The following is a 121896-nucleotide window of genomic DNA, read 5'->3' as shown; positions in this document are numbered from 1 at the left end:
CAAGGGCACTACTGTGTGACTATTTACAAGGGCACTACTGTGTGGCAGTGTATAAGGGTAGCACCTTAGGGCCCTGCCCTGCCCCCAGTCTGCCATGTTTTTCATTTTGCCCTGGGCGCCAAAAACCCTAGTTATGCCTTTGTTAGGGAGACATTGAGACCCATATGGCTCTGGCCACACCCACACAGTACTGGCCACACCTCCTCTGATTCTCTAAGGTCTTATGGTGCATACACACTGTCAGATTTGCTAGATCATTGTTATCGTTGAACAATAATGAATAATGAACAATTGAATGATTTCATCAACGATTTCAACGATTTTATCAACGATGAACGATTTCTGACATTATTTAAAATGAATGAAATCGTCCAAATCTTACTGCAAACACAGTCAATGTCAAATATCGTTATCTGACATGCGGGAACGCGCATCGTTGGTCGATGCATGCCCTACATGTCAACGATATTAACGATTTTTACAATTGTTATCATTCATATCTTTAAGAAAATCTGACCGTGTGTATGCAGCATTAGAGGGGGAGATGTATCAAACCTTGGAGAAAGATAAAGTAGTAACCAGTGAGCTTGTAAATGCCATTTTACAGGCTGTGTTTGAAAAATGATTGGAGCTTATTGGTTGGTACTTTATCTGTCTTCAATGTTTGATACATCTCCCCTTGAATATTTTTAGCCCAGGCCCATGTGGCCCTTAATCTGGCCCTGCCTATTGTTGAAACTCTATATAAAGACTATAAATCACTATATGGTTGCAACTTGCTAGTATTATGCAGACCGTCAGGCTGGTGGTTAGTGTATAAGACAGGTTTTCCAGTTTGGTGACTTCTATACTAATTAGTCCTCCAACCTGAAACTTACACCAACCCTAGCCCAACTTGGTGCCACTCTACTTGTATCTGATAGCAGAGGTGTCATTAACAAATCGTAGCATACTCCCACAGCACTTGTTAATTAATATGATTTGTAAATTAGACCTTGATTGGATGCAGGTCCAAAGTAAGCGTATTAACAAGGCAGGGCATCATTTTGGGTCCATTAGTCCCTAGTGCCAGGTGCCAACATTATTTTCCCATAAGTCAACAGGATATGAACCAGCAATAATGCACCAATTTAGCAGCACAAGGTCACCTTCCCACACATTCATCCCCCCTTTGGGTGCCCAATGTATCCTCCTGGATGCACCACAGTAAGCTCTCGCGAGTAGGGACCTCTGTGCCCTCTCTTTCATGGCTACACCTCTTCTGCCAACTGTGACTGGATGACCTCGACACGCTACCCGATCATAGATTAGTTTTAATCCCCCTGGATCTTTGGGTGTTAGGGATTCCCTCTTACCATCAGTAACCACCTGTTACTGACTCCGCCCACTACGCCGTGAGCATGTAGCATTGCTGCCACCACCAAACTTCTACTATCGGTGCTTGGAACCGTTTACGTACACCCAGGCTCCTACCACCGGCACCTGGATCCGCCACTGCTGCGTATGCTTAGACAAGCTGCGGCCACACCTCTGATTGGTGTCAGCTGATACCCACTGATCCCTCGCAATGGACCAGGCTCTCCACGGTAGCTGGCAGAGAGCTTGAGCTTGGAGACAATGGGCTCAATCATGAACAGCCGGAGAACAGAATAGCGTTTGGTACAATTCTGTTGTAGCAGGATACAGGTGAAGTCGTTGTAAAGGCAAAGATGTTTATTGCTCAAACAGTCTTCAAAAAGACTCTTGGCTTAAGGGCAGGACCAGCTCCAGGGTTCGAGGCACCCTGTGCCGGCTCCATAAAATGCGCCCTTAGCCGTGCGTGAACAAAAATGGGGGCGTGGCCTAATTACAATAGGCCACACCCCCAATGTGACGTTATTTGGCGGCTTCCCCAGCCCTCTCCTGTCACTGAATGGATGCCACGCGCAGCATCCATTCAGACTCCAGGGTCCGGCACCGCCGCACAGCTGTGGCAGTGGGGGTCCCGAACCTCCCGATTTCACCACCCACGGGCCACTTTGGTTCACGGGTGGAACAGCGGGACAGTACTGTCCCACTGAAATCGGGATGTTGGGGAGAGGTGCGCGCCCTCTATAGGTGGTGCTCCTGTGCGACCGCACTGGTCGAACACCCCTAGAGCCGGCCCTGCTTAAGGGGGTAGAGCACAGCAGTACAATCCTTCTTGATGTTCAAAAGGATACACACAAACCAGGCTCACAGGTCTTCTTTTATGGTACTCCAATACACATTACCACAGGGGGTAAGTCCGCCCTGTGTTTTTTACCCAATCATATTAAGTGCATGTGCATCTCAAGCCCAAAGCATGCTCACCTTTAACATTGACCCTTATGTACAGTGTGGTGTGGTCACTCTTCTATGCCTGAGCCCACCCGCATGGCTCATCCCCGCCCTGGTTTCGTCTCCGTCATGTCTGGGATGAAAAAAAATGTTCCCTCGAAAACGTACAGGAATCTGCTAAGGGACCAAGCCTGCCACCTCTAGCCTGAATCTGAGCTCCAGAGGTGGACAACCAAGGTCTCCAGGCAGGATTTCCTAGCCACAGAGGGAAGGGGCTGGGGGACCCAGCAACCCACACAGAGCCCTGGATCCTCTGAGACTTCCAGGGAAACAAAGGTTAGTACAATTTTATTTTAAATTATACACCTAAAATACATCATGTTAAATATATTCACACTTTGTGCCTGTGCACAGCATCAGGCTTTACACACAGCAGCACTGCAGCACTGCAGCCCAGGATCTGTGTCCCCGTCTCAATGCTGCACATACATGGTTAAACACTTCATACATGTTTAATACATTTTAATTCATAATATCCATCCCAGTGATCATCGCTGGGCTCCCATAGCCCTGCAGTCTGGGACTACTGGTGCTCTCCCCCAGTGCAGTGTGACGAAATAGGGGCTTAAACCGACTGCCTGCCATTAATGCCGAGGGTCCGGGGAGCGGGCTCTCCCTGTCTGCCAGCAGGCATGCACACAGCCCTGTTCACTGGCCCCTCCCTTGGCACAGGGAGCCAGCCCTCCCGGTCCCCAGCGTTCAGCGCACAGTCCCCCTCTCAGTGCAGAGCTGCCCTTCCTGGCTCCTTACATAGCTGCAGCCTCCGAAGCTCCTGGGGCTGGAAATGCACCAAGGATTAACATATCAACTGGGGAGCCCTCAGCCCTTGGACTATGGGGTCTATTTACTAATAGGGGAATTCAATATGGAGCGAAAACTCAGTTTTTGCGTTAATATCGCACCTATGATGTCATTATCGCAGGTTCGAAAAGTCTTTGATAAAAAACGGGGATAACTTTTCACCACTGAATAGGTGTCGAAAAAAAGTGCAGAATTGGGGTTTAGGGGTGCAGGCTTAAAAAAAATAGCCTGCACCCCTGGGAATGACATTTTAAAAATAACTGTGTCAAAAAAAGTTTAAAAAAAAAATAGGGACACCCCAAAAAATTAATTTAAAAATTGGGGTGAAAAAAAAAAATGGGAAAAAATTGTTTAACAATAGGGAAATAGGTTCAGGGCTATTCTGCAAGTATGCGGCATGTGTATTCTAGAATAGAATTATAGCGGCAGGTGCACAAATGCAGAATTTTTAAAAACTTACTTTAGGGACATCAAAATATGCTAGTACCCATTTTCATGTACCCCAAATTTGATGGGACCACTTAAAAAAACGAAAAAAATAACCTAAGTGCTCTTCTGCATCACGTCATCAATGTTGGGAAAAAAACACCTGCCGCAGCTATTTAAATCCCCGACTTTCATTTGCAGGCTAAAACGGGGGTATCCATAGTGATCCCCCATGTTTTTACAACTTTAGGGGGTCCTAAAAAATTTTCCAGGAAAATTTCGTTTTTTAACGCAAATCCCACTTCGCCAGGTCCCGTTTTCGGAGGTCTTGTATTGAATATGGGGATAAAGCGGGCGCGTGCCCGATACTTTATCCCAGAAAATTCTCCGGTATGGACCAAAAAGTCCAGCACGGACTTTTCGCTCCCATATTGAATACCCCTATAAGCCTTGGATGGAGATAAGGTACCAGCCGACCAACTCCTAACTGCCATGTCGCAGGCTGTGTTTGAAAAATGACAGTTAAGAGCTGGTTGGCTGGCACCTTATCTCCAATCATTTTATCTCCATTCAAGGCTTAGTAAATAGACCCCTAAGTCCCAGTCGCAGCAGCTTAGTGTGAGGTGCCGGGAGCTATGGAGCACTCAGTAGCTGCTTACACCTAGTCCCACCTGTTAACTCACAGAATCACTACACTGAGGCACCAGGAGCCTCCTGGCCCCCAGCGGGGAGCACTCAGCGGCTCCCTCCACACAGTCCCCTGGTGCAGCGCGCCGGGGGTTAACACATCATTGCAGATCATACATTTTGAATACATTTTTAGCCACCCGGCGCCTAGTGCCGGTAATACATTTATAACGGGCCCCTGTACATTTCAAATATGGCGCCACAGCATAGGGTGGCCGCCATTAACCATGTGGTGGAGGGTTGGGAGCCGGCATCGGGACTGGGGCCTCGGCCACACCAACCTTGTATTTGATAGCACCTGTAACTGCCTGCCCTGCGCTGTTGAGCTTCGTAGCGCCTTACAAATAGACAATAATGACGATGCACCAAAACTGCTAATAATGTTCCAATGTCTGGTGGCATTTCATCATTGCTCTAATATGGAGGAGATGTATCAAACTAAGGAGGACATGCGCATGTGTTCCCCCCCCATAACAACCAAAAAGATACTAGCTATCATATATCTAGTACATTCTATAAATGATAGGATCTGATTGGTTGCTATGGGCAACACCTCTGCTAGTTCTCTTTTAAAAGGTTTGATCCATCTCCCCCATATGACAAAGGACCCAATGTGTACCACTAAAACATACTCTACAGCAGAGGTTCCCAAACTCGGTACTCAAGGTACACTAACAGTCCAGGGGCGGGATGTACTAAGCATCGCTTCCGTGATGCGGTACATCCCCCCTGACTTCGGGGTTCGGGTACATAACTGAAGATGGCGTTACCCATCGTTACGAAGCACCAGAAGGCATTGCATTCCAGGTGCTTAGTACATTCGGGGAATGCGGTAAAACTGCATTTTCGGGGGTTTTACCGCATTTTTACCTTTAGTACATCCCGCCTCAGGTTGTAAAGATATCCATGGATTAGCACAGATGGTTAAATCAAACTGAATGAGGTACTATTTAAGTTACCTGTGCTCAGGCATGGATATACTTAAAACTTGGACTGTTAGGGTGCTTTGGGGACCGAGTATGGGAACCGCTGTTCTACAGCAATTACACTGCCATGGAGAAAACTTCTGCAGATGGCTGCACTCAGGTGAACCCTGTAACCTGGCCTCTGGATGTACATACATCCTTGGGTGGTAAGAAGTAGAGATGTGTGGTCCAGTTTTCCTGAAAACCGAACACACCCAAACTTTGGGGTTCCGAGTTGAATCGAGTCCCGGCTCTGATCATATTTGGGGATCTGAGAAGAACTGAGTGCCGACTCTGATCATTGTTGGGGTTCCGAGTAGAACTGAGTGCCGGCTCTGATCACTTTTGGGGTTCCGAGTACAACTGAGTGCCGGCTCTGATCACTTTTGGGGTTCCGAGTAGAACTGAGTGCCGGCTCTGATCACTTTTGGGGTTTCGAGTAGAACTGAGTGCCGGCTCTGATCACTTTTGGGGTTCCAAGTTGAACTGAGTGCCAGCTCTGATCACTTTTGGGGTTTTAAGTAGAACTGAGTGCCGGCCAATACCAAACCCAAAACATGGCGGTCCGCGCACATCTCTAGTAAAAGCCCCTTCAGGGCATAGAGGAGGCTGAACTGTCAATTGAAGATAAGGTCCACGGAGGACTCGCAGGGTCATCTCTGGAGAACAGAATTATTTAGCAAAACATATAATTTGTGAGCGCTGTGGACAGATACTTGTAAGCCCCGGCTCCCTAATGCTGTATATTACAATGCAGAGATGGCAGCCTAACCCATCCCCATCTGGGACATATTTCTTCCTGAACTTTGCACTCTCTCTCTCCATTATGTAGTTAACCTGGATTCTAATGATAATCTAAAACAAGCTGTGTGACCTGCATGATGCCGTCTCATCTCAGAGCATTAACTAATAGCTGCTGTCTCATTACGTATACAAGCCGATGTAATAATTAATTCCAGTGTATTATAAGTCACATAGGACGAATAATAATACTCCGATCAGTGACGGGGGTATCACACAAGGAGATACAGCTCTTCACTACGGCAATTACTGTAGAATATATGGTTATAGTGGATTCCTTACAAATTGTTACTCCCCCATCCCCCACCCAAATCATGCTGCCATCGCCGCCCCATAAATCGTAATGGCCAAGGTAGCTGTATCATATTACAGACTCATACCTGGATTATTAATGCAGCAATATATATATATATATATATATATATATATATATATATATATGATGCAATGTCAGCAATACTATGGGAACAGACTTACAGTTCAGTTTAAACAGCAAGTAAAGGCATCACTTGAAATTACATTTTAAGAGTGCTGAGTAGCAGGGTGCAGGCTAGTCCCCAGGGGTGCTTTCTAAATGAAGCAGGTGCCGGAAAATGGGGTGAATTTCTAACATCTACTTTATTTGGAACACACCCCTAGGGATTAACCCACACTCTTGCTATTACCCAAGTCTCTTTGAAGTTATATATATAAGAAAGGCTGTTACTAGCTAAACACTACACATGTAATAACTGGAATGTGAATATCTAAATTTGTACACTCCGTGGCATCACTAGGGGGGTGGGGGCCACACACTGGGTAACGCCATCTGAAGCTGCTATGTTATTTAGGTTGTTACCCCCACGCTTGGTGTCACCGAGCAGCTGTGACATCAGGGAGAGGCTGGGGACTGGCCAGCAGTTTCCGGAACGCTGGACAGCCCCCAGCATGCCAAAAACAGGGCACACTCATAGCAGGCTCTCACACATACAGACATAGGCGTGCGCAGAAGCTGACACAGGGGCCTGCAGTGAGTGTAACTCTGCCTATGTAAGAGCCTGCTCTAAGTGTGACTCTGCATGTGTGACAACCTGCACTAAGTATGACTCTGCATGTGTGACAGCCTGCACTAAGTATGACTCTGCATGTGTGATAGCCTGCACTAAGTATGACTCTGCATGTGTAAGAGCCTGCTCTAAGTATGACTCTGCATGTGTGATAGCCTGCACTAAGTATGACTCTGCATGTGTAAGAGCCTGCACTAAGTATGACTCTGCATGTGTGACAGCCTGCACTAAGTATGACTCTGTATGTGTGACAGCCTGCACTAAGTATGACTCTGCATGTGTGACAGCCTGCACTAAGTATGACTCTGCATGTGTGACAGCCTGTACTAAGTATGACTCTGCATGTGTGATAGCCTGCACTAAGTATGACTCTGCATGTGTGACAGCCTGCACTAAGTATGACTCTGCATGTGTGACAGCCTGCACTAAGTATGACTCTGCATGTGTGACAGCCTGCACTAAGTATGACTCTGCATGTGTGATAGCCTGCACTAAGTATGACTCTGCATGTGTGACAGCCTGCACTAAGTATGACTCTGCATGTGTGACAGACTGCACTAAGTATGACTCTGCATGTGTGACAGCCTGCACTAAGTATGACTCTGCATGTGTGACAGCCTGCACTAAGTATGACTCTGCATGTGTGACAGCCTGCACTAAGTATGACTCTGCATGTGTGACAGTCTGCACTAAGTATGACTCTGCATGTGTGACAGCCTGCACTAAGTATGACTCTGCATGTGTAAGAGCCTGTTCTAAGTGTGACTCTGCATGTGTGACAGCCTGCAGTGTGGTGCATCCACAGCCAGGATAATGGGGGGAAGCAGGTCCGGCTATTAAATGGCTTGGAGGATTATATGGACACGCTCACTATGACACAGTCACACCCCACAGTAAGGTGTAGCCATGTGTATTTTTTACTCTTTACTTCTCATGACTTCAAAACTTGTCTATGCCACTGACATCCACAGACATGAAACTAATTCAGAATTTCTTCACTCAGCCTTATAACTCCTATTCACAGGATGTGGTCAAAATGCCAATGGCCTGGAAGCCGTCTGACTAAATCCCAGCATCTAAATCCCTACGCGGGACTAAAGACAGGCGTTGAAATCCCGACGCCCGTCTAGATCCCGACGCCGGAATCTAGACAGACGGCTTCCAGAACCTATGTAAGCTGGGCACTGTTAGAACTTAGTCGTGCGGGGAGGGGGAAGGGGAGGGTTAAGTTTAGGCACCCCTGGGGGAGCTTAGGGTTAGGCACTACCCCGGGAGGGATAGGTTCAGAGTGTGGGGAGCGGGGGTTAGGTTTAGGCATCCACAGGGGAGGTAAGGGTTAGGCACCACTAAGGGAGGGTTAGGGTACTTACCAGCCCCAGTCGGGATCTTCAGCGTTCATGCTTGCGGTGTCGGTACTTAGTCAGACGGCTTCCCAGCTGTCGGCATTTCAGACTCCACCCTATTCACCCATCACTCCCCTCTGCAGCAGTTCATGTGTGACAATCATTCCTCAGATGGCTCATAGTGCTATAGGGAGGACTCTCCCCTGATCCGTCTGTTCAAGGTGTTCTCAAGAAGCAGGATATGTTGAGGAAAAAGACACCAGTATATTGGGCATGATTCATTATGGATTGATATTGGGATCGCAGCTGCGATTACGCACGCAAACCCACTGCGAAAATATGCTAATGTCTGCAATCGCAATACTGTCGCAGCCCAAAATAAAGACGCCCACTTCCCCTAACATGCATCCGTAATGTTTATCAAGTCTGCAAAACCATCGAGCGCCATCGCAGCCTCACGCACACTTGCACAAGTTCAAACTTACTCAGAATATGCTAACCTCATCGCACGCAGTGAACGCTCAGGCTACGTATGGCATCGCAGTGGCTAATTTATGCACGTCCCTGTGAATGGTGCTCAAACACACTGGCACACCTGCATTTCCCCGAACACCCCCAAATGGTCACTTCCTGTCAATCACTCTGCGATGGATCTGCGTGGTCCACTGTGACCGCAATGTGATCGCAGCGGAGCCTCCACACACGCGCACTGTGATGCATGTTCAGTATGCGACCATCTGCATGCGTAATCGCAATAGCGATCCTTTCTGAATCAGGTCCACTGTCCACACTGATTGTTGCAGATGTAGAGGATACACAGTAAATGATTTCTTATAAAGGCAAGGTGTTGCTAAAGACCCCCATACATCTACGACAGATTGATGCAATTCCTCGTTCTGCCAACTGCGGAGCTGGGACATCGGGAATATTCAACATGTTGAAAGATCTGTATTCCCCGTTCCTGACCTGAAAATGATCAGAATAGTCAAACCAGGGATTTTCAACATGCAGAATTTCCCTGATTCCTTGACGGATAGCCGATCACCGATGGCCACTGATTGGTGGAACGTAACTGTGTTTTTATACATGTGTGCCTGCCCAGCCACTGACCTCACCGCACGTCACTGGAATGCTAGCTCTTGTGCACAACATCCATGTATTAGATAGAGGGGGGGGCGCTACTGAGTGAACAAGGCAGGGGTTCAGAGTGCTAGCTCTTGAGCACAATATAAATGTATTAGATAAAGGGCGGTTTTTGCACGTAGCCCACAAATGCTGGTCAGCTTTATTATTACAATGCAATTTAGATGTCAGTTTGGACACACCCCTCCCAAATCTAACTCTCTCTGCACATGTTACATCTGCCCCACCTGCAGCGCAGCATGGTTTTACAAAGATGCCCTGTTACTTGCTCTTTCTAAGGCTTTGTACACACTGGACGATATGTCGTCTGATCCGTCAGATCGGACCCACATATCGGGCACATGGTCTGGTGTATACCCATTATGTCGCTGACAATGCGCGCTCCCGCAGGCCGTCAGCGACATCCTCCGTCGGCTTTACATGCAGGACCAACGGGGGATGTCGATAGCGAGGGTCATGCTGCACAATGCAGCATGGCCCCCATCGTCGCTGCACGCATCGGCAAGTGTGTATGCACTTCCCGATGCCGGCTCCCATCGCTGCTGATGTCAGGCTGGGTACACATCGTCTAGTCATGTGTACCCAGCATTACTCTTACCCCAAAATCTGAATTAGGCCCTGATTGTGAACAAGGGCAGAGTGCTAGTTCTTGTGCACAATATCCAGGTATGAGATGGAAGGGGTGTTACTGAGTGTGAACAGGCAGGTGGCAGAGGGCTAGCTCTTGTGCACAGTACCCATGTATCTATTAGATAGAGGAGGTGATGCTGATGGGGACACACCTCAGACCCAGGTGTGAGGATGCTGCTGTGTTTGGGAATCTCTAGTCCAGGTGCCCCTCCCCCGGCACGCCCCCTCAGCACCCGGCCTCTGATTGGCTGCCGGCTGCCACACACCCCCGTTCTGTCTCATTGGCATTCGCGGGCGGTCCCCGGGCCTGTGTGTGACAGAGGGGGGATGTGACAGCTCTCACCCGTGTGTGGAAGCGTGGATCGGGTGTGTGCGCCCCACTGACTGAGAGCACCGACCCCAACTGCTGTGTCCCCCTGCTCATCCCCAGCATAGCATCCTCCATACTACCTGCACATACACCTGCCCATCATCCCGGCCTCTGCTGCTCCCCCTGCACTCACCCTCACTGCACCCCCTGCACTCACCCACACTGCACCCCCTGCACTCACCCACACTGCACCCCCTGCACTCACCCACACTGCTCCCCCTGCACTCACCCTCTGCTGCTCCTCCTGCACTCACCCTCACTACTCCCCCTGCACTCACTCTCTACTGCTCCCCCTGTACTCACCCACCGCTGCTCCGGGTGTTCCCCCTGCACTCACCCACCGCTGTTACCCGTGCACTCATCCACTACTGCTCCGGGTGCTCCCCCTGCACTCACCCTCTGCTGCTCGCTATTATCTCTCCATCCTCCTCCTGCACCGGGCTCCCTCCATCACTCCCCTCCTCTCTCCATCCATCCTCACGCTCCCTCCTCTCTCCCCCCAGTGCGCGGTGGGGGCTGCAGGTGCTGCTGCATGGGAGAGGCCGCAGGTACAGGCACCTTCCACACTGCAGCGCCCCGCACACCACCAGCCCCTCTGCGGGTATATGGACAGGAGCTCCCTGCTGCGGCTCATCCAGGGGCAGGTAGGAGGGGAGAGGGGGAGAGACAGCTACCTGATGAGCGTGTGTGAGACAGAGGATGAGAGTGACAGCCATTCACTGAGTGTGTCTGAGACAGAGTGAGGATGAGAGTGACAGTCATTCACTGAGTGTGTGTGAGATAGACAGAGAGAGGGTGAGAGTGACAGCCATCCACTCAGTGTGTGTGAACAAGGAGAGGGTGAGAGTGACAGCCATTCACTGAGTGTGTGTGAACAGCGAGAGGGTGAGAGTGACAGCCATTCACTGAGTGTGTGTGAACAGAGAGAGGATGAGAGTGACAACCATTCACTGAGTGTGTGTGAGACAGAGAGAGGATGAGAGTGACAGCCATTCACTGTGTGTGTGTGAGACAGAGAGAGGGTGAGAGTGACAGCCATTCACTGAGTGTGTGTGAGACAGAGAGAGGGTGAGAGTGACAGCCATTCACTGAGTGTGTGTGAGACAGAGAGAGGATGAGAGTGACAGCCATTCACTGAGTGTGTGTGAGACAGAGAGAGGGTGAGAGTGACAGCCATCCACTGAGTGTGTGTGAAACAGAGAGAGGATGAGAGTGACAGCCATCCACTCAGTGTGAGACAGAGAGAGGGTGAGAGTGACAGCCATTCACTGAGTGTGTGTGAGACAGAGAGCGGATGAGAGTCAGCCATTGACTGAGTGTGTGTGAGGCAGAGAGAGAGGATGAGAGTGACAGCCATTCACTGAGTGTGTGTGAGATAGACAGAGAGAGGATGAGAGTGACAGCCATCCACTGAGTGTGTGTGAGATAGACAGAGAGAGGATGAGAGTGACAGCCATCCACTGAGTGTGTGTGAGACAGAGAGAGGGTGAGAGTGACAGCCATCCACTGAGTGTGTGTGAGATAGACAGAGAGAGGGTGAGAGTGACAGCCATTCACTGTGTGTGTGTGAGATAGACAGAGAGAGGGTGAGAGTGACAGCCATCCATTCAGTGTGTGTGAACAGCGAGAGGGTGAGAGTGACAGCCATTCACTGAGTGTGTGTGAACAGAGAGAGGATGAGAGTGACAGCCATTCACTGAGTGTGTGTGAGACAGAGAGAGGATGAGAGTGACAGCCATTCACTGAGTGTGTGTGAGACAGAGAGAGGATGAGAGTGACAGCCATTCACTGAGTGTGTGTGAGACAGAGAGAGGATGAGAGTGACAGCCATTCACTGAGTGTGTGTGAGACAGAGAGAGGACGAGAGTGACAGCCATTCACTGAGTGTGTGTGAGACAGAGAGAGGATGAGAGTGACAGCCATTCACTGAGTGTGGGTGAGACAGAGAGAGGATGAGAGTGACAGCCATCCACTGAGTGTGTGTGAAACAGAGAGAGGATGAGAGTGACAGCCATCCACTGAGTGTGAGACAGAGAGAGGGTGAGAGTGACAGCCATTCACTGAGTGTGTGTGAGACAGAGAGCGGATGAGAGTGACAACCATTGACTGAGTGTGTGTGAGGCAGAGAGAGAGGATGAGAGTGACAGCCATTCACTGAGTGTGTGTGAGATAGACAGAGAGAGGATGAGAGTGACAGCCATCCACTGAGTGTGTGTGAGACAGAGAGAGGGTGAGAGTGACAACCATCCACTGAGTGTGTGTGAGATAGACAGAGAGAGGGTGAGAGTGACAGCCATTCACTGTGTGTGTGTGAGACAGAGAGAGCATGAGAGTGACAGCCATTCACTGAGTGTGTGTGAGACAGAGAGAGGGTGAGAGTGACAGCCATTCACTGAGTGTGTGTGAGACAGAGAGAGGGTGAGAGTGACAGCCATTCACTGAGTGTGTGTGAGACAGAGGGAGGGTGAGAGTGACAGCCATCCACTCAGTGTGTGTGAGATAGAGAGAGAGGATGAGAGAGACAGCCATTCACTGAGTGTATGTGAGACAGAGAGAGGGTGAGAGTGACAGCCATTCACTGTGTATGTGTGAGACAAAGAGAGGATGAGAGTGACAGCCATTCACTGATTGTGTGTGAGACAGAGAGAGGGTGAGAGTGACAGCCATTCACTGAGTGTGTGTGAGACAGAGAGAGGGTGAGAGTGACAGCCATTCACTGAGTGTGTGTGAGACAGAGAGAGGATGAGAGTGACAGCCATTCCCTGAGTGTGTGTGAGATAGAGAGAGAGGGTGAGAGTGACAGCCATCCACTGAGTGTGTGTGAGATAGAGAGAGAGGATGAGAATAACAGCCATCCACTGAGTGTGTGTGAGACAGAGAGAGTGTGAGAGTGACAGCCATCCACTGAGTGTGTGTGAGATAGAGAGGATGAGAATAACAGCCATTCACTGAGTGTGTGTGAGACAGAGAGAGGGTGAGAGTGACAGCCATCCACTGAGTGTGTGTGAGACAGAGAGAGGATGAGAGTGACGGCCATCCACTGAGTGTGTGTGAGACAGAGAGAGAGGATGAGAGTGACAGCCCTTCACTGAGTGTGTGTGAGACAGAGAGAGGGTGAGAGTGACAGCCTTCCACTGAGTGTGTGTGAGACAAAGAGAGCACGAGAGTGACGGCCATCCACTGAGTGTGTGTGAGACAGAGAGAGAGGATGAGAGTGACTGCCATTCACTGAGTGTGTGTGAGACAGAGAGGGAGAGAGTGACAGCCATTCAGTGAGTGTGTGTGAGACAGAGAGGGAGAGAGTGACAGCCGTTCAGTGAGTGTGTGTGAGACAGATAGAGGATGAGAGTGACAGCCATCCACTGAGTGTGTGTGTGAGACAGAGAGAGGGTGAGAGTGACAGCCATCCACTGAGTGTGTGTGAGACAGAGAGAGAAGATGAGAGTGACAGCCATTCACTGAGTGTGTGTGAGACAGAGAGAGAAGATGAGAGTGACAGCCATTCACTGAGTGTGTGTGAGACAGAGAGAGGGTGACAGTGACAGCCATTCACTGAGTGTGTGTGAGACAGAGAGAGGGTGAGAGTGACAGCCATTCACTGTATATGTGTGAGACAGAGAGAGCATGAGAGTGACAGCCATTCACTGAGTGTGTATGAGACAGAGAGAGGATGAGAGTGACAGCCATTCACTGAGTGTGTGTGAGACAGAGAGATTGTGAGAGTGACAGCCATTCACTGAGGACTGATTCAGAGCCGCTCGTAAGTGGCCGCTCGTTCGCTTCGAGCGATGTTCACACATCTGCGCATGCATATGGGTCGTAATGCGCATGCTCCAACCAGTCATTGCGGTCGGAAATCGTGTGCTCGTAAAACAGCGAGGGGCTGCTAATTTGAGTGACAGAATGAGGCGTTTGTGGGTGGTAACAGGGGAAGGTGCTTGAAAACGGGGAGTGGAGATCCGAACGCAGGCGTGCCAAATGGTCAAAACGGGCATTTAATGGGTGTGAATAATTAACAAAGCAGCGTCATCAACCACGTCACTTGGTTGTCTTTTAGCCTGAACTGTACGCATGATTGTGGGAAGTAAAACCTACCACAAGCACTGCGAGCAGTTCAGACGCCTTTCGATGTACTCAATTAATCTAATAAATAGCGGAGATGACGTATGATGCGAACGGCCAAGGGGCGTCTTTACAAATAGCGAGCGCATGTTTCAGACGCTCGCTCAGACATAGAGGCATCAACAGACCGCAAAGAGCGAGCGCTCAATTTAAATATCCGGTCCCTTTTTCTGAACGAGCGTCCGCAAATAGCGTCTGGCTCTGAATCAGGCCCTGAGTGTGTGTGAGATAGCGAGAGGATGAGAGTGACAGCCATTCACTGAGTGTGTGTGAGATAGAGAGGATGAGAGTAACAGCCGTCCACTGAGTGTGTGTGAGACAGAGAGAGGGTGAGAGTGACAGCCTTCCACTGAGTGTGTGTGAGACAGAGAGAGCACGAGAGTGACGGCCATCCACTGAGTGTGTGTGAGACAGAGAGAGAGGATGAGAGTGACAGCCATCCACTGAGTGTGTGTGAGACAGAGAGGGAGGGAGTGACAGCCGTTCAGTGAGTGTGTGTGAGACAGATAGAGGATGAGAGTGACAGCCATCCACTGAGTGTGTGTGTGAGACAGAGAGAGAGGATGAGAGTGACAGCCATCCAATGAGTGTGTGTGAGAGGGTGAGAGAGAGGATGAGAGTGACAGCCATCCACTGAGTGTGCGTGAGACAGAGAGAGAGGATGAGAGTGACAGCCATTCACTGAGTGTGTGTGAGACAGAGAGAGAGGATGAGAGTGACAGCTATTCACTGAGTGTGTGCGAGACAGAGAGAGGATGAGAGTGACAGCCTTTCACTAAGTGTGTGTGAGACAGAGAGAGAGGATGAGAGTGACAGCCATTCACTGAGTGTGTGTGAGACAGAGAGAGGGTGAGAGTGACAGCCATTCACTGAGTGTGTGTGAGACAGAGAGAGGGTGAGTGACAGCCATTCACTGAGGGTCTCATTCAGACCTGCTCGCAAGCGCCTATGCGCTCGCAAGCGGGTCGATGTTGAGGCCCTGCGCACGCGCAGTGGCCACATTGCACGTGCGCAAGCCTCGGAGCGAGAGAGAAATTCTCTCGCTCCGGGGCTTACTACAAAAGGGGTGACTGTTGATGGTGATCGAACAGCTCGCACCGTTTTGTAGGTGGGGCGGGGGGTGGCTTGCCAAACGAAGGCGGTCCCGACGGAACGCCTGCCGTTTGGGGCGGCCCCACTGACATCACTCGTGATGTCAGTGGTGAGCTTCCGGTTCTAATAGAGCCAAAAGCTCACTGGGGCTTGCGGCAGATGAGACCCTACCACAAGGGTTTCGTCGCAATCCCCGAAGGTCGCGATGGTCTTGACCATCACGACCATCAACCTGACCGCTCGCTAAAGCTGTGGGTGGTCACCCACAGCTTAGCGAGCGGCCAGGAGGCCGGCTCATTTTAGAGATGCGGCCGCCCTCATTCAAAGTGAGCACTCGCATTTTGCGAGCGGCTCTGAATGAGATCCTGAGTGTGTGTGACAGAGAGAGGATGAGAGTGACAGCCATTCATTGAGTGTGTGTGAGACAGAGGATGAGAGTGACAGCCGTTCATTGAGTGTGTGTGAGACAGAGGATGAGAGTGACAGCCATTCATTGAGTGTATGTGAGACAGAGGATGATAGTGACAGCCTTTCACTGAGTGTGCGTGAGACAGAGAGAGAGGATGAGAGTGACAGCCATTCACTGAGTGTGTATGAGATAGAGAGAGAGGTTGAGAGTGACAGTCATTCACTGAGTGTGTGTGAGACAGAGGATGAGAGTGACAGCCTTTCACTGAGTGTGTGTGAGACAGAGAGAGAGGATGAGAGTGACAGCCATTCACTGAGTGTGTATGAGATAGAGAGGATGAGAGTGACAGCCATTCACTGAGTGTGTGTGAGACAGAGAGAGGATGAGAGTGACAGCCATTCACTGAGTGTGTGTGAGACAGAGAGAGGATGAGAGTGACAGCCATTCACTGAGTGTGTGTGAGACAGAGAGAGGATGAGAGTGACAGCCATCCATTGAGTGTGTGTGAGACAGAGAGAGGATGAGAGTGACAGCCACACATGTGAGATAAATTAGGAGTGACAGAGATAGTTAGTGGCCATTTGGCTGAAAGAAGTGAATTGAGGGCAGACACATAAAATCGGGATAATGATAATGTAAAACATGCCTAATAGATGATTGTAGAGAGTGTTGATGAGATTGGGGCGAGTGACAAGTGCGACAGGTATTACATGTATTTGGAGAATAGGAGACAAGGAAAATCATATTAATTTTGTGTCTATTTTAGTTTTTAATTTGTGCCCCCAAATGGGAAAGCAAAGTGCTGTTACTCTCTGGTACTCCCGGGACCCTATAACATGTAATAGAATCAGTGATAGCAATTCTGCCCTCAGCTGGTAGTGTCCACTCTAGCACCCTGCACCTGTTAAAACCCATGCAGCTCCTCTTTCCTGTATGGGGTGTCGCTCTCTGCTCTGGTGCTTCTAGCACACAAACTGCTTAATCTCAGCAGTTTGTTGCATCCACAGATTGTGCTAGATGCACCAGAGCAGAGAGTGACACCCCAGGTAGGATAGAGGAACTGCACGGTTTGTGACAGGTGCAGGGTGCTAGAATGAAGACTAGCTGGTACCTAATAGCAGCTGCCAAAGCTTTGCACTGTTCTAGGTGGTGTTCTGAAAGCTTCTCATTTGGGTTGTGTCATTACCCCTGATTTCGGGCCCTCTGATGTTTATATGCTGTTATCCTGTCTTTCCCTTTAATATGAATGGAAAGTTCATGTGGGAGGGGTCTCTGACAATACAACAATCGTAGCAGGGAGGGACACATCACAATAAAACTGGGTACACACTGAGCGATGTGTACCCAGCCGATATAATATCAGATCCTGGGTACACATCAGAACGATGTAATGAACGACGGAACAATCACTCGTTCCGTCCTTCATTACACTACATGGCAGCACATCAAGCCAGACGACGTTGTATGCGACCGCGGGAACATGCATATCATGCTTACACGCTGAATGATATGCACGATTTGTCGTTCCGATTTGGCCACATCACTCCAGTGCATACCCAGAGTAAGGGTGGCCCTCGGTGTGCCCTCCAGTGATGATTGCTATCAATGGAGAAAACGGAATGCACCATCGATGGTATGAAACTATGCAATAACGTACTATCGATGGTGGCAATCATCGAAAGTTCGCACATGCGCAGCACAGCTGACCACGATAGCAGCTAAGGGGAGGCCTCCCTGAGGCTGATCACCACACGCCCACAGAGGTGGAGCAAAACGCGAGTAGCCATCTTGCCCACCTATGAAGATAGAGAGAGTGGGCGGGGCTACTGACTGACAGCTGAGCCTTTCAAGTCAGCAGCTATAAGTACAGATTTAACGAGTTCAGGCCAATCATCCTGACACACTCACATACAGCAGTGTATGTGAGAGTCGGGGGCGGGGCCGGACTGATGACTGACAGCTCAACGTAGCCAGTAACAAATAAGCGAGGCAGGATGGCCAATCCTGATCCCGGCAGACGTGATGTCACACACACTGACTGACTGTGCTAGGGACTTAGGGCCTTCTTCAGAGATGGACGCTAATGAAATCTCAGCTGCGGATCCACACGGAATGCAGCTGCAAAAGCATACTAAAGCATCTAAAGCTTACCCGAGCATAGAGACGGCTAGTGTGTGGAGTTTGCCTGGGTTCCTCCCACATTCCAAAAATATACTGCTAGTTTAATTGGCTCCCAACAAAAATTAACCCTAGTGTGTGTGTGTGTGTGTGTGTGTGTTACGGAATATAGATTGTAAGCTCCACTGGGGCAGGGACTGATGTGAATGGACAAATAATCTCTGTAAAGCGCTGCAGAATATGTGTGTGCTATATAAATATCTTGTATTAAATTGACCTTCAATTTTTACTTTTGGGTAGAGAGAAGCCTCAGTTTGTTGCCTTAAGAAAGGAAAATGGAGTTAAAAAAAATGGGAGAGGTATTAAGGGTGTAAGAATGATTGCAGGATGTGTGCAGAGATAATGTGAATGAATGGTGTTTTGCGTCTGTCCGACTGAGGGGAACAGCAGGTTCAGCTTTCTTGCAATTCCAGGGATGTTGAAGAGAAATATTATAAAGTCTCAGTACAAAGGACATCTGGGAGCAGAATGAATAGCGGGTAGTGGAAATGAATCTGTAGTGTGAAGATGGAGGTAATTGGAGTGGGTGGGAGAACAGAACTCTCTGAGGCTCATCAGAAGACTAGAGGTTTATATAGCAGGGAACAGCCTTTGAATTTCTATGTGTGGGAGTCAGGATATGAAAATAAACAGTCAATAGAAAATCAGATAAGTGAAAACAAGGGCAGAAGGTCTGCAATATGGAAATGTGACACGCGGGCTACTGATTACAGTTTGTGGCAACGTATGCTGCACAGAGGCATTTTATAGGTAGTTACTGGTGTACATTAGCATTAGTTGTGAGGGGTCCTTGGGTGGTGGTTCTGGTAATTGGTGTTGGAATATGGCAACAGCTAGAGTCTGCTTTGGCAGTTATTGCGTAAGGACAGTAGGTGGCGCTGCAATTTAAATGATCACTTTGTAGCCTATTTGTTGTGTGCATTCTTGTACGTCCTTCTCTTAATCCTCCTTCTGATGTCATGGAGTTTTAATCCTGTTGAGGTCATAGTAAAGTTTATCTCACAATCTTCCCACGGGTGTTGGTGTTTGAACAGAGAATCATATTTTGCAACATATCATATGGCCAGACACAAAAACAAAAGAACAAAAAAAATATTCCAGTGAAATCTGCAGAGCGCAAGAGTTGCATGCCGATTGGTTGCATTGTGTGCCTGGAAATAAAGCAAATCATCACCGGTATTCAGAGTTTGCAGAATCTACAGTATGTTGCTACACAGCCCTATCTATCTGCTTGTGAAAGTAACTGTCATCATTATAATCTCACATTTGCACTAGACCTATTCCTGGTGCAAAAGATCAGTTTCAAAGAGAGTAAAAAAGAAACTAAAATGTCCAACAGCTAAGAGCTTAAGCAATGTTTGGCTAAGCGAAGTAATATAGTGTGGACATTTAAGTTTGAGATGCTGCTATCCAGAGATGACTTGTGGGAGGTTATTAGTACAGACAGACCAGAGGTTAATAACCAAGAATGCTATAAGAAAGACAGAGAGGCTTGAACAACCATAAGCTTATTAGGTTTAAATTACCATCTAACTCACATAACATGATATTACCACAAAAGTCATGTGGGTTGCATTACAGAAGGTGCATGACAGATCCATTTTATACAGCTATCTTTTTCTGCTGAATAAACTATACCAAAATATATTTGGCAAAGGAAAGGATATGCAGCATCATGCAAATGGAAATGCAGAGGCAGTAGTGCAACCCCATGTCAGTAGTGGAATGCTTAAAGTGTAACCAGATAAAAGCCATATTTCTAATTCATATTATTATCCAAGAAAACAGAGTCATAAATGGAATTAACGCTAGATAAGCTGGCTTACTGATGAACCCATGTGTAGATAGGGAATCTGGAATGGCCCAACAAGCCCTTTAAAAAAGATTTTTTTGTATTGTCTCAACACAGTATAGGAACATGTGAGCTTAAGTACATACAGACCTGATAATTGCATTTATATGTGGCAATGATGTCTGGGAAACAGGCACCCAGAAAGCATACAGGAACTAAAAGTAGGACCTGGCTAAGGATCATGCTATCAGCTTATCCGGCAGTGGTGTGGTGCGATTGTTGCATGAAATCTAGAGCCATAAAAGCAATAATCCCTAATATATATCTGGTCATAGACTGCATGATAGTGGAGCCGACCAGCTGACGTGAACGAGGGGAGGATCGATGGCCCAATAATAGGAGGGGATGCAATCGGGAAGCTGGCTGACATTATACCGACAGCCAGCTTCCCAACTGTCATATCCCGGCGAGGGTGAAATGACCGGCGTCTAGATGTAGATGCCGCTCATTTTACCAACACCGGGAGACCGGCGATCGGCCTCCCGATCGAAGGAATGCTGGTCGCCGCGAGCGGACAGCCGGAGAGGGGGGGGGGAGGGTTAGGTTTAGGGCTCCCGGGGGAGACATAGGGTTAGGCAACCCCCCTGGAGGTTAGGGTTAGGCTAGGGCGAGGTTTAGGGTTAGGCATCCCCGAGGGGAGGTTAGGGTTAGGCACCCCCCTGGGGGACTTAGGTTTGGGCAGCGGGGAGGGGGGGGTTAGGTTTAGGCACTTAGAGGGGAGATTAGGGTTAGGCACTTGGGGGGAGGTTAGGGTTAGGCACCCCTAAGGGAGGGTTAGGGTTAGGGGGGTAGGTTAGGTTAGTTAGTACTTACCTGGGGACGATCGGGATTTCCAGCGCTGTCGGGCTGCCACTGCCAGGATCTCATCCTGTGTCGGCCTGACGCTGAAGGGATTCGAACTGCCGGCCATGCGGCCGGCGGTATTACATACCGATTCCAATAGGAGTGCCTCCATGTAGATTTATGGTGGCAATCTCCAATGACAGCATGAAGTTGGCTAAATGATGGTCGTGGGTCGGACATGTTTGATAACTAAATGATCCAGTATGTTTTTCAGTCATTTATCATTCAGGCCCATACACTAAAGAATAACCGTTCAAACCGGTTGTTTTGTTCGGCACGATTATCATGCAGTGTGCGGCCTCGAGGCCACTTGATCTCATACACAGTAATTTGTCTTGTCCAATGAAAGAGTGTTGGTATGCTGGCGCAGATATAAAGATAAAATACCTCTTAATAAATGTGAATGGAATAAAAGAGGAGTATATAGAGAATGTAATTTTTGTTTATTCTGGTTAAAAACAAACATATACCATATGTGTGTTTTAAAATGTATAGGTTATATAAAAACTGTCACTTTAAGATGTGCATAAATCTATCACATGTAAAATAAACATACGAAGTTGTACATAAATAATACAAAGGACATGTAAATAGACAGTAATATTAAAATGATATTTCAAAAGATCTTTTTCTCTCCCTTTGGGGCCTATTCATCATACGATAAATGGCCCGGTAACCATGCGGAAACACTATTCATCATTAGGGGTCCGATAGAACCCCCCCGGTATTCAACAAACTCAGAAAACTGAAAGTTTTCGGAGTTTGCTGCCGAGAACAAGCGCCATCTTCAGACAGCGCTTGTTCTCGGATCCTCTATCCTTCCTATGGGAAGGAGTTCCGGGGACGCGAAGAGGGATCTCTCTGCCGCCTCCTCACTCGCTCCCGGCTCCGCATGCGTAGCCGGGTTGACGGGGGCAGGTAAGTAACGCAGCTACAGAAGTAGATGCGATACTTTCCACGGGGACAACTGCTTTTTGGAGCAGTTGTCCCCTCACCAGAGCAATGATGAATTGCTCCGGTGTCAGGTTTCCCCCGCTGTGAGTTGGATACCTAAGGATCCTTCGCAGCGAGTTCAATCCTTCATCATCGGAGGCCATACGGCCTTCGATGATGAATAGGCCCCTATGTCTTCTTAGGCGACCGTCTGATCTTTAAACGTCCCGGTCTCCGGGAACGGTTTGTATTTTGCACAGGGGGGGATATAAGGGTCTGTAGCTAGGCGAAATTCACCCTTATTGGAGAACAAAACGCGTTGGTCCATACCTACCAGTGACACTGTTACACACACCCCAGGAGACTCGTTCTGCTTTGAGCTCAGCCGAAACACGGGGACACCGGTAATACCACACGGAAGCTGCCGCACGTCCTTTTGACCACCATACAAGAACCGGAGAAGGAGGCCAGCACTACTACACCATCCACAGCTCCCGCTCGTGCCGAGCAGGCACTTACCCACACGCCGGGGATATTTAAAGATCAGGCGGCCGCCTAAGAAGACTGAGGTAAGAGCAGGACTGACAGCATACTCCTTTGCTACAACACAGGCTCTCACCTAAAGGTGCCCATACATACATACATACATACATGTAGGGCGACTGCCGATATGCCGGCTCCCCCCTCCTCCACCTGAATGGGATCGTACATGGTATCCCAGATCTGGTGAACCTGCGGGAAGATCTGGAGATGCGATGTATGATCCTGCGAGAGCGCGCAGCACGATATCAGGTACGATATCGTGCCCATACACGGCACGATATAGAACCTATATCGTGCTGATCCGTCAAATCGGCACGTACAGTATATCATGCCGTGTATGGCCAGCTTAAGGCAACTTAGGCAATATTTCCGATACAGACTCTCTTCGTTTGCAATTAAATCGCAAGAGACTGATCAATTACATACCAGGACAAAACATACAGCAAGTAACCTTGTGCACAAGGGAGAGAGAAAGATCTTTTGAAATATCATTTTAATATTACTGTCTTGCTATTTATTTACATGTCCTTTGTATTATTTATGTACAACTTTGTATGTTTATTTTACATGTGATAGATTTATGCACATCTTAAAGTGACAGTTTTTATATAACCTATACATTTTAAACCACACGTATGGTATATGTTTGTTTTTAACTAGAATAAACAAAAATTACATTCTCTATATACTCCTCTTTTATTCCATTCACATTTATTAAGATGTATTTTATTTTTAGATCTACGCCAGCATACCAACAATCTGTTATAGTAAACCTTTTTGTGACTTTGGAAAGAGACACAAACCCCCACATCAGAAGGTAATAGATACATAGTGACTTTTACAGAAAATATAGTAGATATACAGTCACTGATTAAAATAGAAACAAAGTATAAACATAAATACTTTTTAAAAGTAAAGTGATGGATAAACTAGAGCACCATGTTTCAGCAAAATCCATTCACCTTTCAAAATAAAATTCATAGGACAACTGAGCAGTTTTAGTACAACACAGCATAGAGAATCTAAAGATTGTTTCACTAACCAGAGAAATATGGTGTAGCTGAAAGGAAGACCAGAACCCTGACTGAAATGATCATATGCATTCTTCTAACAGACTCTGGGCCAAATGTAACAGGGTGAGAGTTTAAAAAATGTGAGAGTTTAGCAGTAATCTCTCACACTTTTTAAACTCGGCCAATGTAATAGAGGCCCTGATTCAGAGCCGGACGCTCTGACAGAGCGCTCGCTCTGAATCAGGGCGTTTTTTTTTTTTTTTTTTTTAATGGAGCGGCCTCATGGCCGCCCTCATAGCTGTGGGTGACCACCCACAGCTATAGCGAGCGGCCAGGAAGATGGTAGCGATGGTCAAGACCATGGCGACCATCGGGCTTGCGACGAGACCCTTGTGGTAGGGTCTCGTGGCCGTAAGCCCCAGAGAGATTTCGGCTCTATCAGCGGAGAGCCGAAATCTCTCCCACTGACATCACTCGTGATGTCAGTGGGGCCGCCCCCAAACGGAGGCGTTCACATGGGAACGCCTCCGTTTGGGCAGCCACTCCCCCGGCCCGCCCACCAAAGGGGGAGTGCTGTCACTCAATATCGACAGCACGCCCCCTTTGGTACGAGACCCGGAGCGACGGAGTGCCTGTCGCTATCTGGGTCTCGCGCATGCGCACGAAGGAGCCGGCTCCATTGTGCGCATGCGCACTGGCCCACCATCGACCCGGTTGCGAGCGCACAGCGCTTGCGACCGGGTCTGAATCAGGCCCAGAGTCCGAGAACATGCAAAGTTGCAAACTCGCCTGTTTTTAGACTGAAATAACTCCCACTAGATTTAAACTCTGATCCAGATGTTTTCCCATTTTGAAAATACAACTCGACCAATGTAATAGTGTGATAGTGTTACTGCTAAACTCTCACCCTGTTACATTTGGCCCGCTGTATTACCTGAAAAATAATGGATACTTACGGTACATACAACTAAACAGATTATTCTCCAATATGGCAGGAAATCTCTTTATCAACTTAGACATGTTGGAAATCCTAGAGTAAAACACATCAGGATTTTTCCTTGCAAAGCATTTATATATATGCTGCAAGCTACAAAACCCCAGCAGTGGAAGGAATTCTTGTTGGATATAGTGAGAGTAACGAAAGATACAGAAAGCCGGGCACCCAGGAACAGATGGTGGTGATCAGCTATAGGAGCATGACTGTTGTTGATGGCTTAAACAGAGATGGGGAACCTCAGGCCCAGGGGCCGTATAAGGCCCCCAGAATCATTTGGTCTGGCCCTCGGAGATTTTTCTTGCTAGCCTCATCTGGCTAGCAGGGTGCCTAGAATGGCATCCTGCAGCCAGAATCTATGCAGCAGTACCGCCTGGAGTGTCCTTAGGACGCTTCAGATGGTCACACCGCTGCCCGTACATCTCCCCGGAGCATCCTCAGGATACTCCGGGCATTGCTGTAATCACCGGCTATTGTGGCCCCTCCCCCCGTGTGATGTCACACGGGGGGAGGGGCCTGCATCAGGCCCACAAATAATGTCATATATATCAAAATGGCCCTCAACAGAAAAAAGGTTCCCAACCTCTGGTTTAAAGGATGTTGTGATGGCCTCAGTAGACTTCGGCATGGAGGAGAAATCAACACTAAATACACCACCGATGCATCTTCTGAGGAAATTATTCAGTTCAGTGCAGGGACGTAACCAGGTATATGAAGGCCTCATAGCAAAAGTTTGTAGGGGCCTCTATGTACCACCCAATGGTGAAAAATGTATATAATGCATGTAACTTTAACAAGGAAGATGGCCCCCTCAGTTCTGGGCCCCATAGCTGTACCCCTTGCACCTATGGTAGTTACGCACATGGTTCGATGTAAGGTTGGTTACCATAGATAAGAGCACACTGTCAGGAATACAGAACAAGGTTATACCACCTCTACGCCTCTCATACAAAGCAAGTGTAATCATTATACTTGATCCCACTTGCCGGGGAGACAACATATCTCATCTTTCAGAAAGGGAAGCCAACAGAGGGACCGCTGTGTCTATCGGCGGCCGCCCGACTGCGAATTTATGCAAATGCTGATACGAGGCCCTTCCCCGGTTTCATCCGTGCGTCCGAATGTGCACGCCCACTTTCAGCATCCGTACGCGTCCGTAGACGCCACCATCAGTCGCATCATAGAAACTTGCACCAGCGCTATGGCAGGTGCGGTTTCTCAATCCGAGTATGGCCTCATTAGCGGTCGAGCGTAGCTGCTTTCACCGACACGCCCGCGGCACGCCCACAAGCCGGACCATCTCGGTGCATGCGCTAAAACATCTCCCTGTCACCGCCCATCAGATTTTCCATACAGTTCCCCGTGCGTGCGTCTGAAATCACAACAGTGACTCTGTACGGAGACACAGTCGGGACACCTGCGCAGTAGCAAAAAAAAAAAAATCGGTTCACTGCGTCCTGTGTTGTCAGTGTGTCCGTCTCTGAATCGGGTGCCTGGTCTGACAGTGCTACAAAAATAAGCCCCGTGTGCCTGTGGCATGTGAGCTGTGAGCACTATTATTAGGTTTGTGCCAAATAGAAAAAAAAAATCAGCAGTTCCGCATTCAGAATTGATATATGGCGTTGTGTAAGTCTCACATACCAGGAAACAAGAGCCACATTTTACAGCTCTTGTCAGTATAAAGCTGACACGTTGTCCTATTAACGGATATCACTATTTGTTTTATAAATGAAATATCATGACTCAGATGCAGCCTGACACATCTTTACAATATCTTCTTTCTAGGACCTTTAAATCAAAGCCGCACCGTAGGCTTCTACGCATAGGATGCCTTGTAAAAAACGGGCCCTTATACAAAGAATGTGTCTTATTAAATCGATTGATGTCAAAATATTAATATAAAAAGAGCTATTTGTCTGGGTTAGGAGACGCTTTCCATCTGTATTGAAAGAACATCCTGCCCGTGATGCAGGAGAAATGTCTTATACTTGATATGTTGTGGCAGTGTTATAGGATGCAGACTACTGTCTATGGGCCTGACTCAGAGGCGCTCGCGATTTGCGAATGCACGCTCTGAATCAGGGCAGGGAGGAATTTTTTTTTTTCCTGTTCACTTGCAAAGGGTTGGGTGCCCACCCACAGCTAGTGCGAGCGGGCAGGAGATGGTCGCGATAATCGCAACCATCGGGCTTGCGAGGAGACCCTGAGGTAGGGTCTCGGGTATTGCAAGCCCAAGTGGACTTCCTGCTCTAATAGAGCAGGAAGTCCACTGCTGACATAACTCGTGATGGCAGTAGGGCCGCCCACAAACGGCAGGCGTTCCTTCGGGAACACCTCCGTTTGTTCAGCCACCCCCCCTCCCCGCCTACAAAACGGGGCGAGCTGTCGATCAACATCGACAGCCGCCCCTTTTGTTGCGAGCCCCAGAGTGAGTGATTTCTCACTCGCTACGGGGCTTGTGTGCTCACTGGCCCACCATCGACTCGCACTATGCGCTCGCGAGCGGGTCTGAATCAGGCCCTATGTACATGTTAAGGGCAGAATAATAGCTTTGTGAGCCTGCAGACTGTACTGTTTAATTCCAGAAGTGGAGATAAATGAAGCAGCCTATGATCAAAGCAAATGAAGGGCCGCTCCCTTGTTGTACATACTGCTGATGCACGGGCCGTGAGTGGGGAATGGTAGCCCCCATACTTACCTACTCTCCAGGAGAATCAGGAATTTTCAGGGAGGCCCCAGAGCCTCTAAAACAGTGGGTGGTCCTCCTGCATCCCACCCACCTCCTAGTGAAGCGGGCAGGCGGGAGTGAGTAATGCAGCTAATTGTGGGTCCATGGGAAGGTGGCAGGTCTAATATGGGGTGATTCTATGAGAATGCTGCCAGGGGGTGGGGTCTAATTACACGAAGAGTCCGGCCCACCCAATCAGCGGCCTCCTGCCTCTCTCCTGGATTCTCCCGGAAAAGAGGATATTAAAGTCGGCAAGTATTACCCCATATGGTTCATGATAGGGAATATAGATTGTAAGCTCCACGCTCCACTGGGGCAGGGACTGATGGGAATGACTGAAATATTCTCTGTAAAGCGCTGTGGTATATGCGTGTACCATATAAGTAACTGGTAATAAATATAAAGAAGGAATAGTAATGGTTGCCTTTCTTTCTTCAGCTTGACCCAGAGAACACAGGTTTTGTATGTGCTGAAACCTTCGCCACTCTGGTGAGCAACCATGAGCTGCCCCTGGACCCTGCCAAGCTGGAGATGTTATTTGCCCTCTCACAGGGCAACGAGGAGGGGCAAATCTGCTACTCCCAGCTGGTGGACCTGGTGAGTAGGAAAAACGGAAAGGTAAAAAGAGAGGGAAATAAACTATAGTGTCCAAAGTATTGGATGTAAGAGTATTAAACCTCTGCTATAATGATACACTGAGACACTTCAGACATTGGAGCTGACGCGGAGATGAACGTACACCGGTTTGCGGGGCGTATCTTCTTTGCGCACCAAAAATAAACAAGCGCATGCAACAACACATCGTGCAGAGTCTAATGCGTTTCAGTTGCATCTCTGCTGGCGGAATCAGTATGTGATGCCGGCTGTCGGGACGCCTCCTATCAAAATACCAACAGCGGGACCCCGACGGTTGGTATCCCGACAGGGGTCGGGTAAGTACACTTACTTATCCCCCTAACCCACCCTTCTGGTAGACTAACCCTCCCCACCCCGTACCCGAACCCTCCCCGTTAGTGCCTAAACCTAAGTCTCACCCCTTAGTGCCTAACCCTCACCTCCCCCAGTGGTGCCTAATCCTAACCCTCCCCCCTAAGGGTGCCTAACCCTAACCTCCACCCCAAAAACCCAAAGCTAACCCAGCTATGCTATCTAAACCTAACCCTCTCCCCCCCCCGCGGCTAACAGCTAAGGGCTCCCCAGACTTACATTATTCCGGCTGGCGTCCTGTGTTCCGGCGCTGGGATTAAGACAGGCGTCGGTATTTCGACGCCTATCTTAAGTCCTGTGTCGGACTTTCAGCGTCGGGATCGAGACCGGCGGCATCGCGGCCGCCGGTCTCATAACGACATCCCCTGCTGGTGACCTTGTAACGGTAACTGGGCTGTAATGGGGCGTTCCCAAGAAGGCATGATTCGGCATGGGCATTTTGCCGCAACTACCCTGCTATGCCGAGTTGAGTGGAAGCGTAATTCTGCATGATTTTAGGTGTATCTTTTGCGCCAAGTGTAGGCTGGTGCGAGTCCGCCCTGATGATAATAGCGATACGAAACTCGCATGTCTAGCCGCACTAATGAGTAGGACGCTTTATACAAACGCATTTTGTCCTGTGCACGCAAAACGGGAGCACCTGCATTCAACTCTGCATCAGGATTGTTATGTCTTTGGGAAACTAATCAGCGCAGGTCCAGCTTCAGATGGGTAGAGACTGTGGCCCTCATTCAGAGTCGGTCGTAAGCGGCAGCTCGGTCTTACGCCTAACGACCGAGAAACTGAAAAAGGAAGCAATCGCACGGCCGGGCGGGCGCAACCAAAGTGACGCCCATACGTGAACAAAGCACCTCCTCTAGCTAGCGAGTGATAGCAGCTAGCGATCGAGTCGATCGTTGTCAGTCGCTGTATGTTCATTTTCTTCTGATGGTTGCGGCCGCTTGTGTTGTATTGTTCAAATGTCATTTAGTTCATGCTGATGTTTTACTGGTAGTGCGTTTGTAAATAAAAAAAGATTTTAAACCCGGAAAGTCCTTCGCTCGTTGTGTCTGATCAAAGGGGGCGTGCTGTCGATGTTGATTGACAGCACGCCCACTTTGGTAGGCGTGCCGGGGGCGTGCCTCCCTGACGGGGGCGTTCCCACGGGAACGCCTCCCGTCAGAAGCCGGCCCACTGACATCACTAGTGATGTCAGTGGGAGTGATTTTGGCTCTGATAGAGCCAAAATCACTCCGGAGCTTGCGGTTGAAAACCTCAACCACAGGCTCTGGCTCGCAGTTTCGATGGTCGCGATGGTCAAGACCATCGCGGCCATCAAACTGCACGCTCGTATAGCCTGTGGGTGGTCACCCACAGCTATACAAGCGTCCAGGAGGACGCTCCATTTTCATGGAGGCCGGCCCTCATTCAGAGCGTGCGCTCTGCTCAGAGCGTACGGCTCTGAATGAGGGCCCTAGTCCGCATTTAAGCAGGAAGAACGACCCATCAGAAGACGCGACGTGGTCTCCGCACGTGGCTCTGTGCGCTTCCTGTACAAAGAAATGAGCAGATTTTGTTCTCCATTTTTATACATGGTTAATTACAATAAAAAAAAAATAATAATTCTATATCCTTGGAAACGTTTGTTTCTGGTGTATAAAGAGTATTTTTACCCACTTAGCAAGAAACGGTCGTTGCAGCATCAAACAATTTGTGAGAGTAGACAGGACTTTCGAAGCCGCGAACAGATGCACGCAACATACAGATTCAGTACAAATATCCACAGCTTTATAAATAGCTACAATTTGATATTGATAACTTAGAGACCTCTGACCTACCAGCTTGCTTTATAATGATGAAACTTCGGCTAATGCAAATCCTTGCTGACTGTGAAGTGTTTTAATAACAGGAAAAGTGGATATACAGTATAAATGAAAGGGTAAGTAAAGCTACTATCTGCCTTTAATGGATATATCAAAGGCTGCGTATCACCGAGCAGAATAATAATGTACATTATCTCTAGCTTAGAAGGTTGCCAGGCCTCTTCTAGTGAGTACCGGTCTCTCCTGTGTGTGTTCTCTAAATGTTCTCTAAATGCCTCCAGATATGGTACTTGTGTGCACGATGATACAACTTATTATGCATAAATTGAGTTGCTTGTAGCTAATAGTGGGTAACTTTTACTGTCACTACTACAGATAAGCAGCAAGCGTTCCAGTAGTTTTCGGAGGGCCATCAGCAGCGGCCAAAGAGCTTTGCCCCGCGATGTCCTGCTTGACCAGGCTGGGCTGGGAGTCTATAAGAGATTTGTACGCTATGTGGCATATGAGATCTTGCCTGGGGAGATGGAGAGACGCTGGTACTTCTACCAACATCGGCCATGTCCACCACCATTATTCATGGCAGCTGTTACTCTAACACAGGCAAGTCACCAGTCACACTTCCTACAGATAACAGGCTCATGTGGTTATCACCAGGCATAATGTCAGCTTGATCTATCTCATCACAACTATCTCCTCTCATCATAACTATCTCATCTTTCATCATCATAAGTATCTTCTCTCTAATCATAACTATCTCAGCTCTCATCATCATAACTATCTCATCTCTCATCATCATAAGTATCTCATCTCTAGTCATAACTATGTCATCTCTCCCATCATAACTATCTCATCTTTCATCATCATAAGTATCTACTCTCTAATCATAACTATCTCATCTCTCATCATAACCACCTCCTCTCTCTCATCATAACTATCTCATCTTTCATCATCATAACTATCTCCTCTCTAATCATAACTATCTCATCTCTCATCATCATAACTATCTCCTCTCTAATCATAACTATCTAATCTCTCTCATAACTATCTCATCTTTCATCATCATAAGTATCCCCTCTCTAATCATAACTATCTCATCTCTCATCATCATAACTATCTCCTCTTTCTCATCATAACTATCTAATCTCTCATCATCATCATCAGTATCTCCTCTCTAATCATATCTATCTCATCTCTCATCATCATAAGTATCTCCTCTCTAATCATAACTATCTCATCTCTCATCATAACTATCTCATCTCTCATCATCATAAGTATCTCCTCTCTAATCATAACTATCTCATCTCTCATCATCATAACTATCTCCTCTCTAGTCATAACTATCTCATCTCTCATCATCATAACTATCTAATCTATCATCATCATAAGTTTTTCCTCTCTTTCATCAGAACTATCTAATCTCTCATCATAAGTATCTCCTCTCTAATAATAACTATCTCTTATCTCATCATCATAAGTATCTCCTCTCTAATCATAAGTATCTCAGCTCTCATAATTATAGGTATCTCCTCTTTAATCATAACTATCTCATCTCTCATCATCATATCTCTCTCCTCTCTAATCATCATAATTATCTCTTCTCTAATCATAACTATCTAATCTCTCATTATCATAACTATTTCCACTCTAATCAGAACTGTCTAATTTCTCATCATCATAAGTATCTCCTCTCTAATCATAACTATCTCATCATCCTAAGTATCTCCTCTCTAATCAGAACTATCTCATCTCTCATAATCATTACTATCTACTGTTTAATCATAACCATCTCTTTAATCATAAGTATCTCCTCTCTAATCATAAGTATCTCATCTCTCATCATCATAAGTATCTCCTCTCTCATCATAACGATCTCATCTCTCATCATAAGTATCTCCACTCTAATCATAACTATCTCATCTCTCATCATCATAAGTATCTCATCTCTCATCATAAGTATCTCCTCTCTAATCATAACTATCTAATCTCTCATCATCATAAGTATCTCCACTCTAATCATAACTATCTCCTCTCTCATCATAAGTATCTCCTCTCTCATCATAACTATCTCATCTCTCATCATAAGTATCTCCTTTCTCATCATAAGTATCTCCTTTCTCATCATAACTATCTCATCTCTCATCATAAGTATCTCCTTTCTCATCATAACTATCTCCTCTCTCATCATAACTATCTCATCTCTCATCATAACACTCATCTCTTTCTCTCATCATAGCTATCTCACCTCTCTCATCATAACAATCTCATCTGTCTCATCATAACTATATCATCTCTTTCGCTCAACATAACTATCTCATCTCTCATCATCATATCTATCTCCTCTCTAATCATCATAAGTATCTCCTCTTTAATCATAACTCTCTAATCTCTCATCATGATAACTATTTCCTCTCTAATCATAACTATCTAATCTCTCATCATCATATCTATCTCCTCTCTAATCATCATAAGTATCTAGTATCTAATCATAACTATCTAATCTCTCATCATCATAACTATTTCCTCTCTAATCATAACTATCTAATCTCTCATCATCATAAGTATCTCCTCTCTAATCAGAACTATCTCATCATCCTAAGTATCTCCTCTCTAACCAGAACTATCTCATCTCTCATCATCATAACTATCTCCTGTTTAATCATAACCATCTGTTTAATCATAAGTATCTCATCTCTCATCATCATAAGTATCTCCTCTCTCATCATAACTATCTCATCTCTCATCATAAGTATCTCATCTCTAATCATAAGTATCTCATCTCTCATCATCATAAGTATCTCCTCTCTCATCATAACTATCTCATCTCTCATCATAAGTATCTCATCTCTCATCATAAGTATCTCCTCTCTAATCATAAGTATCTCATCTCTCATCATCATAAGTATCTCCTCTCTCATCATAACTATCTCATCTCTCATCATAAGTATCTCCACTCTAATCTTAACTATCTCATCTCTCATCATCATAAGTATCTCATCTCTCATCATAAGTATCTCATCTCTTTCTCATCATAACTATCTCATCTCTTTCTCATCATAACTAGCTCATCTCTTTTTCTCATCATATCCATCTCATCTCTTTCTCTCATCAGAACTATCTCATCTCTTTCTCTCATCATAACTATCTCATCTCTTTCTCTCGACATAACTATCTCATCTCTTTCTCATCATAACTATCTCATCTCTCTCATCATAATTATCTTATCTCTCTCATCATAATTATCTTATCTCTCTCATCATAACTATCTAATCTCTCTCATCATAACTATCCCTTCTCTTTCTGTCATCATAACTACCTCATCTCTCTCATCATACTATAACTATCTTATCTCTTCTGTCATCATAACTATCTCATATCTCTCTCAGTTATCTCATATTAAAACTATTTAACAATTTATTCTATAATCAGATGTGTGTTTCATTCTGTCCTGATACTGTCGCAGGGCTAAGCAGTGAATAAATAAGATACTACAGATGTGTCCTCATACATCTAGCTTCAATGCGCCATGTGATGCAAGACGCCTGTTGCGAGTGAGTCACCAGGTCCAGTGCCACTCTGCTAGCGCTGGGGCGTCTTTATTGCCCAAAAATGCGTCTATGCCGAAGTATGATGCGACTAGGGCGCACCAGGAGATTGTACTGATTGATTTGATACGCAACACTCGTATATCTGTGAGTCTGTATAAGCACAACGGAACTTGGCGTGGAAAAAAGACGCGGCCGGTGCATCGTATACAGATGAATCAGCACAGGACCTGGCGCGCTACGGGGGGCTGTTTGGAGCGACTTCAGAAATGATGTATGAGGACACATCTGTAGGTCATTTCTGGACATGCCATTGCAAGAGATTGTCTCAGCAATGCACTCACAAGCAAGGTGCATTTTAAAATTTTTATGCATCTGGTCATGACACAACTTTATATTAATTTTACCAAAGTACATTTCTGCACAGATACCTTTTGTTGGCTGTGAGGCAACAATACAATGTGCATCCTTAGGTGTGCTGCATCAGATAGCAAGGTGTCCCAATGCTAGATCGTGCATTGGTGTTGCCAGTCATGCCGGGATAGTGGCCACATACGATCAACACTTTGGTGGCTACTGACTAAATTGAACCAACGTCAGCAGATACTGGGAGGCGGACAATTCGGCCCCATCAAATCATGGATCAGATTTTATTGGCAGGTCAGCAAAAGTGGTTGCCTGTGTTTGGAGTCCATGGCCAAACAGATAGACTTCCCCTAAGCAATCTTGTGCTCCCTTTGTGTGGGTCCATCTTTAGATCTACAAGCAATGATCATGTATGATCTTTTTTTCCCCCAAAGATGTCCAAGGAGAGCAGGGTTTAGTGTCAAACAGTCTTCAATGTGGGGTGTCCAGGCTTTGAAAAATATTGCATCTCTGCCCTGCTTTGTTATCTATGGGGTTAATAGTCCGCTGGCCTTCTTCTACTGTTCTTAGGTCTGTCTCATCCACTCTAGATCATCGTGTTCCTGTGTTACGGGGTCAAGCTGAACAAGTGGGTTTTGCAGACATACCACCCTGACTACATGAAGAGTCCACTTGTATACCATCCGGGACACCGGGCAAGGGCTTGGCGCTTCCTCACCTACATGTTCATGCATGTTGGGTAAGTGCGGATCCCCCACGACAGGCGCTAGGTGTGGGCCTGTCCGCACACAAAGAAGGTGCAAGCGACATGGAGCGTTGGGCAAGATATTGCAGTTTGTTTGTGTCAGTGTGGCCCACAAAATGGCCGCCTTTGCCATATAATTATCCTATTAGAACTGATCGGAGCATTATTGGATGCTGCGGTACAGCAATCAGAAGACGAGCGTTACCAATCTCTGTATGCGGCCATCTTTTGACCGTGCTTACAGGCCACAGTGAAGCAGGAATGGATTTGGCTGTGTCGTGCTGTTAAATCTATAAAACGAAGTGCTTCCTACGGGTGGGTACTGCCTCAGGCAAGGGTCATGGTGACACTGGAAGTAGTAATGGGCAGTTCTTTCTTATATGAATGTGTATAAACGCAAGAAGTGCGTTAGAACAGGCGGATAATCAGACGTCAGACCGGCATTCGGGAATCACAGCAAGAATAATACAGTAGGTAAATATTTTCAGGTTGTTCAGCATTTCGAGCACAGATGTAAAAGTAGGCGGTTAGCTAAATCGGGATTCACCACAAGGACGCGGAGAGGTGAGAGTGCCAGCAAACAATAGCGGGACAACTAGAAAAGCTTAGTAACTGTGGATCAAAGAATAGTTCAATAACTGTGGTACTACAGATTGTGAGCTAGATATAGCTCCTGTGGGAGGAATCCAAAATCTTTAACTCCTTCCTATCAGGCTGCTCCAATGGCTGATTTCATTTCATTGTGGGCGGCCAAATATAAATGATGAGCCCTGACCCTGGCTTCATAGAAAGGCAACTGCCCACTCTGGCCCTGATTCAGAGCCGGACGCTATTTGCGGTCGTTCGTTCAGAAAAAAGGGGCTGGCTATTCAAATGAACCGTTCGCTCTTTGCGGTCTGTTCACGCCTCTATGTCTGAACGAGCGAACAAAACTTGCGGTCGTAATTTTGAAAAAGACTCCCCTTGCCGCTCGCACCATACGTCATGTCAGCTATTTATTAGATTAATCGAGTACATCGAACAGCATATGAACTGCTCGCTATTCTTGTGGTTGGTTTTTCCTACCGCAATCTTGCGAGCAGTTATGCCTAAAAAAAAAACCAAGTGACGTGGTCAGTGACGCTGCTGTATTAATTATGCACACCCTTAAAACGCCCGTTTTGACCTTTAAGCACCCCTGCGTTCTGTTCTCCACTCCCCGTTTTCAAGCACCTTCCCCTGTTACCACCCACAAACGCCTTATCCTGTCACTCAAAATAGCAGGCATTCGCTATTTAGCGAACAAACGATTTTCGGCCACACTGACTGGTTCCCGCATGCGTATTACAAACCGTATGCATGCGCAGATGAGCGAACATCGCTCATAACGAACGAGCGGCCGCTTACGAGCGGCTCTGAATGAAGGCCTCTGTTTTGTAGAGTGTCAAGGGACAGAATGTCGACAGCATATTGCCGACATGTTCTGAATGCCGACATGTACGGAATCTAAACGTGCCAAAGACCACAATTACATTGTTGAAGTGATAATTACGTGGACATTGCCATAATGTCGACATTGTGAATTTCGACAGACAGCATGTCGACTAAAGGTTGATTTTAATCGATTTAAAATCGATTAAAATCGATCAACATCGATGTTGTGTTTCTGGGGCTATGTCACACATTTACTAATACTTAAAAAATAAATAAAAAAATTGACTGTTAGTAAATTTGTGTTTTTTTCCCCAGGAACACAACATCAATTTTGATCGATTTTAAATCGATCAAAGTCTATTAAAATCGACCTTTAGTAAATATACCCCTTACTCTAAGCCTAACCCTAGCCACACCCTAAGCCTCACCCTAACCCAAATTTAACCCTAACCTAATCGTAGCCTGACCCTATTCTAACCCTGAACTTAAAAATTGGGCGTCTACATTATGACTGTTGACATTCAGAACATACCGATATTCGGAATGTCGACAAACTGACTGCATACCACGCAAAATATGTACTATAAACAAATGATTTTGCTGCTTACCATTTAATCCTGCTGTTTTATAAATGTGAGTGTTTCCTATAATAACTAATTTTACACCATTTAAAAACATTAGTTATAGTAACAGTGCAGAACAGTCCTGTCTTTATCACACAAGAGCTCTCCTACATTCCCGCAGACAGAGCAGTGATACAATATTGTATAACGTCCCTGTGTATTCCTTTTTGTTAGATGGCTCTATAAGAATATCTTGCATAAAAAGGAATAATCCATTAGCGTTATCTGCCTGTAACAATTATCCTGACTTCATCAGTAACAGACAAAGATAAAAGAGATCTGGCTGCACTTTCCCCTTGGAAACACAAGTGTTCCTCTTTGCACATGTTTTCTGATCGCCATGGTAACCAGGTACTTGATATTGTGCACTGAGACTGATGTGTTTTTTTTTTTTTTGTGGGGTTTGCTTGCATTAACGTGTATTTTACTCAATAAATGTATTTGATTGGTAAATATTAAAAAAATAGGCATTTTACTAGTGGGAGATCATTAAAACCTGGGACTGTCTTTGGGACATACCCTCCCGATTCGGCCGGGAGCCTCCCGAAAATCATGTGCCACTCCCGGCCCCCTGGAAAGGCAGGCTGACGATCCCACCGGCCCCCTTGCGGTTTTCAGAGAAACCCCTGCAGCGGGGGGAGGCCGATGACGCGATTCACACTGAATCGCGGCATTTTGGCCCGCCCCTCTGCCTCACAATGCCGGTAATCTCGACATTGTGTAGTGGGGGCGGGGCCAAAATGACACAATCACGTGGCCACGCCCCCACTCCGTCCACAAACATGTCTGGCCACGCCCTATGTTGGCCACGCCCCCTGCAATGCTGATCTGGCTACTCCCTCCCGGAAGGTGCAGCCAGAATATCGGCAATCCTGCTTTGGGAATGATGGACAGTTATGAAATATTTCGATATAAAGTGTTCCCGTCACCTAGACAATGAGAGCAGACACAGGGGCACAGCAGGGCAGAGGCATAGGTGGGCGGTGCTGAGATCACATGCATTGTAAAGCAGGTGGGGGCGCTATTATGGCAATTCAGCGCATCATCCTGTTCATCTTATCTCACATTACAGTGCCCCAGTTCAGATTATGCCACAGTACAGTGACCCAGTACATTATAATATTCACTACACCTGCCCTCACCATTATAACGTCCACTACACACCTCCCTTACCTTTAAAACCCACTGAAAATGGGAAGTCAACCAGTAAGGCAGCCGTATCCTACATAGAGGTCTGGTGAGAGATCATATCCCGTTGAATTCTAATCTCACATTGGGCCAGATGTATGAAGCTCTGGGAAGTGATAAAGTGGAGAGTGATAAACGACCAACCAATAAGCTCCTAACTGTCATGTTACAGGCTGTGTTTGAAAAATGACAGTTAGGAGCTGATTGGTTGGTACTTTATCACTCTCCAATTTATCACTTCCCAGAGCTTAATACATCTGGCCCCATTATTTGCTGACACTACGGGGTAAATTTACTAAAGTGAGAGTTTTTAGAAATGGAGATGTTGCCCATAGCAACCAATCAGATTCTAGCTATTATCTTCTAGAAGGTGATTTTTAAATGTTATGTAGAATCTGATCGGTTGCTATGGGCAACAACTCCACTTCTAAAAACTCTCACTTTAGTAAATTTACCCCTACAAGTGCTTCCTCCCTATTGGCATCCCTACTGAATCTGACATGTCAGCACCACGTCTGCAGAAAATGGCGGTTTACAGTGAGTGTAAAAAACGGACGAGGGGCTGTGAACTAACGAACTCCCACCTGACGGGAGCACTGCCTAATGCAGGAGATTCCACTGTGAGTGGAGACCTTAATTTCAGCACGCTGCCCCTTTCTGGGACAGTCCAAATCTCGGCGCTCGATCCTCACCCCCAACAGACTTCATAAAGGCTGTAATCAGGCCTACTCTCTGACAATGCCCGGCTCACTGATTAGCTCTGCTGCCGTGCCTGTGAGCAATGGCCTCTCTATAAATGGCACATGGGCCTCTGTGTCCAGGGGGGGCCACGCCACACACCCTGCACCAATATATAGTGTTATACTTACCTCTCCGCGGTCTCCAGAGCAAAAACCACAGGAAAAATGGTGGCGGCCATTTTCCAGGTGACTCGCGCATGCGCAACAGAGATATCCCCGGGAGTAAGGTGCGAGTGCCATTTTTCCGGAGACCCGCGCATGCGCAGTAGATTATGGCACCGAGCCAGAAACTACTGCGCTGCCAGAGAGGAGGGGGTCCGCACTGAGGACCTCATTCAGAGCTGCTCGCAAGATGCGATCGCTAGCTTGCAAAAAGGGGCCGGGTATGCAAATCAAGCGATCGCTCTTTGCGCTGTAAGGACTCCTCTATGTCTTAGTGAGCGACGGCAGTTAGCGTACGCTGGACTATAAAACCTTCCACCTGTCACTCGCAGCACACGTCATCTCCGGGAAGAGTCTGATTAATCGTGAACAACGAGGGCCATCGGAGCTGCTCGCAGTGCTTAGGGTTGACCTAACCTACCCCAAGCACTGCGAGCAGTTCAGGCTAAAAAGCCACTAAGTCTCGTGTGCGATGACGCTACTTTGCTAATTATGCACGCCCATTAAACGTCGTTCTGACGGTCAGACACGCCTGCGTTCGCACAACCACTCCCCCGTTCACAAGCACCTTCCCCTGTTACCACCCACAAACGGCGCAATCTGTCACTCAAAGCAGCGACCTGAAAGTAGGTTGCGAGCTACCATAATCAGATTGCAACGAATGACTTGCGCACGCGCACTGCAAATTATTCGCATGCACAGATGTACGAATATCGCTTCCAGCGAGCAAGCGTGCCCTAGCGAGAGACTCTGAATGAGGTCCTTAGTCTGCACACGGCCCCTCTCCTCTCTTAAAATGCTCCTGCCTGTGAGGTTGATACGGGAGCGCGGGTGATGGATCATATCAGTATGGAGCTGTACTGAGAGTGGGAGACGGCCACCTATATGGCCACTAATGAGTCCCCAGTTTCGAGGCGGGCAATGGGCCAGACCCAATTGCTATGCAGGCAATAAAAGGACTTTGGTAGACAATCACAAGACCTGGGTCTGGGCCCCCCTCAGCCCCATATCATGGCACCCACGATAGCTACACCCATGAGCAGACTTTTTGTAGACTGAACCAATATTCAGCCTATGAGATCACTAGAAGTAGTGACATCACCATACATCCTAGCATTTGTTATGGGAGAATCAGGATGGCGGTGCGTGCACTATAAGGGGGGGGGGGGTGAGGCAAGGACATGCAACCAGGGGTGGAACCTATGCTTCTGATGCACTGGAGGAGCCCCTGTCTCATTCCCCATTCTATGCAGCCGACGTCTGGCCCCAATCGGGGAACAGGGATATATTTGGAGGGACAGAGCCCCCCAAATTGGGATGGTCTCATTAAAATTGGCACAAATGGGAAGTATAACATCACTGAGTCATGGGGCATTCTGTGCAGTGAATTGTAATTGCGGAGTGGTTGCTATGGCTTAATACCAATTTTTGCACTTTGTACCCGTGCCCGTAAATAACCCAGAATCCATCTAGTACTGCTATATTCTGAATGAATAGCTGTGAAGATGCAGGGAGAGTAGTTCATGTAGGCCTCTGACGTTTTCTCTTTAAGGTTTTATTGTGCTTTACGTTGCTTTGGGCAACTTCTACACTTTATCTGTCTCCCAGGTAAGGAGCGCTCACTCTGACAGGTAACATGAGCTAGCGATCTCTAACGACCCGCCCCGGCACAAAGATGGACGTGTCCTCCAAAATCTCGCAGTTAAACAGCCTTATACCCCTTTTACACCAGAGCTAAAACCCGGGTTATTGCAGGGTTAACCCGGGTAGCTCCTAGGTGTAAAAGGGGCCAGAGTTGGATTCCCAGGTGGATTCCCGGGTCGAGTGACCCGGGAATCCAACCCAGGTAACTTGCAGGGTTTTACACCCTGCAGTGTAAACGGGAACCCCGGGTCATTGGACCCAGGTCCCGTTTACAGCATGGGGACTTCCGGGTTTCTCGGCACTTAGAGATGATGTCATGTCCAAGCGCCGGGAGAATTGTTCCACTGCACCCGTATGCAGTGTGGAACAGCGCCGATCCGGGAATAATCCGGATCAGAGCCGCAGTAGAAAAGGTCTTTCCTGGGTCTGACCCGTTTTGGAACTGTGGGCCTGATTCAGACCCGGACGCTATGCTGCGCTCGCTCGCATTGAGCGATTTTTCGCAATGTGCGCATTCGTATGAGTCGCAATGCGCATGTGCGAACCAGTCATTGCGATGGGAAAGTGCTCACCCATAGCCTGCAGTTGGGCCGCTATTTTGAGTGACAGATAATGCCGTTTGTGGGTGGTAACAGGGGAAGGTGCTTGTAAACGGGGGTGTGGATGTGCGAACGCAGGCGTGCCCGACAGTCAGAACGGCGTTTAATGGGCGTGCATAATTAGCAAAGTAGCGTCATTACACACGTGACTGGGTTGTATTTTAGCCAGAACTGCTGGCAATGTTGTGGTGGGAAAAGGCTACCACAAGCGCTGCGAGCAGCTCCGATGGCTCTCGATGTTCCCGATTAATCCTACAACTGCCGGAGATGACGTGTGTTGCTAGTGGCAAAGGGGCGTCTTTATACAGGTGCGAGCACATAGTGCGGCCGCTCGCTATTACTTAGTGGGCGGCTTTACGCGACGCAGTGCGAGCACATAGCGTCCGGGTCTGAATCAGGCCCTGTGTTCCAAATCTTGGGTCAGACCCAGGATTTAGGTGAAAAAGCAGTATTACAGAGCCCTACAGGCACTGCAAGTACCACATACCACCACCGCTTGTATAGCGCCACTGACCACCAGAGTGTCGGCAATCATACCACCTGGCGCACTACAACGCCCAGCAATACCCTTGTGCTCCAGGCTGCTCCATGCAGTTATTATACCTGTTCATCCCTGTGTCTAATCTGTTGTTCTATTTGGTTAATTAACGCTGAGAGGTGGTTAAGTAGTACCAGGTGTGTAGTGTGGACTAACCACCACTAGCACCAACCATTATACACTCTGACCTAGTATATTGTCTTCCAACTGGACACATATAATAACACCCAGTGTGCTGACCCCAGACACGTCTTCATCTGTATTCCGCTAATAAAGTGGTCAGGGAACAGGGGTAAATTACTTCACATGGGGTAAAAATGAAATTCCTGGGGGTAATGGACAGACAGCCGGGCATGCATAGGAATCATTCTATAATATAAATAGAATGATTCATATGCATGCCCGGCTGTGCCGCAGGGAGGCTCTAAGCCGGACGCCCGCTGAGATGTTATTATTACCAACGGGCGCCCGGCTCCTTCCCTGCAGCGCCGCATTAGCCGGAGGCTGCAGTTCTCTTCTGAACTCCAACTTCCGCCTCTCTCCATGCGCACTATGGGAGAGATGTCATGATGTCTCACCTAAAGTTCCGAGGAGCAGCCGGGCGGACAGGACGGCGGCGGATGCTGGAGCGGGGATTAAGGTAAGTGTTTTGGGTTTTTTTTTTTTGTACAAGCGGCACTACAGGGGCATTATATGGGGGCACTACTACAGGGGCATTATATGGGGGCACTACTACAGGGGCATTATATGGGGGCACTACTACACGGGCATTATATGGGGCACTACTACACGGGCATTATATGGGGGCACTACTACAGGGGCATTATATGGGGGAACTACTACAGGGGCACTATATGGGGGCACTACTAAAGGGGCATTTTATGGGGGCACTACAGGGGCATTATATGGGGGCACTACTACAGGGGCATAACGATGGGGGCACTACTACATGGGCATTATATGGGGACACTACTACAGGGGCACTATATGGGGGCACTACTACAGGGGCATTATATGGGGGCACTACTACAGGGGCATTATATGGGGGCACTACTACAGGGACAACTATGGGGGCACTACTACACGGGCATTATATGGGGGCACTACTACAGAGGCATTATATGGGGGCACTACTACAGGGACATAACTATGGGGGCACTACTACACGGGCATTATATGGGGGCACTACTACAGGGGCACTATATGGGGGCACTACTACAGGGGCATTATATGGGGGCACTATATGGGAGTACTAGTACAGGGGCATTATATGGGGGCACTACAAGAGCATTATATGGAGGCACTACTACAAGGGCACTATATGGGGGCACTAGTACAGGGGCACTATATGGGGGCACTACTACAGGGGCATAACTATGGGGCACTACTACAGGGGCATTATATGGGGGCACTACTACAGGGGCATTATATGGGGGCACTACTACAGGGACATAACTATGGGGGCACTACTACATGGGCATTATATGGGGGCACTACTACAGGGGCACTATATGGGGGCACTACTACAGGGGCATTATATGGGGGCACTATATGGGAGTACTAGTACAAGGGCATTATATGGGGGCACTACAAGAGCATTATATGGAGGCACTACTACAAGGGCACTATATGGGGGCACTACTACAGGGGCACTATATGGGGGCACTACTACAGGGGCATAACTATGGGGGCACTACTACAGGGGCATTATATGGGGGCACTACTACAGGGGCATTATATGAGGGCACTACTACAGGGGCATTATATGGGGGCACTACTACAGGGGCATTATATGAGGGCACTACTACAGGGGCACTATATGGGGGCACTACTACAGGGGCATTATATGGGGGCACTACTACAGGGGCACTATATGGGGGCACTACTACAGGGGCATTATATGGGGGCACTACTACAGGGGCACTATATGGGGGCACTACTACAGGGGCATAACTATGGGGGCACTACTACAGGGGCATTATATGGGGGCACTACTATATGATTTCCTGCCTTTCAAATCAAGGGGGTAACGTCGGCGTATCTAAATATATTTTGGGGTAAAAGCTAAAAAAGTTCCCTGACCCCTGCGCTAATAGGTTACGGACCTGTGTCCTACCCTATTTTAGAGCAGGATTAATGGGTTTCCTTCATAGAAGTTCAGCAATTCGTGTTCGCACTTGTCCAACTCATGACCACGACCCCCTATCTCTGAAATGTAGGAACATTGCCCCCCTCCCCATAAGTCTTTGGCTGGCAGGACATGTTGGGACTTGTAGTTCCACAGGAGCTGAAGCAATATCTTTCTCTTCAGCGGTTGTCTGTGATTGCAGCAGTGACATGTTTAGCCTAATGCCTGCCCTTTCTATACAACATAATTTATTTCCCTCACTCTATTCCTTCCGTGCTCTATGCGTGACACTTATTCCCATCATCCTCTTCTGCTTTATTGAACCACCCAGGGCTGATTTCTTGCATTGATCTCAAGGCCGTAGTGGTTGTTGTCATGGCAACACAGGCACGTAACTGTGACATCCTAATTACAGGCCCGCAGTGGTTCATCATCTGAGAATAGGACCACTGTGATGTGGGCTCCGGCAGGCTGCGTGCCAACCAGTCTTATTTTAGGAGAGTTATTTTTGATGCCATGATTAGCCAGTGACAAATACTATAGCCGTGTTTACCTGACGTGTTCCCTGAGATGCTGCCAGGCTTTAGGCATGGAGCAATGCAGCCGGGCTGTGCATTTGGCTAGTAACATACAAGTTTAAGGATTGACTATATGCACCATAAAATGTAATCAATTTAGAAAGGTTGTGAAGCATGGGGAGGCCTATTTACTAAGTATCAGGGCGATATAAGTACTTCCGCAATCCTGCTTTTACTGTCGCCATCTCAGGAATGTCTGTGCTGTCAACACATATTAATAAATAGTAGCCTTTATTTGATTTCATGTTTTGTATAGATGCCCCTAATAAAATATACCTTTAAATAATCAAAAATGGCCTCACAAAAGACTATATAGGGCCTGATTCAGACCCGCTCGCAAGCGAGTCGATGGTAGGACACTGCGCACGAGCGGCGCGTGCCGCGCGCATGTGCAAGCCCCGGAGCGAGAGAGAATTTCTCACGCTCCGGGACTCACTACAATAGGGGCGGCTGTCGATGTTGATCGACAGCTCGTCCCGTTTTGTAGGCGGGGAGGGAGGTGTCCACACAAACGGAGGCGTTCCCGAAGGAACGCCTGCCATTTGTGGGAGGCACCACTGACATCACCAGTGATTTCAGTGGAGAGCTTCCTGCTCTGTTAGAGCAAGAAGCTCTCCGGGGCTTGCCACAGACGAGACCCTACCACAAGGGTCTCATCGCATGCCCCGATGGTTGCGATGGTTGAGACCATCGCAAACCTTCACCTGGCCGCTCGCAAAAGCTGTGGGTGATCACCCACAGCTTAACGAGCGGCCGGGAGGCCGCAACAAAAATAAAATAAAAACGCCCTGATTCAGAGCGAGCGCTCTTAAAGAGCATCCGGCTCTGAATCAGGCCCATAGGGCGAGCTGTATCAAGCTTTGGAGAGAGATAGGGATAGATGTACTAAGCTTTGGAGAGAGATAAAGGACCTCATTCAGACACGCTCGCTAGCGCTGTGCGCTCGCAAGCGGCCCGATGGTTTGTGAACGCGCATGCGCACGCTTCGTTCTGCGCGTGCGCAAACTACTCGCCCAGCAAAGACAGCCCAGTGAAATGAGTGACAGGAGAGGCCGTTTGTGGGTGGTAACAGGGACAGGACACTAATAACGGGGGAGTGGAGGTGCGAACGCAGGCGTGCCTCGGTGTTTCAACGCCGTTTTTAAGGCGTGCATAATTAACAGGCAGCGTCATAGTACACGTCACATGCCTGTCTTTTATACTGAAATCCTCGCAGTGCTTGCGGCAGGGTAAGGCAACCACAAGCGCTGCGATTGCTACCGATGGTCCTCGATGTACCAATGTTTTAATACACTTCCTGTAGATGACGCGTGCTAGTGGGCGTCTCAACATACGCTTATGGGTGTCTGCATACACAAAGCGATCGCTCGCACAGCCAAAGTGGGTGTGCTTATGCCTTGGCGAGCGATCGCTTCCCATGACGTCACTTTGACAAATTTGCATACGCTGGATGCGAGCGATCGCATCTAGCGAGCGGGTCTGAATGAGGTCCAAAGTGCCAACTAATCAGCTGCTCCTAACTATAGTTTTTCAAACACAGCCTGTATAGTGACAGGAGCTGATTGGTTGGTACTTTGGGCGCGATGTACTAAAGGGGAAAATGCGGTAAAATCCCAGAACATACCGTTTTCAGGGGTTTTACCGCATACCTCATATGTACTAAACTTCGTCCCGATGGGTAACACCATCTTCGGGTGGCATTACCCAATATAAGCCTATGGGCTTCTTTTCGGGTCGCCTCTCCTGAGAGGGATTTAATCGGATCCCTCCCATCACCCCCCAGCCCGCATCCTTCTGCGCATGCACTACGGACGCCAGAGGGACTTCTGGGTGTTAAACCTCTTTCTGGAGCCATCGCAAAGATCAGATCTTATCAGGAGAGCTGTCCTGTGCGATATCCTTGGTACATATCGCGGTAATCAACCACGGTATGTACCCGAAGACAGGGGGATGTACTGCATCACGGAAGCCATGTTTAGTACTTCCCACCTTTTATCTCTCTCCTCAGGGGTCTATTTACTAAGCAGTGTTAGGAGACAGAGTGAAAAGTGATAAAGTACCAGCCAATCAGCACCCAATTGTCATCTCACAGGCTGTGTTTGAAAAATGACAGTTGGGAGCTGATTGGCTGGTACCTTATCACTTTTCACTCTGTCTCCTAACACTGCTTAGTAAATAGACCCCTATCTCTCTCAAGGACTTAGTACATCTCCACTAGTAAGTGGAGAAGTTGTCCAAAGTGACCAATCAGCTTCTAACTGTCATTTATTGGACTGTGCTAGATAATCTCCCCCATAGTGTTTGCACTGTGGGCCTGATTCAGAGCCGGACGCTCTGAACGAGCGCCCGCTCTGAATCAGGGCGTTTTTTTTTTTTTTTTTGTGGTGCGTCCTCCTGGACGCTCACATAGCTGTGGGTTACCACCCACAGCTTATTCGAGCGTCCATGATGATGGTCAAGACCATCGCGACCATCGGGCTTGCGACGAGACCCTGCGGTAGGGTCTCGGTGACCGCAAGCCCTGGAGTGATTTTGGCTCTATCAGAGCCAAAAACACTCCCACTGACATCACTAGTCAGTGGGGCCGGACCCAGACGGTAGGCGTTCCCATGGGAACGCCTCTGTCTGGCAGCCACGCCCCCGGCACGCCCACCAAAGGGGGCGTGCTGTCACTCACCATCGACAGCACGCCCCCTTTGGTGCGAGACCCGGAGCGACGGCTTCCCGAGCCGAGCGGGTCTGAATCAGGCCCTGTGTCTCCTTATTCTGACGTATTTCTGAATGAGGCTTATCTACTAGCAGGGCAGTCAGGTCTCACTCCATGACCTATCTTGCTGCATTCGTCAGCCTGTCTTGCCCACTTCAGTGCATACTTACTGACTTAAGCTGCGTACACACTAGTCGATATTATGAATGATTGAACGATATCGTTCAATCGTTCATTATATCGGCCATTGTGTATGCCGTCAACGACCAGCGATGTGCGCTCCCGCTGGTCGTTGACGACATCGCTCATCGCCCGAACCTGCTGTCCAACCTGACGATATCGTCGGGTTGTGCAGGTTCAGGGATGAGGGAGGGCGCGGGCACTGAACGATATTCGTTAACGACACTGAGCACATCACTAAATAATATCGCTCATGGCTTTACTGGCTGCTCTCTCCGGGATGGGAGCCAGGTCGGTGTAGCAGGGGGAGTGGCTGTGGCCTAAGTGGGCGGTGCGGGGGCGTGGCGGTATGATCGCATCCTGGCGGCCCCTGCCCCCTGCTTTACAATACTGATATTACCGGGGACGAGGCTGCGATGACGCAGTTAATCTGCACTTAAGATGAGATGGCTGACGTTGAATGTTAGGGACATATGAGTCTGGCCATAATCATTCAGGGACAGAGCACAGTAACCAATAAGCAAATGCCGCTGTGGTTAGGGACTGTGGTAACCTTTATTTACCATTACACAGGACTTTAGTTACATTCGCCGTTAGCATACAAAATATAATTAAAATGGTAATGGGCTCTGCATCCCAGCAGCGCGGCTCCATATTACAGAGAATAATCCTTCACATCAGCCCCAGTAGAGCTTACAATCTATATTCCACACCACACGGATGCACATACTAGGCTTAATTTAATCAGAACCCAATTAACATACCAGTATGTGTGGTAGGAAGCTCGGAGGACCCAGAGGAAACGCATGCCAACGCGGAGAGAACATACAAACTGCACACAGATAGTGCCCTAGAGGTGTATCTGTTTTATCTACACAAATGGAGAACTGCACAGTGCACTCCTCTAACATTTGCAAACGCATAACCCCCAATATTAGCGGATATTAGTCTTAAGTAACACATAACACCGAAAGCGGAACAGAGGCCTGAAATCAAGTCGAGCTACTTTTCTTGGGTATAAACCGCCTGCAATTTCCCCGGGACGCTGCTGGTGATTTCTCAAACACACTGACACACAATAAAAGCTGCTATTGACGTTCAATGCTATTTGTTACCTCGTGTATTGCATGCAAATATAGAGCTGGCTTATGTCAGAAATGCGAGGTGCCAGAGAGGAGGTATATTTCTGAGGGAACGACGATGGCTGTTCTGGGCTGCCAGCCAGGAGACAGACATAGTGCCATACTCTGAAGCAATGCCAGGAGTGACTTTAATAGTGTACTCCAGCAAAGCTTATCAGCCCTAAATGGCTTTGCTCAGCAAATACCTGCAGGCTACTTTTGATGTGAGCAGATTAAAAGCCATTTCTGTGACCAGACACTAAGGGCCTGATTCAGAGACGGACGCAAAGCCAATATTTTCGCAGAACGAGCGTTTTTTTAATTTATTTTTATTTGCGATTCCGCATGTGCGAATGGGGTTCCGGACTATAGACAGACAGCAACTAGTTAGACAATGTCTAGGTGTTAGACAGTTAATAGTTAGACAGGGATAGAAGTCTGACACAGACAAAAGTCAGACACACTAAAGTTAGACATGTAAAAAGTTCGACAGGTACAAAAGGTCGACAGGGTCAAAAGTTTGACATGAAAATGGTCAACACATTTTTTTTTCTTTTTTTAGGATTAGGCACTTACTGGAGGGTTAGGCACTTAACCCCACGGTTAGGGTTAGGCACTTACCTAGACGGTTAGGGTTAGGCACCAAAGTGAGAGTTAGGGTTAGGATGAAGATTAGGGCTAAAAAACAAAAAAAATAATTGCCGACCATTTTTTGTGTCTATCAATTTCATGTTGAACTTTTGACCCCGTCGACCTTTTTACATGTCTAACTTTAGTCTGTCTAACTTTATTCCATGTCTAACTATTGACTTCTACCACACCCGTGCGAATGCGGCACTGCAATTACGTTCGTACAGAGGAACCACTTGCAAAGTGAGTGACAGGTATTCAGCGCTTGGAGATGGTTTAGAAAAACGCAGGTGTATGTTTGGACGCCATTCCATGGGCGTTAATAAATTAGACACTGCGACGCTGTAATTGCGGCTGGTCAGGCCTGATTTACATGCTGTGCTGCCTGATGTGCGTCTTTGTTACCGACTTTTACGCTGTTACACCTCGTGGAACGGATATGAGAAGGCAGCAGGGGGCGTCCCTATGCCGGGCTGTGCTTTGGAAGGCGTTAGCGTATTTCAGCAACTGCGATCTGTGAGCGAATGCAGTTATGATTGTGTTACCGTCCGGCTATGAATCAGGTGCTAAGCCGCTGACTGAGTCCTTTTTCGCATTTAAGGATTTTTCTTCTCCCCTGGTCCAAAGAAGAGGAAACAGAGTTAGTCTGGAATATAGATTAGTTGCTATTGAAAAACATAATTTAAAATGACATGATAGGGATTGGGGTGTTCCGGGGGGATCGGTATGAAATACCGGTGGTTCCAATTCCGACGCTGTAAGACCGGCAGTGAAGATCCCAGCACATAAATATTTTAACTATTCACTAACCTAACCCCCTCTAACCTCCCCCCAAAGTGCCTAACCCTAACCCCCCCTGTAAGTGACTAATCCTAACCCCCACTTAACCGCAGCCTAACCCTCCTTCCCCTAGCCTAACCCTCCGGGGGGGGTGCCTAACCCTAAGCCCCCCCGGGAGCCCCTAACCTAACCCTCCCCCCCTGCAGCTGTCCGTGCCCGGTTACATTTGATCGGTATGCCGGGCTTCTGGCATAGGTAAAATGACAGGCGTCGGGATTTCGATGTCTGTCATTAGATCCTTGCCGGGATTAGACAGTCAGGATGCCAACGGTCGGCATTTAGACCGTCGGCATCCCGACTGTATACCGTTCCGGGGTTCCGTCCCTTTGATTATCAGCAAAGTGCCCAACAAAATATTTTAAAAAAACGTTGGCAACTATTACATACAGTTTCCTATGTGGTGATGAAATACCTCTGTAACAAAAAAGTGATTTATCAATAGTGAGCATGGGTCTAACAGCCTGCAGCTACGTTGTGTACACACAGTGGGGTAGTCACCATCCTTCTTGTGGCCCAGAGAAGTGAGTAAGGCGGAAGATTGTATATCCTCCACGTGGCTGCAAACACAGGGCCTCATTAATTACAGATCGCTACTGCCATTATGTACCTCAGAAATATGCTAATGTTTGCACAGCAATGCTGTCGCAGCTTAACATAAAGACGCCCACTTCCCCTTACACACATCCGTAATACCTTGCAAGTCTGCAAAAACATCGGTACTGTCATGTAACATCGGAGCCTCACACACAATCGCACCAGGTCAGACCTTACTCAGAAATGGCTACCCTTCCTGCACGCAGTGAGAGCTTAGGCTGCGTAGGCCATAGCAATGACTATTTTATGCACGGCTCTGTAATGGCGTTCAAACGCACCGGCACGCCTGCGTTTCGCCCGACCACCCCCCCATCAACACCCTGAAACGCTCACTTCCTGTCAATCACTCTGTGATGGGTCTGCATATTCTCTGTGGTCGCAGTGGAGCCATCGCGCACTGCATACACATGTGCCGCACGCAACAAGCAGCCGCCTGCGTGCGTAATCGCACTTGCGATCCTTACTGAATCAGGGCCATAGACTGGTGAGAAGTCCAGGAGCAGAGAATTGTATTTTACCTGCTAGGAGTCAGGGTGGAAGGCCTGGGATTGTGCGGCCTTTTGTGTGTGGGAGCCAAGAATTTATATATAAATGTACAGTAATCTGTAATTTGTATTGCTGCAATATGAAGCAATAAAACAATAGTATCCTACTGATTGTCATTTACTGCGACATACACACCCCCTAGGATCTCACTTACAATAACTATCACCATGTTCTGGCATACAGAGAGTCTCTCTCTCTCTCTCCTTCTCTCTTCTCCTCTCTCTCTCTCTCCTTCTCTCTTCTCCTCTCTCTCTCTCTCTCTCTCTCTCTCCTTCTCTCTTCTCCTCTCTCTCTCTCCTTCTCTCTTCTCCTCTCTCTCTCTCCTTCTCTCTTCTCTCTCTCTCTCTCCTTCTCTCTTCTCCTCTCTCTCTCTCCTTCTCTCTATCTCTCTCTCCTCTCTCTCTCTCCTTCACTCTTCTCCTCTCTCTCTCTCCTTCTCTCTATCTCTCTTCTCCTCTCTCTCTCTCCTCTCTCTCTCCTTCTCCCTCTCCTCCTCTCTCTCTCCCTCTCCTCCTCTCTCTCTCTCTCCTTCTCTCTCCTCTCTCTCTTCTCCTCTCTCTCTTTCCTTCTCCTCTCTCTCTCTCCTTCTCCTCTCTCTCTCTCCTTCTATCTCTCTCTCTTCTCCTCTCTCTCTCTCCTTCTCTCTCTCCTTCTCTTTCTCCTTCTCTCTATCTCTCTCTCTCTCCATCTCTCTCTCCTCCTCTCTCTCTCTTTCCATAGATGCTATATTACTGTGACCCTTGTATACAGCCCATCTGTGTCACCCCTGTCTGTCTGCCCCCTCCCCTTTAGAATGTAAGCTCTCACGAGCAGGGCCCTCTTCCCTCATGTGCTTCTCCTTCACTTAATTATACTCCAAGTTACAACAGCACCCAAACCTTGGTTACTGACGCCATGCTGCTTATCTAAGTGTTATGCTGCGATGTATAAATCATGTATCTGTCCTGCATTGTTTGTACTGTTAATATCCGTTTTCTTGTGTGCTCATTTGTACTGTGTAAGGCGCTGCGGAACCCTTGTGGTGCCATATAAATAAAGGATAATAAGAATAATATATATACTGTGTGTATATACAGGTTGAGTCTCCCATATCCAAATATTCTGAAATACGGAATTATTTTGGCATGACTGAGATAAAGAAACCTTTGATTTTTGATGGTTTAATGTACACAAACTTTTCTAAGGCACAAATTATTACAAATATTGTATAAAATTACCTTCAGGCTGTGTGTATAGGGTGTAAATGAAACTTAAATGAATTTCATGTATGTACACAAACTTTGCTTTAGCCACAAAATTATAGAAAATATAGTATAAAATGACCTGCATGCTGTGTGTATAAGGTGTATATAACACATAAATGCATTCTGTGTGTATATTGGGGTCCTATTCCTAAGATATTTCATTATGATGTGCAAATACTGAATATTCCGTTATCCAACATACTCCTGGTCCCAAGCATTTTGGATATCGGAGACTCAACCTGTAATATATATATATATATATATATATATATATATAAATGTGGCTGATTTCTTTGGCTATGCTTTAAGGCTTAGATGGGGTTTAGATGGGTTAAACATTTAGGGGTCAGCTTGGATTCACGTCGTTCTGATGTGTACCCGGTCTAATAAACACATTGGTGCTTTTCTACATACGTTGGAGGCCGTTGCTGAATAATTGGGCAGATAATTCAACTTCAGAAAAAAGCATAGTTCTGATGTTATTTAGTTTTTGGTCCTGATGTTTCTCATAATTAGCATGTTACTATTTCCAATGACTTTTAGTCACTGACTAAACCTCTGTGCACAGAGGGCCCGATTCAGACCCGCTAGGAAGCGTTCGCGCGCAGCCAGACGATTTTTGCATTTGGCGCATGGGTATGCATCGCAGTGCGCGAATCACTCCGAGCGATCAGGAAGTGTTCGCTCACCGCACATAGACAGCCCTGGCAGAGTGAGTGACAGGCCACTGGTAACGGGGGAGTGGAGGTGCGAACACAGGCGTGCCTGAGTGTCTCAACGCCGTTTCAGAGGTGTGTATAATTAATAGGCAGCGTCATAGTACACGTCACTTGGTTGAATATATATTATATAAGTGCTCGCAGTGCTTTCGGTAGGGTATGGTCAGCCACAAGTGCTCCATTTGGGTCCGATTGTACCGATGGTTGCATACACTTCCTGGAGATGACGTGCATAAGTGGGTGTCTTAAGACAGGCTGGTGGGCGTCTGCATACACAGAGTGATCGCACGCCAAGACATAGTGGGCTTGCCTTGCCGAAATCCGCATATGCATCTAGCGAGCGAATGAACGCAACTACCGAGCGGGTCTGAATCAAGTCCAGAGTACACAGAGTAAGTGCAACAGTGACACCTGCTGGCTATAAGAAGATAGTAACCAGCATTTGAAAATGCAGTATAGCAATAAAACACAACATATTATAACAAACCTGTTGAAATGAAACAAATTGCAAAGTTCTGAATGCACTTTATACTCATTGTGACGTCTGCGCTTCTTACAGCCTGGAACAACTGGGATTTAACACCCTCCTGCAGCTGATGATTGGCGTTCCGTTAGAGATGGTGCACGGGGTGCTCAGGATCAGCTTCCTGTATTTAGCTGGGGTGCTGGCAGGTGAGCCCACACATTTAACACCTGCACTAACACTAAGCTGTGCATTTATTTTATTCCCATCCGGCTGTCTCTGTGAGCTCCATAGCTGCGCTGTCCAGATGTAAAGAGTCAGTGGGAACTATCTGAGGGAAATACAGACTGTAATGGTCACAATTGCACCATTACTGCTTGTAAATGCTGCATCACATGTTTATACGCCTATGTTATATATGATATACACAGGATTATATATATCCTGCTGTAGTATAGTCTCTACAAACCACAGGCCTGATTTAGAGCTGTACACAGATGCTCGGATTTGCAAAGCCTCAGTGGGCGTCTCACTACATCTCTGAATCAGGAATTACACTTCATTGGATCTGCACTGCCACCTGGTGGCCATAAGGACATTTCTCACTTTATTTTATAATATTTCTGTGCTTTGAGGGACTTCAGGCACCTCTAATCCTTCCTAACATACTGTGAGAGTGTGACGCCTCTCTCCCATCTCTGAGCTTGTATAAAACCAGGCCTTTTGTATTGTGCCATACTTACATTTATATAGTACATTGCCAATGACCCCTATAGAATGTGGCAATATATTTGTATAAAGGGTTCAGCCAGGTGTCATGAATGGAACCCCCATTTACCATACGCATCATTATTATATGGATGGGCATAAAGAAACACACACAGAAATAAAAATTATATATACTGTACACACATATATATATATTCAGATTTATTTGTATTGTAAACTAAGTCGTTGGAAGGCAGTTGGGCACTTATCAAATTCATTAACACAGGGCAGATCCTTATGGTTTTATATATATATATATATATATATATATATATATATAAAAACAGATAAAAACAGAAAACCCAGCACTCACCATGTTTAAACACTCACAATGATGTATACATAAGTAAATAAATAATGGGGATTTAGTTCATGGATTGATCAATGCATTTAAGCCTGCAGCCCACATCACGGGACCCCACTTTCTGCAGGTCCTACACTATCCGTCACACTGATGGAAACCTGTTAGCTGCTATCACATAGTTTAGACTGAAAAAATGTTACCTGGTTTAAAGCTCACCTGCCAGCTAATGGCTTTTAAAGGTAAGGCAGTCACCTGACATAGCTTCTATCACACTACCAAAAACACAGCTGACACAGGTTAATATAAACGAGTTTGCACATAGGGTGCATGGGAAAGCTATGATCACAAAAGGTTAATAAAAATTAACCGCATAAACAAAGTCAGAAACCCACTGCACTCGCCACTCCTAGATTTGGGGTGCAGACCTGCACTCGCCATTCCCAGGACTGGGGTGCAAGTGGCCTGTGACCACATATATATATACACATACATACAGTATATATATATATATATATATATATATATATATATATGTGTATATATATATATATATATATATATATGTGTATATATATATATATATATATATATGAAATCACACAAATTTGGTACTCACTTAATTTTCAAATTGCAAATACAGGGAATGTTAGTTCCAAAATATAGCAATAATTTGTCCAGCTGGCCAACCACATCAATGTCTTCCCATCTGGTCAGTCCCTACACTGGCTCTGGAATATATGAGCTTTGCTCTGCCGACTTTGGATCCAGCTAACACACAGATTATAAATGCAAATGATGCTTCTTCCATAAGTATAGGTCCTGGCTTAAGGTGGGTGCACAGATATATCTGCAGATGATGGTCGTTACACACTGAACGGCCATCATCTGTTTGTGCCCTCGGGTCCTGCCCCCCTCCTCGCTGCTGCCACTGTGTGTGTACGGGTGGTCTGCAGTCACATCTGTCCATCGGCTGTGCAGCGCAGCCAATGCGATATGTCGGGGAACACACTGGCCAACGGGCAGCAGATATATTGGCCGGTCAATTGATCGGCCAATGTATCTGTCAGTGTGTACCCAGCATTAAAGAGACAGAACCACACCCGGGCATATCAGATAATGAGCACCTGGGGATAAAGTGACAAATTTTGCCTTACATTAGAAAAGCAGGGTGCCCTAGCAAGTGTGACCACAAAGAAAAGTACATCAATAATAGGCTTAATATTAGGAGGGTTGTCCCAGGAGATGTAGTGTAACAGATTTACAGGGGATCATTCCTGGGACCTCCTCTCCTGCGACGCTGGTGTCCATTTTAATACGCCAAACAGCGGGCCCAATACACGATTAGGCTGCCGAAATCCTATGTGGGAACCACTTCCTGCTCTCTTCACCTTGTGGCTTTGGGCCAGGGGCGTATCTATAATGGGTGCAGGGTGTGCGGGGAACACGGGCCCCTGGGTCCAGGAGGGCCCCGCACCGCACACCCTGCACCCAAAATATTACTTACCTCTCCGGAGTCCCACGTCGGCGCGGGGGTCCGGCGTTGTAAAACGACTGGAAAATGGCTGCGGCCGGCTATTTTCCCGTTGTTTGCGCATGCGCAGTGCAGGGAATATGGCCGCCGCAGCCATTTTCCCGGTGACCTGTGCAGTCACTATAGACTCTGGGCACACTCTAGTCTATAACTCCGGCGCTGGCCGCGCACAGCTCAGAAGAGGAGGGGGCCCGTATCGGAGACTGCACACGGGCCCCCTCCTCTCTAGAAACGCCCCTGCTTTGAGCCACTGACGCAATGTGCCAAGTGCAATATATATATTGTTGCTAGAACCTTGAGCGCGTTCAGTCTGAAGTGGCAAAATAATGATGGGAGGGGGCAGGGCCGACATAAGTCTCTGATTGCTGCTTACATGTGTATCGGTCCCTTCGTTATGGGGAGGCCAGGAATAAACATGGACCTCAACAGCAAAGAGAAGATGTGGCCAGGTACAGGGGTGCAGTATGAGATTGGCCATTACTATCACTGTACCTGCAGGTTAATCCTCCTCCTGTCATCTCTTCCCAGGATCCCTTGCAGTCTCCGTCACAGACATGAGAGCCCCTTTGGTAGGAGGTTCCGGAGGGGTGTATGCCCTCTGTTCTGCCCACCTCGCTAATGTTGTTATGGTAAGTGCTATAAGTGCATGGCAGTGATATCAGATCGGTCGTATAAATACAGAGACACGTATGGAATACACACCGCCTTAGAAAACTGATTGGCCCAGGTCATGTCCCATTTTGGCGCACCCACGCACTAAGCCATGTTCTTTTTCCGCCTCCATGGGAACTGACACATGCTACACTAGGAAATGGGGGCGGGCGGGTCGGCACACCCCGATTCAAATTGATTAGCAGCTATAGAACATCATAGCATCCCTGCCGTGTCCTCCTATATAGGCTAATGAAATGAAGGGCTATGAAAATGACCGTAGGATTACCGTAGCAAAGGCAAAATGTAGTATGATGGTAATTAGGTCATTGTGTAGGCTCCTGAACCTCAGCTAAGTTCTCTGATGGCAACCGGCACCATTAGGAGATTGCGGAGAAGTTGGCAAAGTACAAAGGGCACCCCACTTGCCTGCCCATCCCAGAGTAAACCCGTGTGTCTTTTTGTCAGAAAATGGCTTCACAGCTGATGGCCATTTCCAACCCAAAATGGCCGACCGCTAGTAGAGGAGTTCCGTGCAAAAGTCTTTGGTGTCCTTATGGGACTGGCCAGGTGCCTTTATCTGCTCAAGAGAACATGGCTCTTTTAGGAGATGTAAAGGAAAATCTAGTAGTGCCCATAGAACGCATCTGGGTACATTTCATAATATAACATACCATACTGGGGTAGAGGTAATGCCAGGATACATTATTATCATCCTTTATTTATATGGCACCACAAGTGTTCCACAGCACCTTACACAGTACATAAATAAGTGACCAAGAAACCAGTGACTAACGGCTCCTACACACTACACGATATTGCTAACGATTTGCCAGATTCCGACGCATCGGAATGACAAATTGTCAGTATCGTGCAGTGTGTATGCAGTACATTGTGTAGTGCGCGCTCCCGTCGGGTCGTCAGCCGCATCGCCTGATCTTTTGTACATGCTGGAAGGTCAGGCGATGAGGCTGATGATCCCATGCAGCGGGGGCCGGCGTATCGGCCACTCGGGCACCGGATCACCCTATATATGTTGGCCCGTCAGGGCTGGAATCGTGGGTCTCATCGCTGGGTTACAATTGTTTAGAGTGTGCCCAGCATTACAGTACAATACAATGCAGAACACGGTTTATACACATTGCTGCATTAGCGATTATAGCACTCAAATAATCAACGGGGCGTAAGCAACCAAGTGTGAGGTGTCCTAGTGGAGAGTAAGGAGTAGATGAAAGTATAAGTAAGGAGGTGCTCAAGAGGGTAGAGGGCCCTGCTCGCAGGGTCAGATTAAGGCTTGCGTGCGCCCTGGGGCAACTAAATTGTGGGGGCCCCCGCCAAGCCTCGGCAGGGTCGCACTGATTGTTAAACATGTACACACACATATATATGTAGCAAGCATATATAAGTACATACACACTAACACACATATAGACACATACATACACAATAACACATATATACAAATTAACACATACATACACATATATGCATACTAACACATCCACAGTATGCACACAATAACACATACAGTATATACCCACAAACACATACGTACACATATATACACAATAAACCAGTATACGTTCACTTACATTTTTATGCAGCAGCTGCAGGTTGGTAATGGGGGAGGGCACCTCACATCATTAGGCCCCACCCCTTGGGGGGAGTTATAATTCAGCGATTCGCAGTTAATATGGGGGCGGGGCTTGTCATATTGGCTCCGCCCCCACTTCCTTTGCTGTAAGGGTAGTTTATAAGTACTCAGAACCCCCCCTGCTTGCGCTAATGGTGGTGGGGCACCTCTGTGTGTGGGAAGCCCTGGGATGACTGCCCCTATCGCTTCCCCACCCTTTAATCCGGCCCTGCCTGCTCGTGAGAGCTTACATTCACACTATGCCCATTGTCCTGAGATTTGTTAGCAGATGTCTATCCCTGAATTGTGGGCCTTTTAGCCTGGACATCGTCCTCTCTTCCCTATCAATAGGGATGAAAATTAATTTCTGCAAATGATAACTATGCCCCAATGTGTGAATTCCTATGAAAGGTGATTCCTTCCTTACTGTTTCAATAAGGTATACTCAGGAGTTATGTTGTAACACTGATATTTAGGATGGTCATATGCCACTACAAATCCTGTCACAAGCAGCCAATAATGGACTACTGGGAAGCATTATGATAAATGCGTCTGGCTGAGCAGAGAGCCCAGAGGCAAATCAATCCCATAATCTCACCATAGCGGGCGACCTCCGCACTGTGTACATATTATGGGCAATGATTTTTTTTTGTCTAATAAAGAGAGTGTTGGCGCGGTTACCGGTATTGCCAGCTGAGCATAATGTGAAACATGAAAAAAGAAATCGAAATTTAAAACGACTGAAAGGATTCTGCCTCTCTCTGCGGCTATGGAATGGTCCATGTCACTGTCTCAGACATACATGACATGAGAGGATGTGACAGCTGGATGGCAGAGAGATGGGGGGCACTGATTGGAGTTGACAGCGCACACATAGCACAGCCGTGGGTTACATGGCGGGAGCGCACCACAGAATGGCTACATTGCATGAGACGAGACTGGAAGCATAAGGGTGAAAGCTATTGTGGGGAAAGCTATACGTCTTCCCTGAGCTTGGAAGAGATTCATAGAACTGGATATTTAGATTCAGTAAACAGTGGCCTGTTCACAGTTTCCATAGTAACCACATCCTGGGGTAAAGTAAATATATCTAATGCCAACATGGCCTGACTAACTAATCTCAGATATTGGCAGATAGATGCACCGAGCACTGGAAATGACTGGAGGGTTTGGATGTATAATATACTGTATAGGCCAATAAATTCAGTACCTGCACAAAAACGTTGTATACATCTTCAGGTAGTGCCTATAGTGTATACATCTTCAGGTAGTGCCTATAGTGTATACATCTTCTGGTAGTGCCTATAGTGTATACATCTTCAGGTAGTGCCTATAGTGTATACATCTTCAGGTAGTGCCTATAGCCTAGATATGGGGATTATAGAATTTCCTTCACTTAGTGCGGTGACGGTCTGTGAACAATGGAAAATAACGCTGGTTAGAAGAGTAGACGTAACCTTGTACTTTATTCTCATGCTGATAAAGCATTAGGAACGTGTACATCAGAAGCGTCCGGAAGCCACCCTGCAGCACAGTGTACTGTGGGCCTAATTCACAGATGTACACTCTGCCGATGTTTTCCTAGTTGAATGATAATCGACAATCTGTGCATGCGTCTAAGGGGTCTATTTACTAAACAGTGTTAGGAGACAAAGTGAAAAGTGATAAGGTACCAGCCAATCAGCTCCCAACTGTCATTTTTCAAACACAGCCTGTGAGATGACAGTTGGGAGCTGATTGGCTGGCACCTTATCACTTTTCACTCTGTCTCCTAACACTGCTTAGTAAATAGACCCCTTAGTGCACAGTGGCTAACAATCGCTCGATCTGAGAGTATGAAGTAGCAACTGCGATCCGTGCTGAATCAGGGCCTATATTCTTTATCACATGGACATACATGCACACTGGTTAATTTTTTGTGACTGAAGCCAATTAGCCTAACAGTAGGTTTTTGAAGCGAGAGTAGAGACCCACACAAGAACATACAAACCCATAACCTCAGAGCTGCGAGACAGCACTGCTAACCACTACGCCACCTGTGCTGTTGTAGATCGCATGTTGAGATACCACATTAAATATCTTTCTAGAATTAGAAAGATAATGAAACTGGTATCTGAATATGTGGTGGATGTAGTGAGTATTGTTTAGTTGACAATGCGTCGGGAATATCATCTATTAGCATTAATAACACCTTTCATTTTTCTTTCACAGAACTGGGCTGGAATGCGCTGTCCTTATAAGGTCCTCCGGATGGTTCTTGCATTGGTCTGCAGTAAGTACATACAGAGATCCTGATGAAATTCTTCCGACGTGCAGTAGGATACAGATTAATATAGGGAGTATTGAGCTTAAGCTCGTGCAGAATTTTTAGGTGCATCACTCTCAGGGTATCAGAGCCGGGTTGGATACGAGATGCCGGTACTCAGGATCCCGGAGGTGAGAATTCCGACACCGGCATCCTGATAGGGTTAGGATACAGACACCTGTTGGTCAGTACCCTAGCCCTCCACCCCCCTCGCCCCTCCGAGGCTTAAACCTATTTTTCCCCCCCACAAGTTTACCATTGGGATGTTGACACCGGTATTCTGACTGGTGTTGGGACTCCGGCGCCGGGATTCTAACTGGTGTTGGGACTCCGGTGCCGGCATTCTGAGCGCTGGCATACTCACTACATCCCTCAAAGCCTATAGTCCTCGGTTGTTTTTCCCAGTTATGTCTGTTAGTACAATCAGCCAAAGCATTTCCTTGGAGTACACCAACCTGTGGCCAATCAGAACACTCGCAGGACTAGATCATTCTGTAGCTAGGGAACTAGAACACTCACCAAAACATGTAAGCAGTCAGGATGGACATCAAAGAACGATCTTTATGTCCGATACCAGTCGAATGTTGGATCAATTCTGTTTTGATAGCATCGATCCAAAAATTACGATGGTGGTAATTATTTTTTTTACTTGCTCTCGGGCGTTTATGATCTCTACTGACCTGTTCTGCACATGCATGAGAGGATTATCATAGGTAAATACACAGGAGCATAGGAACCTACTTTTACAAATGGCGATTACTCCCATCATGATTGAAAAATCCATTGCACAGACATGGATAAAGGCAGTACAAATTTGAAACGTGCTCAAGCACCCATAGTCGGCTCCTATGGACAGGAAAGCTCTATGTGGAGTTACAAAGATTTGAGGGAGAGAAAGCAAACAATGGAACTGTACTAAATGGCGAGCTCTGAAAGCCAACTTATGGGTAGATTTACAATGTGTCCGTTTTTCAAAGCCGCCAGTGATCGGTGGATTTGAGCGATCGTTTTAAAGCAGCAACAGAAAGAAATGCTAAACCAGCCACCAGGTTTAGTAGAGAAAGCAGCAAATATTTTTTGAATCAGCATGTCAGTAGTAAATAGTGTTTATAGTGTAGTTTATTGCACTGCATTAAAGAAAAAAAACTCGAAAAAGTTATATATACAGCTCAGGGCTTATCTGATTCTCACAGTCCTGAAAAGCCCACCCGACAAAGTCTCGCAAACAGATGGAACGATTCTTGGGTTCTGGATCAAAGTTTGTCCGTCCGCAAGCAGCAATAATGCAGCTGGGCCAAGTACAGGGTTCAGTTATAAGTGATTCACTCCAAATCAGGTTATGCTCTCTTATTCTTGTCAGTAGTTCATGATATGCAGAATACAGTAAGTTCCAGAGTACCAAAAAAAAATAAAAAATTCAGACGCATTTCACTACCAGTCAGGGTGGTTTCATCAGAGGCCTTACTCTGATGAAACTGCCCCAACTTGCAGTGAAACTGCATAACTCCCAAGCATCCTGGATTAAAAACTAAGGGGCAGATTTAATGAAGCGTGAGGTCCCGACCTGCATATCGGGTTATTATGGGAGAAAAGTCTTGCTCTATTTTTCTTCGCACTTCTATTGGACGCAAGCAAAAAATACGCAAGGTTTTCCTTCCTTAATTAAATCTGCCCCCTAATTATTTTTTTGTTTGTCTTTTTCTTCCCCCGTTTGCTATACACTGACAATCTCCTCTTTACACACAGTGAGCTCAGAAGTGGGCCGCGCCGTTTGGCTGCGTTTCTCCCCTCCGTTACCAGCTGCTGGCCCCCAGCCCAGTTTCATGGCCCACCTGGCAGGCGCGGCTGTTGGGGTCAGCATGGGATTGACCATCCTGCGCAGTTACGAGGAGAATCTTCAGGACCAGTGCGGGTGGTGGGTCATCCTGCTGTGCTACGCCACCTTCCTGGCTTTCGCTATCTTCTGGAATGTGTTTGCCTATGACCTGCTCGGTGTGCAGATCCCGCATCCCCCTTGACCTTTGACCCCCCGATTGTGTGGCATCCATTAAGGATTCTTTTGGTGCTGAAGCGGACCTATTCTTTCACCCCCAGCAAAGAACTTGCTTTTTGCCGCATTGCTGGAGCCTCCGGCAGCGCGGAGTGTAAAGATTTGTACATGGAACCAGATGACGGGGTGGAAGGACGCAGTGTTCATCTCCGTCCAGTAAAGCCGAGTGACGTGATGCTGTTTGCTATGTATATATGTGGTCAGGTGATTTTATAATCTGATTTTCTTTTCCCTTTTAAGTTATTACTGCCTGTGCATTGAGCTCTCCTGGAGTTGGGTTATCATCAGGTAACGATACTCCAAAGTTCTACATTTCTTTATCCTCTCCATGATCGCTGACTCTAAGGTTAGTACTTCATCACCATTCCAGTAACACGTCTTTGTGTTTTATATTTAAAAAAAAAAAATACAGCAATCGATGGGCCTCTATGTATCTGCCTTTAATAAGCTAACAAATGCCTTACATTTCCTATACTTGTGAACCATCTTACCTCACACAGGCCCAGCCTCCATAAGTGACACCGTTGCTTAAAAAAAAAGAAAAAAGCGAAACGCGTAAATTAAAAATCGATAGAGGGGGAGGAGTTATTAAACTGCTGGATTCTGTACAAACCATCTCACTTCCTTAACTTTATTAAAGTATGGCTCAAATGCTCTATCACACTTCATTCACGATTTGGAAGTGGTAAAATAATGGATTTAGCGCAGTTCTGATGTATAGACACAGTATTATAGGGTGATTAGAGAGGCGCACGCAAATCCCTTCGCGACTGTGATTCCGTATGCAGATCTGCGAAAATATGCTGATGAGATAGCTGATGGCTTGTGCATAGAGACGCTCGCCTCGGGCATCCCATATTAACCGCTTGCGCACAAAAGACAAAACATGGGTCGCACATCAAACATCTCAGCAACCCTATGCTGTCTCAGAATATTCGTCTCACCTAGGAAGCCAATGAGTCTGCAGGGGCTTACTGGGGCACGCCAAGAAAAAAAAAAAAGGGCCCGACCCGCCTGTGATTTTTCATTTACTTGTAATCATGCTAAAAATATGGGCTAGTTAATGATAGTCGGTGTAGTTAAAGCCTAATTTTTATATAAACTTTCTTTTTAATATATTTTATTATAGCCAAGTGCCCCCATACTTACCCCTGGTGGCTGGTCGGGTCCTTTGGCGCTAGGTCTGTTCCATCTTGAGTCGCATGCCCCAGGAGACGGGACAGTCCTTATGGAATATATAGAATTATCATATGGAATATATATAGACCATTACCATAATGCCTCGTTTTTTTGTTTTTTTCAGAAGCACTGGAAGCGCAGGGGTGTCAACAAAATAGTTATTGCCAATATCTGCACTGACACAGCACAGTGACCGTTTTTCCGCTAAAATAGAGATAGGCGACCAGTGGCGTGGTAACGATTGTGGAACTACAAATCTCAGCATCCTGGGCCAGCCACAGGCTGTTAATGCCTGCTCTAATAATGACAACCTTATACAGATATGCAGGTTTTGGTGTCCCATATCTATACAATATCCTATATATCATACACCACAACTGTGCCCATGATAGTCTGGCAGGCCATACCTAGCCATATTATGCCCTATTCACCTACATCTCCAGTGGTGGAGCCAAGCAGTCTAAGCCTAGTGCCGCCACAAACTCATGTATCATTATACCACCGCGAGGCGGGGCAAGAAAAGACAGTGGGGGGAGAGGAGCTTAGTCTAGCAATGAGGTCCTCGGTTTCATATTACCTGATGAAAACCCATCTCCAAATCTTTACTCGTACTCACAAAGTTGCCTCAATCTTCGGCCTCTCATTACCATGTCCGCCATTTTTGTAGCTGGCGTTTCTGCCATCCATTGGTCCCCAGACAGACGTTAATTTAGAGTTTACCAGCTTGTGTACAGTCATTCCGTCATGCAAAAAACTCGTTATTGTCTTTTGAATGATCTTCAACCGCCTATACTGTATATTGTGCTACTACAGTCGATAGAAAATGTAACGTCGCAGTCACACCCAAACCCTTTTTTTTACCTCTTATTGTAACAGTGACATGTAGTAACCCAGATCTGCAGTAGGGAGGGCATTTATTAAAACTGGTGCCATGGTGTTGCTGTAACCCGTAGCGATTACAACCTGACATGTTCCTAGTCCAGTTCAAAAAAATTTGAGCAGAGGGCCTGATTCATCGCAGATTGCTATTGCGATCACGGATGCGATAGCGCACGCAGTCTCACTGCGAAGATATGCTTATCTCTGCGACTGTTATGCCGTTGTAGCCGAACATAAGGATGGCCACCTTACCTTACCTTACACACATCCGTAATACTTTGCAAGTCTGTGAAAACATTGGTAACATCGAGTACAATCGGAGCCTTACGTACACTTGCACATGGTCAGACCTTACTCAGAAACTACTAACCTTCCGGTACGCAGTGAGAGCTCAAGCTGTGTATGCCATCGCAGTGGATAATTTATGTACGCCCCTGTAACGGCGTTCAAATGCACTGGCACACCTGCGTTTCGCCAACCACACCAATCATTCCGAGGTGGGTCTGCATAGTCACTGAGATCGCAGTGGAGTCTTCGTACACACGCACGCGATACGCAGAACGCAACAATCTGCATGCGTCATCGCAGTTGCGATCCTTGCTGAATCAAGGCCCAGAGTTCCCAACCGGTTGCTATGGGTTACACTAGTCTGAGCACCAGTTTTCATATCTGTAGTGTGAGTGTTTTTTTTATCTATTGCTAATGTCTAAATATTTTATTCAAGGCAGCCACAAAGCAGGTGAAATGCGTGAGGTTTATCTATAGATATTGTATGGGACATTCATGTTAACTGCTGCAGAGGAAAACGTTGGTCGTTCATAGCAACCAATACTCCGACATAAGACGTTTGCTTGCTATGGGTTACCATCTCCTCTGCCATAATTTGCATAAATCATTTCTTTTTTTTTTTATATGAATCTAAGGTTATATTTGCTAGACAGGTGCACTTGCTAACAGGCTCTTAAACCGTTCAGATTTCCAGGTAGATTTCGGTCACAGATTAAAAAAAAATAAAAAATTCTGATCTGCCACAATGAGGGTGAAAAAGAATTTCAGTCAACCGTTCAATAATTCCCCAATATATATATATTGTACGTTTTAATTTTATTGTAGAGCACCGGGCTGTTAGACTGCCAAACTATTCTGATATCACCTCAGACTGACCAGCAGCCATTATGTATTAGGCAACAACCCGGGTCATGTGCCAAGCGTCCATTGTACGAAGGACAAAATAATAGTCTTACACAAAAGTTAATACAATAAAGGCTTTATTTATTTAAATTTCTAGGCTTTGGTTACAAAGGAGCCACGTACAAAAATGATTTAAGTATAAAGAGATATATATATAGAACAGTAAAAAAAAAGTTATAATTAAACTATAGTCTGGAAAATTATTAGAATGTAAGTGAGATAATATTTAATAAATGCCAGATTTTATACCCTGTTCATCCCCCGACATCTAACCCTTGATACGCTTCAATAGTGCCAAAATCAATTCCTATATATACAGGACACAGATTAAACCTCAAAAATACGCTCTATGGGGGAAGAGATCCTTAAGAGAATTTATTTTCTATAAAATTTGGTGACGCTGGTTGTTTTTTTTTTGGTAACCAGTCGTTTCTTGTTTGGGGGCGGGGGGGGGGGGGGGGGCGGATTGTAAGAGAACACAACGATTGCTTATATAAAGAGTGAATAAAATCTACATGCTGTACAAAAATAATGGTGTGTTTCCATCATATATATTTTCTTTCAAATGTCTCAAATTCTTTAGGTGGGCCATAACTGTATTCCCAGCAACCTCTACGTGAATGTTCGTACAGATCAGAACATTAATCAGAAGTTACTCTCTTCGTGTTTCCATATTTCTAGGAAAGTCTGACCCATGTGCCAAGTCATTGAGATGGATTAAAGCAGTCTGTTTAGGTCATATCCTAGGACTGCTTTGTCTTATAGCAGGCTCTCAAGGGCAACTGGTGATCCGACCCTTCCCCACAACCTCAATAGAGTTCATAATAGTGACCTGAAGACATGGCTGATAAACATCGCCCGAGCCACAAAGATAAAGCAAGGCATGTAGTGGAAATTGCAGCGGAAAGTCGTGGTAAGGTGGAACAGATCGTTACATCGCCATGCTTTATATAGGAATGTTCTACAGTGGAGACCACTAACTGGAGACCTGTGACGGCTGTACCCCTCCTCCTCGGCTCGTACTCACTGCTTTGTCTTCAGTTTTTTGGTCGGCCTTTCTTCCGCATCTTCCAGGGATGACAAGAGGTTGGGACAAAGCTTCTGTGCCACGTTCCAGGTCCACAGGCAGAGCTCCACCCGGTGTGGGGTCCACTTCTCCCCTGATGCTGCTGGGGGAATATAATAAGGCTTTTATAAAGGGGTGGCCATCATCGCATTACTAATCAATGGGTGGGTGCCTCTGAGAATAATAGGGGTAAAGAGTATATGTACTTGACATGACCGAATCACCTGTGTTCAGAGCCTCAGACTTCCGGCGTAACTCCTCTAGGTATCTCAGGTAGTGTTTCAAGTTGTACTGGATGGGAGAGAGGCCGGGGATGCTCTCCACCGCCTCATCCGCCATAAAAGCCGTCAGCTCTGGGGCGCCTGCAGCCAGAACCGCTAAACAGAGACATACATACGGGAAAGCTCCGTCACAAGCCGTTCGGCATAACAAACAGCGTAGCCTTGTTAAACAACTTAATACATTTTATTGTTCATTGCAATCAGGCCTTGAATGGCTCCAGTGCCCGTTAGAGAGGACGTCTGGGGCGGACATAGCAATGCCTACACTGCAATCATAACTTTACAGCTTAAGTACCTCAGGATCTGAAACCTTCCTTTATATAATTGCAAATAATAAAACCGCACATTATGCTCAGTGGTCTTTCAAATGCATGCTCTAAAATCTATACCTGTCATCTACGCCCAGTGGAGGCGGCCATTTTGTGAGCTGAACCAATATTCACGAAGTCTGTCAATCTATTCGTAAATAGCGTCACCACTGAGGCATGAGGGATAAAATGCTAGGACCTAGTGAATTACATTGCATGAATAATAGTTGAGCACACAAAGGGCCCGATTCAGAGGGACACGTAGTGTCAGTGCCGATGTTTTCAGTCAACACGTCTCTCCCAGTCGAACTGAGCATACGTCCCCATGGTTACCACTCTGAGGCCCGTATTCAATTAGAGGCGAAAAGCCGGAAAAGTTTCGCCTGTACGACTTTCCGCCTCCGTCTATTTCAGAGGCGAAATCTTTTCGTGCGCGTCCCCGCTTCTCGCCTAATTCAATTCTAAAACAGGCGAAAGCGGAAAGCGGGGAATGCGGAACAGGCGGAAAGTACTGACTAGTGTGGGGGAATGTGGGCCTGATTCAGAGCCGGACGCTCTGACCAGAGCGCTCGCTCTGAATCAGGGCCGGGCTACCTAAACTTGGAGCGGCCTCTTGGACGCTCGCATAGCTGTGGGTTACCACCCACAGCTTATGCGAGCGTCCATGATGATGGTCGCGATGGTCAAGACCATCGCGTCCATCGGGCTTGCGACGAGACCCTGTGGTAGGGTCTCGTTGCCGCAAGCCCTGGAGTGATTTTGGCTCTATCAGAGCCAAAATCACTCCCACTGACATCACTAGCCCCAGACGGTAGGCGTTCCCATGGGAACGCCTCCGTCTGGGCAGCCACGCCCCGGCACGCCCACCAAAGGGGGCGTGCTGTCAATCACCATCGACAGCACACCCCCTTTGGTGAGAGCCCCCGAGCGACGGCTTCCCCGTCGCTCTCGCCAGGTCTCGCGCATACCATCTACCCGCTTGCGAGCGTCCTGCGCTCGCGAGCGGGTCTGAAAGACCCTCAGTGTGTACCCCAAAATAAGATGCACGGACACTGGAAATCAGTACAGATGTGTACTATTTGCCCTAATAAAAGGTACTTTGTGTTGTTAATTTGTGTTAAAATCTTTATATCAGCTTATTTGTAATAGTGCAGAAAAATGGTAGAAAACAGTATTTTTAGGAGAAAAGAAATAGTCGTGTCAAATTTGGGGTACTTGAAAATGGGTGCTAGCATATTTTGGCAAACTTTTAAAAAAACGTGAAAAATCACCCTCACACATGCACCTGCAATCCCAAAAACACTTGGCCCCTCCTTACAGCAACCAAAGAACCATATTTCGCTAGTTTTTATAGTTGTCCCCCCACTTTTTATTTTAAAAAATGACAATTCTTTTTTTTGGGATGTTCTGAGGTAATTTTTTTACAGTTTTCGGTTGATTTGTCCTTTGTGGGCTGTCCCAAGGGTTCTGAGAAGTATCCCCACGTTTGCACCCAAAAATAACGATTTTGCACTTTTTTTCACCTGCTATTCATAGGAGATACTTTTCCGCCTATTACAATGCATTGACTTTCCGCTTAGGCGAGATCGTCCTGGAATTGAATATGGAGACACTTTGAAAACAGGCGAAAAGTCCGAATCTGCGGAAACTTATCTCCAAACGGCACTTTTCGCCTCTAATTGAATCCAGCCCTCGAAATTGCACGCAGAGAGAATCAATTTCGATGTGCGTTTCTGGGCGGTAACAGAGAGATTGCTAGCTAGACGCAGTTACGCTGACATAGACAGGCGAAGAATCTGCGCCTCCATAGGCCTGGTGCAATCTTCAATGATGCAGCCAATAGTGCATCTTAATACGTACAGCGACGGATTAGCGCCGCAGCCGGTACATATAGCATAGCCATCCTTGTTTCAGCTCACCATTGGCTCACACTCACCTGATGCAGTGGCGGGTCCAATGCCCTTCAGCTGGCAAAGCTCGCTGATGGCTGCGGACACATCAGGCAGGAGCTGGAAGGCTTTCCTGGTGCAGCCCTCTACCACGCTCTCCGAGTTAGAGGACACCATCTGCTGCAAGCGTGGGCGGAACTTCCCTCTCTGACCAATCAGAAAAATAAAGAGAGAGGTCAGCTGACCCTGAACCACTTACAGGTGTCTAAGATGGCTGCCTGGGTCACACTGATATGTTCTATAGTCTACCAGAAATGTCAGACAGATCTGTATAAATCCATAGCTAACCTGCAACTTCCACTCCATCAGCTTCACCAGCTCATCCCGTGTCAGTAACTTCTGGGGCCGAGCAGTAATGCAGGAAGGCAGCTCCTTCTGATACCTAGATGGTACATTATGTATCAGTAATATGGCATGGCCATCATGTTATTATAGAGACATAGATATTATATATACACACAAATCCTTTTCACATGAATTAGAGCTCAAGACTTCAATAAAAGCCTAAAAAGGAAATATTTACACCAGTTTTTCATACCCCAACTTACCCTATAATATAACGTAAGTCCTAATAAAAGCAAATTGACTAGAACATACAGATATGTCCGCATACATCTAGCCTCCTTGCGCTTTAAACAGCCCTTCTAGACGTGCCATGTACAGCGATGCGGATAGGATGCACAAGCAGCTTCTGCTGATTAAAATGACATGCAGCATTGCCTATGTTCTGTGTGCGAGTGTATCTGCATGCGAAATGCTATGTTAGTGTGTCAGCGGCTGTAACACTGCACCGTAGCATTTCACATGCAGATACACCCGCACTCGCACACAGAGAACATCGGCAATGCTGCATGTCATTTTAATCAGCAGAAGCTGCTTGTGCGTCCTATTCACATCGCTGTGCAAAAAAGGCATATTTGAAGGTAAAAAGTTGCACGAAAAGACGCTCTGCACTACTGAGCCACACGGAGCTCACCCCTTATGTGTAGCGCACGGAGGATAGATGTGTGTGGACACATCTGTAGTCATTATAGTTTGCTAGGGTGTGGTACAGAATGCCAACATGGACGTTATGTTGACATGTGAAAAGTCGACATCTGCTGAACGTCGGTAGTCGGCATGTGGGCACAGCATTTTTTGTTGATTTTAACCCATAACTCTACCCTAACCGCAACCTAACACTAAATGAGCTGTTAACATAACATGCCTGTCGACATTGTGATCTTCAACATCCCTGTCGACATTCGGAATGTCAATACTGACTACAGACCGTTTGTTACAATACAGTTGACTGCGCTTCCTGTACCTTATTCAAAGTTGCCCATTTTGCAAGATACCCCAAAGAAAGATATAGGATTTCCATATCCATATCATACAACAATATGACTCCTGTCTCCAAGGTGCCACCTGGATATCACGTGCTGTACACTTATTACTTTATTGTGCCAACGCATACATCACACAATACAGAGGCCAGACGGCATAAAATGCTGATACAATGTCTGATGTCCATGGAGTGGGTGTTTTTATGGATACAGGCTCAGCCCACAAAATGGCTGCCTCTGCTGTCTGCAGGCGTCAGGGACGCTATCCGCTTCCAACTCACCATTTGTCCAGCTCTAGTAACCGGCTTTGCTTGGCCCCCCTTGACGCCACGACATCCCAGTACATATCCGAGACTCGCTGCCAGGTTTTTGGATCGTCGCACTGAAAGAGTCCGGATGTCAGCGCCATTTCCCTGGACAGATTATTTAGGTTTGCTGTGAATAGAGAGTGTGGAATTTATAGTTATTTTTATTTTTTGCTGGAAAACAAATGGGTATCAATAACAAAGCATTAGCTTACAACTGCCTGCTAGTGATAATATAATAGTAATTGATTGTCGCCTAAAATGCCCCACAAATTTCATACCACGGACAAGCTTTGCCTGTGCAGGGTGCTAGAATGAACACTATGAAGGCACTTAGCATATGTAGATAATTAAACTATGATAAGTAGCTCCTGCTACTTAGAAACTTTCCAGTCCCCCCCAAAAAAAAATAACAATTAAAAGATCTTCCAACTCCATAACCTTTAAAAGGCCAAGTTTTTATAAGGCACAAAAGTTTCAGAGGTAAAAGTACCAATACGCTATCTGTATCCTCCGTGGGAATGAGGAGCACTTGGGACGGAACAAGCCAAACACTTCTCTCTCTTAGCATGCGGTGGAAAGTTACCACACACATACTGACGCGTTTCTTTGTTCCAAGCAATTTCATCAGAGCAATGACAGTTCTGCTTTCCAATCTACTTAAAGTATGCTGACCCAATTTGAAGTTCTTCAATGATCAATCAATGCCTGGAACTGGTTCAGGGACCATAAAATATTCACATACAGTTCGGGTCATTTGGAATATACCTGATTAAGAGGAACCTACGACAAATCAAATATGAATTCCTGTTTTTAACAGAAACCCCATTATGTTTTCTTAAAGTGTTAGCGTTCCTGCTCGGCTGTTTTAGCGGGGTGCCGCGCCCTGCCCATGTTTCAAAAGGGAAGAATGCGCCCTTCCCCTTTTGGCTGTGCCCCACTAAAACAGCCTGTGGGTGCTGTCCCCACCTGCGGGCCGGGGTAAACTGCGGTGTGGTGATCACAGCTGGTGAATAGATGCCGGGCGCATGTGCTCAGCATCTATTCACAGAAAAGGTAGAGCTGGGGGGGCAGCCTGGCATGTCCAGAAGTGCCGAACACGCCCCCAAGAGTGATGAAAAGGAGGCGTGTCTTAAAGACATCCTCCTTTTTTTCGTGGTCACGTCTTCGGCGGGAGTCGGATTGCCTTTCTCTAGGTCCAGCTCCCTGCCCGGTGCTGGACCTAGAGTGAACACCAGGTATCAAATATCAAGTTAAATTACCGTAATCGCATGCTGCGAGTCCGTATTCGCAGTGCGGTTGACAGGCAGGGAGCGATTGAGGGAGGCAACGGGAAATGTTGGACAAAAATGCATTGCGTGTCCTGACCATTTCAGGGGCGTAACAAATCCTGCATCTGCGAACCCGTACGCACGAAACATGGCTCTGGCGTCTCAATTACGCCAGCCATTTTGAGTGACCATAGACTCAAGGAGTCGATGTTTGCCAGCTCTGCATCTGATATTGCGGATGTGTACGCAGTTGCGTACAGCTGCGTTGGCTCCGGTGAGCGTCTCAATACAAGTTCTGGTGGCTGTTTCATTAGCAGATTTTCACACATCCTCAGCTATAAAAAAAATGGTGGCAGCAATAGCGCACAACTGTGAATTAGGCCTGCAGTACCGGCTGCACATTCTTCTGCTATCGTTTTATAGGACTATAACAAGTTCCAGAAACAGGGAAGAAATCAGTGACATCATTTCAGGGGTGAATAAAACAGACGCCTTCTATTCATCTTGTATCAACCCGCCCTGCGTCATCATTACATAAAGAAAGCATTACCCCGGCCCACACTGCACAGGACATATCAGCCCACAGAGAGCAGACACTGGGCAGCCTTATAGGGTCTCCAGCTCAGACACTTGGAAGGGCAGGCGGCTGGCAGCATTGCAGAGAAGTGCAGGTGCAGCACAGCAACAGATGGATGTATACAACTTACATGCACTACGTACACTATAGGGCTCGATCCAATTAGCCGCGATGATCTCGCTGGCGCGAGTCATCGCGGCGATGGCCGCACTTTACGGCAGCCCGAATTCGCAGAATTCTGTTCGCAGCCCCATTCCACAATATTGGGCAACTCACACCCTTCGTGGCTAATTGGATAGACCCCAGGTACCTTATAAATATGTTATTATTAATAATAATAGCAGGCACCAAAAGAAACAGCAATGTATCAGCTTGCTTTGTGGTGCCTTATAATTAAAAGATAATAATAATAATTACACCTTAGGAGACAGCAATGCATGCACATTCCAGTGGCTGACCCTGGCCCCCTTATAGTCCCCTCAGTGTATGTCTGGGGGTGCAGAGTACAGTTGGTGTCTATTCTAGCCTACATACATCAGAGCTGCTCTCACCCAATAAATACACCACCACACAGACCACTGGCTAGTAACGTCTTCCCACTCTCCCCAGCAGCCAGCCCGGCCAGCACCACTGAGCACGGATGCTGCTAGATCCTATGTGTGTGGAGAAAGGACCTCTGTAGCCAGTGACACTGACCAATGGACTCTAGTCTAGAGGCTGCCAGATCACGTGGCCATCCGCGTCCCACCCTGGATCCCTCAAGGCTGCTCGGCTCAAAGTTCCCATTGGCCCATGCGCCGCTCAATCAGGCAGTTAGCCAATCCCTGCTCGGGAGCAGCGCGGCGCTAGAGGTGGAACTTGCGCGGCGTTTCTGACTCCGTCAGCTGCAGCCATTTTCCCCTAGACGCTCACCTGCCGTCTTCATGACATTTTGGTCTTCGGTAAAATGTCCCCAGCTCCGGAACTCAGTACACTGTACTGGGGACACTCTACTGGGAACAGAAATGTAAAAAACCAGCCCCCATTGTCATTGTCAGTTCTGACACACTGTGTTGTAGTGAGTTGTGCGGAGTCGGAGGAGAGGACGGAGGGGACCGGAAGTTCCGGTTGGGGTTTAGCGGTCGGGGTCCCGAGCTGTGTCAGTGCGGGAGGCCGAGGCAGTAACGGCCTATCCCGGGAGGAGGGGGGCTGTGCATGTGGCCCCGTGGCCCGTCACCTGTGTGTCTGCTTGTCTGGTGGAGGGTCCTGTCCCTGCTCAATGTATAAGGGGGGCACTTACGTACATAGACCTGCCCCACAGTATTATATCCAGTGTTAGGGGGGTTATTCTACATTATTAGTGCTGGGGGACTATGGGAACTTGAACATTAGTATTTATCTCAATTAATATATAAGTATACAGCCTGGGGTAATTAGTTACCTTGGGTTACAGGGCATCGGGGCAGCACCTGAGCTGCTGAACACTAGATTTACAGAGATATTTGCTGTAACTTTATCTCTGCGACCGTCCCTCAGGCTGTGGACTGACGCGCCGCCGTGGGCGGGTGGGAAGCAGTGAGCGAGGGGTTAATGTGGTATATTAATGTCATATAATCGCTTACAGTAGTGCGATGCGGGATGGTGTCGTGGTCGACAGATTATAGGGCCAGTGGTATTTTATGTCTGGTTTAAAACATTGAAATCTATATTCCAGTCACACCTGAGATTGTAATCGCCGCAGACGGTATTGCGGTGGAAGAACCGAGTCTGGGTGGGAAAGTTGAGAGAGTTTAATCTATACGTGTAACGGGGTCCCCCTCTGGGTATAAGGGGTCCCGCGCCAACTGTGAAATTGGGGGTGGCACCAAGCGTCCCGAGGTTCGGAGGAGTGACGCCCGGAGGCCCCGGCATGAAAGGGAAGGAAGAGAGTGGTAGCGGCGGGGGGCGCCCGTCCGGGGTCAGCGGGGGCCCCGGTGGGATTGGCGGGAGCCCAGAGAAAAGCGTCAGCGCACAGGAGTTGAAGGAACAGGGCAACCGGCTGTTTGTGGCTCGTAAATACCAAGAGGCTGTTTCCTGTTACAGCAAAGCCATTGTGAGTTTCCCGCAGCCTTTGCGTAAATCAGAGGCGGTAGGGCATTTCATGTCAGTTACTGTATGTTATATAGCGCCTAAAAAATGTGCTGCCGCTGCTACTTAGTGACTTTTGGGGTCATTTTTAGGGTTTGCAATTCTTGTGCCTTTCTCTTGGCTTTGTATAAAGTCACCTGGTTTCTGGATTAGCAGTGTTTTATCCAGCCCCGTTACGTGGACTCAAGGCCCCCATACATCATCAATTGATTGTAGCAATCGTGCAATTTGTAATAGATTGTGTATAAAAATCTTTCCCTTTTTCAATCGATTGCAGAATTGCCACAATCGATTGAAAAAGGGAAAGATTTTTATACACAATCGATTGCAAATTGCACGATTGCTGCAATCAATTGCTGATGTATGGGGGCCTGTACCGGTTGCATAATTTAACTTTGAATACTCTTGCTAAATGACAGCTATGCAATTGATTGCAGCTGTGTTGTCTGAGGAGTGGTAACTGTTCTTTCCCCACCATCCAGACACGGAACCCCTCCATCGCTGTGTACTACACCAACCGGGCCCTCTGCTACCTGAAGATGCAGCAGCTGGACAAGGCTTTGGCAGACTGTAAGCACTCTCTGGAGCTGGACTGCCAGTCGGTGAAAGCCCACTTCTTTCTGGGGCAGTGCCAGATGGAAATGGATAACTACGATGAAGCCATTGCCAATCTGCAGAGAGGTGAGTCTGTCTCTTAGAAGAAGGGGTATGACTGTCTCTTTATCAGTACCCACAAGACCACTGATTTGTGTCCTGGGCACAAAGTGACTTCAATAGTATACATATATGATTTAAAATTGCGAATAAGGACTGTGCAAACGGTTGTATGCTTTAGCCTATAGTCCCTGGTGTTTGGCCATGGCATGGGTTTGCAAAATAAGGATGCTTTTTAGTTATGGGCCTCTATTCTGATGGTGGTACTAGGTGGTTGTATTAAGGGACCTCTGATACTAAACCCTCCCCACTTTTTGTATTTATCTATTGTAAATATTAACAGATAGATACATAAAAATGTTCTTGTTCTAATCCTTTGCCGAGTTTCTATGAAGTTGCTAGTAAGTCCTCTTGCAGAGCTCTGTACAGTTCCATTGTTTGATTTCTCTTCTCCAGATTCCCCTTCATCTAGTTAAGTTCTCCTGAGAGTCTAATTGACAATAGTCTCCCAGTACCGCAGTTTAGGAGCGTGGCCCAACAGCAATGCATGTGTGACCTCATTGGGGGTGTGACCATGTCCAAAACAATCATCATAAATGTGACATCGATGCATACACAGGACCTGATTCGGCAAGGACGCAATGCTGCGTTCGCATGCAGCTGGCCGATGTTTGCAATCTCTGCATGCGTATTAGATGCAGTGCGCGTGCGCCGAACTAGGCGCTGCGAAGGGGAATGCGAACGCAGACCGCACACAGACCCACCACTCAGTGATTGACAGGAAGTACCGTTTGTGGTTGATGGCAGGGGGTGTGATCGTGCGAATGCAGGCGTGTCACGTGTCAGTGTGTTTCAACGCCGTTGCAGAGGCGTGCATAAATTAGGCATTGTGAGACCCTACACAGCCTGAGCTCTCACTGCGTGCAGGAGATGTAGCAAAGTCTGCGGGAGGGTCGGGTCAACCAGTATTGTGCGTATGGGTCCGATGACTTGCGATTTTACCAATGTTTCCGCTGTCTTGCCAGGTATAGAGGACGCAAGTAAAGGGAAGTGGGTGGCATTATGTAGTGCTAAGCGTCTGCTTGTTCTGCTGCAATTGATGTGCGTATGCATTCATTAGCATATTTCCGCAGCGGCTGGGTGCGTGCGCACACTTGCGTTCCTTGCTGGATCAGGCCCACAGTCCCCTGTGTTTGCTTACAGCCTGCACAAGAGGTATTACTCTAGAACTACATGCATCATATGCGTTCCCGTGTACTAGGTACAGCTAAGCACAGGAGCCTTGAGATCAATGTGACATAATGGCGATTTGTGGAGCGTGTGTTGGAGAGAACAATAAACTTTTGCTTGGCAAAGCCGTCTCTGCGATCGGGTTCGTTAGGACTCTGCAACCATATTCCCTATTGTTGTGTCTCTGGCACCCCTGTGCGAAATTAGGGATTGACAACGGAAGCCCAGCATCGAATGGGGGTCTGGCCTCCCGGATCAAACCATCGCGCAAGTTTACCTGTTTCACAACTCGATAGAGCAGCAGTTGTGCCAGATTTTGAGCAGTAGCAGGTGGACAGCCCATGGGAAGATCATCGCATTGTGACCATTTGATGGATCGGAAAGCCACCATCGAATGGAAAATGTACTAGCATTGAAAAAAAAACAATAGTGTTAAACCACAGGGTATCGATGGCCATCCCTATTCTAAATGTTGGCGCTATTTGACTCATTTAGTTGTTGGATGAGGAGGTAGATTTAGTAATGGGCGGTTTGTCAAAGCCACCAATAGATTTAAAATGGAAACAGCAACCAATGCTGAATCGGGCATTGATTTCTGTTGCCGTTTTAAAACCATCAGTAAATGCTGACCGTAACAGCAAGAAACCACAACTTAGTAAATGTATCTTGAGGGCTCTCTCATGGGCAAGCGATTAAAGATTTTAATGACCAAGCATCTTGGAAAAAACCCAGAAGAGCTGCATACGACGCATATTCAATTGTTTTGGGTGCCTAAAGCTCCCATATAAAGTGACTGGGAGCGCTTCAGTGTTTTGGGCGTCCATCACTTATCGCCTAAAGGAAGGCATTTGGGCGCCTTAACTGCAGTGCGTCACTTTAGATGGGATTCAAGGGCGCCCAAAACGATAGAATCGTCCCTATTGAATAGAAAAAAAAAAAAATGAAGACTTATTGTACATAAATAAAATGATTTGTTACATCGCTATTGGCCACTGAAGTGTACCGTCATTTTCAATCACTGCTCCACGAGATCGCCATTACTCGCCTGGCTATTGAGTGAGCATTGTATATTATAGACACAGCTGTAAGCCTCCATTGTTTATCATTATTACTATATTATAAGTGAGGCGATTGGTGCTTCAGGAGCTAACGCGTTTCTCATCCTCTCATCAGAGGGGTTTCTGTTTGAAGGACAGATTCACAATTCCAGTCTCATCGTTGCTGTATATTATACCCATCTGTCTTTCATTCTGGTACATTGTTATGTTGCTTGTTTATGCAGTTCTTGCTTAGCACTGCATTTCAGCTATTTATCGTTAATCTTTTATTTATTATTACTAATGGTCATGAATTATTTTAGTATTATTTCACTTACTACAGTCAGTGATCAATCAATTTCACGCATTCAATTTGAGACTGATAACCATCATCTTCCCACAGCATCTACTTACATATTATTTCAGAAGCTGCGTACACACACAGCGATTTAGTAAATGAACGATTTTAGTAAACGATTTTCGTTCATTTTTTCAAGGGAAAAATTAATGAAAATCGTTTACTAAAATCGTTCATTTACTAAATGTAATGAGCAATTTTTTTGAAATACACACGATTTTTGCATATTCCCTTACTGAAATTCGTTGAGTTGGTCAGTCTGACTGAACTACAAACGTGAACGCGCATGAACGATAATCATTCATCGTTTTAACTCAGAAAGTGAACGATTTTTTCAACGATTGAACGATATCGTTATCGATAATCGTTCAAGAAATCGTGTGTGTATGCACCTTTAAGATTTATGTATTACTAGTAAGCACCTTGTTACTCGCTCCTTTTTTTTTTTTTTTTTTTTTTAATGCCCTTGCACAATTAATACCAGTCTGGGTAATAGTCTCACATACTCCAATTGTGACTCCCCATAATGTTAGTGTTTATTTACCTACTCGCTAGTTCAGGCATTATAGAGTATTGTAAGTGCTATTGTGCTTTGCATTGTGCAGTAATACAGTGTGTTCACCGTCTGGCGGCAGTGATGTTGATTACGTCCCGACAGTAACCGAATCGCCCAATGATGGCGGATGATTTTCTTTTCCAGGCTCCGATAAAATTGGCCCTCGTGCATCTGACCCCTGTCTATAAATATATATTATGTTTCAGGCGTTTTTACCAAGAACAAGGTGTTCTCCAATTGATTTGTAAGAGAATTGGATGAAAGCCTTGTTATGCCTGACTTTTCCAGCCATGGATGAGACATCTATGTAACTGTGAAAAAATGGCAACCCATAACAGCCAATCAGAGTCTGAAATTTGTTTATTTGTACTAGAAATTAGTATTACTACAGGTTAAAGCACTTTTGTTGGTTACCTGTGTATAAGTTTTTATAAGTTCCCCCCCATGGCTTTTGGTTGACTAACTTTGCAGATTAAACCCATTTAGTAAGCGATCTCGTAATCTGATGTTGTGTCTTCCACCTCTTAATTATAGGGAACAGTAAGCGCCTGGCCATAAGGCCACCTCCTGTATGGCTTCCGCATGTATAAGGGTATGACTTTTTACTTGCCAGGCTAATCCTCATCAAAAGATGGCAGATAGTGACTGAGTTAGCCCCTTCCATCCACACTCTTTACATCTGGGGATTCGGTAACCCAGAATAAGGCACCTTAATGTCCGCAGCAGGGGAATGTTCCAGGATTCCAGTGTAACGCGGCACAGAGCTCGTCTGACACACTGTTCATATATACGGTTACCAGCAACAAGCTGACAGGAGTTCCGATACCACTTACTCTGTGTCGCTTGCTGAATCATTTATACCAGGCTGCTGGCAGCACAGTAACATTGCTCCAGATCGGAACTGATTTGATTCTTGCACAGGTCGGATTGTGTAAATGTATAAAATCCGTAATATAAACTGCTGCAGCTGCAGATTTGCCGGCAGAATTAGTAATTACAAAAGGCCGAACGTTTCAGTCTTAAACTGCCGACATCATCAGGTCAGCACTCCGGTGTTGCTACGGATTGCTGGTTTAGCTCGGGAAGCCATGATACAGGTCATATTGCAGGTACCTGGCCATTATGTACTGCACAGAGTGCCCGGCCAGCAATTTATATTCCACCGCGACCTTCCAAGTAATATCTGGCCACAAATAGCCGATGGAAGCGTCAGGTCAGTGTGTACAGCACACAGGGCCCAGCTTTATGTAACGCTGTTGGTGTAGAGCAGGGAGAGGGTGCATGCTGCACACCAGCTGTTGTGGAACTACACAGCCCTGTGGGCACTAATAGCGAAACTGTGGCAGGACTTGCTGGGACGTGTAGTTCAATAGCAGCTGCAGTGTCACACCCTGACTTCCCCTGGTGTAGAGTAATGCCCATCCACTAGTAGACCATAGAAATGACAGCACGATTACAATGTCATAATCGTGCTGTCGTTTCTATGTCTGTGATGTGCCTACACTGAGCGTTCAGTCTAGGCACATCCATCATACCCGCACATGCTGGACCTGACGGGATCGTACTGGCGATGATAGATGTCGGAAACAACCAGCGGGCACGTGCATCGCTGGTTGTTTCCGACCAAAACATGCCCGATGCTTGCGCGATTTGCCAGCGATTGTATAATAACGATGTCGTTCTCGTGCAATCGCCTGTCAAAATCGCCTAGTGGATGGGCAGCATAACTTTTGCATATTTTGAATTCTATTTACAGTACATCGCTGCTGGTGATGGTCAGGGTTCAGCTAATACGAGCCACACACTGTTTTTCTTCGCACGAGCGACAGGTTCAGTAAATACCTTGGCCAGGCGTGTCGTGCCAGCACAGGGCCAAGGGAGGAGCAGCCAGATCTCTTCTGCCTTCACTGCAGGTGGTGATCACACTCAGACTGCTGACAATGATCTCCCACGGCATCTGCTTACATGTCTGATGGTAATCTCACCGGATTGTTATCGGGTAGCAGGCTGGCTTCATGCCCGCACCTACTGCAATGTCGGCTATTGCCGCTCAGCAGCGATGTAGCCAGAAATAACACTCCCTGTACTGCTTGCTCCAATGAGCGCGTTCTGGTTATGTCACAGTGGAACCTTGTGCAGTGGCTGCTGTGGGAAGATGAATCCGGTAACATCGGGCAAGTGACATGGCAGGGAATAATCTGAGCGTGCCTGCCTCCTTACCTGCCTGTGGCACGCTCAGACTATTCCCTGCCATGTCACTTGCCCAATGTTACCGAACACCTCTTCCCACGCCATTCCTGCCAGAGCTTCAGCGACGACGTAATCCTATAGGCGTGAGGAAGAGGCGCGAGGTACTTGTTACAAGAGAAGCTGGGGAAGTAGGTGGAGGGTGTTCTGTAAGGTAAAGATGTCTGTTCATGCTCAACCTGTCCTTCATGTGGTTGTAATGTTCCGCTTGTGATGACTGTGATTGTTGGTTCTGGTTTTTGGAATCAGCGGAGGCTTCTTTAAAGTGATGAATAGGGAAATGTATCAAATGATCAAAAGAATGAAGTTGCTTCTAGTACTAAGCGTTTATCAGTTGCATTCTATAATATGATAGGCACAGATGTGTCTTTATACATCTTTGCTGCAGTTGTGCCTAAAAGCCCCTCTTCTCCTGCCAGGTCCTGTGAGACTCTTCTAGCTCCGATGCACCAGTAGACTATGCTCATTAAATTGATAATGCGAAGCAGCAGCACAGTCTGCCGGTGCGTCCTAGTTGCATCGCATTGCGACTTATGCCTGGGTACACACTTAACGATGTGTAGCCAGTGTGATATCATAGGCGGTGGTACCCGGCGGGGGTCCCGGCATCGGCAAGTGAGTACACCCTGCTGACTATATCCAATGACCAATTTCGCTGACAACGTGCGGGAACGCGCTTTGTCAGCATCATAGCGGGTACACACTCGCCGATGTGGACGATATATGCTCGGACGACATATCATCTGGTGTGTACCCGGCTTTGGACGCATTTTCAGCGACAAAAGATGCCCGACGCTTGCAGAGCAGCACAGGACCTGGTGGGCTCACTCACGCCAGGCAAGTCGCGCTGCGTGGCTTATGGAGGCTAGATTTATGAGAACACATCTGTAGAAGCTGATTGGCTTAGGGAACTTTTCTACATGTCCCCTTCTCCACTCTTTAGTGATGGGTGTCCCTAGGGCCTCGTGCGGCTCCTCCAAGCTATCACTTGTGCCACCTTCCCCCAGTTCCGTCCTATTTTGTTGTTGTCCCGTACAGAGAGTGGAAGAAGCTGATTGGTGGTCCGAGCCCTTATTCGCCCATGGCTTCATTGTGTACATTAAAGCAATTGGAGTAGGTGGGATGTATGATGGTTTTTTTCGTTGGGGGAGTTAGCGATGGGTAGAGAGCAGGCAAAAGATAAAAAAGTATCCAATAAAACCTAGTCCTTCCCTCCATTGTATCCCAGCCTACAACCTGGCCAAGGAGCAGAGGCTGAACTTCGGGGACGACATCCCAAGTGCCCTGCGGATCGCGAAGAAGAAACGATGGAACAACATAGAGGAGAGGAGGATTAACCAGGAGAACGAGCTGCACGCCTATCTCACCAAGCTCATCCTAGCGGAGAAAGAAAGGTGGGTACTTCTCTCCTGCACACACCAAGGTGATGAAGGCTGCTGACTTTAGTGCGTGGCCATTAGTGAGTCACCCCAATGAGAGAGATGCTGCTCAGTGCAGCCGTCCACTACAGAGACCAGTATAAAACCCGGCCTGTTCCACAGAGCACAGTTCAGAGGCGTAAGTGGTGGCAGCTAATGTCTAACCTGTCATTATTCATTTACAGAGAGCTGGAAGAGACCAAGAGGAAACATGAGGAGGAGAACGTGGAGGAAAACCGGAGCCGGACTCAGCTGTCTTGTATGGTAACCAAGCATGTGAGTGCATAGTGCCCTAATGGGTGGCCTGGGTCTTGGAAGCCCTCACTCACAAACAGACATAAGCTTCTGTCCGTCTAATACAAATATGCCATTGATCTGTATGGGGGTATTTTATCTCTTTGCAAGGCGGCAGAGAGTGGTGAGGTGCAGACTTGCAAGGGTCAGTGGGGGGTATTATCTATTCGGAAGGTCCAGCGGGGTCAATGAGTCATTTGCGAGGGGACAAGGTGGTTGCGGTGAGCTCATTTCATGGTGGGAAGACAAGCCACTTGTAGGGGTGGGGGGCGTGATGAGCCACTTGCGAGGGTCAAGGGAGGAGATGAGTCATTGGCACGGATCGAGCCATTTGCGAGGGTCAGGGTGGGCTGCATTTGTTAGGTTCTGGGGGGTGTGGAGCGTCAAGCTATTTTTCAGGGTCCAGGATCCTGGAGGGTGTATTAGCAATGTGCAAAGGGGGAACAAACAAGTATTTCACATGGGTCTGGGCAGACTAGAATTTTTTTTTAGGGGGCATTAGGCGGAAAAGATATCTGCATAGGGCGGTGGCGAACTATTTACAATTGGCAGAGATGGAAACAAGGTATTTGCGAGGGTCAAGGGGGGGAACCACATGCGCCCCTGACTATTCTGCCGCCTTATGTAACATTTTAGCTGTTGTCCATTAAATTGCAGCCACTCATCGCCTAAAGGGCCGATGCCCAGGGCCAGCACTCGGGGGGTGAAGGAGGTGCTGGCAGGTGGCCAGAGGCTGGCAATGCCTTATTTACAAGGGTCACTTAGACTGTATCTTTCTTCATTCTACAGGACAAGCATCTGGCAGAGATGGACGAACTCTTCTCCCAAGTAGACGAAAAGCGCAAGGTGCGTGCTTCTTATATTACCATATACGCAGTCATTGGAGAGAGATGAACAAAGGCTCGGACTACAGTAAAGCCCGATTCTGTGGTCTATAAGTGGCACAAGGAGGATGGTGGTGGTTCGGGGGACTCACTGTCCTTGTAGCACTGGAATCAGGCTTAGTGATGGACCTTCTCATTGTGCCCAGAACCCTGGTCCTGATGACTGTGCACAAAATGATCCTCAGGAAATCTATTCTGATCAGGGGTGACCTCCGCTAGGTCCTGAAGGACCCCTTACAGGTCATGTTTTACAGATCTCCTAGCTGGTGTCCCGATTACTAGCTCCACCGGTGATCTAGAAACGCTACCTGTTAGGGTTCCTTGAGGACCGAGTTTGGCCACCTCCGATGTAGACGATGTAAGAGATGCCTCTTTGGATATCCATAACTGCACTGGTCAGAGATGGCGCTGAGGAGGTGAGGGTTTGTAGGGCTACATAATGACACATTAAAGGGCTGGAAGGGACTGTAGGAAAATATGGGAGGGAGCAGCCCACTGTTGGTCACCTGACAACTGCAGCATTCTTCCAGCGCATTGTGCTGCCACCACCACCGTATATTGCAGCAGCCAAATCTAATTTCCCTGCGAGAAAATTAACGATATTACTGGCCACGAAGTGCCCCTTCTTCCAACCGTTTCTGAAGCAATTCGTCGCCATCGCGCTGAATTGCACCCCACATTTTGCCTAGCAATGCACGTTTATAATTTTACAGTACTTGCAGTCTAATCCCTTAGCTACTGTCATTGTGTGGTTGTCTCTCGTGTGTTACACTTGGTTGACGCTGTGATTCTGTTGCTGTAAGTAACGTTTTCCTAACCCGTTCCAAATATTAAAGGGCCTCTAACCTCACCGCACTGGCCATTCAGTAACCATACTTCAGGGTGGAATATAGCGCAGATCCAGATGCCCGGGATAAAACGTGTCATGGCCTTTACCATTGATAGGTTTTCTGAACAGTTACAATGTAGCGACATGAAAACCGATAAGTCACTTTGCTGTTAGTGTGGTGCTCACCGTTCAGCAGCCGGAATACAGAGATGGAAATGGCCATTATTAGGGCTGAGGTCATTGCTAATTATATTTTCTCCAGATTTCTTTATTTTACACTTGCAAAAAAAAAAAAAAAAACCCAGAAAACCTGCCAGCACCTCCTCACTTGGTATTCTGTGTGGATAATAAAGGTAGAGCCGCTCTAATTATGTTTTGGGAAGAGCTATAACACTTAAACCGCTCCTTTTTTTTGTGTTGCATAGAAGCTGGTTAACATACAGGAATTTCCTCAGCGGTTTGTGTATTCCCCCTGTGGATATGATTGCTGTGTGCCTGGCTTGTGACTGAGCTGATGTAGTTCCCACTCGCTGTGACTGCACTAACTCTGGCTGGTTCCTCCTGCCCTCCCCTCCCCCCCCCCCCCCCCTCCTACAGAAGCGCGACATCCCAGACTACCTGTGCGGGAAGATCAGCTTTGAGCTCATGAGAGAGCCCTGCATAACCCCCAGCGGGATCACCTACGACAGGAAGGACATTGAAGAGCACCTGCAGGTAATGTCTGTGGCACACCTTGGGGGGATTATCGGGCACCTCAGTAGTCAGCCAGTCACACACTGTGGTGTTGCAGCGTGAATCCAGCAATTCATATAAAGAACAGTGTTGTTGCTAGAGATTACACCATCTTTTTGTAATGCACCTGTTTATATATCAGTGGCTGATCTAACAGCACCCATTGCCCTGATCATTTAGAGAGTATCTGCAGCAGGATGGGGTTATCTATCCGCGTTAAAGGTACTCGCCCACCGTTGGTTCTCTGTCTGCTGATAGGGCCTGGCTCAGCACTGGACGGAATTGCAAAGATGCACGCAGGCAGCTTTGCAATTCCGTCCTTGGAATTATGTTAACGGAGGTGTCATGCCTCATGCCTCCTGCATGCATTAATGATCCGAACTGTGCCTGAGAGACCATAGGGTTATGCAGGCCAGCACATACGCAGTATGGGTCCGGCGCCTGCGCAGATTCCCAACCGTCTGCTGGATAAGGCCCATAGTACATTGTGCTGACTTCGGAATGGTCGTCAGTAGATCGCTGAGTGCTGCCTCCAGGGTCCAGGCTGACTGCGGCGATCTCATAGCAACCTGCCGTCCGGTGTTCTGACGTTTGTCGTTTGTCCACCTTTTATGTGATTTCCGTGCCCCTGCCGACGGTACGTTACCTCTGTATAATTAGTGTCGTTGCTGCATTACCGAAACCGCTCCAGTGAAAACATAGTTAATAAAGGGCGTAGCAAATGGAAATCTATTTAATTTTCCTTATTCAGGCTATCCCACAAAGCCCCGCGTTCAAGGAATACATCTGCATAGAGCTCTCATTTAGTAATTGCTATTTGTATTTAATTTATTTTTAAATCAGACACCAGCAACTGCCCTGTGACCACACTAGCCCTATAAGTATGGTGTGAGTATAGAGATTACACATCATCACCCTTTGTCCCCAGTGACGTTCCACTTCCGCCACCTCTTTCCCTCCGCCGTGACCTCTGGTGGCATATACCTGAGGAGCATGGGTCACTGACTGTGAGACCAGGGCACCTCCCCTACTCCTCCTCCGTCACCATGGTCATAGTATATGGAAGCAGTGCTGCCAGCATGTACTAAGGATGGCAGATGAGCAGCTACAATCACGGTGCCTAAGGGGAACTGCTCACTTGCCCTGATATCCTTCGTCTTCCCACAATGGTGGCAGCCATTTTGTAAGATCACAATATTCACGAGACACAGATTCCACCTGACATCCATCACTCGCATGAATGGAGATTCAGCTCACAAAATGGCCACCTCCTTTGTATGTAGGCTACGTGTGCTAAGAATTACGCAGTGGTAACACAACAGAGCTTCTATTGCAGGGGTGTTCAACAGGTGGCCCTTCAGCTGCTCTGGAACTACACATCCCAGCATGCCCTGACAGTATTAGGGCATGCTAAATCTTTGGCAGGGGATGCTGGGATGTGTAGTTCCAGAGCAGCTGGAGGGCCGCATGTTGACTACCTCTAGTGTTTATCTTCACTGTCTATAATATAATCCTGCATATTCTCCTGTACATGGCTGACTTTAACAATCAGTAACACTCTGAAACACGAGGCTAGCGTGGTCTGCCCACCAGTTTTACAGTATAATAGTCACTAACTGCTTCTGTCCTCTTTGTTCCTATAGAGAGTTGGACACTTTGATCCTGTGACTCGAAGTCCATTGACCCAAGATCAACTGATACCAAACCTAGCCATGAAAGAGGTCATCGATTCCTTCATATCGGAGAACGGCTGGGTGGAGGAATACTAAAGACGACGGAGGATTCACCGTCCTGACGTTGTGTCGTTTCAGTGCCAGACAGCTCCTCCCACTGCGTTACGTAATGTGCCTGTCTTGCCTCATGCCTTACTCATCTCACCCATGTGTAATGTATTTATTGTGCCGTCTGGCTCGATGCGGCAATCAGAAATGACTCTGCTCCAGAGAACCAAGGAGCCGAGTCTTTCCTGACCCGTTTCTAGGATGGTCAGAGTTCCAAAGCTCCAGATCTAACCCTACAGCAGAGCTGCTTTTGTCTGGTCGCTGAAACACCAAACAGCGATTTTTGGCCAGATTTGTGTTTTTAGTTATCGGGTCTACACAGCAGGAAGACCGCACTACATGTCGTTCCCAAATATAATTCTTCATATCTAAAGAGCGGTGAATCTCAGCTCAGAAACCTGCTGCTCCCTCCCAGTCCTGTACTCAACGCACTGCTTGGGGGCTGCGGAGACTTCAAACATACCCCATCACACATGACGCCGACCACTTACCTGGACATCTGAAGGAGTAGGGAGTCTACTGCCTTCCTCGCAAGATGCGCGGATCGGTGCCACCGCCCTCCCCCAGCATGTTTTTTTTTTCTTTGACGGATCTCATTTTCAGTGTTATGCTTCGAATAAACTTCAAGGTCTCTTAGTGGCTTCGTAGTGTGATCTGTATGTGAACAATCTCCCTAATTGGTGACAGTGCACCAGCAGATGGCGCAGTAGATACATAATTATTTCCCCCGGCTGCTGCAGCATACTGGATCTGCGCCCCTCACAATAGGACAACCTCGCAATATGCAACTACTGAATGCGCTCTGCCAGGTTAGAACCATGTGACTGCGGCACTCTCGGAAACGTACTCTCCGGCCGTTGATGGACCTTCTTCTGAGTAAACCGTAATTGTTGTAGCTGGTATTTGATTGGCTCTTATTGTGACGTCCGGTGTGGCCAATCAGTGGACAAGCTGCATGACTGCATGCCACCACGTTTTGCCGGGACAAAACCGTTCTGCCACGGATTATCGCAACGCCCATTACCCTGCTGGGGAAAGGAGCAAAGACAAATGTACTCATTGTTTCCCTACCAGCCGTTGTAACCGTCGTCTAACCTGCCCGACAGTACCCTCGACGGCCAGGGCAAATCTCCCAATGTGAATTGGATTTCTTGTGAACTTATTGACTTTCCCCACCCTGTATATAACAGATGTAAATAAGTCGGAGGCTCCTGTGGTCACTAAACTATTCCCTTAGAGGAGTCTTCATTTAGGAAACGTGGGAGGGTGTTGGTCTTATGTGAATGCACAGTGCATACATTAAAGAGGTTCCCTGTGGCTCCGTCTCTTGACTTGTGCATTATTTTTAGTGTAAGATCTCCACTAAGCAAAGGTCTCCCGATAATAGGAACCCAACCGTACTGTCCTGTGCGTCCACTAAGTTATGTTCCTTTGGGGTCTATTTACTAAGCAATGTTAGGAGACAGAATAAAAAGTGATAAGGTACCAGCCAATCAGCTCCTGTCATTTTTCAAACACAGCCTGTGAGATGGCATTTAGGAGCTGATTGGCTGGCACCTTATCACTTTTCACTCTGTCTCCTAACACTGCTTAGTACATAGACCCCCAAGTCCGGTAACCTCTGTGTCTGGGCTACAAGTGTAGCACGCTTATAGCGTTTCATTCTAGCACCCTGCACCTTGTCAAAACCCGTGCAGTTCCTCTTTCCTGCCTGGGGTGTCCCTCCCTGCTCTGGTGCTTCTAGCACACTCAGCTGATACAACCATCTGCATTTCAGACCAGTGTGTGCTAGAAGCACCAGAGCGGAGAGCGACACCCCAGGCAGGAGAGAGGAACGGCACAGATTGTGACAGGTGCAGGGTGCTAGAATGAACACTACTGTTGTATAGCAAGTAGGGGTGCTTTGAAACTATCCATGCAGAAGAGAGGTGGATCTAATTTAAATGCTTGCCCAGTTGTGAAATCTGGACAGACCTATCAAGCGGCCTAATGGTAAGTGTGTGACCCTTACAAGTCTGCCGCTGAGTCGGAGTGACGGCTGGTTGGCCGCTTCACTGGGTAAGTGTGGACCCAGCTTCTTTATTTCTTTATTTTTTGCTCCATGTGAGAGTCAGACATGAAAGGTTACATCCTGAGCAGGAATGTAGTTACAGTAAAACTAAACTGCACAGAGGGCAGTGTCCCCCTACATTTTGGGGGTCATTTCAGATAGACGTGAGTTTGCGAAAGTGAACTCGTATGATTGCGGCAAAGGAAATGTCATCAGAAATGGCGATTTGCTGAGATGTAACTTAGTTTATTCACCGAGATCTACATTTTTTTTTTGTTCTGCAAAAAGTGACCTGGCAGAAAGGTATGAAACAGTGGGGACATCATCCCGGACACACGAGAAGTGTGCAGCACCGTATAGACGGCTGTTAGTGGCTATAAGGAAAGTATGGGAGGCTCTTGGCTCTTAAATTGTGTCAAATGGCTGATTTAAACATTTTTTGTAATGGTGGACCAATAATAGGCAGCAAGTGTTCTTCAGCATATTAGTCTTTACAGGGAACAATAAAATGTTTCATGTGGGTTTTCAGTTTTTTCTACAAGTTTGTAAAATGTTGGGAAAAACACTTTTTAGATACTATCTACACGTTCAAATCCCCTCTCCCATTAATACACCTTCCCGTAACGGTCCCACATCATTTACACCTCCCCGTTCCACATCATTTACACCTCCACGTGCCTGTCCCACATCATTTACACCTCCACGTGCCTGTCCCACATAATTTACACCTCCATGTGCCTGTCCCACATCACTTACACCTCCATGTGCCTGTCCCACATCACTTACACCTCCACGTGCCTGTCCCACATCACTTACACCTCCACGTGCCTGTCCCACATCACTTACACCTCCACGTGCCTGTCCCACATCACTTACACCTCCACGTGCCTGTCCCACATCACTTACACCTCCTACATACCTGTCCCACATCATTTACACCTCCTACATACCTGTCCCACATCATTTACACCTCCTACATACCTGTCCCACATCATTTACACCTCCTACATACCTGTCCCACATCATTTACACCTCCTACATACCTGTCCCACATCACTTACACCTCCACGTGCCTGTCCCACATCACTTACACCTCCACGTGCCTGTCCCACATCACTTACACCTCCACGTGCCTGTCCCACATCACTTACACCTCCACGTGCCTGTCCCACATCACTTACACCTCCACGTGCCTGTCCCACATCACTTACACCTCCATCATACCTGTCCCACATCACTTACACCTCCTACATACCTGTCCCACATCAGTTACACCTCCTACATACCTGTCCCACATCAGTTACACCTCCTACATACCTGTCCCACATCAGTTACACCTCCTACATACCTGTCCCACATCAGTTACACCTCCATGTACTGTACCTGCCCCCACATCATTTACACCTCCATGTACCTGTCCCCCATCATTTAGCCTATTTCTGGGCTTTTTATAGAAATTCACATGAAAACTGACATGTCTTTATTGGCCAGATTATACCATTTTAACCCCTCCCTGTGCATTAGTAATGTTGGGAGGGCTGTACCAGAGGTTTTGCTTTGTGCTCTGACATTTTTACCTTTTAATAGAAACATTTTCCAACCGTTTCATCTGCTGCGTGGGGTGTACACAAAAAAAACCTGTGCATTTCCTCTGAAAAATCTAAATTGGATTGCAGGTGTAATGTAACAATACTTGTGTTCCACGTTCTTTTCACCTTCCTCCCGTGTCACTGAACTCTTGTGTTTCAAGTACAGAAACGTATTGGTACTTAGAGATGGGGGCCTGTTCTGTACAGCTTCAAACCCGCCAGTGGTCCATTGCGGGCCAGGAATTGGTCACACTGTTGGGGTCCCTTGGAAGTCAGTGCAAAAGTGTTCTGATTATAAAGGGCAATTGCTATCAAATAAAATGATAGCTGTCTTGAATTGGATAGATGCGCTATAGAGTACAGTATCTAATGCCTGTTCTGCCAGCCGCTAGGGAAATGAGCTGGGGGTACACTTCAGCCACCCTGTGCTGGAAGATTATCAGACACCCAGAACTCAAGATTATGGGATAACGCTTCTACAAAACTCTTTTCAATCCCTTCCTATAACCATGGCGCAGAGAATAAGTCCAGAGCAAGGAAAATACGGTCAGTCAAACTTTAGAAAAAAATCAAACTAATTATTATAAATATAGTCAGTAACAAATATACACCAAATTCCATATTGCAGAATAAACTTCAGTGCAAAATGCCAACATAGCCGATGCCTATTACTGTACAATTAAAACCTCGCTTGCTATGTTAAAACGATACACAAATTCACACCGATGTCCACAGTGGCCCGTGGGTAGCAGGTTACGCCAGGTAAAGACCAGCGCATATAGTGTAAACGGTCAGACGCTGATCACTATGAATGATCCAGCAGTTCACAGAGAGAGCTAAGGGGCGTCAGTTTGCGGTTGCTGAGGCTTCTGGTTGTTGTGTAATAAGAGCGGTCACTTTATCCCAGGAATGTGGAGATGAAGACGCTGGTATCCAGGTTCAGTGTGGCGTGCCACCACCGATCTGGGAAGTACAGTACCTGGGTGGGATGGAAGTGTTGCGCCAATTAGAAACATGGTCACGGTATCCTGTACTGCCTTCATATGTCCCACAATGCACCAGTCTCACCATCTACTCTCCTACCAACACAGTGCACCAAACCTTCCACAGCATCTGTCCTACCTCTCTCCACCAACCACACTACATCCTCCTCATCCCACCCTCTCTCCACCAACCACACTACATCCTCCTCATCCCACCCTCTCTCCACCAACCACACTACACCTCTATCATCTCCGTCCTCTCTCCACCAACCACACCCCTATCATCCCGCCCTCTCTCCTCCCACAGCACCTGCCCTACCTCTCTGCACCAACCACACGACATCCTCCTTATCCCGCCCTCTCTCCACCAACCACACGACATCCTCATCCCGCCCTCTCTCCACCAACCACACGACATCCTCCTCATCCCGCCCTCTCTCCACCAACCACACTACATCCTCCTCATCCTGCCCTCTCTCCACCAACCACACTACATCCTCCTCATCCCGCCCTCTCTCCACCAACCATATGACATCCTCCTCATCCTGCCCTCTCTCCACCAACCACACGACATCCTCATCCCGCCCTCTCTCCACCAACCACACGACATCCTCCTCATCCCGCCCTCTGTCCACCAACCACACGACATCCTCCTCATCCTGCCCTCTCTCCACCAACCACACTACACCTCTATCATGCCGGTCCTCTCTCCTTCCACAGCACCTGCCCTACCTCTCTCCACCAACCACACGACATCCTCCTCATCCCGCCCTCTCTCCACCCACAGCACCTGCCCTACCTCTCTCCACCAACCACACTACATCCTCCTCATCCTGCCCTCTCTCCACCAACCACACGACATCCTCCTTATCCCGTCCTCTCTCCACCAACCACGACATCCTCCTCATCCCGCCCTCTCTCCACCAACCATACTACATCCTCCTCATCCCGCCCTCTCTCCACCAACCACACTACATCCTCCTCATCCCGCCCTCTCTCCACCAACCATATGACATCCTCCTCATCCCGCCCTCTGTCCACCAACCACACGACATCCTCCTCATCCTGCCCTCTCTCCACCAACCACACTACACCTCTATCATGCCCGTCCTCTCTCCTTAAACAGCACCTGCCCTACCTCTCTCCACCAACCACACTACACCTCTATCATGCCCGTCCTCTCTCCTTAAACAGCACCTGCCCTACCTCTCTCCACCAACCACACGACATCCTCCTCATCCCGCCCTCTCTCCACCCACAGCACCTGCCCTACCTCTCTCCACCAACCACACGACATCCTCCACATCCTGCCCTCTCTCCTCCCACAGCACCTGCCCTACCTCTCTCCACCAACCACACGACATCCTCCTCATCCCGCCCTCTCTCCACCAACCACACAACATCCTCCTCATCCCGCCCTCTCTCCTCCCACAGCACCTGCCCTACCTCTCTCCACCAACCACACTACATCTTCCTCATCCCGCCCTCTCTCCACCAACCACACAACACCCCTATCAACCCGATTTCTCCCTCTTCAACCACATTATACTGCCGCCGCCTTCTCCCGCTGCACTTGTCCTCCCTCTCTGCACCAACCATACTACATCCTCCTTATTCCTCCCTCTCTTCACCAACAGCAGTAAACCACATGCTTCTCATCCCACACTCTCTCTTTCCACAGCACCTGTCCTACCTCTCTCCACCAATCACACTAAACCCTTGTCATCCCGCCCTCTCTCCACCAACCACACTATACCCTTGTCATCCCGCCCTCTCTCCTCCCACTTGCTTGTCCTCCCTCCACCAACCACACTACATCCTCATCCCTCCCTCTCTCCACCAACCATACTACACCAACCTTATCCTTCCATCAACCACATTACATTACACCCTCCTTATCCTGTCCTCTCTCCACCAACCATAGTACACCACATGCTGCTTGTCCCTCCCTCTCTCCCCCAACCACGCTACATCATCCCACTACACCTGTCCTCTCCCTCTCCCCCAACCATGGTATACTGCTCCCTTCTCATCCACACCTCTCACTACACCTGTCCTTTCCCCTCTCCTCCAACCATGGTATACTGCTCCCTTCTCATCCGGTCCTCTCACTACACCTGTCCTTTCCTCTCTCCCCCAACCATGGTATACTGCTCCCTTCTCATCCACTCCTCTCACTACACCTGTCCTTTCCTCTCTCCCCCAACCATAGTATACTGCTCCCTCCTCAGCCACTCCTCTCACTACACCTGTCCTTTCCTCTCTCCCCCAACCATGGTATACTGCTCCCTCCTCATCCACTCCTCTCGCTACACCTGTCATTTCCCCCCCCCCCCCAACCATGGTATACTGCTCCCTCCTCATCCACTCCTCTCACTACACCTGTCCTTTCCACTCTCCCCCAACCATGGTATACTGCTCCCTTCTCATCCACTCCTCTCACTACACCTGTCCTTTCCCCTCTCCCCAACCATGGTATACTGCTCCCTCCTCATCCACTCCTCTCACTACACCTGTCCTTTCCTCTCTCCCCCCAACCATGGTATACTGCTCCCTCCTCATCCACACCTCCCACTACACCTGTCATTTCCTCTCCCCCCCCCCAACCATGGTATACTGCTCCCTTCTCATCCACACCTCTCACTACACCTGTCCTTTCCACTCTCCCCCAACCATGGTATACTGCTCCCTCCTCATCCACTCCTCTCACTACACCTGTCCTTTCCTCTCTCCCCCCAACCATGGTATACTGCTCCCTTCTCATCCACTCCTCCCACTACACCTGTCCTTTCCTCTCTCCCCCCAACCATGGTATACTGCTCCCTCCTCATCCACTCCTCTCACTACACCTGTCCTTTCCCCTCTCCCCCAACCATGGTATACTGCTCCCTTCTCCTCCACTCCTCTCACTACACCTGTCCTTTCCCCTCTCCCCCAACCATGGTATACTGCTCCCTTCTTATCCACTCCTCCCACTACACCGGTCCTTTCCCCTCTCCCCCCAACCATGGTATACTGCTCCCTCCTCACCCACTCCTCTCACTACACCTGTCCTTTCCCCTCTCCCCCAACCATGGTATACTGCTCCCTTCTCATCCACTCCTCCCACTACACCTGTCCTTTCCCCTCTCCCCCAACTATGGTATACTGCTCCCTCCTCATCCACACCTCCCACTACACCTGTCCTTTCCCCTCTCCCCCAAACTATGGTATACTGCTCCCTCCTCATCCACTCCTCTCACTACACCTGTCCTTTCCCCTCTCCCCCAACCATGGTATACTGCTCCCTCCTCATCCACTCCTCTCACTACACCTGTCCTTTCCCCTCTCCCCCCAACCATGGTATACTGCTCCCTTCTTATCCACTCCTCTCACTACACCTGTCATTTCCTCTCCCCCCCCAACCATGGTATACTGCTCCCTCCTCATCCACTCCTCTCACTACACCTGTCCTTTCCACTCTCCCCCAACCATGGTATACTGCTCCCTCCTCATCCACTCCTCTCACTACACCTGTTCTTTCCTCTCTCCCCCCAACCATGGTATACTGCTCCCTTCTCATCCACTCCTCCCACTACACCTGTCCTTTCCTCTCTCCCCCCAACCATGGTATACTGCTCCCTCCTCATCCACTCCTCTCACTACACCTGTCCTTTCCCCTCTCCCCCAACCATGGTATACTGCTCCCTTCTCCTCCACTCCTCTCACTACACCTGTCCTTTCCCCTCTCCCCCAACCATGGTATACTGCTCCCTTCTTATCCACTCCTCCCACTACACCGGTCCTTTCCCCTCTCCCCCCAACCATGGTATACTGCTCCCTCCTCACCCACTCCTCTCACTACACCTGTCCTTTCCCCTCTCCCCCAACCATGGTATACTGCTCCCTTCTCATCCACTCCTCCCACTACACCTGTCCTTTCCCCTCTCCCCCAACTATGGTATACTGCTCCCTCCTCATCCACACCTCCCACTACACCTGTCCTTTCCCCTCTCCCCCAACTATGGTATACTGCTCCCTCCTCATCCACTCCTCTCACTACACCTGTCCTTTCCCCTCTCCCCCAACCATGGTATACTGCTCCCTTCTCATCCACTCCTCTCACTACACCTGTCCTTTCCCCTCTCCCCCAACCATGGTATACTGCTCCCTTCTTATCCACTCCTCTCACTACACCTGTCCTTTCCCCTCTCCCCCCAACCATGGTATACTGCTCCCTTCTTATCCACTCCTCTCACTACACCTGTCATTTCCTCTCCCCCCCCAACCATGGTATACTGCTCCCTCCTCATCCACTCCTCTCACTACACCTGTCCTTTCCACTCTCCCCCAACCATGGTATACTGCTCCCTTCTCATCCACACCTCTCACTACACCTGTCCTTTCCCCTCTCCCCAACCATGGTATACTGCTCCCTCCTCATCCACTCCTCTCACTACACCTGTCCTTTCCTCTCTCCCCCCAACCATGGTATACTGCTCCCTCCTCATCCACACCTCCCACTACACCTGTCATTTCCTCTCCCCCCCCCAACCATGGTATACTGCTCCCTTCTCATCCACACCTCTCACTACACCTGTCCTTTCCACTCTCCCCCAACCATGGTATACTGCTCCCTCCTCATCCACTCCTCTCACTACACCTGTCCTTTCCTCTCTCCCCCCAACCATGGTATACTGCTCCCTCCTCATCCACTCCTCTCACTACACCTGTCCTTTCCCCTCTCCCCCAACCATGGTATACTGCTCCCTTCTCCTCCACTCCTCTCACTACACCTGTCCTTTCCCCTCTCCCCCAACCATGGTATACTGCTCCCTCCTCATCCACGCCTCTCACTACACCTGTCCTTTCCTCTCTCCCCTCAACCATGGTATACTGCTCCCTCCTCATCCACTCCTCTCACTACACCTGTCCTTTCCCCTCTCCCCCAACCATGGTATACTGCTCCCATCTCATCCACTCCTCCCACTACACCTGTCCTTTCCCCTCTCCCCCCAACCATGGTATACTGCTCCCTTCTCATCCACTCCTCTCACTACACCTGTCCTTTCCTCTCTCCCCCAACCATGGTATACTGCTCCCTTCTCATCCACTCCTCTCACTACACCTGTCCTTTCCTCTCTCCCCCAACCATGGTATACTGCTCCCTCCTCATCCTCTCCTCTCACTACACCTGTCCTTTCCCCTCTCCCCCCAACCATGGTATACTGCTCCCTTCTCATCCACTCCTCTCACAACACCTGTCCTTTCCTCTCTCCCCCACCCATGGTATACTGCTCCCATCTCATCCACTCCTCCAACTACACCTGTCCTTTCCCCTCTCCCCCCAACCATGGTATACTGCTCCCTTCTCATCCACTCCTCTCACTACACCTGTCCTTTCCCCTCTCCCCCCAACCATGGTATACTGCTCCCTTCTCATCCACTCCTCCCACTACACCTGTCCTTTCCCCTCTCCCCCCAACCATAGTATACTGCTCCCTCCTCATCCACTCCTCTCACTACACCTGTCCTTTCCTCTCTCCCCCCAACCATAGTATACTGCTCCCTCCTCATCCACTCCTCTTACTACACCTGTCCTTTCCCCTCTCCCCCCAACCATGGTATACTGCTCCCTTCTCATCCACTCCTCTCACTACACCTGTCCTTTCCTCTCTCCCCCCAACCATGGTATACTGCTCCCTTCTCATCCACTCCTCCCACTACACCTGTCCTTTCCCCTCTCCCCCCAACCATAGTATACTGCTCCCTCCTCATCCACTCCTCTCACTACACCTGTCCTTTCCTCTCTCCCCCCAACCATAGTATACTGCTCCCTCCTCATCCACTCCTCTTACTACACCTGTCCTTTCCCCTCTCCCCCAACCATGGTATACTGCTCCCTTCTCATCCACTCCTCTCACTACACCTGTCCTTTCCTCTCTCCCCCCAACCATGGTATACTGCTCCCTCCTCATCCACTCCTCTCACAACACCTGTCCTTTCCTCTCTCCCCCCAACCATGGTATACTGCTCCCATCTCATCCTCTCCCCCCAACCATGGTATACTGCTCCCTTCTCATCCACTCCTCTCACTACACCTGTCCTTTCCTCTCTCCCCCAACCATGGTATACTGCTCCCTTCTCATCCACTCCTCTCACTACACCTGTCCTTTCCTCTCTCCCCCAACCATGGTATACTGCTCCCTCCTCATCCACTCCTCTCACTACACCTGTCCTTTCCCCTCTCCCCCAACCATGGTATACTGCTCCCTCCTCTCACTACACCTGTCTTTTCCTCTCTCCCCCAACCATGGTATACTGCTCCCTCCTCATCCACTCCTCTCACTACACCTGTCCTTTCCTCTCTCCCCCCAACCATAGTATACTGCTCCCTCCTCATCCACTCCTCTTACTACACCTGTCCTTTCCCCTCTCCCCCCAACCATGGTATACTGCTCCCTTCTCATCCACTCCTCTCACTACACCTGTCCTTTCCTCTCTCCCCCCAACCATGGTATACTGCTCCCTTCTCATCCACTCCTCCCACTACACCTGTCCTTTCCCCTCTCCCCCCAACCATGGTATACTGCTCCCTCCTCACCCACTCCTCTCACTACACCTGTCCTTTCCTCTCTCCCCCCAACCATGGTATACTGCTCCCTCCTCACCCACTCCTCTCACACCTGTCCTTTCCTCTCTTCCCCAACCATGGTATACTACACCTGTCCTTTCCTCTCTTCCCCAACCATGGTATACTGCTCCCTTCTCATCCACTCCTCTCACTACACCTGTCCTTTCCTCTCTCCCCCCAACCATGGTATACTGCTCCCTCCTCATCCACACCTCTCACTACACCTGTCCTTTCCTCTCTCCCCGCAACCATGGTATACTGCTCACTCCTCTCACTACACCTGTCCTTTCCTCTCTCCCCCAACCATGGTATACTGCTCCCTCCTCATCCACTCCTCCCACTACACCTGTCCTTTCCTCTCTCCCCCAACCATGGTATACTGCTCCCTCCTCATCCACTCCTCTCACTACACCTGTCCTTTCCTCTCTCCATCCACTCCTCTCACTACACCTGTCCTTTCCCCTCTCCCCCAACCATGGTATACTGCTCCCTCCTCATCCACTCCTCTCACTACACCTGTCCTTTCCTCTCTCCATCCAACCATGGTATACTGCTCCCTTCTCCTCCACTCCTCCCACTACACCTGTCCTTTCCTCTCTTCCCCAACCATGGTATACTGCTCCCTCCTCATCCACACCTCTCACTACACCTGTCCTTTCCTCTCTCCCCGCAACCATGGTATACTGCTCACTCCTCTCACTACACCTGTCCTTTCCTCTCTCCCCCAACCATGGTATACTGCTCCCTCCTCATCCACTCCTCTCACTACACCTGTCCTTTCCCCTCTCCCCCCAACCATGGTATACTGCTCCCTCCTCATCCACTCCTCTCACTACACCTGTCCTTTCCTCTCTCCCCCAACCATGGTATACTGCTCCCTCCTCATCCACTCCTCTCACTACACCTGTCCTTTCCTCTCTCCATCCAACCATGGTATACTGCTCCCTTCTCATCCACTCCTCTCACTACACCTGTCCTTTCCCCTCTCCCCCAACCATGGTATACTGCTCCCTCCTCATCCTCTCCTCTCACTACACCTGTCCTTTCCCCTCTCCCCCAACCCTGCTACAACAGTACATGACACTGTCCCCTCCTCAACCTGCGCTCTTTGCCTCTCCCGTCAAACTGAACTTACCTCTCCAGGTCTGATGGTGCACTCTATAGGGCGATCCTCCGAGGGGAGGAAGGGGTACGTATCCATCATCCATGAGACAGTGGTCCTGTTGGGATTAAATTCAGGGGTCTTGTCGGGTGGGTAAAGGAACCAGCGCTGGTGTAAGATAAATCGGTGTCAGTAAGAGCTGTGGTGTAAATGAATAAGCTGATTATATGATGCATACACAGCAGCAGCTACAAGCTAGGTGAAGGCACAGCAGCACGTTTCACAGTGTATAATACATAACCCTTCTTACTATTATTAGCAGACACGCATGGCATCATCACGCCAGTGACGCACTATGGGCATGGTGGAGTTTTCTTTTAGTTTACATCAGAAAATACTTTTACTCTTATAACAACATATACATTTATACTCTAGATCCTTCTGCAACCTACCTTCCTACCATATATGACCTCAGAGAAGCCAGGTCCGTGCCAGTGGAAGGGGACTCCTGTTCCCGAACCTGGGGAAGGGAGAGGACACTCAGTAGATCAGTGGTTCTCAAACTCGGTCCTCAGCACCCCACACGGGTCACGTTTTCCAGGTCACCCAGCAGGTGCACAGGTGTAGTCATTACTCACTGACACATTTTAAAAGTTCCACAGGTGGTTATAATTATTTCACTTTTGAGTCTGTGAAGAGACCTGGAAAACATGCACTGTGCGGGGTCCTGAGGACCCAGTGTGAGAACCTGTGCAGTAGATATATAAAATAAGGGAATGTTCTGTCATATACTGTCACCTAGGCCACAACGGGGACAATTACGCGAGAAGTCACCCACCAATCAGATTCTAGCTGCCCTACGTTCAATGCTGGGCATCCGTGTTCATATACAGTGCCTTGCAAAAGTATTCACCCCCCTTTGAATTTTTCATGTTTTGTTGCCTCACGACCTGGAATTAAAATGGATTGTGTGAAGGTGTGTATCATTTCATTCACAGAACATGCCTACAACTGTGAAGTTGTGTTTTTTATGTTGTGACTCAAACAACATTTTGGACAACATAACAGAAAACTTCAGCATGCATAACTATTCACCCCCCTAAAGTCAGTACTTTGTCGAGCCACCTTTTGCAGCAATTACAGCTGCAAGTTGCTTTAGATAAGTCTCTATGAGCTTGCCACATCTTACCCCTGGGATTTTTGCCCATTCCTCAAGGCAAAACTGCTCCAGCTCCTTCATGTTGGATGGTTTCCACTTGTGAACAGCAATCTTCAAGTCTGACCAATGATTCTCAATTGGCTTGATATCTGGGCATTGACTAGGCCATTCCAACACCTTTAAATGCTTCCTCTTTAACCACTCGAGTGTTGCCTTAGCAGTATGCTTCGGGTCATTGTCCTGCTGGAAGGGGAACATCCGTCCCAGTCTCAAATCACAGGCAGACTGAAACAGGTTTTGCTCAGGAATATCCCTGTATTTAGCACCATCCGTCTTTCCCTCGACTCGAATCAGTTTCCCAATCCCTGCTGCTGAAAAACATCCCCACAGCATGATGCTGCCACCACGTTTCACTGTGGGGATGGTGTTCTTGGGGTGATGGGATGTGTTGGGTTTTGCGCCAGACATAGCGTTTTCCTTGGTGGCCGAAAAGTTAGATTTTAGTCTCATCTGACCAGAGCACCTTCCTCCATACATTTGGGGAGTCGCCCACATGCCTTTTGGCAAACTCAAATCGTGTCTTCTTATTTTTATCACTAAGTAATGGCTTTTTTCTGGCCACTCTTCCATAAAGCCCAGCTCTATGGAGTGTACGGCTTATTGTGGTCACATGCACAGATACACCAGTCTCTGCTGTGGAACTCTGCAGCTCCTTCAGGGTTACCTTTGGTCTCTGTGCTGCCTCTCTGATTAATGCCCTCCTTGCCCGGTCTGTGAGTTTTGGTGGGCGGCCCTCTCTTGGCAGGTTTGTTGTGGTACCATGTTCTTTCCATTTGATGATGATGGATTTGATGGTGCTCCGGGGGGTCATCAAAGATTTGGATTTTTTTTTACAACACAACCCAGAATTGTACTTCTCAACAACTTTGTCCCTGACTTGTTTGGAGAGCTCCTTGGTCTTCATGGTGTGAGGCCTCTTGCTTAGTGGTGTTGCAGCCTCTGGGGCCTTTCAGAAAAGGTGTGTTTATACTGACAGATCATGTGACACTTAGATTTCACACAGGTGGACTTCATTTAACTAATTATGTGACTGCTGAAGGTAATTGGTTGAACCAGAACTTTTGAGGGGCTTCATAGCAAAGGGGGTGATTACATATGCACATGCCATTTTTCAGAATTTTATTTATAAAGATTTTTTTATATATATTTTTCTCATTTTACTTCACCAAATTAGACTATTTTGTGCAGATCCATCACATAAAATTCAGATGAAAAAAATATAAATAAATGACAGGTTGTAATGTAACAAAAAAGGTAAAAAGCCAAGGGGAGGGGTTGAATACTTTTGCAAGACACTGTATGTCCCTCCAAGTACACGGCGTCTGGTCGTGGCACCACAAAAACTTAAAAGGGTGAGGTGTCTGTTTCTGGTTATACAGTTGAAGCTCAATAGAAATTGGGAAATGGTGGCATCTATACACCCTGCATGATTTTAGAACTTTATGCCCATCTGTACGGCTAAGGCGGAGCGCTCTGCCGCAGCTACGGTAAATACACATCCCCATAACCAGCCTAAACAATTGCCCTCCATCTGTATGTGCTCGCAGTGCCAAAGCGCTCTGTGGCGAACACGTTACTTAAGGTGGAGCCACTTACCAGCTATCCCAAAACTATATGCCCCGGTAGTGCCTGGTAGCTTGAACGGAGGGGGGGTGTATTTCTGAAACAGAGCACCCCACTCTGTGAAGTTGTTGTCTCCAAAGAAATATAGAGTATCTGCAGGTAAAAAGAGGGAGTCGTCCCTATTAAATGCAACAAATACACACAAGGGTTGGCAGGTATTAGAGGGGTAGATAAAGCTGGGAAAGGAAGGGTTGGCATAAAACGTTGCGTCTTTGGGGAGGCATGGGGCAATATCCTTAGATTATCACCAGGCAGGTATGTGGAGATAACGGTGACAAGGTCCTGGGCCCTGAGTGAGCAGATCCGGTCCCAAATACAGTTTCCAATAGTCTGTTCGCAATACACTGGAAGATTGTGGTTCACCAAAGATACCACAGTCCACTTCTGGCAGAGCCCAGTGACTTTTTGGGTCATGCAAGGCCTCTATGTGTAGCGCCGCCGAGGGAGCCTGCTTTGGGATCCAGCCGGCCCACACTGACGACTGCTGATATTTTTGTGATATGAAGATCCACCAACAGCATTACTACAGAGACCTCCCACAATGCAGCTGGATGTGTGCCACGCCCATGGTGGTTGGCACAGGCCACTGCAGTTGGGTCGCTCATCTGCAGGCATACCAGAAGGCAATGAGGGAGGACTGCGCAATGACCTAGAGGCCAGAAACAGCACCCTAACATATTGATGGTAAAGCCAGGGTTTTTTTTAATTATTATTTTTTTTTTTTACGAGTAACCGTGATAGGTTAGAGAATGGATAATTGCTCCCCAGCCATGAAGACTGGCACCTGTTGTTAGAACAGCCTTGACTTGTGTAAGCCTGGATCATCCGAGACTGAAGAGGTTTTCGGGATATATTTACTATTGGTCGATTTTTTGGGGGGAGGGCGGAGAGAGTGGTTGGAGAAGTGCAGGCGTGCCTGTCCGTTTGATCGCCGTTGCATGGGCGTGCATAAATTAGCCAGTGCAACGGCATAGGCAGCTTGTGTACTCACTGCGTGCAACGAGGTTAGCAATCTCTAAGTAAGGTCAGGGCTGCTGTAATTGTGCGTGAGAGGCCGATGGTACTCGATGTTACCGATGTTTATGGAGGTTTGCAAAGTATTACGGATGTGAGGTAGTGGGAGCCAGTGGGCGTCTATGCTGGCAGTGCGACGGCACATTAATTAGCATTTTCGCAGCAGACCTGCTTGCTCTTACGGTACTGCGATTGTAATAGCGACCTTAATTAATCACCAATTTGATTTGTAGTAGTCTACTAATATATCATTGCCGGCGAGGGATATGCAAGAAGATAGATTAGGAGATTTGCACAATAAAGATGCATACACACAACAATTTTTTGAACGATTATCGTTAAACGATATCGTTTGAAAAAATCGTTCACTTTCTGAGTCAAACGATGAACGATTATCGTTCATGCGCGTTCACGTTTGTAGTTCAGTCAGACTTGTCAACTGAACGATTTTCATTAAGGGAATATGCAAAAATCGTTTGTAGTTCATGAAAATCGTTCATTACACTTTAAAAAATCTGACAGAAAATCGTTGGTAACAAAATCGTTGTGTGTGTATGCAGCTTAAGGGACCATACAGACAGAAGAAAGGACCACCAATATACACTTGAACTAGGTACAGCTGTGACCAGCCAGTTTGTTGCTCCATACAGCCATGTAGTGCGCCATGCATCTCGCGCCACACAGTAGCCTTGAGTCGCGCCACACAGAATGTTTCATAACGGAACGTAGCGTAGCACTGGAAAAAAAGTCACATCGTGTAATACAACATTTTGTCCAACAGGTGTCACTTTTCCTAAACTACACAGCGCATGCATCAGATTTCCAATGCAGTTTCTGTATCACCGCCCAATGATTGACTGACAGAAGCTGTGATTCGGTACACTAAAGTACAGCATTTTGGTCATGGAATCAGTGCTGTAGAAGAATGTGTAATAAAGTATTAAATAATAACAGTACAGTATGAGTCCTGTACTTGAGCGTCTTTTATGCGACTTTTTACCTTCAAATGCGTCTGAATCACACAGCGATGTGAACTGATAGCACAAACAGCTTCTGCTGATTAAAATGATATGCAGAATGCCTATGTTCTGTGAGCCAGTGCGGGTGTTTCTGCACGCAAAACACTATGCTATAGTATCAGCGACTGTAACACTGCCCGCTTTTGACATTGTACACATAGCCTGCTTTATTTCGCACACTTCACATCACATACACGTGTGGGCTAGTGGATAAGGTGTCCCGGGTTCGAATCATGGAAGGGGGAGGTTTTTTTTTTTTTTCTTTAGTTTTTAAATCTTCACTACTGGATTAAAAATAAATCACTTGGTGGTGTGTAAATTCTGTTATTTGTACAAATACATATACAGATGGGTCCTCATACATCCAGCCTCCTTGCACGTTAAACAGACCTTCTAGTCGCGCCATGCCTCGGTAGCGCAAGTGTCTTTTATTTGACTTTTTACCTTCAAATGCGTCTCAATCATACAGTGAATCGAATTGTTCGTATAAGCAGCTTCTGCTGATTAAAATGATATGCAGCATGCCTATGTTCTGTGAGCCAGTGCGGGTGTATCTGCACGCAAAACAATAAGTTACACTAACAGCGACTGTAACGTAGTGATTTGCTTGCAGATACACCCGCACTCACTCACAGAACATAGGCATGCTGCATATCATTTTAATCAGCAGAAGCTGCTTGTGCCAATAAGACGCATAAAAAGACGATCGGTGCTACCGAGTCACACAGCACTCCTGCGCTATGTGTGGAGCAACTTGTAGCGCACGGAGGATAGATGTGTGTGGACTCATCTCTATTACTGTGCTGCAATATCCCTGTCCCTAAAAGTGACCCTAGATGCATATTACTGTACAGCAGGGCTCGACAAATCCCGGGGGCCAAGTCGCCATGGCGACCAAGATTTTAGTCTTGGCGACTAATTTTTGATTAATGAAACCACAAAGCACATTCATCGTCAGTGTACTGTTTGGGGATATATTTTGCTGTAGCTGCGATAACTCCGCCTGACCGTAAGGAAGCGCTGCAACCAAGCTCCCGCCTTCCTCCAATCGTTTAAGTTATCTCACCAGAAGGGAGGGCTGGAGCTGCTGAAATTATGGTCGAGGGGGGAGCAGAAACTGAGTCAGAAGTCAGGAATAAACTGCAGGTAAATGACTGGGCTAAGGGAAAAGGGGCAGTCAGTAAGGTCCCTTTATTCATGCAATGCCCGGGAATCTGCCCCCCTGGTACGGGTAACGCTGTGAGGATCTGCTTGCTTGTACGTATTAGTGATCACTCATTCTATGGGGGGATATGGGAGTATACATGGGGCGTATGGTGTGCTGCTAATGCTCCAAAGTCCATACACGCAAGTGCTGAATAGATGAAAGTAATGTGTGTGTGTGTTAGGCGCACAAAGCGTTGTACAGTGTGTGTGTTAGGCGCACAAAGCGTTGTACAGTGTGTGTGTTAGGCGCACAAAGCGTTGTACAGTGTGTGCTAGCCTCCCATTTGCAGCAGCTCCCACAAAGTAATAAGAGCTAGCACGTTGCATTTCCCTGGGAAAGTTTGTTGCAGAGTTTCTGTCACTTCTGTCTCGTGCCTGTTGCCACAGCCCTACTTTTTGGGATAATATGTATTTGGGCCCTACTATGTGTCATATTTTGATATGGAGGCAGATATGGACAAGTAGCAGAATCTAATGACCATTGAGAGGGCATGTGTGGTGGTCTGATGGCATGTGGGGAGGTTGAGGGGCATGTGTGGTGGTCTGATGGCATGTGGGGAGGTTGAGGGGCATTGAAGGGGCATGTGTGGTGGTCTATACAAGTCTTCATATATTTTGGACGCAAGCGATAGTCTGGCCCCTAAACTTTTAAGCTGGCTCCTAGATTTTACAAAAATTTGTCAAGCCCTGCTGTACAGAGTCCCAATAAAGCAGCCGTACAGTAGCTTACATTGACTAGAATACACACACTAAGCATTACATAATGACAGAGCAACTGAAGTTCAGTTATTTTAAAGAACTCTACTGAACTCAAAGCATTTCTCTCAACATCCCACCGCAGTACAAATTTTATCAGCGGAGCACTCGCCACCCAGAGGTTAAGCAGTGTATTACATGCCAAGGCTTATCTTTCGCTGTAGAATACCACGGTACGCCACAGTACAGCCATCACGTAACGTTCCATGGCGCAACACATGAGGCCTGAATGGCGCGCTATGAGCAACAAACTAACTGGGCCCATCGGTACACTTCGTCAACTATTGTAAAGACCAGACAATCCAATCATGGATGATCCGGCTAAACAGACCAGGCAAATAAAATGAAAACAAGATAATTATACTTCACTCTGAAAGCTAATAAAGCCCAACACCACAGCCATGTTGTAATCACACAGTAATGGACCACACGCCAGTCGCAAGGTTCCGTATAAACACAACGCGCACACGGCGGCTATAACCAGTTGTTGGAACACTCATCTTTTCCTAGTATTTGCATTGTATTTGAACCAACGGTTTTGCTTACTGAGATGCACCGTTTTATACACGGGTAACACAAATATTCTGGGTTTCCTTGTAAAACGGGGTATATAATGGATATACTGTAGAATGGCCGCTCAACTTACCACAACCCAGTGAGTTTAGGTCCTGGGGTCTGAGCAAGTGATCTAAATATTCTCTGAAGGGGACATCCACTGTAAAACAGACAAGCAAACAATTTTTTATATACTGTGTGTGTGTATACAATATAATGCCAATGTACCAAAATCTATGTGGGCAGAACTAAGCTCAGACTGACCTGTAATATACAAAATTTCAGGCCCTGCTTGCTGCGCCAAGATTTTTAATTTCTTGCACCGGACCACCCTTTAGCCTCTGCAGCTCAGCTGCCTGCTACCTGGGCGTCCTGTGATGCTGTAACCCCATGGCTACCAGCCAGGAGAGATCTTTCTAAGTAGCAGGGGCTTAACATTACGGTGTGACAATGAGAATACAGGGAACTAATGTGCGGCATACAGTGAATAATGGGAACTAATGTGTGGAATAAAGGGTGCTACTGTATGGCATAATGAGCAATAAGGGTACTGCTGTATGGCATAATGTGCAATAAGGGTACTACTGTGGTGTAATGTGTATAAGGGGCATTACTGTGTGGCATAATGTGATTAAGGGGCATTACTGAGTGGAGTTATGTGGCATAATGTGAATAAGGGGTGTAATGAGTTGGGGGCACTATTGTGGAGTGTTATGAAGACACGCCAGTATCTCAAGTGACTATGCCCCTTGTGATGCGTAGCCACACCTATTTTTTGGCCGCGTGCATATACTCCGTCTAAAAAAAAAATCTATTTGCAACACTGAAGGTGACATAAGCTCTGGTGAGGGGTGGGACTGGAACCACCCATTACCAAATGTCTAGTTTTGCCTATGCTTGTGATGGAATGACTAAAAAGGTCACAGAGATTTGGAGATTACTGGCTGGCCCTGTCTTGGTCTTGGGAAAGAAAAAAGCATGACAGATTGTAAAATGGGAGCGCTGGTGGGATATTGTGTAAGCAGAGACTCACCCTTCTCATAAGAATACGTGTTTGCCGTACTCAGACGGACGTGGCGATCGCCGTACGCTTTTAGGAGGTGCTCCTTACGGCACAGTGACTGGAACACCTGACAGCGAGAGGCAATGATTCAGTGGTGGGAAGTAGTTAGAGGACACGGTAACAGATGTGTCGGGAGGAGGAAGTGATCTACGATCGCCACTTACCGAATTATCTGTGAGTCCTCTGAGGATAACCGGCTTCTTATAGGCGTATCTGTCATGGACAGAGCGGCAATACAGTAATCACATTTTTTAAATTACAATGACCAGGTGATTAAAAGCAAAAGACGCCAACAGGACCAGTCCTAAACGCTCACCGGTCAATAAATTCTGCGTAAGTGATGGAGGCGCCTCTTCTCTCCACCGTACAACGCTCTTCTTCCTGTAACGGAGAGTAATTGTTCCACTGCCTGAAGAGAGGATTAAGAAATACTTTTGAAATGTTATATAGCTGTGGCCAGCCCTTCCTACTTGTGGTATCAGAGTGGCTTCTATTTTAATTAAGCAACACAGAAACAATCCATCCATACACGTAATAAATAGTCCCGTCGCGTAGGTCCTTCCCCTGGTTTATGTCACTCTGCTTCCGTTCTATACAGCTTAGGGGACACAGCCTTCTCCTATACAAAGGCTAGAATGCAGCGTGGAAAGCATGACATCATGATCAGTACAGAGGGTGACATCACAGCCACAGAATGTTGTGTACCAGTTATAGGGGTCTATGTACTAAGCCTTTGAGAGAGAGAGAAAGTGAATGGAGCTAAAGTACCAACCAATCAGCTCCCAACTGTCATTTATCAAACACAGCCTGTAAAGTAACAGCGTAGGAGCTGATTGGTTTGTACTTTATCCCCATCCAATTTCTCTCTCTCCTAGGCTTAGTACATTGACCCCTTAATCCTGTGTAATTGTATGCTTCCCATCATTACTATACGTACCAGCCACCATCGCTCTCTGTGTATTCTGTCTGTTCACCCAGTGCCAGCGCTAGAAGAACAAGGAGGAGGAGGCGGGGGCAACATTGGGCACTAAGCACCATCTTCTTTAAAGACACAACCAGCGTCCACGTCTTTAGGTTGTCACCACAGCTAGGAAAAGACGACAGGTTATATAGTGTGTATGAATAATAACAGCAGTATAGCCTCATTATAAGGGGTGTAGTAGGTATTAGCCCCCGGGGGTGCCTAACCCTAACCCCCCCTTCCCCTAGCCTAAACCTAACCCTCCCCCGGGGGGGGGGTGCCTAACCCTAAGTCCCCCCCGGGAGCTCCTAACCTAACCCTCCCTTCCCGCGGCTGTCCGCGCCCGGATTGCCTTTGTTCGGTATGCCGGGCGTCGGGCTCCCGACGTAGGTCTAATGACAGGCCTCAGGATTTCAACGTCTGTCATTAGTACTTTGACGGTATTAGACAGTCGGGAAGCCGGTGGTCGGTATTTAGACCATCGACTTCCTGACTGCATCCCATCATAAGCTTTAATGGGTCAGATTCAATTTGCCGTGAGTTCCGCGCTTGAAGCCCTGTGTTCATTTTCTGCGCATATCGTGGGATATTCTTGCAGATTGAAAGGAAAATATGGACGCCGCACTCCATTCAATTAGAAAAGGCAAGTCGCGCCAATTGCGTGAACTACATTAAAATCAGGACCGTTTCAAAATGAGCCCCCAGTCTATGGCGGTGCAAACTAAAAGCCGCCAGTTCTACCAACGAAATCTGTATTAACCCAGACTCCTGAGTCGCCGAACCATTGCAGCCACAAAATGGCGCGCGACATAGTTCTTGGCCAATTGAGTCTGCCCAAATTTGAAGTAAGACAGACACCCATGATAGACAATAGATGTCGATATCGACCTATACATGAGACCTAGAAAATAGGGGACAGAGGGATGCATGAGGTTTTGTTTTGTTGTGTATGTGTGTATATATATCTATATATATATATATCTATATATATGCAGCCAGTAGTGGACGGCACTCCAAGGGATTTGTCCAGAAAAAAACAGACTGTGCTGTATATGCCATATATATATATATAAATCAAATATACATACGTGCACATGCAATCTCATACTAATGAGTCTTTGCGTTGCTGCAATGCAAGGTCATCCCATCTGATCTTATTCTCTTCTGATAGATGGGTAGGAGAATGCATGGGGCAGCTGACGTGTACTGTATGTGCAGCAGCCCGTGATGAGTGACACATAGAAATATATATAGATGATGTGGAATAGTCAGATGACCAGTAGTCACTTACTTGAGTTCTGAATTCACATCCTATATACAGCAGCCCTGAGCCCAGCCATTCCGCGGCGACCACACGTTCCAGGGTCCGCGCTGCCTGCCGGGAAATGTAGTCCGTCAGCGCGCAGGAGTCCCTCAGAGAGGTCGCCGAAGTGGAAGGCAGCAAGACTACATTACCCGGCATGCCTCTGAGCTTGCCCTCTCTCCTACATACGGAGAGCAGCAGCAGCGCCTGTCCTGTTACTGGCTGTTACTGTATGTAACTCATTCGCTGCCAGCAGTGTGTCAGGGGCTGGGATAGTGTTTTAATAAAAATATATATATTTTTAACTTGCTGAACACATGGTATTCAGGTATACTGCACTGTAATTATTTTTATCACTGAAAACAAAAAACACTGCTAGATTATAAATGTAATCTCACTATTGTTTGTAATGCTTTATATATGGAGTTCAAAAAGTCCCTCCACAGTGAGAGCTGTCCCTGGCCTGAGAACTGGGGAGATCTGCAGCCAGAGAGAGGGACAAAGCCATCGGGGAATCACTGAGCCCTCATTTCAGAAGGCATAGGGAAGAGTCGTAATGTGGGGCGCACTGATTTTGTTAAAATATAACTTATTTGTTCGGATAAAATGTAACTATGCAGCGAAATATTTATAAACTTTTATAGAAAAACAGAAATTGTGGACACAATACAAATATAGAAAGTGATTAAAAAACAATAGCGTCCCCGCTGTGTGTTTATTCCAAAATGCATGATCACTTTTACCTATAGTGTGTACCAAAGTATACTAAACATTCATGCTGGTATATGTTCCATAATCTAATATTCAGGTGATCGATATTAATATTATATATAGTGCTTAATTGAGGGTATAATTAATCTTCAACACAACACTTCATCCGTTGTTCTTTATCATATGGATACTAAACAAACAAACTCACATACATATATATTCATTGAGTTTCTAGGAACGAGACAGCAGGGGCCGCCTGGCAATGTTCTGCCTGGGGGGCAAACAAGAGCCAGTGGCCCAGCTTTTCTATAAACGAATGCAATTTTAAAAATGGGCGTGGCAATAATGTTGGGGGTGTGGTTTGTGTAATGTGGGCATGGTTTAAATAGCAAATGAAATATGAAAAATTGTTATCACAAGGAGCTATAAACAAATAAATCCCATACCTGCCCCATCTGACTAATGCTGGTTACACACTGACACAGCCATTTTAGGTTAGATCCGCCTTTACCGGTCAGAGCTGCCAGTCAGCACCTAGCTCTTCTGGGAGTCTCAGGCGTGACCATGCCGTGACCTATCCACAGGGCCGGTGCAAGGTTTTCTCGGCACCCTAGGCAAAACTTCTGCCTACTCCTCCCACCGCCCACACTCATATTTTAGCCCCTCAGGTGAAAGTGTGGAGGTGGCGTGTTAGATGTTCCAAAGCCGCTACTGTTAAATCGAGAAACATCCCCTCCAAAAAAATATGTAAAACGCATTATGTGTGACATTTGCAGGTACACCCAGACAATCTCTAGTGTAGTCAGGGGACACTAGATAGTTTAGATAGAGCCTGATTCAGGGGTGGACGCATTTAAAACACTGGGCATCCGCGCATGCACTGTGCATACGTTCTAATGGTCACCACCATGGAACACAGAACAGACTTATTTATTTATTTATTATTTATTTAGTAACAGTTTCTTATATAGAGCAGCATATTCCGTTGCGCTTTACAATTGTAAACATTAATAGAAGAAAACTGGGTAATAACAGACCGATATATATTTAGGAAGGCCCTGCTCACAAGCTTACAATCTATAGGGAAATAGGCATTGATACACAAGGATAGGTGCTATATATTGTAATTTTGGTCCAGCCAGAATGAAGAGTTTCTTGGTGGGCTGCATGATCCAGTCACACAGGAATGTCGGCCAAATATCAGGAGGATGTGAAAGAAAGACAATGCGTGAGGTTATGTGTGGACTGTGAAAGGGGATGTAATTAGATATGGAGGCTATGAAGGTTATGTGGGCGGTTCTGGAATCTGATAAGCTTGCCTGGAGAGGTGAGTTTTCAGGGAACGCTTGAAGGATTGGAGACTAGGGGAAAGTCTTATTGTGCGTGGTAAGGCATTCCATAGAGTGGGTGCAGCTCGGAGAAAGTCCTGTAACTGTGAGTGGGAGCAAGTAATGCGTGGGGATGAGAGACGCAGATCTTGTGCTGAGCGGAGAGGTCGGGTTGGGAGATATTTTGAAATGAGTGAAGAGATGTATGTTGGTGTGGTTTGTTTAATAGCCTTATGTGTAAGTAAAAGTATTTTATATTGAATACGGTAGAAAACCGGCAACCAATGGAGGGACTGACAGAGTGGTTCAGCAGACGATGAACGTTTGGCAAGGAAGATAAGCCTCGCAGCTGCATTCATAATGGATTGTAATGCTGATAGCCTGTTTTTGGGAAGGCCAGTAAGGAGACTATTGCAATAGTGAATGCGGGAAATAATGAGTGCATGGATTAGAGTTTTTGCAGTGTCTTTTGTGAGATATTTTCGAATTTTGGATATGTTTTTAGATGTATGTAACATGATTTTGAGACAGATTGAATGTGGGAAACAAAGGAAAGTTCAGAGTCAAGTATGACACCTAGGCAGCGACATTGTGGGGCAGGGTGGATTGTCGAGTTATCAACAGAGATCGAGAGATCAGGTTGGTAACTGTTATTGGTTGGTGGAAATATAATTAATTCTGTTTTAGAAATATTAAGTTTCAAGTGGTGAGATGACATCCAAGATAAAATGGCAGAAAGACATTCAGTGACACGGACCAATACAGATGGTGATAAATCTGGGGAGGATAGGTAGATTTGAGTATCATCCGCGTACAGATGATACTGAAAACCAAAAGAGCTGATTAGTTTGCCAAGAGAGGTGGTATAGATTGAGAATAGCAGAGGACCTAAGACAGAGCCTTGCGGTACTCCAACTGAAGAGGAGGCAGAATCAGAAAAACAAACAGTAAAAGAGCGATCAGATAGGTAGGAAGAGAACCAAGAAAGAGCTTTGTGTGAGGTTCTGGTTTAGATGTGGATCCGGGGTGGTGATAGGAGCAGACACAGAAGCAGATTTAAATGAAAATATAGAACTTTTAATGAGTGGTTTAGTAGACATGAATATGGCAAAAGTAAAAGTCCAGGCAAAGCACTGAAGTGCACTTGGGAACTGTAGTGAAGCAAATGGGAGAATGTCCAGAAAGTGACAGGCAGGAAACAGTTCAGTATGCAGGTATGGTGAGCTGAAATGTTATGCAGGCAGAGGAGATGTAATCCAGCAGAGTGTAAGTGGAGGCAAGGTGCAGGGTGACAGCAGACTCAGGTACTCAGGCAGGAGGAAGGCAAATGGAGGGTGCAGGTAAGTCCAGTGGTTGGAGTAGGTAAGGTAACAGGCTAGGTAGCGTTTCCAAGGAGGCAGGTAATGAGCTCAGGAACTCTCTCTCAGCTGTCGCTGAGAAACACGTTGCACTGGCAATAAAGGGAGGCTCTGGACCTCCCTAAATACCAAGTGCCGCGCCGTGACTGGAGGAGGATAGGATAGGGTTAGGCACTGCAGGAAAGGTTAATCTGTGAGGGGAGGAGGATATTGTTAGGCACTAGGGAAAGTTAGGGATAGGCTGTGTGGGGAGGAGGTTAGGGTTAGGCAATAGGGAAGGTTAGGGTTAGGCTATGAGGGGAGGAGGATAGGGTTAGGCACTGCAGGAAAGGTTAGTCTGTGAGGGGAGGAGGATAGGGTTAGGCACTAGGAAGGTTAGGGTTAGGCTGTGAGGAGAGGAGGATAAGGTTAGGCACTAGGAAGGTTAGGATTAGGCTGTGAGGGTAGGAGGATAGGGTTAGGCACTGCAGGAAAAGTTATGGTTAGGCTGTGAGGGGAGGAGGATAGGGTAAGGCACTGCAGGGAAGGTTAGGATTAGGCTGTGAGGGGAGGAGGATAAGGTTAGGCACTGCAGGAATTGTTATGGTTAGGCTATGAGGGGAGGAGGATAGGGTAAGGCACTGCAGGGAAGGTTAGGGTTAGGCTGTGAGGGGAGGAAGATAGGGTAAGGCACTGCAGGGAAGGTTAGGATTAGGCTGTGAGGGGAGAAGGATAGGGTAAGGCACTGCAGGGAAGGTTAGGATTAGGCTGTGAGGGGAGGAGGATAGGGTAAGGCACTGCAGGAAAGGTTATGGTTAGGCTGTGAGGGGAGAAGGATAAGGTTAGGCACTGCAGGGAAGGTTAGGATTATACTGTGAGGGGAGGAGGATAGAGTTAGGCACTGCAGGAAAGGTTATGGTTAGGCTGTGAGGGGAGGAGGATAGGGTTAGGCACTGCAGGGAAGGTTAGGGTTAGGCTGTGAGGGGAGGAGGATAGGGTAAGGCACTGCAGGGAAGGTTAGGGTTAGGCTGTGAGGGGAGGAGGATAGGGTAAGGCACTGCAGGGAAGGTTAGAGTTAGGCTGTGAGGGGAGGAGGATAGGGTAAGGCACTGCAGGGAAGGTTAGGGTTAGGCTGTGAGGGGAGGAGGATAGGGTTAGGCACTGCAGGAAAGGTTATGGTTAGGTTGTGAGGGGAGGAGGATAGGGTAAGGCACTGCAGTGAAGGTTAGGATTAGGCTGTGAGGGGAGGAGGATAGGGTTAGGCACTGCAGGGAAGGTTATGGGTAGGCTGTGAGGGGAGGAGGATAGGGTTAGGCACTGCAGGGAAGGTTAGGATTAGGCTGTGAGGGGAGGAGGATAGAGTTAGGCACTGCAGGAAAGGTTATGATTAGGCTGTGAGGGGAGGAGGATAGGGTTAGGCACTGCAGGGAAGGTTAGGGTTAGGCTGTGAGGGGAGGAGGATAGGGTAAGGCACTGCAGGGAAGGTTAGGGTTAGGCTGTGAGGGGAGGAGGATAGGGTAAGGCACTGCAGGGAAGGTTAGAGTTAGGCTGTGAGGGGAGGAGGATAGGGTAAGGCACTGCAGGGAAGGTTAGGGTTAGGCTGTGAGGAGAGGAGGATAGGGTTAGGCACTGCAGGAAAGGTTATGGTTAGGTTGTGAGGGGAGGAGGATAGGGTAAGGCACTGCAGTGAAGGTTAGGATTAGGCTGTGAGGGGAGGAGGATAGGGTTAGGCACTGCAGGGAAGGTTATGGGTAGGCTGTGAGGGGAGGAGGATAGGGTTAGGCACTGCAGGGAAGGTTAGGGTTAGGCTGTGAGGGGAGGAGGATAGGGTTAGGCACTGCAGGGAAGGTTATGGTTAGGCTGTGAGGGGAGGAGGATAGGGTTAGGCACTGCAGGAAAGGTTATGGTTAGGCTGTGAGGAGAGGAAGATAGGGTTAGGCACTGCAGGGAAGGTTAGGGTTAGGCTGTGAGGGGAGGAGGATAGGGTTAGGCACAGCAGGGAAGGTTAGGATTAGGCTGTGAGGGGAGGAGGATAGGGTTAGGCACAGCAGGGAAGGTTAGGGTTAGGCTGTGAGGGGAAGAGGATAGGGTTAGGCACTGCAGGGAAGGTTAGGGTTAGGCTGTGAGGGGAGTTGGATAGGGTAAGGCACTGCAGGGAAGGTTAGGGTTAAGCTGTGAGGGGAGGAGGATAGGGTAAGGCACTGCAGGGAAGGTTATGGTTAGGCTGTGAGGGGAGGAGGATAGCGTTAGGCACTAGGAAGGTTATGGTTAGGCTGTGAGGGGAGGAGGATAGAGTTAGGCACTAGGAAGGTTAGGGTTAGGCTGTGAGGGGAGGAGGATAGGGTTAGGCACTGCAGGGAAGGTTAGGGTTAGGCTGTGAGTGGAGGAGGGTAGCGTAGGCACTGCAGGGAAGGTTAGGGTTAGGCTGTGAGGGTAGAAGGATAGGGTTAGGCACTGCAGGGAGGGTTAAGAGGTAGGTTACAGTTAGACTACGGGGAGAGGAGGTTAGGCACTGCAGGGAGGGTTAGGAGGTAGGTTACAGTTAGACTACGGGGAGAGGAGGTTAGGCACTGCAGGGAGGGTTAGGAGGTAGGTTACAGTTAGACTACGGGGAGAGGAGGTTAGGCACTGCAGGGAGGGTTAGGAGGTAGGATACAGTTAGACTGCGGGGGGAGGTTAGGCACTGCAGGGAGGATTAGGAGGTAGGATACAGTTAGACTACGGGGAGAGGAGGTTAGGCACTGCAGGGAGGATTAGGAGGTAGGATACAGTTAGACTGCGGGGGGAGCAGGTTAGGCACCCTCCTCTCCCTCTCACATCACCACACCTTCATCTACATCACACTAATCTCCCTCCTTTTCCTACAAATGCACGCAGCCTCTCTTGCCTACTGATTACTTCCTCCCACTCTTGCCTCCAAGATCTCATCCAAGCTGCTCCCTTCCTCTGGAACTCTCTCCCTCTCCCTATCAGATTCTCCACCTCTCTACAAATCTTCAAACGGGCTCTCAAGACTCACTACTCTATCAAAGCCTTCCAGCTCTCATCCTAACCCGCTACTACATGCTCCTTTCTCCCTGTCTACCCCATCTGTGTCACCTCTGTCTGTCTGCCCCCCCTTTTAGAATGTAAGCACTCACGAGCAGGGCCCTCTTCCCTTATGTGCTTTTCCTTTCCTCACTCATACAATCATCTACGCAAAACTCTCCACAAGGGCACCTAACACTTGGTAGCTGACGCCCTGCTGCTTTTTTGAGTGTTATGATCGCTGCAGCAATGTCTATAAACCAGGATCTTATTCTGTATTGTCTTGTACTGTAAGTCGCTGTTTTATGAGTTTGCTTATTTGTTAATGTACTTTGTGAGGCGCTGCGGAACCCTTATGGCGCCATATAAATAAAGGAAAATAATTATAATAATACAGGGAGGGTTAGGGCAGGGGTGTATCTATAATGGATGCGGTGCCCCTGGGTTTAGGGAGGCCACACCGCACACCCTGCACCAATATTTTGAATACTTACCACTCGAAAGTCCCACGTCAGCCTTTTTACCAGCCTTTTTGCGTATGCGTAGTAGTGAAATCACCAGGAAAATGGCTACCATGCAACTTTCCCGGTGACATGCGGATTTAGACCTCATGGAGCCCTAAGCAGTGTGGGGCGGGGAGACGACGACACTGATATAATGCAGTCACACTAATGGGTGTAATATAATGGGTATTATAAGGGATGTGGGACCTGCTAGGCAGCTACAATCAATAAGGGGAGAGAGGGGAACACACTGAAATAATACTTATTATTACACCCATTAGTGTTACTGCATTATATATCAGAGCCCCTGCCCCTCCCTGATTGTAGCAGACAGGCCCCAATCTTCTATACATACACAATACTATTAGAGTATAATATCATATAATATAATATAATATAATATATCATAGTCAGTGTGTGCCACAAGCTCTCCCACTGCCCTTTCTTCCATGATAGCAGGTGGATGATGGATCAAACTATTTAAAATAACGCTGACCGGCCACTCCCAGTATGAGAGCAGGCTGATCACATACAAAATTAAAATGACAATAAAGGCACTGGCAGGAGCCGGCAGCCACTGTGCCAGGAGCACTCACCTCAGCCTCTTCTTTCTTCTCTGGGCATGTCCCAGCAGCCGGAGAGCCACCAGGTGCTTGCCGCATCCTCACCATTCCGCTACTGCCGCATCCTCTCCCGGGGTCCCGCTTCACCACTCAGACTCGAGTCCCGCACTGCCTTTGGCCCTTCCCTCAGCTCCAACCAGCGCCTGATGTCCTAGAGGATCTAGTAGTCAGTCACTGCTGTCCCGGCTTCTCTCTCCATGCATGTGATGTCATACGCACGTGCATCATGATGTCCACACGCACTACACACTGCAGGAGACACAGGCGTGCACTGGAGCAGGCAACCGGCAGCTGCGCTGACAGCCTGCCGGGGGTACTCAGTACACAGTCAGCGCAGCGTTCAGAAATGCCCTCTATATAGAGCCCTGTTGGTGGGCCCCCCCTGGACCTGCCGGGCCCCAAGCGCCTGCCTTTGTTGCCTAGCGGTAAATCCGCTACTGCTCTGGGCACAGACTAGTGCCCAGAGTCTACTGCTGCGCTCAGTGCACTGCCGGCTGCTGGGGAGAGAGGACGGGGCCCGTGTGCATTCCGCGTCCGGGGCCCCCTCCTCTCTTAATACTGCCCATGGGAACGCCTACCGTCTGGGGCCGGCCCCACTGACATCACTAGTGATGTCAGTGGGAGTGCTTTTGGCTCTGATATTGCCAAAAGCACTCCAGGGCTTGTGGCCACGAGACCCTACCGCAAGGGTCTCGTCGCAAGCCCGATGGTCACGATGGTCTTGACCATCGCGACCATCATCATGGACGCTCGCATAAGCTGTGGGTGGTAACCCACAGCTATGCGAGCGGCCAAAAGGCCGCACTATTAAAAAAAAAAAATGCCCTGATTCAGAGCGGGCGCTCGTTCAGAGCGTCCGGCTCTGAATCAGGCCCACACTTCAGTCCCCTATGTATATATACATACCGCTCAACTGTCCTGCTATTCCGGTACTGCCCCGCCATCCCATCCCCGAGCCGCAGTGTACCGTGGTGGGGGAAAGTTGGGAAAAATGAATATCACGGCATGAATAGATGCCGTGCGCATGTGCATGGCATCTCCTCACTATTCAGGGAGAGCCCTGGGGGCAGCCCAGCATCTATGTGGATGCTGATCTTGCCCCCATAGTGGTAAAAAGGGGACGTTCCCGAATCTGATTTTACAAAAGTTGGGAGGTATGATGTATGTGTGTATATATATATATATATATATATATATATATATATATATAACACAAGAGCCGGCACTCAGAGTCCATGCAAAAGGTGAAGAACAATGCTGTGAAAACAACAAATATGCTGCCGGGACTTCCAGGGAGCTCCGGGGAGTCGGAGGGTGTAGGTGTATGGCCAGCAATAGTCTCATCAACGTTTTGGGGTCACATGCCCCTTCATCAGGATGACCATCGCGACCATCATCATGGCCGCTCGCATAAGCTGTGGGTGGTAACCCACAGCTATGCGAGCGGCCAAGAGGCCGCAACAAAAAAAAAACAACACACGCCCTGATTCAGAGCGAGCGCTTGGTTTTTGCAAGCGGCTCTGAATCAGGCCCAGGGTTCCCAGCATATCACCATGGCAACCCTGGGAACAAAGTGCAACAATTATACATGAATAAAAAAACATGTATTTCATAAGTAATAGATACAAATGAAACCAATCAGTAAATCATACAAATATATGTGAACCTCAACCTATAGTGAATAAAAACTGTCAATATATACTTTAAAAAAACGAAAAAACTGAAAAAACAAAAAAAAGATGTGTGTAAACTATAACATGTAAGGCCCCAGTGCTTATATACGACCTAGAATTGAAGGAAAAAGGATTGGGGAGAGGCTTCTGCACCAGTGAATAATATTAATATCAGATAGATGGAGTTAGAACCCCAATGTCAAAAATAATAAATATACATATTTGTACAAGTCTGGGGCGTGCTTCCAAGGACAAAGTTAGTCATACAAAAAAAAAAAGAGAGAGAATTGTCCTTTTTGCTGGCGCACTAACATGAAAAATTGTTAAAAATTAACTTTTATTAATTAATATTAAGAAATTGTTATATTCTCTCCAGTGAAATATTATTAAATATAAAAGAAGCGTCTTCGTGTGCTTATTGTGTGATATTATGTCTGATTCTCACACCCGCGCGTGCAAATGGCAAACTAAGGATAGGTATTACTATATTAGAAGTCTGATCTATCATAAGCAGGTCACAATGTGTGTAGATCCAAAATAGCAAGTCAGTAATGCATTTAATTGGGACCAATTATATGTGGAATAGTGCTAATATAACATCCCTATCAATTATGGGGTAATATTCTGCACTATCCACCGCATACCAATACTGCCAGGACATGCACATTAAGGACCTCATTCAGAGGCGGTCGCAAGAAGCGATCACTCTCTCTGAATGAGGGCGGCCGCTTCTGGTTTTTTGGTGCGGCCTCCTGGTCACAAGCTAAGCTGTGGGTTACCACCCACAGCTTAGCTAGCGACCAGGGTGATGGTCGCGATGGTGATCACCATCGCGACCATCGGGGCTTGCGACCAGACCCTAAGGTTGGGTCTGGGCACTCGCAAGCCCCAGGGAGCTTCCTGCTCTGATCGAGCAGGAAGCTCCCCACTGACATCACTGATGATGTCAGTGCGGCCGCCCACAAAATGGTATAACATTATAGAATGTTTGTATGTTCTTTGATAGATATAATGCAAGATTTTTAATACTCGACACTCTATATAATTTCTCTAGTTTCAAACGACACATTTTAATATGTTCATGTACTATCACACAAATATTATTTTTATGTTTGGTCACCGGGTGCCATCTAGTGGCCGTATTATGTTATTATGCCACAGCTCTATTATAGTATTCAATTTTGTGGGCTTGGCTGCATCCAGTGATATAAGCACTGGGGCCTTACACGTAATAGTTTACACATCATCTTTTTTTGTTTTTTTTCTGTTTTTTTTAGTTTTTTTTAAACTATATATTGACATATTTTATTCACTATGGGTTGAGGTTCATATATATTTGTATGATTTACTGATTGGTTGCATTTGTATCTATTACACTGGCTCCCATTCCCCTACAGAATCCTCTTCAAACTCCTCACCTTCACATACAAGGCCCTCTCTAACTCTACTGCTCCCTACATCTCCAACCTCATCTCCTTACATACTCCCTCCCGCTCACTTCGGTCTGCCAATGACTGTTACCGCTCCTCCACCCTGGTTACTCCATCTCATGCACGTATCCAAGATTTTGCTCGTGCAGCCCCCCTTCACTGGAATGAGCTCCCTCGCTTGATTAGGCTCTCCCCGACCTTGCAGAGCTTCAAATGTGCACTGAAAACCCACCTGTTCATCAGAGCATACCCTTCCACCACATAACTGTCACCAATTCTCTGTCCCTCAGCCATCTCTACCTCGCCTACTTCCTGCACTCAGGTCCCCCTCTACACACTCATGCCTCATGTCATCTGTCCGTCTCCCCTCTTCCCTAGATTGTAAGCTCCTAGGAGCAGGGTCCTCCTCCCCACTGTCTCACAGCCTTCTTCTCTAGCACTTCTATGACAGCCTTCACCTTCCCAGTTGTATTGTGTATGGAGAATTGTGTTGCTAATTGTTACTTGTGCTCTGTTTATAGGTTGGTCACTGTATTGTAATGTAATGTTCTGTGTACCCTTTACTGTATGTACGGCGCTGCGGACCTCTTGTGGCGCCCTATAAATAAAATGTAATAATAATAATAATAATAATTTGTATCTGTTACTTATGAAATTCATGTTTTTTTTATTCATGTATCATTGTTGCACTTTGTTCCCAGGGTTGCCATGGCGACATGCTGGGAACCCTGTGTGTTCGGTCATCCTGTGCGCCTGACTGCGTCACGGGTGTGCTAGCCACGTGGTGTGAGCGTGTCCTCGTGTGATTGTCGGGCTTCCGGGACCCAGGCCGGTGCAGAGGATGGGAGAACAATGACCACGTCCGGTGGGGTGAGTTATAGAAGGTTGTTTTTATATTCAGTATGTATCTTTGTCATCCTGATGAAGGGGCATGTGGCCCCGAAACGTCGATGAGACTATTGCTGGCCATACATCTACACCCTCCGACTCCCCGGAGCTCCCTGGAAGTCCCGGCAGCATATCTGTTGTTTTCACAGCACTTTTCTTCACCTTTTGCATGGACTCTGAGTGCCGCCTCTTGTGTTCATATATTTGTGGGGATGTCGTTCCCTGTAAAGGAGGACACCAGAGCA

The 121896-nt window shown here is 47.5% G+C and overlaps 4 protein-coding genes across 9 annotated transcripts; 2 read left to right on the top strand and 2 right to left on the bottom strand.

Moving 5' to 3' along the window:
- Positions 1-10502: 10502 nt before the first annotated feature.
- Positions 10503-66323, top strand: RHBDL1 (rhomboid like 1). Its single transcript, XM_088464527.1, has 8 exons — positions 10503-11214; positions 27716-27874; positions 30442-30666; positions 34565-34713; positions 53473-53585; positions 56508-56608; positions 60475-60535; positions 62315-66323. The coding sequence occupies exons 1-8, from the start codon at positions 11176-11178 to the stop codon at positions 62584-62586; spliced, it is 1119 nt and encodes a 372-aa protein (XP_088320653.1). The 5' UTR covers positions 10503-11175; the 3' UTR covers positions 62587-66323.
- On the bottom strand, positions 66315-73712 carry LOC148535025 (uncharacterized). 3 transcript variants are annotated; one of them, XM_088464534.1, is made up of 6 exons: positions 73646-73712; positions 71078-71231; positions 69760-69853; positions 69459-69618; positions 67158-67310; positions 66315-67036 (listed from the first exon to the last, which is right to left on the bottom strand). In XM_088464534.1, the coding sequence occupies exons 2-6, from the start codon at positions 71203-71205 to the stop codon at positions 66891-66893; spliced, it is 681 nt and encodes a 226-aa protein (XP_088320660.1). In that variant the 5' UTR covers positions 71206-71231; positions 73646-73712; the 3' UTR covers positions 66315-66890. The 3 variants fall into 3 exon arrangements, with proteins under 3 accessions (XP_088320660.1, XP_088320654.1, XP_088320669.1); XM_088464528.1 differs by lacking the exon at positions 73646-73712 and adding an exon at positions 73501-73639; XM_088464543.1 differs by lacking the exon at positions 73646-73712 and adding an exon at positions 73501-73639 and having other exon boundaries at positions 66315-67033.
- A 279-nt stretch (positions 73713-73991) lies between these two features.
- STUB1 (STIP1 homology and U-box containing protein 1) lies at positions 73992-88392 on the top strand. Its single transcript, XM_088464526.1, has 7 exons — positions 73992-75020; positions 75538-75736; positions 82366-82531; positions 82741-82831; positions 83639-83695; positions 85160-85276; positions 86938-88392. Exons 1-7 carry the CDS (start codon positions 74838-74840, stop codon positions 87061-87063), a joined length of 939 nt encoding a protein of 312 aa, XP_088320652.1. The 5' UTR covers positions 73992-74837; the 3' UTR covers positions 87064-88392.
- Positions 88393-91256: 2864 nt separating this feature from the next.
- JMJD8 (jumonji domain containing 8) lies at positions 91257-110223 on the bottom strand. Of its 4 annotated transcripts, none has more exons than XM_088464524.1 (10): positions 110120-110223; positions 108805-108954; positions 108184-108276; positions 108032-108080; positions 107838-107934; positions 106896-106964; positions 102228-102347; positions 99865-99932; positions 99446-99580; positions 91257-91693 (listed from the first exon to the last, which is right to left on the bottom strand). In XM_088464524.1, exons 2-10 carry the CDS (start codon positions 108903-108905, stop codon positions 91613-91615), a joined length of 813 nt encoding a protein of 270 aa, XP_088320650.1. In that variant the 5' UTR covers positions 108906-108954; positions 110120-110223; the 3' UTR covers positions 91257-91612. The 4 variants fall into 4 exon arrangements, with proteins under 4 accessions (XP_088320650.1, XP_088320647.1, XP_088320649.1 ...); XM_088464521.1 differs by lacking the exon at positions 110120-110223 and adding an exon at positions 109937-109994; XM_088464523.1 differs by lacking the exon at positions 110120-110223 and adding an exon at positions 109917-109986.
- Positions 110224-121896: the final 11673 nt, after the last annotated feature.

Source organism: Taudactylus pleione, unplaced genomic scaffold (assembly GCF_031769625.1).
Source record: "Taudactylus pleione unplaced genomic scaffold, aTauple2 ptg000061l, whole genome shotgun sequence".
Classification (NCBI taxonomy): Eukaryota; Metazoa; Chordata; class Amphibia; order Anura; family Myobatrachidae; genus Taudactylus; species Taudactylus pleione.
The sequence above is the reverse complement of the archived record's forward strand: the minus strand, read 5'-3'. Positions and strand labels throughout refer to the sequence as shown.

Bases quoted from the DNA above. Each gene is read 5' to 3' on its own strand.
- LOC148535025 (XM_088464534.1), bottom strand. From the start codon at position 71,205: ATGGCGCTGACATCCGGACTCTTTCAGTGCGACGATCCAAAAACCTGG. The intron at 69,619-69,759 runs GTTAGCTATGGA...CTGATTGGTCAG, and splicing joins TGATGGAGTGGAAGTTGCAG to AGAGGGAAGTTCCGCCCACG. The intron at 67,037-67,157 runs GTGATTCGGTCA...ATATTCCCCCAG, and splicing joins GTCTGAGGCTCTGAACACAG to CAGCATCAGGGGAGAAGTGG.
- STUB1 (XM_088464526.1), top strand. From the start codon at position 74,838: ATGAAAGGGAAGGAAGAGAGTGGTAGCGGCGGGGGGCGCCCGTCCGGG. The intron at 75,021-75,537 runs GTGAGTTTCCCG...CCCACCATCCAG, and splicing joins CCTGTTACAGCAAAGCCATT to ACACGGAACCCCTCCATCGC. The intron at 83,696-85,159 runs GTGCGTGCTTCT...CCCCTCCTACAG, and splicing joins AAGTAGACGAAAAGCGCAAG to AAGCGCGACATCCCAGACTA.
- RHBDL1 (XM_088464527.1), top strand. From the start codon at position 11,176: ATGGACAGGAGCTCCCTGCTGCGGCTCATCCAGGGGCAG. The intron at 30,667-34,564 runs GCAAGTCACCAG...CATCCACTCTAG, and splicing joins CAGCTGTTACTCTAACACAG to ATCATCGTGTTCCTGTGTTA. The intron at 53,586-56,507 runs GTGAGCCCACAC...ATCTCTTCCCAG, and splicing joins TTTAGCTGGGGTGCTGGCAG to GATCCCTTGCAGTCTCCGTC.
- JMJD8 (XM_088464521.1), bottom strand. From the start codon at position 109,971: ATGACCTTGCATTGCAGCAACGCAAAGACTCATTA. The intron at 99,581-99,864 runs GTAGGTTGCAGA...ATCTTACACCAG, and splicing joins AGGTCATATATGGTAGGAAG to CGCTGGTTCCTTTACCCACC. The intron at 91,694-99,445 runs GTAAGTTCAGTT...CATCCCACCCAG, and splicing joins GCACCATCAGACCTGGAGAG to GTACTGTACTTCCCAGATCG.